Source organism: Ammospiza caudacuta, chromosome 1 (genome assembly GCF_027887145.1).
Source record: "Ammospiza caudacuta isolate bAmmCau1 chromosome 1, bAmmCau1.pri, whole genome shotgun sequence".
NCBI lineage: Eukaryota > Metazoa > Chordata > Aves > Passeriformes > Passerellidae > Ammospiza > Ammospiza caudacuta.
This window is the reverse complement of record NC_080593.1, coordinates 85,144,507-85,273,255: the sequence shown is the minus strand read 5'-3', so window position 1 is coordinate 85,273,255 and position 128,749 is coordinate 85,144,507. Positions and strand designations below refer to the sequence as shown.

General features: G+C 39.5%; 1 protein-coding gene across 4 annotated transcripts; it reads right to left on the bottom strand.

Annotated features, from left to right (window-relative positions):
- Positions 1–7,802: 7,802 nt before the first annotated feature.
- On the bottom strand, positions 7,803–75,867 carry IKZF1 (IKAROS family zinc finger 1). Of its 4 annotated transcripts, XM_058821380.1 has the most exons (9): positions 75,680–75,867; positions 64,022–64,075; positions 56,997–57,116; positions 31,141–31,200; positions 28,821–29,081; positions 22,883–23,050; positions 20,867–20,992; positions 16,378–16,512; positions 7,803–12,181 (listed from the first exon to the last, which is right to left on the bottom strand). In XM_058821380.1, exons 2-9 carry the CDS (start codon positions 64,059–64,061, stop codon positions 11,478–11,480), a joined length of 1,614 nt encoding a protein of 537 aa, XP_058677363.1. In that variant the 5' UTR covers positions 64,062–64,075; positions 75,680–75,867; the 3' UTR covers positions 7,803–11,477. The 4 variants fall into 4 exon arrangements, with proteins under 4 accessions (XP_058677363.1, XP_058677342.1, XP_058677348.1 ...); XM_058821359.1 differs by lacking the exon at positions 31,141–31,200; XM_058821365.1 differs by lacking the exons at positions 16,378–16,512; positions 31,141–31,200.
- Positions 75,868–128,749: the final 52,882 nt, after the last annotated feature.

Here is a 128,749-nt window from a genome sequence, read left to right as displayed (position 1 = left end):
GCCCCTGGAGCGTGCTTCAAGGGAAAATGGCTGATGCCACCCAGGATCGCTGCTCAGGGATATTAAAAGCCCGAGTATATTCAGATATAGGTGGCTAATATTGCCCTGTCTCCCTGAGTCCTACAGTTTCTCACTTCCCTGCTTTGTGGGTCAGATGCTCTGAAGCCAATTTACATCAATTCCTGGCACTGTTTTTAAAGGAAGCAAGGGGGAACAGCGTGAAGTCTCGCTTTCTGCCAACAACAGGAAGCGCACGCTCTCTGTCAGGCAGCTTGTCCCAGCCATCCCTTTTGCTCAGCCAACAGATTTCGGGACTGTGGGTTTGCTTTTCTACACAGCAGCGCTCGGCAAATCCTTGGAAAGGCAACATCACGGGGCGGCAGCATGGATGGCCGGGGAAAGCCAGCGCTGCTGCAATTCCCTTTTTCGAAGGGAGTGTTGCTTTAAAGAGCTCTCGCCTGAGGGAAGGGAAAGGAAATGGTAAATGGTGATAACATCTCTGCCTCGCTCTGTGCCGGCTCTGAAGGAGCTGCTGCTGAGGTCCTGCCCAGGGTGATGGCTGCAGGAGTCTCCTGGTGGCCCTGTAGCACCCCTGTCCTGCGAGTGACACTGGTGAAGAGCTGCTCTCTGGGATCCTGCACTTAATTTTTGTGCCTAAAGCAGGCCAAGGTACTCCGTGAGGTCCAGAAATTTGTTGTGTAGTTTCCTGAGATGCTCACAGAGCAGTCCAAAATCCCTATTTATTTTCATTCTCCTGATACATAAGTAAAATTAAAACTGATATGACACTACCATAAAAAAAACCTAAATCCCCTCTCTGTAATATCCATCTTTGGGGCAGCTCTTTCCGGGCCCACTTTTTGCATCTGACTGCATGTGACGATTGCACTATTATTTATATTATTTTTTTTTCCTTCTCACTGCTGCAAAACTTTTTCTAAAGCTCACTGCAGAAGCCAGGGTTTCTTACAAACACCTTCGTTCCTCCCAGTGTTTTCCAGGTGCTGACACAGGCTTAGGCTAAAGAAGGCAAGAAGTGCAATTTCCTGAAGAAATTATATTTTGTATTTTAACACCCCTTACCACAACCACCACGATTTTCTTTTTTTTTTTTTTTCTTTTGTAAATTTCTTTTCACCTCTGTGCTGCCACCAAACCTCCTGGCATTTGTTTCTCCTGGGCATTTCCTTTCTAACCCCACGCTAGCAGACTTGTCAGGGCGTGCTGTGGGGCTGAGTGGCTCCAGCCTCTCCCTCTTCCCACTGCCCTGAAGGCTTCAACTTGCTCAGCACTAATGCAGTCCTGGCCTGGAAAAGAGCCATGGTCCTGGCACAATATTCATGGCATAAAATTATGGAAGTAGCAGGAGACTTTGTAGCAAAAGCAGATGTGGAAATTATGGGGTTTGAGCTGAATATTTCCCTGATTGCAAAGGAAATTAGGCAAGCAGTTTGTACAGGAGAAGCAGAACCAAAAGGAAAGCTCTTCGCTTTCCTCCTCGACATGTACTATTTCTCCAGAGAAGCTGTGGTGATCCTGCAAAGTTAGACAAGGAGGGTGTAACAAGTTCTTCCCTATTTTCTGGAAATCCCACCCTCTTTCCACAGCTTATCTGAAGTTTCTATTTTGCACGTTCCTATTTGTGCAAAGTTTGGGTGAGCCTCATCTTTTCCGTTGCAAATGAGCCTCTAACTAAAGCCCTCATAGGCTGATTTATTTTTTGTTTGGTTGGTTGTTTTTGGTTTTTTCTTTTTTTTTTTTTTTTTTTTTAGTTTCTTCCCTGACATTGTTGGAAGGGCAAATGGAGTCATTTTGTGTTGTGCTTTTGAAGGTTTAGAAAGGCATCCCAAATTGTTAAATCAGTTGGTCACATAAAAGAGATATTTGAGCAGAACATTACGCATCCATAGAAAAATGGAAAGAGGGCCCACAGGGCTGTGCACCAGACAGGGAGCCCCTGCCCCAGCATTGCTTTCCTTTTTTGTCTGTGCATCATTTGAAAGACATTTGCAAGGAAAAAGCAGTCTAACTTCAACAGCTAATCATGGAACAGGTTATGTGTCTTGGTATGTTTGGTCAAAATATTCTGTGAAAATAGGCAACTTAAGATGTTTTCATTAACAAAGAAGTGGAAGGAAAACTGGCAGCTCTTGGTTTAAAAGATATAAATTATTGAAAATTTTGAATTAGACAGACATGTAGTATTTACACATATAGTACATGTGCACAAACACACACATACTTTGATGTAACATAAAGCCTGACTTCTTAGTGCTGTGGCCTTTTTTCAATTCTTAGCTGTTAGTGCAAGGGTCTGCTGGGGTTTCCTGAGTTTACTGTCCACCAGAGGAAGCCTAATTTCTGGCTGGAGAATAAATAAGAAGACTGGGCTCCCAATCCTTCCTGATTTTGTCAAAAACATATTGCACAAGCTTGCATGAGGAATTCAGGGAGCGTTTTGTGCTTCAATTTCCCTTTCAGGGAGGGAAAGGATGCAGTTGTTTCACAGAAGTGCTGCTGTTTACAACCTTTCAGAAAAAATACCTTGAATTTTGGAAACTATAAAATAAATTTAAAGATAACAGGAAGAAATTATATCACCTTTTGATTCAAAGTAATTTCCACTTGTTGTAATGTTACACACACGGACCCACACTCATCCTGAAGTCAAGAGAGCTACACACCTGCTGTGTTGGGAACAAAAATGGATATTCTCCAGGACTCTGTATCTCCAGAGAACAGGATAGTAAGAAAATATTTATTTTTTTAATTAATGACAGCATCAAAGGAATTATTGAAAAGGACTTGCACCACACAGTTCTCTGCTTTGTCAGAAGAAAGTAAAAAGGAAGTGTGAATGTATAGTAGGAGCTCCTGTGTTGGCTGCCTGGATTTAGCAGGGGTGGGGGGTAGGGAGCTGTCACCTAGATCTAAATAGAAGAATAGTTTTAATTCCGAAGTTGATTTCAGGTTTAAGGATAATCAAGAGAAGAGGGCAACTCTCCCATAGTATAGTAGGCCCTCTGTAATAGGCATGCAGCCATTAAGAAAAGTGGATTTTTTTTCCCCTGGAATGCACTGGATTTGGCTTTTCTTAATTCCACAGTAATAACCCTTATGGTAGAGAGTAATTTTTTCACTGCTGAACTTGATATCTTAATTTTTCCACCCAATCTTCTACCACCCTTCATTTCCCTTCTGGTCTGCCTATCACTTCTGGTACATTTGCTCCTACTTTCAATGACCAGTGGTTAAGATATCAAGAAGTAGTTAATGAAACTCAGGCAGATGCCTGTAGTCCCCTTCTCCTGGCCTGGGGTTTGGAAATGCCTAATTTTGAAAATGGGTGAAAATGCCTAATTTTAGATTACTTGTTCTATTAACACATGCATTTCATTGTTTTCCTAAAACCACTCAAGCTGCTCTTTCTGCTGCTCAGGATCCCACCTTTCTTTAAAGGTCAATTATATGTGCTGGAGTTGTGGCTCAGGAAAAAACAGCTGCAGGGTCTGTTGGTACTGGGTGCTCCTCAGGAGCCTGAGTATTCTCACTTATTCAGCTTTACCCTGGTTCATGCAGAAGAAATTCTCTTGTCAGGTACTATAATAATATTATAATATAATTACAATACTCCTTATAAAACTGGTTGGTGTCTCAGCCTCGATTACAGAGCGCTGGAGAGACAGATGTTCCCAAAGCAGAAGTAACCATTCTAATTTGTACCAATACTTAATGAGTCCAAAAACCCCCTACGTACATGTGAGTGCTCAGCACAATTCCCATGTGCATTTGCTAGACTATGCAAATAAGACACTATCTATATTATTAGCCAGGAACTAAGTGACTGGATGCGAAGCAAAAATAAAGAGTTTGTGAATGTTTCAGAGCTGGACTTGGGGAGGTAAATCACTTATTGAAAAAGTGAAACTCATGTAACAGGGCTTTGGTTACTGCCTACAAATAGGTTTTTCGCAAGTATTTTCACCCTCTTCTTTTTCTTTAACATAATGGAAAGTAAGTCTATATTCTGTCCCATGGCTACACTGAGGAATCTCTGTAAGGTGAGAAAGATATATTTTTGTACACTGCAACTATCAGTGAAATAAACCTGGAGTGTTTGAATCCAGATTTGAACAACCCTGAATGTTAAGAGCTGTGTTGATCTCTCTCCTGATTTTTATGACATATTAAGGCTGTAGTTTCTTTAATCCCTGTCAATGCAACAGGGACACTACAGAGTAAAATCTGTAGTCAAATTGACATTGCTGTCTCCTTTGGAACAAAATAGGGAGGAATAGAAAAAGAAAACCCCCTCATTTACTTGTAGTACGCATCCCATCTATGTTTTTAGCTGCCCCCTCAATACTCAGGTTATTTTTCCAGTTATGGTGGTAAAGTGCATGCAGGGCTGTTAGGTGCAAACGTTCTGACATGTTGGTGAGGCTTTGCAGCCAGAGGCTCCTATCCCTGCTCTCTCAGACAAATGATCTCTGCCCAGGAGGGGATGCTGGGCTCCTCTGGGGCCCTTGGCTTTGTTCTTAGTGGAAAGGAGATTACAGGGGATGTTAGCCCAGGCTCCTGGCATTCCTGTATCCAGGCTCTATGAGTTTTGGGGCATGCAAATAGAGGAGATGACTTCAAGGTCAGTTCTTCTGCTTGCTGAAAAGTTTATGGGCTTCAGATTGAAAAATCAGAGCATGCTGAAATTGGTCACTAAAATGTCAACTGACTGAACAGAGAGCAGGGTTTTAGTCCTGAAAGCTTCAGTGGAGACCTGAGGACTCCCACCAGAGGTTTCCCTAGAAGAGAGCTGAGAGCAACCCCAGGCAAGCAGTCAGGTCACATTTAAGATTTAATCTGGTTGAACCTTGAGTGGGAAACAAGAAGTGAAAACTGTCAACTGTGCCCAGATCCATTCAGATCACTTCTAGGGACAGTTTTGATACCAAATTATCCTTGTTATGCAAAGTTCCTCACCAACCGGCTGGTTCCCAGTTATGCATGGGGAGAAGCGGTGGCTACATCTGCTTCCCGTTTTGCCCTTTCGGGGACGAGCCATCTGTTTGGCCTCATCCCGAACAGCCTGCCTGGGGCTGATTAACTTCCTCACCCCCACCAGCCCCTGCCTCACTGTCTGCTGCAAGGTGTAGATTTTTTTTCTACTTTTTTTTTTTCTTTTTTTATTCTCTAACTGCTCATAAACCAGAACCTTCACTTCTCTCCCGAGGGACAGGAAGGCGTTGGTTTGTGTGATTTGCAGCCGCCACCAGCGGCAGGAACAGCAGCAGCTGCCCTCTATCATTCACATGTTTCATATGTGTGGTCAGGACAGATAAAACCAGGAACTGTTCTATGTCCTGGGATGGCTTTGAAGCAGTGAGACCTTTCTCTATATGAAAAGAAAAAAAAAAAATTGTAACAATAAATGCAGCAGAAATGTCGCTGCAGTTAACAGGGATCTGTTCATTTGGCAAGAGCAGGGTTTCAGTCATGCTTGTGCAGCCTTTTTTTGTTTAAATGTGATTAACTCCTGCTGTCTGAAGCCTGGCTTTGGATTTCTCACTTCCAGCTATCCCACTTTCAGCGAAACTTGGCAAATTTTTGTCCTTCCTGTTTTCTGTACGCCCATCTACTGGCCATTACAGCAGGATTTCAGAAATCCCTGTCTGCTGCTGCCAGTGACTTCAATTCAGCAGCCCCGAAAAGTCAAAGTCTGTGTGGCCAAAATAAAGCATTAAAATTTAGAAATTGGGATAATGGATGTCCCAATTTGGATGTCTGTTAAGATTAAGACTTCTTTTGCCTTCCACAGGCCAGATGTAGGGAATTTTTCTTTCTTTCATGATGCATTTTGACCAAAATTAGTTCTCGTGTAAAATTTTCCTTCCACATAAGAAACTTCCTGTGTTTCATGCTAGTGGACAGAGCCTGGATGGCCCACAGCAGGGAAGGATGCCCTAGAGATTTGACCCACAAGACAGGCTTGAACAGTTTGTTCAGAAATCAAATATTTTGCTTTTCCAGTTGCCACATTTTCAGTTTTCAAATTGCTGGTGCTGCTGGTGAAACATGAAGCTTGTAGTGAAAGTTTTCCTTTCTTTTTGACCATCTTTTTGACAAGCTGATCAAAGCAGTGCAATGTATTCAGTGTACTGGCAAAGTCAGGAGCATTTCTAACTCCTTTCCCCTTAGTATAATGTTGAGTGATTCTCACACACACACACACACACACACACACACAGGATGCATGTGCTCCAGGTCTGGCTCTGAGTTCTCATTTTGCTATCTCTAAAATATTCATGTGTGTTTTAGTGTATTTCTTGATTTCAAACCCACTCTTTGTTGAGCAGAGGTTAATGCTGTTTTGGTGTTTTGATGGCTATGTACGGGTTGGGAAGCTGGTCTGAGCACTTGAGGCTGAAACTACTCACCCCTGGTAGCTGTAGGTTTTGTCTGTGTAACAATTTGTATCTTGGCACCTGCCACAGTTTCTGATGAAATTTAATCAAGCTACTGGAGTAGGAAAAAATATAAATGTGTTGATTTGAAGGAAGTCTTTGAAACATAATAGATAAGAGACCCAGAATAGATTTTTAGGAACACAAACTTGCATTTAAATCTGTGGATTTCTCTAGCTAAAGGATTTAATAACACTGCTTGAGAATAGTAAATTTGGTCTATTTTTTGTGTTTATTATTATTATTATTAAACAGAACATATTTGTTTTGGAGAAAAGTCACCAGATGAAACAGTAGTTTCATTTACTGAGAACCAGCTATGATGGGGAACAAAGAAACTAGGATGTTAGCTCCTTCATATATTATGTAGTCATAGTTTATAATGAAACTATACCACAAAAACTTAAGGAACTTAAGGAAAATTTAGATTTTGGGAACCTGTAAAAGAATTAATTGCAATATCATAAGCAATTGTTTTGAGATTGTTTTTTATTTTTTTAAAAACCTCTGTTTGTTCAAAATTATGCTATTTAACACATGGAAATATTTCTGAAACTTTATAAATGGTGCCTTTTCTGAGAAAAACACTGATCCTAGTTTGTATTAAATATGTGATGTGAAATTTACTGTGCTGGAATCCGAACAAAGAGGGACACCCGCAGAGAAATCACCTTTGTTATGGCAAATAGTAGAAATAATTTCTCTGTGTTTTATTTTGAATTACCATGACTCTACATGCAGAAGTAATTGTGTTCTGTAATGACTCCATCTGGCTGGTGGGAGGGAAGGGGGTGAGGAGAGGGCTGGAGGGGAAGCACTTCTCAGCAGTGGGCTGCTTGCAGGACCTGGGAGATTGGGATGGGCAGGGACACTCTGGAGCAGGTGTTCAGGACCTGGAGCTGGCTGAGCAAGGCTGCCTCACGCGCAGGGTGGTGACACAGCCTGGCTTTTATGGCCACAGAGTTTGGATTGCAAGGCCAGCACGGATGGACTCACCATGGTGCCGGGAAAACATGGATGGACTTTCCATGGTGCAGGGACAGCATGATGGAATCCCCATGGGGCTCTGTCTATCTGCACCTCACCTTACTCTGTGTCCCCTCCCACACAGTCAACACCCACAGACACAGAGCGTCCAGCTGAGCCCAGTGCCTCCTTCACCCATGAGGAGAGTGACAAAAATATTCTGGGGCTTGGGGTTTTTATCTCGTTCTCTTGTCTCAAAAGATACATCTCAGTTTGCAGACATAATTTAATAATATTTCCAATTTTTATGAAATTGCTTTTTTTAAATACAATATTCTCAAAGAAAATGAAGTTACAATATAAAACCACAGCAAAAAAAAAAAAAAAAAAAAGTGTAAATACAACTTTTTCCATTAGAAAAGGCAGTGCCTGGGGAAGAATGGGGCGCAATTACTTTTTACTTTTTTAAAACAGATATAAACTTAAAACCACTCACATATTTACTCCTTTTAAAGGTCAACTAAGCCATATCAGGGTATTGCACTATAGCAAAAAAAGAGCAAAAAAGAAGAATTCACTAAACTTTTCTGAGGGCACAGTTTGTTTCAATGAACACAGACACAACATCCTATTTTCATGCCATTCTTGCATATGTTCATAAATAAAATTACTGAACCACTTGTTCCTAAACAAAATGAGGATGATTTTGTGCAAAAGAGAAAAACATGGGAAAAAAGCAAAACTAAAAAAGCCCTTTAGTGAACAGAGAATGCCATTTGCTCTGCCTTTAGACTATGCCCTGGTACACTGTGTCTTAATATGCTTACTTATACTACTGTACTGTTTATTATACAACATCAACATATTCTGTTATAGTATAAATAAGAAAACTCCAGAGTCAGGAAACAAACCCACTGTGAGAGACAGTGCATCACCATCATGTCATACCAACCATTTTAGATACATATACACATACAAATGTATATAAAATATTAATGATACACAAAGCCACAGAGAGGGCATGTGCATGTGGACAGGAGGAGAGACACAGGGACTGAGACACGTGTGTGTGCACAGAGATGTGGTGAAGGTAGCAAACCTACCCAGGAATCAGAAATCACCTCTCCAAGCTGTGTTTGAGGCACACTCGAACTCCGCTGGAGCTGTGCTTGTTTGCACGGTTCATGCACGTGGCTTTATTTGTGCTGGTTTTTGGTAAAAGCAAAGAAACAAAACCACCTGAGTGAGCTGCTGTCCCCCTCCCCTGTATAGCTGGGGGAGTCTTAAAATGAAGGGTGGAAAAAAATATGGCATGGGGTATATAGTGACCTAAACCTAAGAAGAACAGGAAAGAGGTCTAAGAGCAATAAAAGCAGAACATTTCTGTACAGCCAATGTCTCATCTCACACAGGACATTGCAGCACGGCTCAGAAATTACTTTGTACCCTCTCGTTTGGCATCAGTCAAAATTGGAGAGGGGTAAGAACAGCTGAATGTAACTCTGCCAGCTATGAAAACTGAACCCATTCCATCTGTACTTAAAGAAAGGTTAAAATTAAGGCAACTCATCCATGTAAATTAACCCCCGGAAAGTCCTCTTCAGATCATTCCTAATGCAAAATATTTGGTAACACCTTACTGCCAGGTGAATTGGAGCTGAATGTGTAGCAGGCATTGATGACAAGACCATGGCTGGGGCTTGAAAGTGGCCAGGGATTCCTTGTGCCCACCCCCTGTGCAACCCCTTGTGCTGGAAGGCAACAAGCAACAACCTCCCAGCTGAGTTATGATACAGGAGTAGAGGGCATCAATAAAATCCCTCAAGGCAACTGAGTTCTAACGTGGGAATAGAGACGATCACCTTTGGGTCTGTAGTTCACACTGCTCATTTTGGGGGATAACACGTACTAGTAATGTGTTTTCCCTGCTGAGGATGCACTGGTCTGTGGGCATTCCTGCACAGCATTCACTCTGGTGACAAAGCCACCACATTGTCAGGCTCTCCTGCAGGTTCAGTGTAAAAACATCACTGTGCCCACATGTCCAGTGAAGCGAGGGCCTCACAGCTGCATGAACAGCCAAAGCTGGAGGTTGCGTAAGCACACATTTGTGATTCATGTTTTTATCAGTGTCCTTCCTCAGCTCCACTGTTGTTGCTCCTGACCTACACCTGCCAAAGTGAAAGCAGAAGAAGGAACTTGGCATGCCTGTAATGGTACGTGTATATAGGAAATGTTTATCAAATATAGCTGCAAATGTTATATCAGGCCACACTGGCCCAGGTACAAGCAGTTCATGGTCCCATCAAATCTGTTTTATAGTAAATACATGTGCTTGCATGCACTTGTGAATGGAAAATCTGTAAATATATGACAAGACTGCTAGTCTTGTTGGGTATTTAATGGTGTTTACTGTAAAATATTCATTCCTTATTCAGAGTGGAAGTATTTTCAACATTAAGTTAATAAGATAGGGTTTTTTATGAATGTTTCCCAGAAAATATTGCAGCACCAGTGACAGATTTTTATGCAGCTGCAAAAAAATTATTTTTGCCCAGTCTTAAAGCATGGGGGTATTCAGGGAGAGAAATGAACTATTGGAAGAGGAAGCTAAGTAGAAGCTTTTAAAAAAAGTTTTTTTATCAGATGTGTATGGAGTTAAAATCTATTTGTCATAAAGTTTTGATTCTATCTGCAACTATAGTACCTGCAGCAGAACTCACCATGGAGAAAGATTTTGGTGGACTTTTCTGCATTCTGCAAAATGCTGCAGCCTCTGGTCTCCATTCTGCAAAACCCAGTATTTTATATCTTAAGATTAGTTCCACTGAAGTAAAAGTAACTCAAAGCACTTAGTGAAATGACTGGTTGGATAGAAAGTAAACGGTCACCACAACTTTGTGGGTCTTGGTCCCTCACTATATGGCAAATGCCAGGAAAAAAGAAGACGGCTGCAAATTTTGACTGGCTGATTTAATTAATCTCAGTGCTGTAAAAATAATCAAGTGCAACACTTATGAGTAGAGCCACAAAATTTACAAGAGGACATCTTCTGTGCCAGCAAAATGGGACTTTTTGTATCTAAGAGAGGGACATTTGGATATTTTCCAGACAGTTTAAAAGGATGAAAAATGTGCTTAAGGAGACTCCCCACACAAATACCTATCTACTTTCTCAACTGTACATCATACTCTTCTAAATAACTAAAACTTTAAAGAGAAAAAAAATTAAATACATTGTAACTTTTATATGAAGAGTAAGGAGGGGTTGCTTAACAAAAAGTGGGGGTTTATTAGATAGGAAGAGAAAATATTTATTCAAAGAAGAGCCAACAATACCCTTTTTCTATACATTAAATGCAATTCATACTTCACAGAGTATATTACAAGGGTGTTTCTTCTATCTTTTGCATTCCTACTTGCTTGCCTAGTGACACAAACATGGCATGTTGTGCTATCAATACCAGTAGCACCCTTGCATGTGGAAATGTTCTTCTTACCACCAAAGCAGCTCAGAACCTTCTGGCTGAGGGGGTCCCATCCCAGCCCAGCTGTTGGTGAAGTCATCTGAAATGGGTCCATCCATCTTTAGTTGAGTTCAATCTTCTTAAAGTAGTCAAATAATACTGGAAATCAAAAAAAATCACACATCTGGTAGAAGAGCCCTGGGCTCAGGGTGCTAAGAGAGAAAGCCTGGCTGCTGCTGCCTGTTGTGTCCTCATTGTGTGGAGCACTCTGCATGTGGTTAAGAGTTCTGGCAAGGGGGGCTTGCAAGAAGCATCAGTTCAGGGAAGGGCTCTCAGCTATGTGACTACAAAAACTACTTACATTACTAAAGGTTTTTGGTGATCAAACATTTTCAGTAAAAACTTATTTTAGAAAACTGAGTTGCAATGCATGCTACCAAAATGAAATCCCTGTTCTTGTGGGAGAACATTGCTGAACTTATGATTCTCTTGTGACTTTTACTGTCCAGCTGACTTTTGCTTTGTTGCTGTCGTGGCTCGTGCAGCTCCAGTAATGCAGCTGTTGAGGCTTGATCTGTGCCAGTGTTTTAGCCCATGTGGAAACGGTGCTCCCCTCGAGTTATGTGGGAAGAGAATTCGTACCTGTCCTGGCTGTGGTAGCCACACATGTTGCATTCAAAAGGATCACGGAACCCGTGGCAGCCCATATGGATCGTATACATCACGTGATCCAAGAAAAGGACTCGACAGTGTTCACACTTGTAAACCCTTACTTGCTCCCCATTGCTGCTGATCACTTTGAAAGCATCCTGGGAATTGTCAGTGCCTGCTCTCAAGACATCGTATTGCCTGTTTTCTTCTTTTATAGAGATGCCATTTCTTGCATGGGCACCTATGTGGTTTGTCAGGTAGATCAAACCACTGCGCTCCTCATTATTGCTCTCTGTATCTGTTGAGTCTTGGCAGCTGTTGCTGGGAGAGACATCTCGTTCCGAGGAGACAGACTTGGCTTTGGAAAGCAGCAACAAGTTTTCCACTGCGCTGTCCTGAGGGAGGTTGGAGCGAATCTGATTGTCCCCAAGAGGTTTGTGGAGCTGGTACATGGGGCTGATGACGGGCACTCCCTCAGAGCCGCCCGGCGGTGTCTGGACGAGGGGGCGCAGGGACTCTGCCCCCAGGTAACTGATGGCGTTGTTGATGGCCTGGTCGATCACGTGCGTCTGCATCAGCTCATTCTCCTTCTCGTAGTTGATGCTGGCATCGTATGGAAGATCAGGCAAGCATTTGTCACCTGCAGTGCAAAACAGCGAGGAGTTAGAGGGCTGATTTCTACATGATTAAGGAAATTAACGTCATGGATTAATAAAACAGGGAAGAGGACAGTTGACCAAATCTACCTCTGAAATCCACCTAAGGTATTCAGGTTTCTCTAATACAGCTGCTCAGAAAAGTGCTGGGTTGTTGGTCTTTTTCAGCGTGCAAAATAATTTGAGGGTTTTGGAAAAGCAAATGGATGAAAGAAATACTGGAAATAATTATACAGGGACTCCTGGGAGCTAGAGATCTAGTCCTTTGTCATATCTTTCTCCTTTCTTACGGGTGTCCTGCATCTGCCTCTACAATGAGCAGAGGCACTCACTGCCTTTGTGGCTGCTGAAGCCAGTGTGCCCTCACAGCCACAGCAAGCTTGGCCCGATGCTTCAGAGCATGATGCACATTATCAATATTTTTACATAAAGTATTACAATCTTAGACTGGAAGTTGGATGGTTTAGTTTCAGACCTTCAGTTTCTTAGAAATAATCCATATCAGCAATGTGGTCATATATATGGCATTTTGGAGAAAAATCAATAAAAACTTTATTTTGCATATTGCCTCCATCCCCACACACCTACCATAAGCCACATTAGACACATTACCAGAAGCTACCCATGTCCCTAAATATTTTGTGTCGAAAAGTTGCTGTATATAGGAGAAACCAAGAATCATGGAAAAAATTTAAGCACATTTGTATTTGGAGCATATTTTTCCTACAAGGGAGAAAGCCTTAGCTGGAGCAAGATTACTTGTTATTGATAACTTTAATTCTGATGGGATGCCTTGAGTAAGGGGTAAATCTATCTATATTTTTTTTTAAATCAGACTGGGCTAATAGCATATCTTGACAGTATATTTAGCTGGATACCCCAGCATTGAACATTGAGGTTCACTACAATTTCCCCCAAATTACTGTACAGATAGCAAAATATAGAAGAAAAAAGTTAGGAGTGGGAAAAACTATTTAAATGTGCAGATATTGATTTTATGAACTTAAGCAGTCTTCTCTAACAGTGTAAACCATCAGTTATTATGAGGCCCTTAATAAATTCATGCAAATGTAAAGAGGTAAAAGATTTTCACAAGCTCCTATGGTCTACCAATAACATATTGTTGATAGTCTGGATGGATTTTCTAGCTCTTCAGATCTTGGGAAACACTAAAAGCCACAAACATCTCTGTGAAGTGCTGTCACCATTTCCTGATGAACATGAAATTTACTGGTAGGTCTTGGAAAGTCCTAATTTGTCAAAAGAAATGCTAACAGAAGAATGGAAATTTTACCAGAAGATCTGCACATTATTTATCAACAATTTTCCACACTGTTTCTGCTCAGATTGACCATTCAAAGTCAGTGAAGAGACCAAAAACCTTCTAGCACAACACTTTTGCAATGATGGGGGCTAAAGTGTAGGAAGTCCTGTGGTCTGCATTTCCCACAAGATATGGTTTCATACCAGTTCCATGCTCTGCAAGCAGAGAAAGAAATACCCTGAGCATTGCATAAGTTCCCATAGGGGATGTAGGGTACAGACACCTTCTAGCTGCTATGCTACACAAGCTTCCAATTCCTCTTGTTTTCTTTCCCAATCATTCTGCCAATTTGAGGTTCATTTGTTTTTAATTCCAGATTTATCCTCTATAATGCTATACTTTTCAGGCAGAGTGGCCTAAGATTCAAAATAGGCATTGTAAAAGACTCTCGAATTAAATACAAGAAAACTCTCCTAACATGAACATAAACACTTTATTCAAGGAGGAAAAAATGAAGCCAAAATCATTCCTATTCCACAGGCACTGCACACCACTGAAAAATGGGGCTGGTCCTCATTATAAACAAAATTTTAGGCATCCAGAAAGCAAGATTTTAATATCTGTTTCTTGGGTAGTATTTGCTTTATGTCGCATAATTAGTTGGTAGTTGTGCTGAGAGAACCAAGTATTCATAAGAAAAATTTGTTTCCAAGCAAAGTGTCTGAAACACATACAAAGTTAGGGAAGGCAGGCACCATTTCTATATCTAGGCAATACAGTAATACTTGCACTCATTAAAAATAATAGCTCATTTCTGTGGTTATTAGAGCATAAGTAAATTAAACTGCTAATGGCTTGATGCACTTCAAGGTTTGCATTGCTCAGGATTCTGCAGCAGGTACTTAAACAGTAAAAATGCACTCACTGCATGTGGGCACCTTTCTCTTAGTGTTTTTTATTCCCTTTCTTGGCTGCCTGTTCTTTTAAATATTATAAGCATATATCAATTTTTTGTGGAGTTCTCACTCTCAGGTTTGGATGGCCAAGTTCTTTTGGGTTTGGGAACTATTCCAGTTCGGAATACAGAGAGAATGTTACAGGTAACTGGCTGGATTTGTTGAACAATCTAATTTTTGAAAGGTAATTAATTTAGTCTTGAGAAAAACTACTGAAGCAGAAGACACTCCTTCCTTTATGTGAAGGATGCCATTTTCTTCTTCTCCCTGAGACTCAGCACAGGTATTGGGACATGACAATTTACAGGAGCAATGAAGTACCCAAAAGCTCTCCTCAGCAGCCAGCCAAACCTTGTGTTAATCAGGAATTTTTCTATTGTATGAAGCAGCAGATGATGATTGGAAAGGAAACGATTTGTGCGCATTTTTTTTTCTTTTTAGAATAATTTTTTCTTTTGAAGCCTAGCAAATTTCCACAAATATCTGCTGTCAGTAGGTTGTCTTCCTACACTGCACCCTGAAAAACTGACAGGAAATTCTGCCCTCCTAAAACTCATAGCTAAACTGGCTGTCTTTATTGTTTTTCAGGGTGAACAGAGAAAAAAAGAATGTAATAGCCAGTCCATACCCAAGGATACATTACTATAGTATATTTGCTAGTACCTTTTAAATTTAAGTACTTTTAATCTTCCTAGAGCTTTCATAGAATTAGTATCTGGTCTAATGCAAACAGTTACTAGAGTGTCTAAACTAGTCTGGTTGGCCTTACATATATATTATAGTTGATATATTTTTGGTATCTATCTCTACTACAACTTTTGCCCTTTTTTAAGCATAAGCATTTCTTATCCTTGACAAACTCCTAGAATTGTTGTATTTGGTCTTGAAAAAAAGCCTTGGAATTTATTTTAAAACCTTTTGTTGCACCTCCTGACATAGCTGAAACTCCCCTTTCTATGTCTAGGAAACACTAATTTTCCTTTCACCCCTGTGTCCTTGTTGAAGAAAGTATATTTGCATTTTCTGTCCCATAAACTGATCTTTTTTTTCCCTTGACTTTTGACTGAAGACCTTCTTAATGTGCATTTTCTTTCAGAGACTTTAATCTGATTGTTTCCTATAGAATAATATTTTTAAACGTACTGAGATTTAAAAAAGAACCTAACTAGATGTGAGTATATGCTGTCCTCTGATCTCCCATGTTTTAATTTATTGAAGAATAACCTTACCTAACTGACAAAATATTGTATGTGGATCTCACAAAACTGCTGTAATCCCTCCTTACCACAGGCCTACTAAACAGAACAATATGTGTAGCCTTCACTTTTATAGGCTTAATGTCAAATTTTTCATTGTTAAGACAAGAACTTCTATGTGCAAATGGGCATGAAATTTTTGAATTTTTCATAGAATGTACACAAAGTTTACATTTCATTTAGGTGCTGTTTTCAGACATATCAATTTGGGCTGTAAAAATAAACAGAGTTTATCAAAGGGTGAAGAATATTACCCAGTCTACGTTCAACTAGTCACAAATGCTTTCGGAAACAGCAATATGCCCAGATCTGAATGTCATTCAAGATTTCAATAAAATAACTCTCAAAGTTTGATCAAATGCTATCCCAATGGGAAACTTTTGTTCCTATCTTCAAGTTTTCAAGGCAACTTCAAGAATATGTTCAGATTTTGTAATGATCTGGTCTGTAAGCTTTTAGAAACACAGAAAATAGGTTTAAAATTGATCTCCAAATGTGAAAAATTAAACATGCAGAAATTTATGCTGGAGATGTTTAGTTGGTTTTTTCCCTCCAACACATCTCTGTATCTGCTTCTATAGAGATACATATTGTTAATTTAGCAAAACAAGTAAAATTATAACGCAAAAGTAAAAATGCTGTGATTTTTTTAGGGGGCTTTGTTTTATTTTATTTTTAGGAGACAGCAAACGTTTAACTCTTACCAACAAATTTCTGAGGCATAGAGCTCTTACGTTTGGCGACGTTACTTGCTAGTCTATCCAGCACGAGGGCTCTTTCTGACCCTATCTTGCACAGGTCTTCAGCCATTTCACTCTGGTTACTTTCGTCTTTTATGACTGAAATCAAATGACATCAGAAGGGTTAGGCAGGTTCCATTTTAATGGAACTGTTGTCTTAGGTTATCATTTGTCAGTCAATGTCTTTTGGCTCCCAAGCAGCTGGATGAAGGAGCTCAGCATATGACACACAGGACAATTCTGACTCTCGGTAACAAATTCCCTCATGCTGGTTAATCTATGTACATGCTCATGTTTTCCTCATTTAGGACACAAAAATGAGATAGCAACTGCAAGGTTTCTGCCTGTATGTCACATAATCACTCCACCCTTTGTTCTACAGCCACTCTGCATTTTTGTGAATAAATGAGGTCCTAACTTTATCCTGGACACAAAGCAGTTCACCTTTCCACTCTCCCACTGAAACCCTCTGCAATGTCCTTCTGCACCTCTCCCAGTGTATGATAATTGCTTCCTCAGAAGGAAAAATTAATCAACTTCTCAACTCCAACAGTGGAAGATCTATTTGCAAGCTACACCAACCCTTGTTTCTATCCCCTTTTATCCCATAACAAATATTTCAGTACTTCCTTGATGCTTTTTTAGACTTTAACAATTTAAATTGATAAAATCACACCTTCAGTGGAACACTAATTTCCAATACTCAAACCTGTTTCCCAACCTCCTGCTGCTGCTGAGACTCTGTAGAATTAGGAGCTTAATGTGAGGCTCTAGGAAAAGGAGACTATTTCATTTTCAGTATATTTTACTTCAGTACTTTCCTGCAGAAACAAAAGGGATGCATGAAAATGCACTGTCAAAACAATGACTGTGAAACAGGTATGGAAAGGTATTTCTGACTTCCAGCACCTAAGAGAAAGGCAAATGGACTGAGATCACAACACAATGTTTTGCTGTAGGCTTTCTGTTTGTGGGGTTTGGGGTCGTTTTGGTTTGTTTGTCAAGGGAGAAAAAGGGGTTAATTTTACTTTTATCTGCTACTAAGATATGGACATTTTTCCTGAACTTTTGGGTTGCTAATAAAGGAAGACGCAAAAGATTATTTTTACACTTTGATTCTTTGAGTTATTTCAATTAAGTGCCCAGCTCTGCTATATTTTTCCTTCTGTGCCTGCTGAGAATTTGTTTTATCACTGGATTAACTGGTTCACAGGACCCATTACTCTGGTACCTGGCTGTTTCTCAATAGCTGAGAACACACTGTTGTGATCCAATGTTATTCTGAGAATATACCACAGCTTATCATCCATATAAAAGGATGATTGTGAAAATTTTGTTAGACCTGAAATATATGAAATCAGCTCTGATGGATACCTGTGAGGAACAGGTGAAGTTTCCCATTCAACAGTACCCTGCAACCAAACTGAGGAGTACACAACTGTTTCTTGAGTCCCTGCTGCAGCAGCACATACTGCAGAGACAGTGACAGTGACAATGACAATGCCAGTTCCGACGACAGTTATATGGAGTTTCATGGAATTATATTCCAGCCCCATATGACACTAAAGATTGTGACCAATGCAGGAAATTATAAGAATTTAGTCGTGAAGGTGCAGAAAACTAAAGGGTGTTTATGCTACATAGCCATCATTGAACAAGCACACACCAGCATCTTGTGCTGATCAAGGCTTCCAGGTACCATCTCAGGAAGAGACTTACAGAGAATCTTTCAAGGCAGACATTCAACAGGGACACAAAAGACTGAATATTTAGTTAAATGTTGAAATTATCAAGAAATATCTGTTTAGGATATAATAACATTTCTAATCAGTTCAAGAGAGGGTGAGTAATGTATTTAACAGTTAAACTTTCAATCTTCTAAAACTTCTTAAAAAAGAGGGCAAAGTGAATCATGTACTAATCCCCAGTACTTGCAACTGAAACCCTCTGAAATCTGCAACCAAATGAATAACTATTTCTCTATAATTTGGTGTCTGTAAAGTGAAAAAAAATCATGTCATCTTTTCAAACAAAAAACTCACAGTGACTCAAGAACTGTAATTGACCTTTTAAAAACTTCATAAACTACTTCTCCTACTGTTTTATTTAAGCCTGGTAAGACTTCAGCACACTTCCACTCAACTCAAATGCCAAACTACAGGTAATATCTCTAAGAGAAGAACTTCCCATGGACAGTGATATTTTAGTCCTCTAAAATAAGAATTTTGCAATTCAATTCATCAGGTTCCAATTTTTTGTAAAAGTTAAAAATGTAAGTACAATCTCTTGCTCCACTTCTTACTCCCTTTTACTCTATCTTACCCTTATTTAAGTTCTTTCTCAACTACATTTTTTAGATTTCCAAGCTGTTTAGGTTTAGGTTCTTTCTACTGACAATTTTTCTATGTGTGCTGCCTAAAGTATTTTAAAAAATCTGTAAAAAGCAATCTTGCTGTGGCAGAATGTCAAATCTGATGGACTAGCAGGTATTTTTATACGAATTCTTTGAATTTTGTTTTTAGAGATTGGGGGAAAAAAGGGGTCTGAATAATAACAGATCCACATCACACCTTGAAATAGTTTAAGAACAGTGATATTGTAGCTGCTTGCTTTTCTAGTTATATGATAGAATACAGTAAAATTCACACGGCATCCACTCATTCTCAACTGTTTTTTCTACATTTTCATCATGCAAAATATGAGGAAAAACGCAGGAAAATTTCATTTTTTTAGAACTGTATAGAATTGATTTTTTTAACTGAGGACTAAATTTCTTTAAGAGTGAAGTCTTTGGCTGAATATGAGATTTAAACTTTTTAGTTAATTTATTTTTTTCTAATTTGCAAAAGCAGTCCTATAATGTCAAATATATTGAATATAGAAGAATATAAGAAGAATATACAAGAAAATATACATAAATAAATGTGTATGTAAGAAGAAGCCATTCTTCCAAAGCATTACTTAATTCCTTCAAGTTTTCATCCCATGGAGTTATTGGATATTTAGTATTAAGCTGGTGCAAGCTCTCCTTTCAGGATTTGATATAAAAAAGGGTCAGTCTCTAAAAGTGTTTAATTTCTTATTAAAGTTTAGGATTCCTAACATCACTTTCATCTTACTAAGACTTTCATAGTAGTTCAGCTACTCATTCACACAGATTTTCAAATTCAGTGTGCAGGCACTTAAATTCATGTGCTAGACATTGAAGACTGAAATCCCAAACCAGAATATTTCCTCTAAATCCTGTCATGTCTTTGAGAAATAAGTATTTCTCCTTACTGTGTATTATTACATTGAGGTTTCCTATTCATATATTCTGCAGCCCCTCAATAAAATTAGAAGGGGAACTGCTCTAACATGCTGCCTGCAGAAGCATCTCAGTTGTATTCACTGCTATCATTATGTGCATATACTTTACATTATTTGATAGCATGTAAAAACATATTCTGGTTCTGTACAGATATAAAATATTAAATGAAGCATCATTGCAAAAAGGGCAGAGAGAACTTTCCATTTTTTCTCATTTGACGAGCTAAATAATATATACTGACAGGATTAAAAAGGTATGCAGGAAATGGAACTTACTGGCTGCATTTAAACTCCACCACAGAAACTGGATCTTCTCCATCTAAAACTGCACAAGCAAGAGGACTTTGTATGGCTAATTACTGTGATGAATCCCTTACAGATCTTCTAGATCTTTGTTAGAAAATATAATCCAAGCCCCAATATCTGCTTGCTCTCTTTCTGGGTATAGTTTTTGATATTCTCCAAGAAATGGACTTTACCTTCATCATTACACTAGTCTCAACACAAGTCCTTACCTCCCCCCAGTTTTCTTTCAAAGGGAAGCTTGGGAAGAAGGCTGTCAACAAATTATTAGTCATTCTGGACTATCTCAGATCAAACTGCCTAAATTAAATATCTCTGGCTTCATGTTCTCTTGCTTGGCAGAGTGAGATCCAAGCCAGATATTTCATCCTTGTTAGATGAGCTGGTCCCAGTGGTCAAGTAAGCCCTTTAAGCTGTGGCTGGGAAGGGGAGGAGATGTGCAGTGCAGAAAACTCTGCAGCACCAACTAGAACACTGGAATTAAGTCTTTATTGAAAATACATCCATAAGTGTATTGCAATATAGGCTTCCAAGAGAAGGTGGTGAGGCGATGTAGCCATATTTTCTTGACATGACAAACTGATGTTTTCCAGGCCTTGCAAGTGTTTTGCTACATGTTTGAATTGTACCTTGGCATTTTATTTGAGCTAAAAAAAAGTGAAAAAACAGCCAAATATTTATTAAATAAAGAATTAATCCAGACACAATATCACACATGTGGGGGATGTGTGTGACTCTCCAAAGCAAAAGTTGCCACAAACGGTACTACTGATTCTTTTGTACTCCTTTCTCTGCATTTATGACAGGACAGCAGTATTGCCCAGATAGACACTTTTATTACCTGGATAGATGCTGCTTGAGAGATTCATGGTTTGAAGGTAGTTATGGCAGCGTTCTTTATGTTCTTCCAAAGAGCTGCGCTGCTTGTAACTGCGACCACAGTATCCACACTTATGGGGTTTGCCAACTGGAGAAAACACAATTCATTATGAGATTCAGATGAGGAATTCAACAGCATATGGTAAAGACAAGAGATAAAAAGCCTACCCCAAAAATAAAGCCATGCTGTGGTGAAGGAAGATTTCATCAATTTAAAAAATGTGAGAAACAACTAATGGAAAACTGATTGTATATCTTTACATTAACAGGCAAATTCTATGGGTGCTACAAACTGATTTTAGATGATTCAGATCAGATAAAGACTGTGACATTAAATCTTTAAAAACAGCATCTACACAAGTTAGGAACTAAGACACCTTCAAAGGTCTGGGAGCGGTTTCTGTAGTGTCCAGTTGCACAGAGACTGCCAATGGACAAACTGGTGGTATAGGGAGGGACTTGATTGGCTGCAGGTCAGTTCTGGTGAACAGAACCAGCTCAACTCTTTTAAGACAGTCTTAGATTTTGTGTATTTTCTGCTTCTGGAAATTCAAGAAAAATGGCATGACACTTTATTTTCTGTTTTACATCAATCCAGATCGAGCTAGTTCAAGGAATTTTTCACAACAATACTTTTCGGTGTGCTTCTGGATTTGAATTTTCTGTCTTAATATGATAAGACTGTCACTTTATATGTGATTTCACAATTTTAGATAGTTACACAGCTTAATTTCTGAATTTTATTTACAGGTTCTTAGGGGAAAATCAGATTCAGACATCCAACTTGTTTTATAATGTATCAGTGCCAATTTGCCAGTTGCAGGAACTAATCATTATCTATAATTTAGGCATTGTCTCTTTAACTACAGAATCCTCAGGGTTTACCAAGAGTGTCTAGGTGAGACTTCATATATAGGTGTACATGAAAACCATGTTTCAAATTGTGCATCCATGAAAATCAATAAAAACAAGGAGAGGGAGGCAAAATGCTATTTAAAATATGTGCCTTCCTTAATCAGGCTGGGAAAAGACAGGACAACGAGAAATTATTTTGAAAATCTAAGGATCTTATTATTCAATACATGTGCTAGAGAAGAATCTTCCTAATTTTTTGGAGCACAAAAATATCACTTTGAGAGCTCCCCTTCTGCCACCCAGAACCCAAAACCCACTTTCACAAGTAACATTACCAGTGTCAATTCCAGCAAAGTGTATTGGAAGTCTCCCATCCAAATAGCAATTTGCATTTGTAGCTTAGCTTGGGGAACTAGATGAGATGGCACTCTGCTTTTAAAGGCACTTTAAATGTGCTAAATTGGTTTTACTTCACAGAAGGTATGTGTGACTGTGGCTTCTGTCAAACAATGAGAGGTTCATGGTAATGGGAAAGTGCAGCTATTCAAAAATATTTATTCATATCTCCATATTACTGTTGAGACAGATGCTAAAAAACTCCATGAGCATCCTCTTTTGTGGAAGATGATTATCTTTCTTTCTCCCACCCTCTGCCTTGTCCCCACTCTCTCTTTCAAAGTACTTGTAATAACAATGTGCAACAAATAACTCCTGCTAAATGGTGTAGGCAGTATTCACTCCTCAGGCTGAAGATGAATACAAGACTGTATTTCAACTTCATATTATCTCTAACCCTAAAACATTCATCAACTTAAGTCATGTTTGTACTTCTATGAAATGGATTACTCACACGGGGCTCGTAAGATGAAACTCTAATACAGAAACTTTGAATCAGCCAAGAAGTATGGGAAAAAACCCAGTTCTTCTGGTGAAGGGTCGTGAGTGTGACGTGTGTTTAGTAATTTCTTGGCTGCTAACACGCTGTGACCAGCTCACAGCTTGGTTAACCCCAAGATGGGGCTACTCAGGGTGAAAAGAACTCTCAGGATTGGTGGCCACCCCCATCTCCTCAGCGGGTAGGGTAGTGATAAGCAGCCCTGGTTATTCCCAAACCTTTGCTTACCTGAGTGAGTCCTCAGGTGTCCCGTGAGGGCATCCCTGCGGCGGCAAGCATAGTTACACAGGTGACACTTGAAGGGCTTTTCACCTGAGTGCAGCTTTATGTGGCGCAGGAGGTTGCCCTTCTGGGTGAAGGAGGCTCCACACTGATTGCACTGGAAAGGGCGTTCTCCTACGGGAAGAAGGGGAAAATATGTGAGAACAAAAAAATCTTACGCGGTAACAAGAGAAAGATTTCAGGGAGAAAGTTGTTTTCTCACTGCTGCTCTGTGACTTCCACCGGCTGCAGGTTTGATATAACATGAGGCTTTCAGACTAAACCTGCCAGTTTCTTAATGCTTCACTGGCTGGGTCAATTTGATCTGAAAATCTAATTTTTTTTTTCTAAATCAGAATGGCACATCACAATGCAAATTCAAACTCATTTAAATAAAGTGACTGCAACATTTTGTGTTGAAGAGCCACTCTTCCTGATCAGCAGTTTTGGAATAAACCAATATCCAATTTTGCATGTTGTGGCATTTGGTGGGGTTTTTAATGTGGCTTTTTTCAAAGGGTCTTTAAAATATGCCACTGAAGCAGCAAAATAAAAAGGAAACTCATTAAAAATGCATTTCAGGATCACAAGTTCATTTCAGCGTTACATTCTTATATTTAAATGAAAGGCACTTCATTATAACAGTTATAATAACTTCTTTTCATTTACATTTTCCCTGTATTTTCCCTTTCAATTTCTTCTCCATTACCTGTCTGTCCCTAAGCAGCCAAACCAGGAAAGAGACAGAGAAAAGAGAGAAAGCTAGAGAGTAAAATCACAGAAGTTAAGACAGTGCAAAGGAAGCCCTGTACTTTCATGTCTAAGTCCCGGCCCTTCTATAGGTAAGGTATGAGCAGAGGAGCTGCACAAACAGGCTCTGATGGCTTACACTTTGGATAGATGGGGAAAAACTTGAAGAGATGCAGCCTTGATTTGTCTAAACTGGTGTTTGTTATCAAGGAAGTGAATCAAAGCCTTTGCAAAAATTAATATGGCTGTTGTTTGCTTTTTAGTGTTGTTTAAAATCAATGTATTTTATTAGTTTGGGGTTTTTTGGTTTTTTCTTGTATAGTTTTTAAAACATTTAAGATGGATGAGGCTTTTTCTGAGATCAATGGGAAATAAAATACGTTTCCAGTTGTACCAGATAGGTATAACAGAAAAATTATACCTTAGAGCATTCTATCAGCCAGAACTGCTTCTACATGCCTGTTTCTGTACAGTCCTCAACTAAGTCAAACTAGCCTTTAAAAGACATTTGCTGAATTTTGTTTCTCTTAGGCATCAGTTCAATCTGTTGTAGTAAGTATAGTGTGTCAACATTAGAAACAGCTCAAAGATGACCAGTTCTTAGTTATAATTTCTTTTGGTGTAACAATAATATTGTATTTAAGATTTCAGTGCTGAAGTTAAAATACTAAAATAAAGAAAAACAAAAACAATTTCTTCCTTCTCTCTCACTCAAACATCATGTACCGTTTTGCACACCTAGGATGACTTTTTATGTGCACATACATGTGCATATATGTGCAGCATGATAATTTTTGACTTCTGGGTAACGCATCAAAACAGCTGAAGATCAATTAGACAGCAGCACTGTCCCAACCCAAAAACATGAAAACTGCCATCCAGGCTGGCAGCTTCAGCATACAGCAAATAGCCAAATGGATCCCCTCTATGGCAAGACATTTTCATTGGTTAGTTTCAAGCACAGCTGCATAATGCCTGTCAAGCCAAATGAGCTCACTTTCTTTGTCAAGTAGCTCTGTTCATCTAAACTATACCCACATCTGGTTCAGCTGGGGTGGCACACAAAAATGCCAGCATAAGCCTTAAAGGACTTTGAAATGTACTTCATAAACCATGCATGGTATGGTTAGGGAGAAAAGAAAACAGGTGTCTCTCTACTTCTTAAACTTTGGGGCAGTTACTCAGTGCAGGAAGTATTTTTCAGAAATGGACTGAAACAGTAAACGGAAGAAGTCAGCTCAGCAAGGGGGGCACATTCAGAAGAAGTAGTTAATTCTTACTAAGTAGCTTTTCTAGCATTCATTTCTGTTATTTTTACTCAGAGGACTGTAAGAAGACAAAACAAGAATGATAAAAGTACTCCAGGAATGAAATGTAAAGCAAGTAAGAATGCGATGTATCTCTAGCCTACATCCCTCCCAGTCACAGGGTGAAGTCTTGCACTAAGTGGAGAAGATGGATGGAGCATTTGAAACGAGACTGCTGCACACCAAATACTTCTACAGAACTTAGTGTGGGATCAGATGTAAGGAAGCCTGAACTTATGTTCCTGTAGAAGGAGAACAACATTGTCACTAAAAGACCCTGAAGCTATGCTGGCCCTTAGCTGTCCATGATGCAACTACTGGGGTGAGGAAATGCCTCCTTTATTGAGCTCAGCAAAACTCCCAGACCTGCCAGGATGCTGACAGCTACTGATGGAAGGTTACTGGGTGTGGTGATGCCTCCAGAAATGAGGATGGAACAGGATGGAAATAAAAAATACATAAAGACTCTTTTTCTAAACAGTCTAAACAGTATTATTTTCTTCAGGTCTGAACAGTACATACGTGTCCTTGGCATGTAGCCATGACCAAATATAGGCCCAGGAACAAAAACTGCAGTGGGACCCTGAAATCAATCAACCATTATCACCGTTGCAGTGATTTGCAAGCCTTAGTAGGAGCTTGGGCCCTGAACCAAATATTCAGTGAAGAATACTTATAATCTTAATGAAAATATTTCTAATTTCTTAAACAATGACAAGATCACCTAACACTCAGAGACCTCTAACAAGCAGACCTCTCTTTCTAAAAAAATTTGAGACATTCAGAACCAAGTAACAAGATGTAAGTGAACTAACTGGTGACTTAACTTAGTGTACACATAAGAGGCAATATATACACTTATGCACACGTATAAACAGATATGCATGAATGTGCAGATATATGCACAGTGAGCAAGAGAAGCCTGAATGTACCCTGAGGGTTCAGTATCAGGGAGCAGGAATTTCTTTCTCCTTTCAGGATCTCCTTTTTCTTAAACACCAAACAAGGCAGTGGCAAGCTGGAGAAAATGAATGTGCTGAAAGGGGAGTGAGAAGAGTTGGGCATCTGTGAGTTGGGATTTGCTCTGCAGATCTAAGCAACAGGTAAGGTGCTAGGGAGCAGTCAGTGCTGTACAGCTGCCTGCAGACAGAAGAGGGCAGAAATATCAGGTGCTGCTCTGCATATCTGCACTTGGCAGGTGTATTCATTAAAAACAATTACATCTTTTATCAGGTCAGGCAGTCATGTTATTTTGGCACTTTAGTGTGCTAGAGTTTTGTTCACTTATCAAACATTTATTTAAGAAAACCTCACTGCATATGCAGGTTTTACATGAATTAGCAGCAAAGTAATTCATTTGTGAGGCTTATTCCTTCACCAGGCATGTACTGAAATGGGCTTCGGCATAGTCAGTTAAATGTCTGTAATGGTATATCCCATTTCGACTTTAATTTTCACAGCGCAGCTGAAAGGAAAAGCAGTCACCACTGTTTCCCCATGACATCCCTTTAATTTAAACTACCAGCTCTGAACTTCCACTCCTTTGCCAGCCCCTGAAAAACCACCTGAGCTCATTCAAAGAGGCTGCTCAGGAGAGGAGCTGAGGATGAGGCATGAGGGAAAGCAAAGGTTTTGCATGGAAGGACCTAGGGACAAAATTTCATACCCTTTAGTTTTATCAAGTGTAAAAGAGGGTTGTGCTGAACAAAGTGCCTCTCGTGGGCTGCTTCCACTGTAGGCTTGAACTATATTCCCTTATTAAAAAGAGGGTCTAGTTGGTAAGGGAAGAGCTCTGCAAAGGGTGAAGAAATCTTCAAGTGACAATCTTTGTGTGGTAGCACCCCAAGCACCCCTGGCAGGCAAACGGGTCCCTCTGACAGGCAAGAGGTTCGGGGAGCTGAAGGTCTGGGGAAATGACCTGGCACTCAGTGAAGTGGCCCCAGAGGATACTGTCATAGGGACCAGGCAGCCCAGCTCATGCTCAGAGACAGTGAGCTGGGTACCAAGGAGCTCATGAGAAGCAAAGGTAGCTGCGCCCACCACCTCCTAAAGTCAGGTGTGCTCTCACACAGGCCATTTAGCCCTGGTGCAAACACTGCCATAGACCCTTAGGGACCTGAAACAGCTCCTCTGATCCAGCAACAGTGGGGGTTTTTCAACAAAAGAGCAGTCTGCTTAAGCAAGCACAAAAACTTCTACCTCTAAGTGCATTTCAAGTTGCAGCATATTGTTTCAGCCATTACAGCAACCTCTTTAGCCCTGTTTAAAGGGCTCACGTACGAGTCATTTTACATGTTCATTTTATCAATTTTTAAGGAAGGAAAGGAAAGGAAAGGAAAGGAAAGGAAAGGAAAGGAAAGAAAGGAAAGGAAAGGAAAGGAAAGGAAAGGAAAGGAAAAAGGAAAGGAAGGAAAGGAAAGGAAAGGAAAGGAAGGAAAGGAAAGGAAAGGAAAGGAAAGGAAAGGAAAGGAGGAAAGGAAAGGAAAGGAAAGGAAAGGAAAGGAAAGGAAAGGAAAGGAAGGAAAGGGAAAGGATCAATCAGTACTTTTTATATCTTGGAAGTAGGCTACAGCCTCTCTTCTGAGTACCAGTTGTGACTTTTCCAATAATTGTCTGTTCTTCCCTGACAGAGGGATTTATCACATAGAATTGAAGAGTACTTAGAAGCAGGCAATGTAGCAGCATTGCTTCTGAACGTGGCTACCCCATGTTACACTAACAGATCGCACGATTCCATGGCTCACAGTTCCTGTGACAGACAGTAACACTGAGGGCAATGGAACACACTGTGGGCCTTTTCACAAATCCTCTCCATTTTAACGCTGAAAGCACTTTGTTAATCTCACTGCTTAGTAATTCTGGAAAGTTACTTAAGCAAGATTGTGAGGATATGGAGGAAGAAAGAATCTATGTGTTTATTGGCACAACTATTTCAAATGTAACTACAAGACAGGTCAATTCTTACCTTAAAAATATTTTAAAATTTGCTCTCATTGGAATATTCATGTAAAAATGCCAAAACCCAAATTTATTTTCAAAGCAACTTCTGTGAAATAACAGTACAGTTTGGTTCTTCTCTTTTAGCTACAAATGACATTAAAGTTTAGATTGGAAGCCTAATTTTTAGACATCTTATATCAGGCAAGGTGAGACTCACTCTTTACTTTTTCATTTGTTTCAGCCTCTTCTTTTTGTCCCTCTTTGAGACTTATCAGAATTAGAAAATTGAGAAAAGAATATTCACAGCACTGTGTAATGAAAAGCCATCCCTGGACACAAAATCTTTACATGTCTCTTTTAGTGACCTGGTGGAAACACTTTAGCGCACATTTGACCCATGACAATACTTGTTTTCACTTAATGAAACACCGGACATGAAATGTAAGTATTTTTTGACCAAGTCTGTCAATACAGTTCTCGTAATAAATATTTTTCCCATCACTTATCACTGATCCATAATGAGCTTTTTCTGTTTTGTTGGCAACATAACAACTGGGTTAATTTCAGAGTTAGCTACAAATGGGCTTTTCTTCAGCATTCTTAGAAATTTCTTAAAAATTAAACAAGACTTCTTTTCTTTTAAGTTTGATTTTTCAATTTTTTTTTGTTGTTTCAAATCAAACAAACAGCACAATTTCTAGCCCAATAGATGAACTTCCATGAAGAAATCTCAATTTCTGTGCAGGCCGGAAAGATGTACCAAAATAACTGAGTTCCAAAGGCTCACCCATGCTGCGTTACCTTAGAAGATGCAACACGTGCATGATACAGAGTATAAGTCTTAGTTACTAACTACAAGAACTAGGCCAGTTCTTGTCAACTATAGGAAAAACTATGGCAGGCCTTACCAGTGTGGCTTCGTTTGTGAACCATGAGCACATTGGGACCGATGCAAATTATCCCACAGATATCACATTTTAGCTTTCCGTTAGGAAGTCGAATGCCTCCAACTCCTGACAAAGCCTTGCTGCCTGGGCCATTGTGTGAGCCATTCATTTTCTCTCCTGCGGCATCAAGCATTCGTAAATCCTCCGCACATTCTTCCCCATTCATTTCACAGGCACGCCCATTCTCTTCATCACTCTGAGTCTCTATTTTAATATTACCAGCTGAAAGAAACAATACAGGATGCCACTCAGTTTGGTTACAGAACAAATAATGTGGCAAAGAAACAATCACATGAAAGGAGTTAATTTCTAAACAGCATGTACAATATCACTAAATAACAAATGCTGTGACCTCAACTATAATTTTGTGGGCAATGTGATGAGTTTGTAACATGTGGAGCAATGAACAGTGAATACCACTACAACAAATACGAGGCATCCAGGGAGCTGGGAACCCAAAAAATATTACAAGTCTGTTTCTAGGTTGCTTTGAGATTTTTGTGTCTATAGCTTTCATTCTGACAACCAGGCTAATTGGAATGAAACTTAAAATTAACCCACTTCATAGGGATTTGTCCAAAACAATTGTGAAAGTAAGTAACTCAACTCAATGGATGAACAGAAAATGCAACATTCTCCACTTGGCAGGAAGATTCCTAGGGTTGTACAGAATCCAAAATTTTGGTTTGCAGTTCTACAGGGTAAGCAATGCCAATGGTAAAGCAGAGTACAAACACTGATAAAGAAATCAGGGTAGGGAAGGATGGAAGGAAGAATTTAAGGAAGCCATAGGAGTGATAGTTGTGCTTCTCCGACAGCAAGATTAGGATTGCTGAGTAATTGGAGACTATTACTATAACCAGAAGTTATGATTAAAAACCAGTCAAATAAAAAAAGATGGATGGGAAAACTATTATGATTTTATAGGATAAATCCTTTACATTGTAATCCCATAGGTGACAACTGTCTGCAGCCAGAATAAGAATTTAGGTAAATTTGCTACAGCCACACATGTGACAACATAGAGGCTAGTAAATTTGATGTGATATGAACACAGCAAACTTCAACATTAAGGAAAATTAAGCAAAAGGGTCAAGATTCAGACAACTTCATGCCAGTATTCATTCCTCCTCTCTCCACAGGATTGTATGATGTTTTATGTATTAAAAAAAATCTTTGCTATTATTTCCCTCTTTTCTAATCTGGTGATTTTGGTGAAAAAATATTCTTCATTAGGCTGGAAAGGATAATTTCATTGCCCAAAATCTTACTTTCCATACAGTAAAACCCCTCTCACCTTCATCCCACCCCACCCAAAAAAACCAAAGAATTTACTTCAGCTAAGAATATGAGGGATCTGTTTCACCCAATAAAGTCCGGGTCTTTTTCTTCTGTGGAACAACAGTTTTATGGTAACCTCATTTAAAAAAGTGATGGTGTAGCAATAAAATAACAAAAAGCTACAGACAATAATTACCTCAAGAGATTGAAAGACTTTGATATTTCTTTGAAATGGAGAGGATTGACAAACTCTTTTCCGATACATCCTGCAACCTCAAAGGTGTCCCAGAAGGAGTGCAAGGACGTAACTGACTAGAGTATCTGACTCAAAATCCTAATGGGAAACAGAAGCCTAAAGGTGTTCACATTTATGAATACTGCTTGACTGGACACCTTTTAAAAAGTTTACCGGCCTAGGTATTTTAATGTTTTTTCAAGTATTGCATTATAAGAGAAATCATAGGCAAACCAGAATAAGTGCATATCATAAATAGCAGTTTTCCTTTAAAATGTATGTTCTAGAAAGAGGAATAATTTAGTGATATACCAAAAAAATCAATGACCAAACAATGACTTCCAAAGATGGCATGACTGGTTAAACAGAACTGATCCTGCAAGTTTAATGGGCTACAACCTCATACTGCTGTTTTCACCATGGCAAATGGAAGCAATACAAATATTTGGCTTGAGTGTATGACAAGATTTTCCACAATTTACATCTAATTTTTTTCCTTTCAGTTATAAGAATAATAACTATGTATTTTTACTAAACAATTATAGGCTCCTTGCCTGCCAGGAATTTGGAGAAGGTAACTTTTGAAGCAGATTTTTTGTTAAGTTAAAACAAAACACACATGAACAAAACAAAAAGATCAGACTACTTAAGTGCATGCAGACAAACATACATTACTCAGAAATGAAATGACACAAACAAAAAAAATCATAAAAGTAGGAACTAGATGGAAATGCTCTGTAGTGAACTGAGTTTCAGTATACTTACTGGAAAAAGATTTGGGAATTATTGCATGAAAGTCCCTAAAGCCTTCCGCCCCGTATGCAGCTGCAATAAAGAAGGCAAACAGGATGCTGGTTTGTGGTACTGCTAGCAGTAAATGTAAAAGAAGATGGCACTATTGCTATAAGTAAATACCTAGGAGAAAGACAAAACTATCATCACAGAAGCAACATAAGCAGTTTAGGATGAAGGAGGAACAGGAGAAGGACAGCTGGCAGGGGAATCCTGACTCGTCTAGAACATTCCCATCTACGAAAATGCCCTTTTCTTCCAAAGCAGCCAACAAGTTTTATCATGTTTTCTAGAAGCATTATGTGCTCTTGGGTATTCCCCTTGCCTGGGCAGTAATTCCTGCTGAAGTCAAGAGGAACTCTTGCTAACTCTTGTCTCAAAAGGGTCAATCCAGGCCCCTACAGTGCAGCTTCCTCAGAAATTATTTTTTGCCAATATGCCCTCCTTCTGTGACAGAAATCTCTTAAACATCCTTGTTTCTAGTCTCTGCAGTTATAAAAAGTGAAATGGTGTTGTTTTCCTCTTACGCCTGCTGGTCTTATGCAATGGAAGAAGAGGGGGTTCAGGTTTATATATATATATGTTTTTATTATGTATATTGGCATATTTTTGGTTTGTACTTCTAAGGCTTGTCCTCACAATTTATTTACAAAGAACAGTTGTACAAATATATTATACCCTGCATATTATAAGTAGCCATACAAATTACCATGCCATTGGGCATGCTGATACAGGTAATGCTGGAGTTCATTACTTGACATAAGCAATGACAGGAATATTGATCTAGCCAATATTCACTAAAGTTCTCCACAGCTACATCCTGGACTGCTGCAGCTGTACTGCTCAATGAATGTCCCTGCGCAGACCAGGCCGAATACCCAGGATGTGCATCCATTCACCAGTGCACCTTGTGGCAGAGGCTCAGCTCACGTGCAGAGTTCACTTTGCCAGTGAGAGATGGTGGACATTGAGGGCATCTGACTCATCCTGGGTCCTCACAGAAATTTCATTGGTCTAATTAACAAAAATAAGTCTCTGCCTGCTCAAACTTAGTACTTCTTGTGAATCTATCTGCAATACAAGAACTGGTGAAAAGAGTCCCACTGATGTAGGAGACCCAACAGGAGAGACAAATCACTCCAGTAAAAATGCTAAGGACTTTTATTAAATCTAAATAATAGGAAAGGCAAGGTATACTTTCTTTCTTTTTTTTTTTCCCCTTGGGGGCTTAAACTGAAAATAAAAACCATCAGTGTTTTCTACTTTTGTGAGAGTGATCTTGTCCCTCCCTTGTTATAGTAGAGAAATCACTTATGGAGCAACAATGATGTGAAAAATACCTGTAAACCATATTTTTCATGTGCACTGATTATGAACATACTCAGACTTTGTACCCATTTCTGAAACTGCTACCCAACACAGTTTTTGTAGAAATAATTTCTGTACACATCCATAGCTATGTACACACATATGCATTCATTAATTAGCTTTAAAATAACTCATGGTAATAACTTCTCATTGGCTCTTCTAACACCATTAAGAAATTACTCAATTATTAATTACCTTCAATTTGGTTGGAGGTAACCTTAAAAGGCTCAGTATTTTATTCCCTTTGTACACATTATCACAATTCAGGGCTGTTTAATACAAACCTTTTTTCTATGGAAGGGGTGCAGAGCTCTTTGATGTCACTGAACTGACAGCTTTCCCCCATTCCTTTTTTACCTATCCAGAGTGTGGAAAAATTACTCAAAAGCGGGGCACTGGCTGGGTCCCTTGTGGTCTCTTATGTTTACTGGAAATTTCACTTTGGATTTTCTGAAGAGCATTTTAAATTAATGTTAAAACATCTGTTCAGTATTCTACGGCTAAAGGTGATTTACGCAAGTGTTGGAAAAAAAAATTTGATATGTCAAAGGGGAGAGAGGTGATGATATAATTTATCACTGAAGAGCAGCATTGCTGGCTCCACATCAGACTTGGGCTGGGGCAGTCACGAAAGCAGGATGGTGTGAGAGCAGACAGCGTCATACTTCCCTGGGAAGAGCTGAGCAACATGGAGATGGAAGGGAGGCATTTTGCAATGAGTGAAAGAGCTGATGGCAAGCAGAAAGGAGAAAACAAACAGACCTCCTGGGAAACTGGACGTAGAGGGTGGCTTTCGAAGGACAGAGAAATAGGCAGCTGGAAAAAAGATGCAGGGGAACAATTAGTAATTTGTTTACAATCCACTGCCAATTTACCTTCTTTTTTAGCTATGAGAGTCCCTCCCAGCTGTAAAATGCTTTCAGTTTTGTGAGACTTTGGCAATGGCATAGGTCTCAGTACCTGGGCCATAATTCTATTTCGAATGGGGCATTCACCTCCCAAGTCATATTGTTCTCCAGAGGGATTTTTAAAGACATAAAAAAGCATAAGACCTGGTTATCAAAGGTTTTTGAAGAGTAGCAGACAAAGACAAATCACACTGAAGCTTCTGAAACATTTAAACAATAGAATTATTTGATTTTTAATGGGATTTGACATTTTATCCCAATAAGTACTAAACTGTATCTTGTGGCATATACCTGCCTTTAAGAACTTATCCTTTAGACATTATTTGAAAATAATCCAAATAATTTGGTTTGGTGTCATGCAATGTCTTGTTTGTACTTTGTAGCCAAGAGCAGAGAGAGATTCCTCTTCAAGTGTCTGCAAATAGTTTGGGTGCCTGTAATATTTTGTTTTCATGGCTTGCTTTTTATTCCAAGACAAGTCAGAAGTATTTAGTTGATATTAGTTGCTGCTTAAATCTTAGCTTTAAAATCCAGGCGTTCTCATGAAGACAGCATAAGTATTCAACCAGCAACCCTACCTGACTCATTTGAACAGTACCTTATCATTGTAACTATGAGGAAAAAAACTTTAACCCCATCCTTTCTAACAAATGATAGAAAATGTTGCTAAAAAGGCAGAATAAGATGAAGAAACCCCACTTATCAGGCTAAAATAAATCACATCAGCATGCCAACATGTATCAATAAATGCAGACAGGATCTCTTCTTGTTTACATAGGTACTCAGAAAATAATATTGTCAGCAATCCCACCTGTCATTTCTGATACAAGACATAACAGCTATTCTGTCTTGTAACTGCATATGAAAATTTTAGCATTTGGTTTTATGCACTGAAATCCTTCCCCCTTTCCTTTTTATATCATGGTCATTTACTGTGGTATCAGCTCTGTTCTCACCCCACAAGAGCTCTGCAGGTGTAGGATGCCATTCTCAGAAATGAAAGTTGCCTTTCCACAGAATATTTAAGGAGCCATTATTCACCAGCCAGACTTGACAACAAACAATGATGACCAATTCTTTAACTTAAATTATGTTTCCATTAATAATTTCTTTCCCTTATGAGCTCTGAAGCAACACGAATAACTGTGTGAGTGTGAAAAATGACAACAAAAGGTCTGGGCAGAGGAATCATAATGCAATGCCTTGAGCTCTTCCTCAGTCTAATTCAGATGACACAACAGAACAAAGATGGGACTAATCAAACTAACTGGTTATTTAGCTACAGAAAAAAGCAGGTGCATCCAAGTGCTCTTAAAAATTACTCTTCTGCTCCCTCCTTTCTACATAAGCACTGCATTGGCAGTGCTAATCAAGTGTTTGTGGTGTGTCTCTGTGTAAAATGCTGAAAGTTAGAGAGCATTTGCAAAGGGAAACAAAAATAACAGAAAGAAGAGTAGCAGCAGGAACTGCTGGGACACACCTGCAGGTAGAGAGGCTGGTGCTGACGGATAAGGAGATCCTCGCTGCAGGGTCCGTGCTGCTTCCTTTGACTCCAAGTGCCAATCAGCCCTGGGCAGCCAATTTCTTCCCTACTCTAATTCTGGCTTTCAATCAAATGGATATTATTCCAGAAACACAGGCATCCACAGATAAGCTATCTCCCATGGGACAACTGGTGTGAGGAGCTCCACCCATGTCATCACCCATGACTGCAACTTCTCCCTGCTGCTGTCTGGGGGAGGTGCCCGCCCCGTGAGCCAGCGTCAGCGCCTGCCAGCATGCACAGCCTGTCCTCAGCAGAAAGGAGCAGGGAACTGTGCTTCACTGCATTGCAAAGCACATCAACATGTTTTTCTAGGGGCTACAGTGAAATCAAACTGTACGGAATCAAACAAGTGAACAAAACAACCAGCAAAGTATTTCCTCTCTAGGTAAAAAAAGTGGCTTTTGCTCCATTGTACATTCTCCCAGCAGCCTCCTGTTAGCTACCTACAGGAATTTTCTAAAGGACCAGTAAAGATACATTGGTTAAAGACAGATTCAAATAATGCCCTTAAATATACACTTGGAGATATGTGCCTTTTATACACTTTTCCAAATTTGTGTTTCAGTAGGAAATGATCTGTAACCAAACCAAGGGGCTGGTCTAGTTCATATTTCTTGTCTTTGTTGTGACACTTCCTGGTACCTTTTGTACTGGATTCAAGTGTTTTTCCAAAGGACAGTTAGCTACCTGGCTGTTTGAGGTTCATCATCTGAACTATAAGTAAAACTAGACTTTAAAGGCAAGAGAAATAGCACTGTCAGGAAATGCCATACTAAACCTCTTTCTCAAGTTCTACACGTATGTATCTACATGCTTCCTAGATTGGAAATGCTCTGCATCTTTTACTGGCTGCATGATGGAGAAGCTAAGGGAACTGTTGCAGCTTTGCTGGTAACAGAGTTTATTGACACTTCTCTGCTTTGAGAAGTAAACTCCGAACACTCAAACTGAAGAGAAAGATTTGCTGACAAATGATAGTAATAACAGCACTTTTAATTCTCAACTTTTTTGAATCTCTTCTGCTTTTACCAGATTTTTGTTAATATGGGCATTAAAGGATAAGGGAGTATTAAAAGGGCCCTTAGCAGGAAATTTTTAAAAAGCAAAGTAACCTTAAGTAACAATGCACAACAGTGAGGTGAAAAAAATAACCATACTTGAAAACATTCTCAAGTATTCTCAAGCACATACAGATGTGTCCCTGAACGCACGTGCTTATGTGCTGAGACTGGAACCTCCAAAGCTGCATCCTCCAAAAAGACTGCCCGCACACTCACTGTGGCTTACACTCTTCCCCACACAGCAACAGTAATCCAGGAAAAGCAAAGCCTGAGATATATGATATCCTAACATTAATAAGGCTTTTCCTTTCTCTAATCCTTCCACAAAGCATGATTTAGTGAAATTCATGGGTGTTGACCCATTTTCAATTAATGCAACAAAACTCCAGCTAAAGGGAGTTACACGTGGCAGCTGGGAGAACATGAAAGGAGCATGCACCTGCAAAGATTAGTGATTTGGAGAAGAGGAAAGACTACATTGAGATTCAACAGGCAGACCAGAAGCTCTAAAAGATGGAAGAAACAGCTAGGCTCTTCTGGGAGTTACTGTGGGCATCCCTTAACAAGGCAAAGGGCTTAAAAAGTGTAGAAACTATTAAAAACAGATAAGGCCATCACTTACATATGAAAAATGTGAACTGTTGTTAGAAGGGGAGTTTTAAGCTTGTTTGACCAAGAGAAAAGCCTGTGAAATCTGAACATGCACAGAGGGTATTGGTCAGGTACCAGATCAAGGCAACAGTTACTGCCACTGCTGAACAAAACTGCCACTTTGGAGCAATGAAGTGCCCTTGGTTCTGTGATTTAGGGAAAGGCAGGGAGATGAACTGTTTTTTATATTCCTTCAGAGAACCTTAATTTCCCTTGCCCTGAATGCAAAGTTAGCCTTTCTTTTCAAACCCTCCCCTTTTCATGTATCACCTCAGTGAGCTGCTTGCACATGCTTATTTTTGTGCCTAGAGTGACACAGAGCTACCCTGTCTCAGGGTCAGGCCCTTGCAAGTCCATCTGTATTAACAAGTCCATGTGTGCTAACAATGTGTTGTGCCTTCACTCTCAGTGAATGGACACAGGGACTTTTCCAGGGACCATTCAGGTATCACTATGATGCCTTGAGCAACATTTTGCACAAATGTACATAGTTCCCCATAGCTGTCAAAGGGTCAGTAGATCTAAATTTAGACCAAGCAGCTGTGTTTAGGTTTGGGGAGGTGCCTTTGAGTGTCGTGCCAAAGCTGTGCACTGTCAATGTCCTCTTTTGAGAAGAGGTCAGAGGATGAAGTGGGGAGGAACCCAGCCATTTCAGCACTTTGGAGGGAATACACTATGAAAATTATATTATCTTGCCTACTTTAAAAACAAATTGCTGTGCAGAGTCTTCTGTGCCCCTCAGATGACAGAGGGGAAAAAAACCCCAGGGATATCGAAAGCTTATTTTAGACTAAAGCAAATAAAATACAGTCATCACTTTATGAGTGATAAAGTACATATTCTCTCTGAGGACTGTGAAAAGAAGTTGATGTTGAATTACGAAGCCTGTTTTAGGTCTGTTAACCCTAAGTGCTCAGTTATTTTTCCAGATGCTATTGAAGATTCTTCTTTTTCGATTTTAAAAATATTATGAGAAAGTTTTGCAATCTAAACTGCTGTTTACTTTATCAGAGTGTACTCAACCTTCCAGAAAAAAGAAATCCAAATCTACATCTTCTGGGGAAGAGGCAAAAATTTTTCTACAGAAATCTCAAAGAAATTCTCTGAATATGGACATACCTGATAGCTCCTGAGGGGAAAAATGTCAAGACAATATCAATTATTTCCCACTGTATATCACAGAAAATGCTTTGCTACAGTGACCTGCATTACCTCTCTGGCAATCAGTCCTCTATGCTGAAATGGCAAGAAATCCCAAATGATGCTGGCAAACTCGGCAGCACTCAGAGATCTGGATTATTCTGAAAGTCTACAAACTCAGTTTAGTACACATTTTTAAGAGACTTCTTGTCTTTCCTCACTCCTACATTATTTTCCATGCTTGCAGTTTTCCTGATTTTAGCTCAGGAAAAACAAGCACACCTTCCCTTTCCTGAACAGAAGCCATCCTTAACCACACTGTTTCTATGATAAGTCATCCCTGACATTGGATGCCTCTTCCGTGAAGCATACAACAACTGTTAAGTGAAATACTGTTTTCTTGGGTCTTTGAGTGCAGTGTTAAGAGAAAAACCTAGATTCCACTAGCTTTCTGTAAAAGATGAAGGAGATAATATTTTAAAAAGATGAGTTTCTCAGAAAGATGTGGAGAAAAATATGTCAGAAGTTAAGACTAAATTTGATATATAAAAGATATTACAGCATCCTACCTAAACTTCCTAACTCTGATCGGCAATCACACCTCATCTGTGATTTGAAGCTATTGAATTTAGGAGTCTCTATTCCTGTCCTGAAGTGTGTGTCCAAAACCAGAAGGTAACTATGCTGCAGAGCTGAAGTTTAGCTGAGTTTCTGGTGCAGGTATCACCATGCTTCCAGAAGAGAGAGGCAATCCACTCAGGTGCAGCTTCCTCAAACTCTGAACAATTCTTCAGCAATATCTAAGGCTGGTGAGTGTAAAAGGTGTTTTAAAATTATTTTACATCTCTTGAATCAGTAATCTGACATTTGAAATTCACTGTAAACACAGTCAAGATCACCATCTTCTGACAGTTACAATCACCACGCTGGGTTTCTTACATCAAATGCAAACATTTCCTTAACTTGTATAGAACAACAAATCATCCAAGCCAATACCTTGCTTGGCAGAGCTTCAAGGGACAAGTCTTTCAAAATTATAGTTTTTAAACAGAATATTTTCCAATAGCTCCAATCACTCAACTAAATTGTGACAAGGAGCCCAAAACTGATTATTATGAACATCAGAAACTTATATAATTCAGGTGACAGAAATCACCCCATCAAAACCTTTATTTCTGGATGAGGTATAGAACAGAATAATCCAATAAGGTCTAACTACTGTTCAAACACTCTTCCACTCATTTCAATAGGCCTACCAATTCCTTTAACACTTGTCTACCAGCAAAAGATTTTCACAAAAGCAACTAATGGTTTGAGGCACCCCAACTTCAGATACTAATGAAACTAGATTATCAGAAAACAGATCACCTGGAAAATTCTGATCCACTAAAAAATCAGACCACTGTCTCAAGCTCTGTATCTGAATCTTGGCCATCCAGTCATTTCAGAAGCTTCCTCTGTTTAGCCTGCATGTGCAAGCAGGCATTTGTTACTTCCTCACAAACTCTGTTTGGTATAACCTGTAAGTTGATCAGTAGTGCAGTAGTTAATAAAAAGAACCTATAGTGGCATTTCAAATCCCAGAAATGGTTCAGCTATTGCTTTCCAATCTGCAGCCGAGGGAGACGGTGAAATCCTTGGTCCACTGCAGCACCAGACAGACTGGAAGCAACTGTGTTGCAGTGGAGAGCAATTTTGAAGTATCAAAATTATCTGGGAGCTTAAATCTCTTTGACTTTTAGTAATATTCAGATTTTTAGGACAACCGAGTTTCCCATGGTGGGGTGCTGGCGGGGGTGGAGAAAAAGTAAATCCGCACTGAGAATGCTGTGAAACTTGAGTCCAATTGCAGCCATAGCTGAGAAGGCATTACAGCTTCCCCCTTGTTCCCTTGGCTTAACAGGAAACCTTTACCTATTGTTCCTCTAACTCTTTCCACAAAGAGCAGTCTGGACATATTTCTTCTCTACCCACAGTTGTTTATCTCCTTAGCATCTGTCATGGTCTAGAAGTTTGGATCAACTCCTACACCAGTTGCTATGATGTACTTTTAATTCACTCAAGTAGAAAGGTTTCGAGAAGAGAGAAGAGAGAGAAGAGAAGAGAAGAGAAGAGAAGAGAAGAGAAGAGAAGAGAAGAGAAGAGAAGAGAAGAGAAGAGAAGAGAAGAGAAGAGAAGAAGAGCCTCCAACTAATGGGTGCCCTAGGAAGCAGCTAGAAAAAATCCTTGAGAGAGGATTTTTCAAAAAAAAAAAAACAGAGAGAGCACCAAACTGTGATTCTCTGTGTAAGAACAGTTTTTCTTTTGAGGTTCTATTATTTGTTTGTCTGTTGTTTTGAAAGGACAGTTTTAAGAACTGTGCGCAATACAGGTCTAGATCTCTGCTCAGCTTTCATCTCTACAGGCAAGTTCAAAAACATGATCATGGCTCTATCTAGATCATGGCTCTATTTCCTCTGTTGCAGCAGTATTATGAGAGGCCCCTACACTGGTACTGCCTGCATCTCTCCCTTGCATTCAAGGACACAGTGATGGTACAGTTTGGGATTACCTTGAACTATGTGGAAGGCTATTATCTCAAGTTACCAAGCTGGAAACTTTCTGACTTTTTGTCATTTCTCTTCCCTATTTATAAATCTCTCCCTTCCTTCACTCACCTACCCACTCCTGCCTCTCCATTCTGATCTGCTTCTTTGCATTCCTGGAGGTGAAACAAAAGAGCTGCAGTTGTGACACTGCAGTTTCCACATCCTCCTCACTCTGTTATAAAAGTACTCGAAGAGGAAGAAGGGCAAATAATGAAATATAGGAAAGCAGGAAAAGAGGAAGCAGCCAAGAGATAGCAGCCCAACTGAAATGCTAAGAATTATGGAGAAGTGACATAAAGGGAAGCATAGACCAGGAATTATACTTAGGGGCTTAAAAAAAAAAGAGAAAAAAAAAAAGAGAAAAGAGAAAAAGAGAGAGCACCAAACTGTGATTCTCTGTGTGCATCTGGACTCCTCCAAACCTGAACTAACCAGGGGCCCCTTCCTTACCTTCATATCAAAGGCAAAATTAGAAAATAGCCTTTTTTCCTGAAGCTAGCCATGGGGGACAGAGTGGAAGAGTACAGAAAGAAATTGGCTAAAGCAGAGCAGGGATTGCCTAACTGGGCAATCCCGCCTGGCTGGCAGTGGATGGAGCAGACAACCTAGGAAGTCCTTCCACAGAGATCATGTGTCCCACTTGTTCAGAATGAAACTTGGCTGGAGAAGAAAGCATTTAAGATTCACATGAAGGATTTTCTCTTCTTCATTTCCAGGCAAAATAGATACAAAACAGAACATGGACTTCTTTAAGAACAGAGTGGGAACACCAGCTTTGTACACTCTTCCATTTCTTAGGGACTTTTCAGCAAGAATTTGTCTGATAAAGAGCTAAGTAGAAAGTAAAAATGTGAGAAATGACCCTCTATGAATATCACAACACCAACAGTTAGGCATAATTTTTGAGTCAAGCTCCAGTTTTTGTCTTATCTGCTGGCTAACTGAATTTTGTAGTTTCTCAGGAAGATATTGGTCCAATATTGCATGTAAATAAAGACAAGAGTGTTACACAAAGGTGTACTGTGGTACATTTATTTGTTCATCACTGCATGAAAGCTACCTTATTAGAAGAACTGTCAAAACCATTTGGGGCTATTCCCCACAAAAGAGGCTGTCAGGAGGTGATAAGAAATAGGTTTTAGAAAGGTTTCACTTTCTTTGAAATATTCTTGAACAGAGAATATCAGCAGGTTCAGCTCTTCTTCCTGCCATTTATCTGTAAATGAGAAAATATCCTATGGGTCACTTGAGCAGTGTTTATTTCTTCAGCTAAAGTTAATGTAATTTGGGATACGTGGGACTTCCTACCTGCATAGGAAGGAGTTAGCACTATTCTCCAGTGAATGGCAACAGTCCCTGAGATGGAATCACTGTTGGAGACCTGCACTGCAAGTCCCATCCTGCAGCTGTTACTGCTCTCCCAGTTGCCTACAGGTACAGCACCAGTACCTCTAGTCTACAAGGGCAGAGTTTACACAGTGCATTGTTCTTGTACGGCTGGCAATGACCAAGGTGTGAAATACCCAGTAATTTATGTGAGAGGAACTATGACCATTGTGAAGATTTTGCCTAGCTTGTCATATCCTGCCTACTGCAGATACGGGCTTCTGCTTATTTCAGATTTTAGGGGCATGACCTGCCTTCTGACTTTACTGTCCTGGTCTGGTTTTCACTTCAATGGAACCCCTCTTGATGTAGTTCAGCATTTGCAAGGATAAAATTCAGTCGTGTGGCAGCTCAAGAAAAAGAATGTTTTGTTATGTCAAATGAGCACAGTAAGAGAGAACATAGACATGGATGTTCTCCACGGGAAATGGATGTAATTTTTCTATTTGATTTTGGATGAGAAATGTAAAGCAAAAGAGGCATACACAGAATCACTTTTCTGCCAATCCAGTCATAATGTTACTTACTGTTAAACCAGAACAGTTGGAAACAGCTAAGCATTGGGCTCCACTGTAACCCTAGCCATAGGGAAAGGCACAAGCAGTTTGGTTAAGGAACAATACCACAAGGGGATTTTTATGCTGATGTAAACTTGGAAAAAGAGAACATTAAATAGCAATACAAATGGGTAATACTTGATCCAGAACTATTCTCAGTTTCTCACCAATTATTAATAGCATTTATTCTCTAATATTTCTCATTCTCACACTCAGTGTCCTGCTGCTTCAGCTTACAGAGAATTTGATAACAAACAAAATTTTACAGCCTGAAATGGGGGCAAGGCACTGGATGCAGACTGAGAAAATCTAGGTTTAATTCCTAGCTTAGTGACAGACTTCCTGTGTGGCCATGGGAAAGGCATTTAATCCATCATGTGCCCTTACTTCCCTATCTGCAGAGTTTTCAATTCTTTTTAAATGGGGATAAGCCTTTTTTCTTTTTTTTCTTTTTTTTTTCTTTTTTTTTTTTTTTTTACGGGGAACTCAAAAGCCATTTTGCTGCTTAGAGTGATTCCTTTATTCAGGTACATGCCTCTCAAGTGTCCTAACTCATAAAGCTGAAATATAGTCATGCACTGGTGATCCTCTTGGTATGTGTTCCACAGAAGATTAGGGACCATGAAGCAGGCAGAAGTTGTAGCTCCAAAAAATTATATAATTTACGTAGTTGTGAAAATGCTACTCATAGTCTGTGATGCATCCTACAGAATTATACAGAGGTAGAATTACTGTCCAGTCTAATAAACCTTGGTTCTACCATAAAATACTTGATAGCAAATGCTTGGAGCCCTCAGCCAGTTCTTCCTTATCCAGGATTGTTCAAGATCAATAAGTAAACTTTGTCTTCCTCAGACTGATGCAGAATCAGGAAAGACATTTTATTTTTCCTCAACTGATCTTTTCTCATGCTATCACTCTGTTCCAAGAGAGATGTAAAAATCTCAAAGACAACTACCTCAAGGAAAGAAAAAAGCATAAGCTGTTTAATATTCAAAGCAGTTTTTAATTATCCTCCACACTGACGCCAGCATGGCAAAATAATCAGTGGTCAGAGAAAGGAGAGAAAAGAGGGGCTCAGCCTGTACCTCTGGTGTGGGAAATGACCTAAAACCGAAAACCCTCATCTCCAGTTCAGTTGCATAGTGCTTCTTACATGTTCAGTTATAAGGTGCAAAAACTCACTCCACAACCACATTATTAGAGTATTTTTTCTCAAATGTAAAAGATCTTCAGAAGCATCTCAGCATAAAGAAAAGTCTGGACCAGAGTATGGATTTGATATCCTGAAATTTGGGCTTCTGTCCCTACTTTATCTTCACCTGCCCAGCCTCCCAAGATCAGCCTCACTCACTTCTGTCACATCAGCACCAGGCTGAAATTTCACTCACTGCACTGGTACAACCCAGGATTTCTGCTGTTCCAAATCAGGCACAGAGCTTGGAATCAGCCCTCCTCTTTTTCCAGAAGTACAAGTGATACAGTAGATTGCAACTCTGTACTAAGATCTGGACTAATTAGAAGTCAGGAAACTAATTATTTCCTGATTCTCCAAGTGATCTAATAATTCATTGACAATATTTATTTTATTCCCTCATGTACAATCACCAAATCATTAATTTATTTACTTTTACCTGCCTTATATTTTTCAATCTTATTTTTCAAGCTGAAGAGATGTGGTTTAAAACAAAGTTGAGTACTTTGAACCACACCAATCCCACTGCACCCTGGAGAAGAACACACAAGACTGTTTTGCTTCATCTGTTAGAAAAACAAATTTGCTCTCGGGTCTCCAGAATATTGTATATGGTTTAGATTGCACAGCAGAATTGATTACATTTCATTCTGCCCTACCTTACACTTACCTTGGCTAGAACTTGTAAAGCTTAATTAATCAATTATGTGTATATATATATATATAGCCTTAATTAGACTGTAAATTCTTTGGGGTATTCTGTTGATGTTTGTGCAGTGTTTAGAGTAACAGAGGTTCTTTTCCAGTAGCCCTGTGCCACAAAGTAAAATGAGAATCAAAAAAAAAGTCCCAACAAAACAACTGGAAAAAAATGGCAGTAGAAAAAACCTAAGCTTAATTCACTCCCTTTGCCAGTCTGATACCAACAGCAAGAGCTAAAATTGACAAAGGACACACAATTATATTCAACCAGAACAAGATCTGTGCTGTGAAAACTGGTGCCAGGCATTCAGAGGGCGATCAAAACTTGGTCTCCTGTAAGGGTTAATGATCTATTCAGACTATCATTGTGGGCATTTCCTGCCATCTCAGCATTTATGGAATATTTGAAAATGTCTAGCATGCAAAGTTTCTGTCAAACTTCCTCTCTGCTCCTAGTCGCGTGCCCTAGCCAGTATAAGTGCCTTTTACTTGGAAGAATCTTTTTAAAAGCATCTGCCCAGTTTATGTTTAAAGTGCTCTTCAAATATTCCAAAGGATAAGACATTGCATTGTGTTTTCACCAAATATGATGGATTCTCAGGGTAGAAACAAACAAATGTGTGTCCTAATGTGCCGTAACATATCAGGAAACCTTCTTTCCCATGAACTACCAAGTTGCAGCTCCTTGCTGATACCAAGGCAGAGAGAGTACATCAGCAGTGCCCAACCCAGGGTTCATAAAGCACCTAAATTTTATACTAACACCCAGACAGTATGGTAGGACTAAGTGGGAGGCAAATGGAAAAATGAAAAAAATCTGTGACTGGTGAATGATGCTTTGTTCATTTAGAAGAGAGAAAAAGTCAACTTTGAATCTGAAGTTACTTGTCCAACACAAAAATATAAAATTTTAATGGCTGATTATTTCTGAGCACATAAAACACTCAAATCTCAGTAATCCAAATATTCTACTTGAAGGCCTTTGGACTCTTGCAAACTGTTAGTCATCAGGATTGTCACTTGCATTAGAGTGGTTCTAAGAAATTTCCTTGCCACCTGAATAAATGAAGTATGGCTCATCCACAGCTTCAAATTTCTTTACCTCAAATTCATCATGGAGTCCCAGGAAAGCTGGTGTGAATCACAGGCTTACACCTTCAGGGTAAGGTGCTTCTCAAGTGTTTTAAGAAGAGAACGTTAAAAGTTTCATTTTCTACTGTCATCTGTTTTGTTAAATGAATGTACAGTGCCTGTCAGTAGGGCAGGATGGTGGCATGCTGCAGAAACCTTCCCGGCAAGTCTGCTGAAACTAGCTTCTGCTGATGCAAATGTGCTATTTGCTAGAGCTGCCCATGGCTATCTGATTAACTCCCATCCTATGCCTGAGCGTGAAAAACACAACCCGCAGCCCAAAATGTGAGGATCACTGTGTTCTCAGGAAGTAGGCAACTATTTGTGCTCTGTCTCACTGAGGGCAAAAAAGAGGAGTGAAAAAACCACCATTGCAGAGAAAACATGAGTTCTCACACAGGAAGGCAGGGGACTGCATTGTGCTCAACTAGCCTGGTGTTTGTGAGGAGTTATATCTCGAACTTACCTGAAGCTCCCCAAGATGTGCATAAGGAGATTCCCTGAATACAAATTGCTTTCTGGGACAGAAGAGCAGAGCGGTCCATCACTACCTTTATTACACTGGTACTTTTGACTGTGCTTTTGTATTTGTCAGCTCAAACATCTCAAAGAAAGTTATCAAGTTAGGCATGCATAGGCTTTCAGTAGAAAACTGTATCTCAAATGAGAGATACAAGATATTACATCTGCATTTTCCATTAGATTATGTCAATATGTCATCCATCTCTCCCTCTGCTGTGGCTATTATATGCCCCCCAAAGCTTCACTATGCAGTCATCAATTTGGTATATGACTGCAAAAGAATCTTCTGGAGAAAAACATTTCATGAATGTTTCCCTGTCTCTTCATTACAGACCTTACTTCTATAATACTGCAAGGAATTAAGTAAATAGAGCACCTGAATGCAAGGAGGAATAGCACTTATGAGCTGCAGGGAAGAATCCTCAGGACTCATGTACCCCTGACTGCTAAACCAGTAGGGGCAGGCAGGAGAGCCTTTTCAGGCAAAGAATGCTGACAAGAAGACTTGGGAGCATGGGTGTTTCCCCCCCTCATTTCTCCATCTCCCTCTATCTTCATGAACTCCTTGGTGGTCCTTCTTGTTCTATGACCTTCACAGCTGCCTTGGCCCAGCCACTTTACACAGACTACAAAAGCCACAGTGGGTACAAGCGGATCTTCCTCAGCTGTTACCCACTTCCCAAATGGAATTTACAGTTAGGTTTCTTATAGGGATACAGACAAGCTAGCAGGAACTAACCTTTTCCTCTTTTAGGTTTGAAAAAAATATTTTTATGGCATGTGTTTATGTTGCAGAGTATATGTTTGCTTGGTCTAGAGAAGAAGGAAAAGCTCAACTTTCAAGATAAATGTTCTTTTGCATATGTGTACTGTTTTTACAGAGACATAAACACAGAGGAACTTGGTTTTGCAGGCACATAATTTTGTGTGCTGACAGACACGTATTTGTATGTACATATGTGTATGTGTGTACATGTAAACATGCAAAGGGGAAAATACAGAATAAATGCGTCCTGATGGCTGGAAAATACATGGTCATTTCAAATTTCAAAGGGAGTATTAAAGAGAACAAATGAATTATAAAAAGCTTTAGAAATGAAAAACATATTTGCATTATCTTCTAAACACCAAGGCCTGTATCATGTATGGTATAAAACAGTCTCTTTCTTTGAACAGAGGAAAGAGCTTATTATTAATGCTTATACTGTACAGCAAATGTACAGACTCATTAATGTGTGATTACAGAATAAACAATATCAGACTTCTCTAGTCTGTTTTGCAAGGAAAAAAAGAATTCCACTTAACACCACAATAAGCCCATTACAGGATACCAATTTTACTAGGATCTACTAGCAATGTAGTGGCAAGATTAAACAAATGTGATACTACAACAAAGGTAATGCCTCATTACCATTATTCCACCCTCATATATTTCATGTGTTGGGCTCCAAAGCCACTGAAGCCTTTTGCTAGCACAATTATCATTTCTCATTTTTACTTCTACTTGCCATTATGTGGACAAATGGGCAGGAAACTCAATCCCTTCCCAGAAAAGCCTAGTTCCCATTTGACTTCTAGATAAATTGTTGTAGATCCACACCTGCAGCAGACAAAGCTCCAGTGACCATGCTGGCCATTAAGGCTTCCCCACCTCCTTTCCACCATCCAGCCACAGGAGGTGCCAGTTACAAATGGAACAAAAAAGAACAAACCCTGACTCAGAAAGGAAGGGCCATATGAATGGGGAAGGGATGTTCTCACTTCTTTGCTCATGGCTGCAATCTGAGAAAACTGGGAGGGGTGCTTTGCTTTGGAAAGACAGAGACATTTACAGCCTGAATTGTGAATAACAGCCAGCTAGAGGTCAGAGTATAGATGGATCATGCACAATTTGACACTTCCCTCAGTCTCATTGATGTTTTTTCTTTGCAAACCTGGACACAAAACCCAAGCACCCATAACAAGGCAAACATACTTGTCATAGCAAATTCTACGGGTGCATGTGTTGTTTTCCCCTGAAAATAAATTTTCTTATGGAAAGAACTGGAAGATGTATCTGAAATGCAGATGCAGCATGAGGGGTGCAGAAACAGTGTTCCTCAGTTCACAGTCCCCATTTTGGTGCTAATGAAACCATCCTGCTTCAACGCCAACCACTACCACCACTTCCGAGCATTGCAACACATATTACCAGCAGGAAAAAACAGGTTCCATAACTTGGCCCATATAATGCTGAGGTGCACACTACTGTGAATGAGAAGGGACAGATCTCCCTCCAAAAAACCCCTAAGCCACTATGAAAAATCAGAACACAAAACTCTTAGCTTAGACAAAAACCCCCAAAACTCAAAAACCACCAAAGATTTGGGAAGTTCAAATCCATAACAGGGATGTTGGCTGATCACAGCTTCTTACAAACACAGGATGCTTCTAAATGATGAAATATAGAGAATGAATATTTCCTCTTCTATTAATTGCAACACAAGCTGAAAGTGTCACCAACTGCGCCAACTTTAGTTCAAACCCACCTTTTCATTGCATTAAACATTTATGTTGTTACTTAATCAGCAGGGAGGGCAAAATCATGTGCAGATACTCTGTTATATGAAGGAATTAGCAATTTATTCTAAAGATCTCAGTTATTATTTTTTTTTAAGGATGTGTCAGGGAACAAGTGAGTTTCTCATATCATTCCATGAAATAATCTAGACGTTACTGAAAACTCTGGTAAGAGCCACTTCCTCAGAAGTAACATTTCCAGGGTAAAAAAAAAGTTCATGTGAAAGTTCTCCTTACCCTTCAGTTTCTTCTCCTTTTTTTTTCCCTCCTTTTTTTTTTTTTGTCTTTAAACTCTGATATGTGGCTGGGAAGAGTGGAAGTTAATTCATGCTGTCATATTTCTCCATTTCTGCTACATTTATTGCACTTCTCAAGCTAGATAATTTTGGACTATCTTTGAGGGAAGAGAAACAAGAAAAATGGAATGTGAAAAATAAAGAGGAAAATATGTGCCTAAACTTTTCTTTTTAGATCAGGCTTGTTTTGGCTGGAATTCGAGAATAATTCTGTGCTTGCTCTGCCATTTTTTTTTTCTCCAATCCTTCAATCAGGTTCTTAATTCAGTTTTTAGGTATGGATTTTGCCATGTTAGGATTGTAATCACATTTTCATCAATGGAGTATGAGTTACTTACTCCCAAAAATCCTATTCAGTGCCTGTGATGTCACTATGGCTAATGGTGAAACGATAGATTAGATACCTTCTTGGGATCTCTTTTTATGCAGGCAACTTAGACACCTAAATGCTTCTGAGAAACATGACCCTAAACTGCAATACAAGAACTGGGCATTATTCCTAACTTCAAGATGTGTAAAAAAAATAAATAAGCACACACCAGGGTTACTTTAGTAGGAATTGTGTTCCTGCATGTGCACCTTTTTAACACAGAATCCACACAGAATCTATGGTTGAAGAAGGAGACGAGAGGGAGGGAGCAGCAGGATGTCTTGCATTGCAGGCTGAGGTCTAGCCTGCTTTTGGGCTGCTGTTCTGCTCACTTGTTCAGGGAGTGAGCTGGATGAGGCATGACAGTTTCCAATAAGCTGTGTCTGGAAGCCAAAATCCCGGGACACTAGCGGATCCACCTTCACAAGTTAACAGCTTCCTGTGGTCCCACATCACCACCATAAATGACATGCTAAGGGTAAGCCTGCACTGGTGCCTATGTCACACCTCTCTACTGCCTGCCAGGCAAAGCTTTTTCCTGAGAGGCTGTCTGAGGCTTCAAGAAACCTCACATAGTGAACTCAAAGGAAAAGGTTTGGGAACAAACCTCTGCCCTGCTGCAATGATTGGTGTTCACTCCTGGCTTTAGGACTATAGCTCCAAAAAGGAGCTCTTCCATCCCCTCTCTTTATCATAAAGGGCTTTTTCTACATTGAAGAAAACTGTGGAGGCATGGCTGCACTGCACACTCTTCCTTGCAAATCTCAGATGTGGTGGATCAAGCCAGAGTGACACTGTGTTTGCACATTTTACTATGGGACAGAGCCCAAGAAGTTCATCTGAGGGGAAAGCATAGCTGCAAGTCCTCTGCAGCCAGAAACCATCTCTTCCCAGGGAGCCACCAGAGCAGAAGCTGAAATTACAGAAATGTGAGGAGTGGCTGAACAAGACCAAAAGATCAGCTGGTTCTGAAACATCACCTCTGTAGGGGCAAGTAGTTCCTGCACTGTGCCTCATTACAGCAGTTAAGTTTTTGGTAAGGCTACAGTCAAGAGCACTCAGGGTGAGAGAAAACTTGCTCAAGGTAAAAAGCAAGCCTACAACAAAGACTAAGCAAGAATTAACACAGAACAGAGGGGTGGCTTGTGTCAGGAGATGAATCCAACCTTTTGATGAAGAATTATTCCCTTAAAAATCACCTGAATTTTTGAAAACTGCAGTTACAGATGTCCTCCCCAGCTTAAAATATGCCCACCTTCCAGCCAGAGCATGGTGTTTCTGAGTTGAGCTGCAGCCACTGCTGAGATCCTGCTAGATAAATTTAACTCCTGAGCTAGAAGGGGTCTTATCTCTGAGGCACATCTCTTCTGCTCAGATAAAGAGAACTTCCTCTCACTGCAGTTTAGATCAGCAGACTCAATCTCTGTACCTAAAGCCACACAGCTAAACACACTGCATCTCTCCTATTCAAGCAATGTGTGCCACTCTCCAACGCTGAACAAACAAAAACTTGCACAGCTCCCAGGTTTTTCCTGACTTTTGTGCTGATGTTATCTTCTGAAAACACAGCTTTACCCAGCAGGTGCTCATGAAACAGGCTGCAGCTCCACAAGCTACACAGCTCTGGAGAAATAGGAGAAAAAAAACATAACTTCAGGACCTCCTGCAATATCATGTTGCCACACAGTGGCAACACAAATCATGCTGCTGTCATGTTTCTGAGTAAAAGAAATCCTCACAAAACGAAATAAAAATCATTGTAAAAATACAACTCTTTTTAGGATCAGTTCTGTTCTCAAGGCTTTGATTTTGTCATGTGCTATAGTTTCATCAAGAGGGCAGATTTTTACATGCCTGATCTGGCTTTGCATGGACAGGTTGAGAGAACTGAGCTGATAATGCAGCACAGCCTACACTGGGGCTACAGCAGCTCTGTTTTCCAGGCTGGGTCACCCTTACTTCCACAAATTTCTTGCAAGTTTATTCTGAAAATGTTCACCCTCCATTACTTGCAGCAAGCATTTTTAAATTTGATAGAGGAATTCACCTTTAGTAATAGGACATTTTTCCATTTGCCTTTGTGCACATTTTTCCAAGTCATTACATAGATCAGAGGTTGTCTCTTGGCACAACAGGAAATTCCCAATGGCCCCATATACCAGGCTCTTCTGCACCTTCTGTTTCACACTATGCTCATGCAAAATATTCCTTTGAAGGCTGGAATATAACTTATATCCTGTATAGCACATTTAAGGGCATTCATGAAATTTGTCACATGACTTCTCCAACTAAACCATCCCCATCCTCTTCTATACAAATCCTTATAAGAGTTTTGCAGGCAAAGCTAAAATAATCCCGACAAAAATATCTCCTGCATTCTTCTTAAAAAAATATACATCATACTGGCAGGCTCTCAGAACATACAATACCAGTCGATACTGGGGACTGTTACTTTGGGGTTAGAAATAGGGGCTTCAGACCAAACAAGAGGGGAGATTCCTGACTTCCTTATTTTTAAAAGTTCCTAAAATATTTCAGCTTCAAGTTTTTCAACTCCTTCAGAAGCCTCCTCAGTTGGACTTTGAAGCCTTGTCTCATTGTGGAGGGTTAAAGATAATTTTCAAAGCTCCCCAAACCATCTCAAAACAAATTTTCTCTCTGCTCTCATGGGGGCTACATCAGGTGAGACAACAATTATCACTGATTATTTACAAAGGCTTGTCAGTTTCTACACACTTCCAGACCTTTGAGTAGTAGAGATGTCCATCTGAAACCTGAGCAAATAAAACGTATTACACAGTCCTCCAGGTTATTTCAGCTCTTGGAATTTGGTTCCCTGAATGTCCAGGCATACACATGCCACACTTTATTACTCATACACAAGACACTGCCTTCATAGCCACTGAACACCCACAAGGAGGAGTGTGCAAATAGCTCCAGCAGCCTTTTTCTTCAGCTCCTTTTCCTGCCCAGCAGAATTACCAGGGCACCAGTGCACTGGACCTGTCTGAACCACAGGGCCGATTTTGCAAGCTGGGGTGGGGCACTTCCCCTTTTGTCTTTCCTCGCTTTTCCCCTCCGTCTGCTGCCTTTCCACACTTCTACTCTGTCTCCACCCAGCTGTGTGTGAGTTGCAGTAGATTTATGTAATAGCAATGGTTGTGGTTGCCTGTGGTGGCCCCTCAGCAATTCTTGTGCCCGTGATCTCAAATGGTGGAGCTCCTTTTAAGGAAATAAAGTAGCAAAGCTTCTCAGAGAGGGGACACTAGCCTGCATCAGTAAGTACCTCCTCATGCAGGTTACAACCTCTGAATGCCCATGGCTGAGAGGGAGGACCCCAGGGTGTGAAGGCAATGCCAGGGTCCCAGTGATGCCAGACACCAAAGCCTGCAGGTACACAGGCTTCTGCTTCAATAACTGAGTTGTGAGAGGGACAGAACATCATCATTTGGTATTACCCACTGGGAGAGAAAAATGTCCAAAAAAAAATCTTCCTTTTAATGTTGCTTCTCATACCTATTTATTTTAAACAAATAGACTTTATAATTTCATATGAATCTTGTCTGTTTTCTACTGATGTCTATGATCACCCTGACTGGTTACTTTGGGTATACTCTGTCAATTGTTTGACAGTTTCAACCCAATTTTGTGAGATGAATTCTCCCCACCTCTGAAAAAGAAGATCTCTATACATTATTTGTTCCAAGCCCAGACTGTAATCTGTGACTGCAGTGGAAACATTTCACTTCTGTCTTAGAAGCCTATGGTCATCTGCAGCACCAGACAGCTATCTGTGCAGAAATGGTGAGCCCACAGCCTCCTTCTGAAGCCACTAACACTGTGAGAAGTTAGAAGAGGTTTTTTTTTTATCCATTGATGGCCACCTATGGAATTAGCAGTTATGGATAAAGAAGGCCCGGCCTACCTTTCCAGACAAATGCCACCACTGCAGCAAAGGGCTCTTTCTCCATGAAGTAGGATTTGATCTACAGATCACTGAGTCATTAACTTCCCACACATGTATAAGGATACAGTCTCAGAGCACAAACAGCCCTAAATTGCAACTGTTTACCACACACAGGATGTTCAGTACTGATCATCCACAAAAGGTGCATACAACGTTTAACCTGAACCTTGCAGAGACTGAGAATTATCAAATGATATTTCCAATAGGGTACCATGAAAAATAGGGCTGTTCAAAATAGGCTGCAAAGCCACTAATTCTTAATGGAATGGACTTCCAGTGGATTTCTAAATAACTCAGACCAAGATTTCAAAAGTATATTTAGGAGAGATGATAAAAGAGAGTCTCCAGAGCCCTAAAGAGCTGTGAAAATCTCACACTTTGCTGAAAATGTTCACTGTGTCTTCTAGAGAAACTATCTGTAGAGCACATGGGTGAAAAGAACAAGATTAAAATAATAAAATGTTATAGGTGTCAGATCAGCCTGAGAAGTAAATTTGGGGTGGAGAACAGGACAAGGAAGGAAGAAGATCTAGTGGAGAGAGCAGCAGAAATTAAGCATGTAGAAGGAAGCTGCTCAACACATAGTGGCTTTCTGGGGGTTGCAACATTAAAATTATAGTAAGCTCATCAAGGAAATGAAGAGTCTTGATGATGACCAGAACATCTCTTCCAATATGTTTCTGCTTTGCTGTGCTACTTGGGGTTATTACTAGAAACTGTTGATGACTTTACTTCCATAAATTATCCTTTCAGACCTGTTGATCATTGGTCAGAAGAAACCCATGTTTTGGGCATCGCCCCTGCCTGGGGACACAAATCAAAACATACATTTCATGATCCCCTGGTACCTCCTTTATGAAATTTGCACCCTCTATAGTAATTTTAAATGATAATTCAAAAACTAAAGGCAACCAATAAAATCTGGCAAGTAGAGGCCTTCAACACCTTCCTTCTCAGAGCAGAAGAAATATCTCCAATGTTTCTATCAGCTCTGTAGCACCACATTAAAGTCTCAGTACATGTTTGGAAGAAGCACAAAAAGAGATTTTTAAAAACACATGGAAGAGTAGAGCCTATCTTTTTTTTTCTAAAAATAGCTTATTTCCTGTAATCTTTGACCTTTGAAATGCTAAATTGATAAAAAAGGTAATTAAACTTTTGACTCCAGGAGTCAAATAATAAAACATTTTTTCATTAAATGTTACTACAAATCTGAGTATGCGAGTTGTCAATTCAACATTTCTATCTCACAGACTGATTAAAGCTAAAAAAAGACTTCTCACCTAATTTCAGTAGGATGAGGTAAATATTTATTCTTTTCATTTAAAAAACTTGCAATTCCCATTGCTACCTCTATAGCCCTACATATACAAAAATATCCTCCAGAATGTAGAGACTTCATTAAATGTCTGACTCAAATTCCTTGATGTATGCTGCATGGACAGCTGATCTCTCAGGGTGTTACAGGTTAAGTGGAATGCATTGTAAACCCTATGTTGAAATAAATCCAAATGCTAGGGGATTCCCTTTTGATGAAAGAAACAGATGGGACATTAGGAAAGTCATACAGGGAGAAATTCTTGGCTGGCCATATCTGTTCATGCAGGGCCTGTTGGTTACCACAGGCCACAGTCTAGCTCCCACCTGCCAAATACACACAGATAACATCTGGGTCTTTACAATGCTCTCCTGTCTATCTGTCAATCTTCAAACTAATTTTTCAGATCATTCTTGTCTACCTAAGTTTGGTGATGACTAACAGTGAAGAACAGATCTAGGGACATGGCAATGACAGTGTTGTACTAAACACGAAGCCTGTCTACGCTTCCAGGCCACTACCTACATAGGAAGATAGCCCTCTTCACCCCTAATACACCTATAGGATCATGTAGGCCAAACACCACTCCTAAGGTATTATTTTATTCCTAAATTGAAGATCCAGAATGTGAACAGTAATCATATGGCTCCTGATATGCCTGGGGCATATATTCAGATCCTCTTTGTAAAAAGAAAGAATTAATTTTTTAGTATACTGTTTTCAGAGAGCTAGCTTAAAGTTAGTAAAAAGGAGCAATAGAAGAGGTAAAAGTGCATGCAGCTTTAAAGAAAAAACAAATATTGCAAGCATTGGAATTGATACCTACAGATCATCCATAAGGCAGAGTATTGTGAATTGTCTTTGTTTCTGTTGGCTATGGTAAATGTCTCACTACAAGGTATGGCCCTTATAAACAAAAGACCTATGGGTAAAGTGGCTGGAGAAAAAGTGTTAATGTCAGAGCATGGTAAATCTTATTTATTGCTGAGTAATGAGAATAACAGATGGAACTTATTTAGAATATGTGTACGTGTTGATATATGACTGAACTGTTGACAGAATCACTACATCGTCAGCAAATATGAAGTTCAACTTTGCTGCATCTTCATGATATTTGTATGTACATCAAAGAAAATTCAACATAATGAAAAATCGTGTTTGGGTTTGAACAAAGAATTTAAAACTTTAATTTTTGACTCAGGGCTTAAATATTTAGTAGGCTTAGTTACTGTGGTAGAAAGATGACACAACTCGTTTTGCTGAGTCGATAGACAAGCAGTTAATGAAAGATTTTGTCCAAAGATCTTTGGACTGAAAAATAAATCATTTAATAAGTGATTCGATTGTTAAAAAGCATTTTTAAATATTATTTTTTTCATAAAGTATGTCAATATGTATCTAGGAGCTGAAATTTTTGCTCACATTTTTGATAAGAGGGGATCAAATGATAAATAGAATGAAGATGCATGAGATGATGCACTCACTAGTAGCTTGTGCTGGAGTTTGGGAGTAGGTTCTATTCCTAATGCTGACACCATCCTTGTGCATTATGCTGAATTAATTATTTTGCCCTCTGTGCCTCCCTTTCCACCTAGTATCCTTTACTGGATTTCCCTAGACAATTAATATTTAAAGGCACTTGCAATCTTTCTGTAAATCGTCCACCCTGACCCTTACTCTTACAATAATGTTAGAATGTAAGAATAATGAACAATACTTTTATTCGTGGGTAAACACTTGTACTTTGATAGTCATCCCTTTACAGAGCTATTTTTATCACATAGGACATTTTTCACAGCATTCTGGGAGTCACTGTGCTTTTTTTCCCTCTTTTCCTTTTTTTTCCCTATTAGTTAACAGGCATGATGCTCAAGTAATATTTAGTCTTTTTAGTGCACCACGTGGGAGCTGGTGCATACAGTAGTCATCAGCATTGCTAGTCCTTGGTGTGAGTCTGGGATCCCTAAGAATAATCAGCATTTTGCACAATCATCTCTGGACAAAAATTCCAACCCAACAGACTTCATCAATTGTGGATTTTTATCTAAAAGATAAGTGTTTCCCAAAGTTCCCAAAATCAGAGATAAATGAAGATCAAATATTGGAATCTCAAATATATAAATACTATGTGTGTTCTAATATGTATTTCTGAAGAAATCTGAATAGGAGATAACACAGTAACATTCAAGATAGCATTCAAATTAAAAACAAAATAATAATAAAAATACTTGAGCATTTATTGAATTTTTATGAAATCTGACTTCATATAATTTTGACCTGGACCCACATATTTCATTCCATTTCCTACACAGAATGAAAACTCTCTTTCCTGAGGAGAATATCAAGCAAAAGTCATGGTAAGAAGATAAAAAGTAGGATCTTTATAAGTTCTCTGCAGATGAAGATGCCTTTCCCAAAAAAAAGGTTGCATAAAAAACACTATGCACTCGAAGAAGATGGAAAGGCACAGGACCTGCTTGTTTACCAGTATGTGAAAAAGTAATTTAACATTTTTGTTATATCATCTACTAGTATTTCTTATTAGATTGTATTTGTTATCTTACCCAAGATTCTGTCATTCTTAGAACTCTGCTGACCTCCAGTACTAGTTGAAAGGTCCTCTGGTATAGGCATAGGTTCATCTGGATCATCAGGGACATCACTAGTTGGAGGACTTTCCTTTCCTAATAGTGAGGAAAGCATCAGTTAGATTGTCATTGTTGGAGTAGCCTCATTTTCAAATAATACCATAAGAGGAACCACAAACCAAAAAAAACTTACAAAACCCCTAAACACTACTAAAACATGGTATTCTTAGGACCCAACCCCACTCCCGCAAAGAAAACGTCTTAGGAATACAGGGGAATAATATTTTTTAAAAGAATGCATATCAATGTCTGTGAAAAATTTACTGAGTATGGATGCACAGTTATTAGTCTTACCATTCTGGATATTTGTGAGATATGTATGTTTTCCAGCTGCTATGCTCAGAAGGTCCAATTTAGCCAACACAGACTGACAGATTATAAAGGTTATCAAATGGACATCCTTGGTAAAAAAATCTTCTTTCTTCCACAACTTCTTGAGAACACATCTGGATTTGCTTCAAAGACATAGGGAATTCTAACCCACAGGTATTCTGGGGCTCCAAATGAACTACCTCAAATAAAGTTTTATCTTCAACTGAAAACTCAGCTACAATGCCAGCAAGCTTCACTAATGCCCCTAGATCAAGTTCTGGCTGGTCACTGTAGAAGTAGTGAAATGCCTGTAACTATCAGGACTTCTTAAACATGTACAATTAGCAGACTTCAAGGATTTTATTGTCTTCTATTTGCAAATAGTAAACAAACCTGAACATCTTGAGTACACAAGGCTTTGCAGAGGCAAACAGGTTGGTGCTTTAAAACACTGTAGATATTGTGGAACTGTTTTAGTGCCAAACACAATACAGTAAGAAAAAAGAACTCTCTTGCTAAGTATTGTGCTTCCAGAAATTGTGAGGTTTCTTGATTCACCCCTCAGTAACAGCATACATCTCCTGCCCATAGTACTATCACTGTCTTGCAGAACTTTCAAAATGACTGCATATATCCCTAACAAAAGCATGCTTGGAAACATCTACTGAAGGAATTATCTAAGTGATTAATTTCATTGACTATTACTAAAATACTGGCCTTTGCATTAATAGCAAGGAACAAAACAGGCCCAGAGCAGAATTCAAATGCAGTAATGTTCACATAAGACCCTTGTCTCGAAAATGGAGATGTTACCAAATTACATTGATGAAATCTGTTTGACATCCTGTGGCAATTGGCACACCAGTAAGGGCAGTAATTTTATGGCACACAGCCTTAACAAATTTGTGGGTTTTTTCCTAACGAGGATTCCCTCATTAAAACACAAACATCAATTAAACCTTAAACACTTACCAGAAATGGAAAAACTAAACCAAATATACCTTACTTTAGTGACAGCAGCTTAGTGGTGCCAGTTACGGACTTGATCTGAATGAAGTGATTGGTTTCCTCCCTGCCTCCTGGATGGATCAAAGCATTGTGTTTTCCCATCTATATTGATCATGATGGGGAGAAATGATAGGTAGTTTTAAATCATCTTCCAAAAGAGCTGTTTTGAGTTGTTGGCACAGACTTGTTTAAATGAATTAAATGAGTATGTGACTGCATTTCTTAATGACACACCTATGAAACTGCGGAATAATTGCTGAGCAGGAGTTTTGAGAGCTTCATCAGGTGAACTATCCCAAACTGCAGCCAGAGGACTCCAGGGTGTTGAAGAAACAGTTCTGCACTGGCAAGAGGATTAACTAGATGATTTAATAAGGTCCCTCTCATACCCAGCTTCTGTGGCATATTCTTAAATGGGCAAAATCACACCCACTGGATATCAGTGAAAGAGCAAAGGCAGATTGCATAAATGGAGAAGAGGGAGCATGAATTTTAAAGCAAAGAAAAATAAAAGCAGGAAGTAAGTGAATTAATTTTTTTTACCATTAACAATTTAACTCCTTATTAAATTATTTCTTCAGATTCCTGGGATGTAGGGAACTTACAGAACTGACAGCAACTTTCCATTGCAAGTCCTAACCTGCCAAGTTGAGGCATCTCTTACAGATAAAATGCATAAGTGAGGAGAGACAGCTGAAATATTTCAGTTTGTTCAACATATTTTGCCCCACACAAAATGAAAACCAAAAAAACCCAGAGGTTTAATAAGAGGGCAAGCAACAGCCTGGCAGCTTTCTTTACATTACACATAAGTTAACAAAATTTGTTAAAAAGTAACAGTAATCCAAAGCTACCTGCATCTTCCAAGGATGAAACAGCACTCCCAGTTACAACAATGGATGTTGATGCTTTGACTGAGTCTAGACTGAGAAGAACAATTATCCTAAAAAGCTGAAAACTATGTATGATTACAAACCAATATAAACTCATAATACCAAAACTATGGGAAAACAGATAACAAAATAATATCTTTATAAGCATGTTATTAGGCATCCTACAATGTAGTCTGGGCAGGATTTGAAGTCAGAGCAGTCCTTTTGGAATGGAAACCTGTTAGCAGAAGAATACATTTGCAGTGGGGAGCTCTTTGGTTCACTAAATGGGTATCAGTCTTCTACTTGTTAAATTAATAGCAGTTTGCCCAGGTGGTATGAATCAGGCTCGCCTCTTGGACTTGGTGGGGTAGAAGCTGGAGATCAGGTCTGTTTCCCTCTTTGCAGAAGACTGCAGTTAAGAAAACTTATAAACTTGTCTTTAATGACCCATTTAATATAATTTGATTTCTTCTTGTTACTCATGATTGAGAAATCCCTACATGCAAAAAGACAGGACAAAAATAGTGGATTTTAAATAGATCCATTTATTGAGCTCTGTCTCTTGGATTCTAGAGCATCGTATTTGTATTTCATGCCTTAACTACATCTGAATCATTACACCATGGAAAGCTCATTACTGCATGGCAATCTTACACATACACGATCTCAACAACATTCTTTTTCCACTGAATTTAGAAATGGAAGGGTAGTGGGGGAAGGTGGGAATGCTTTCCATTTTAATTTCAAACAGACGTGCCCAGAACAACAACTGGTCAAAGAAAAAGGAGCTAAACCCCACCCCAATACCTAGTGGCCAGTACTGGGGAAAATTATTCAAAAGTCACATAACAGAGCAAAGTATCTTAAGCAGTAAAGTATAAAAAAAATAATCTAATCTTGGGGTCTAGGGGGTGAGTTTTGGGTTTCTAAATTAATTATTATAAAAAGCCACCTTAGCTGTGGAATTGAAGTTCTGTTTCTGGTACTGCCACTGATTTGCGTTGCTCTTGGTTAACTCAAAAATAGAAAGAATTACCACTTCAGGCTGTATCAAATGAAAGAATTACCACTGCACCACTGTATCAAATATTCCTTTATACCAATCTGCATCTCTGTAAGATGGTCTTAGATTTTCTACACTGCCATTTCTGTATAAAAATAGTCAAAGAGCCTAACCTATCAGTGATGCTTGGCTAAACCGTCAACTTCTCTCTATTTGAGTTTCCTCATCTCTGCCCTAAAAATATACCTGAAGCCATAAGGAAAGAGAGGGAGGGGAAAAAACTGCAATAAAGTTCAATAAGGTTTTAGTATCTTTTATTTCTGTCAAAGTCCTTAGCCTTTACATGTTCCTTTAGCATGTGCATCCAGATCTGAGAGTGATTCAGTTCATGCCAGAATGGTGCTGCTGGTGCTAAGATTGTTGAAAAGAAAGCCAGGGCAGGATGTATTATAGAAATCTCATTCCCTCTCCTTTGAAAAACTAATGTTGTGTGTGTGTGTGTATTTAATATTGAGGGTTTCTTCTTCCTGCTTTTGCAGAGTGCAGCACAGCCTGATTTGTTCTAGGAGATCTCTTAATGTTAGATGTGGAAACATTTGTACCGTTTTTTCACCTTCCTTAACTGTTAGACCCTAAAACTGAAAAAAAAAAGAGAAAAAAAAAAAGAAAAAAAGGCAGGAAAAATACTGCTTGTTAAGTGAGATATTATCTGTGTTTTCTGACTCTCTTGTATGGGTGCCGGATACCATTTGGTTAAATGTATGTCAGCTCTCTCCTCATTTCAGAACTGCAACTGCTTGTCTCATGAAATATCACTTTCAGGAGAAAAATAAAAAGTGTGAACTCTGTGCTAGTCACACAGTATTTCAGTTCCTCTAGGAGTCAGCCATGCCTGGATTCCCCGAGGTGGGAATGCCTGTGTGCATGCAGGGTTTGGCTCACTCACGTTAGTTTTACACTCTCCTGGCCTGGCTGGTCGCTGCCACACCTGAGTCAGCTGCAGCTGCATAGAGCACATGGCTGCAAAACACCACATTTGAGCTGGGGGAACTGTTTCTAGAGACCTTCTTTATTTCTGGGTTGAAAAGCAAAACAAAAAGACCTGAAGAAATCCACCAAACCAAGTTTATTTTTTAACTTATATTTTTAAAAAACCCAACCAAGTGTGCTCCTGAAGCCCCCTAATTCCATAGGCCCACAGAGCCAGATATACCTGACGAGCAATACTCATAAAACAGGAGAAATAAGTAAGTGTTTTACAGTTGTCAGGACAATCTTACACTCCTGAAACTGCAATTGTTTAATTGGTTCCCAACATATAGCAGAGTTCCCCTCATCATGCTAGGAAGCATCCCAGAAGCATGTAGAAACCAAGGAGAATATACAAGGGGAAAATTCCTTTCTGTATTCACCTATGAGAAAGAAGTAGATAACATCCCTGTACCTTCAGATCCTCTACTTTTGAGGTCTAGTAAGAGCTTATGAAGAGGCAGTATCTGTGGAACCTAATCTGACAAACTCTCATTTCCAGAAGGTGAGTCCCCAAATATCTCTTACCATAAATGAAAGTAAATTAGGAAGTTCTTTCTTTGGCCATAAATCCAGCTAACAACCCAATACAAGTCACAGCCTTTACTCACAGAAAGTACCAGATGCTCAGTGACAGAAATGGCAGGAGAGTTCAAAGCACAATTTAATCAGTTTGTGTAGGTCTCCCTCTTATCAAAGGTAACTTTCTTTTTCAAGAAAACCCTCTCTCATTGAAGAATAGTACTATTGCATGATATGCTAGAAAAGCTAAAAGGCACAGCAAAATACTACAGTGGTTCAACTACAAAAACTTTGAGAACTACAAATTATAGATATACATCTATTATGTATATATTTACATTTATAGATATACATCTATTATGTATATATTTACATATATACAAGCATTCAAAATGGCAAAGGTTCTTGTAAGATTTCTCTCTGAAGGGGAGAGGCAGGCCACAAGGAATGCAAAGTGTTTGCTCTACCAATCCAATCCTTGACTCAAGGCAGCATCTCCCCTGCTGCTACTCTTCATGTCAAAAGAAAAACAAGCAATGCTCTAGTAAGAAGTAGCAGGTGTGAAGCTCAAATTCACACCGTTGTAAAGAATACCACAACAGTTAGGTGGGGGTATCCAGGGTAGCCTGTGCTGCTGCAGAGGAAGAGGAGGTCAGCGCTCCTCCCCATAAGAGCTCATGCAAGCAGGGAAGGGTTTCTGCAGCAGGCAGAGGAGCTGGATTCAAATCATGGTGCCTCCCATTGCTCCAGGCAGATCCAAAGTGAATAAACAACTAAACTCCACTACTTTTTCTGCTAAGGCCACAAATGCTCCAGGAACTGCATAAGACAGATTTTATTTCATTTACAAATTGGTTCAACCTGCAACAAAGCAGTGATGTGTAAGTTTATCCAGTTACAATTTCAAATTTGTTACCTCAGGAGCAAGTGAAACATGTCTCCACAGGGCTAACTAGAAATGACTTCCCTATAATAAACATAACTGGTAATCTTCTGTTGGCATGAAAGATTATTATACTGTTGCTCTTTCAGACAGAAAATGTGTTTGATTTTTATTTCTCAGATGACGTTGAAAGTTCTGGGTTCCAATTTTTGACAAAACTTTTCAAAAACTATTAGGAAGGAGGCAGAAAAATAACAAAAGAGAGAGGGAAAGAAAACAGTATTCATGTTTTTCAGAAAAAGCCAGTGATACAGTCACCTACACTATGCCCAGACCTTTACCAGATGCCTCCTACAGCTGGGCCCCCCAGCTCCTGAGGCAGCAGTGCCCAAGAGCTGCCTCTGAAGCAAGAGCTGCACGCCCAGGTGTCTGCTGTGAGTGGGCTCAGTGACGGGGCTGTCGTGTTCCAGGCTGAGCACTAAAAGTGCAAACTGAAAGCCATTACTGTTGCAGCTGCCAACATTTTAGGGAAACTGGGAAAGACAGTAACTTGGCCTTTTTCAGCTGAGGAGGCACAACAATATGAATATGTATTATCTTGCTAAGCCAATTTTTTAAGGAATCAGTTTCCAAGGAAGTTAAGAATACCCCCAAGGAATATCAATATGGGGTAAGACTGCAAAATCGTATTCAAGTGACTATGGAGCAAGTTTTAGATACCAAAATTCTCTGCCATTTAAACATATTTTAAAATATCATCTTGAACAAAAACAATTACAAGCATAAAGTCTCATGCCAATCAGTTCTCATTTTCTTTTTTTCTTCTTGTTCTTTTGTCTTCTTTTTTTTTCTTTTTGTTTTTAAACACGTATAAGTAAAACTGAATGCTTTGGAAAAAAGTCAAATAACCCTGTATAGTAAATACAGTTTGTTCTTCATTTGTATTTGCCCCCTCCCACCTGGTAAATTTAGTTTGTTCTCTATTTATTTTGTAACAATCAGAATTTTGATCCCAAAAGAAATGGTGTAAACATGCACCTGACCATGCTTTAGGGATATACTACCACAGGTTTAATGCAAAATTACATCAATGCTTATATATTCCCTTGACTTTTTTATTTACACAGTCCCTTTTAAAAAATCCATGCACCACTGGGCTTGATATCAAGTGATATCATTAATTATATCTCAATTCCCACTTTGGTTTTAAAAAAGACCCAAAGCAATTATATTGACAAGAAAAACATTGAATTGTGGTAGAAAGATGAGCAGGAATTTAGTGTTTTCTTTGTAGAAGTAAGGACCTCACCTGAAACTTGGGACATATCTTGAGCCTCATCTGTTTCCATTTTCCTCGAGTTATCTGAGAAGAGAGGAAAAGCCTTATGTTAATGTAAAATAACACACACATACACACACAGAAAAAGAAAAAAAAACACCTCACACACATAGAAGGAGAAAGAAGGGGAAAGGAAAAAAAAAACCCTTTGCTATTTAACTAAAAGATTATCTGGGAAGAATAATGTATTTTTCTCTTTATTTCCTCCCTGCATACTTGCTGGAGTATCAGACTGGCGCAGACCTTGATCCTTTGAAAAACAGCATTACAAAGATTTATAAAAATATCATTACAAGCACAGGAGGACCAAATTTGTTATTTATTGTTAATTTCCTACTGCATAATAACCCAAAATGCAAACTGACTGCAACAAAATTAAGCAGAAAATTAAATGGCCCTGGGTCATTGTAGGCACAGAATTCATTCTCTTGGTTGATCCATAGTTATGTTCTTTCTAATTTACTGAGCATGCATCGATGAACCTTGAGTCAGCTTGGTGACACACGTACAATCAGCAATCAAAAACCGAAGCAATTTGCTGAAGAATGTCTCATTTACCCAGGCAGGGCTGCATATCTGAGCAGCAACAGCCACTACCTCCATTAATAATGAATACACCTCCAGCCACAGCAGATGGGCAGAGCAGCAGCTCCAGGCTTTGGCCCCTCGCTCGCCTGGGAGCCCTTGCCTCAGATCGCACCAGCCTGGCGCTGCGCGGGGCAGAAGTACATCTCCCAAAAATAGTGAAACAAGCCCAGGAGGGAGAAGGAACCCATGCCTTCCTGTTTTGCTGACAGATGGCTGGCTCCACAGCATGGTAAGCGATACCAGGAAGCTCCTGCCCTCTGCTTGCGACACACCATCTTCCGAGGAGCCAGCGACCAGTGACCACAAGCACCAGGGAGAAGTGTGTGGAGAGTTAGTGGGGTAGAAACAAAACTCAGGTTCTCAATCAGAAGGGGACCCTGCAGGTCCCAAGGCTCGAGGGCTGGCTACAGACAGCTGGTGGCCCCTTGGATAACAGATGTGCTGCTGGAGCAGGTAGTCCCATCACAACTTGGTCCCCACCTTGAAGTATGGCATGGGCAGCTGAGGTAGCCTCAGGTGGGGAGGGGGCAAAGAGCCTACACACTCTTTGTTCATCCATGGAATGTTAGGTCACATCTTCACCTGCTGCAGCTGGCTCCACATCCTACCAAGCAGAGAAGCTGTTCTTTGCTGCCTGTTCCTTGTAAACTCAGATGCTTGCACTGTCAAGCCTGCTTCCTGGAATTAAACAAGCATTTTCTTGAAGGATGGAAGGAGAGGAGGATGTAGTTCAAGTTCCTGGGAAAGGGTTCAACTTTATCCTAACCTTTTTTAGCCCAATTTCCATGATTATTCTTTTCTCAAAACAAGATCTTCAACCTGCTCTCCAAAAATTTGCAGTGGGAAAGTAACAGCTATTATTGTATTTAATAATTTCATAAATTATATTGTCCACTCCCTTGCTTCTGAATGTTAGCAGTACATCTCAGATCCAATATATTGCTGCCCCCCACCTTCCAATTTACAAATCTTGTCTTTCTTCACCAGGCCCATGCTAGAATTGCAAAAAGAGAGTGTGTAGGCTGCAGGGCTGCAGATGGATAGGATGTTGAACAGATTATAGTCCATGCAATTTGCAAAAAATATTGGGTATTCTTACAGAGCATTCCGGCTGTTGCACCTGTCCCATAACACTGCTTAATGTCCAATAATGCTCTGTCTTGCTTTATTCTGCACCTAAACTTTAATTCCAGACAAGCAATTTGTTTAACATCTATATATAGTCCTCAGAAATTACTACAGCTATGCAAAATGCAAAAAACCACCTTCCACTTCACAATTTGAGTCAGTTCCTATGGGACTGAAGAGCTTTCAATAGGACCATTTTTATTAAAGTAGTCAGTGGGAAAAGCAGCTTCTCTAGCAGGAGGGAAAACCCTATAATTATAGCCTGCTCAGTTACTGAAAGCATGGTGAATTTATGGCCAGTGGTTAGGTACAAGTGCCTTACTTCTCCTGCAAGTATGACTGAACACAAAGGAAGAAAAAAGAAATGGGAATGCATTTTGCTACTGCCTTCTAGGGTCACCTAGCTACTATTAATCAGTTAATTACTTCATATTTTTCCAGAGTACAGTGAACCCTAACCAACCAAAATATCCACTTCAAGAATATACCCACAAGAAAGGGGTCACACTCTGGAAGGGCACTTTATTCCAACTGCACCTGCCTTCTTGCTGTTCCTGGGGCTTCAGCAGGACTGGGAGTGCCAAAGGGAGGAGGTGCAAAGAAGAAAGTTTCTTCTAGTTTTGCATTCCTGAATTTACCTGCCTTTGTCTTGACAAGACTTACACTCAGTATTTCTGCAACTTAAGCCACACAATTGTCAGCTGTACTTCCTGCCTCTCGCTGTCATCAAGCAGAACTCTGTTGGAAAACACTTCCCAATGGAGAAGTCCCATTTCCTGATTTCTTAAATGAAGAGCTAAACTACAGGGTTGATTCTTTTTGCTTGTTTGGTTTGTTTGGTTGGTTGTTTAATGAAAATAAACTGGAGTACAGTTTGTTGTGGGTTTTTGTTTTTTTTTTAAGGGAATAGTCTTAGCTTGCTTTCTTTGAGGTTGGATGACTGCTGGTCCCGAAACACACACCCTCAGATCTCACATCAGGGTTTAGGCTTGAATTAGGTGATTTTAAGACACTTGGCAAAGCTGATCCATTCCACAGGGATGGAACATTGCAAGGAAACAGAGCTAGTGGAAAAGTGATGATGGAAAGATATTTTTTTCTTCCCAATAATTACTTAGAATAATTATCTGCGGTTCCTAAATGTAGAATAAGATCCGCAAACACTACACAAATTGATAAAAGCAGGAAAAAAAACTTTAGAAAATCCTCAAGAGTGTTTGAATCCCTCCCAGAGGAAGGGTAAATACTAATGAAATCCCAGCTATCTTCAGCTTAGACCCTGTATCAGCAAAGAATATATGACAGGACATCTGGCACCCCATCTCAGTTCTGCAATTGGCCATGTGTAGGTTTTGACCCTTTGTCTGTTAAAAGTCCCACCAGACTTGAGCATAACAGGTCTTGGGCTAAATTTTAAGTGGCAAGAGTAGAATTTACCCTTCTGCCTTTGGTACAGTAAATCTATGAATAGGAAACCATGCCCTGATCTTTCTCCTTTTCCTCTGCTCTAGAATCAGCAGAAGAAAGAATTGTCACACTCTAGAAAATAAGAGATCTTATGTACAGATATGAGAATTTGCACTGAAGCATCTATTTGTTATCAATTTGTCAATGAATAAACCTTTATAATGATTTATCTAAAAGAACAATGTTTTAGAAATGTTTCTGACATAAAACCCTAAAATTACAGTCTGTTTTGGTTTGGCACGAAAGAGATGTTTTTAATTTTCACTGTTTAAGTTTTCCCCACGAATCAAATTTGTCACTAGCATACACTAGTGTGCATGGCTTTGTTGTCTTCAAGGCAGTCACATTTCTTTACATTTTCAGTTAATTTAAGAGCCCAAAGTTAGAAATCAAAAGCTGGATGGGCACCTGACTGAAACAATCTTGCTCTCAAATGCTGAACCTGTCTCACTCTCATTTACAGCAGGAAAGGGATTAGCACCTAGGTGACAATAGATAATTCTTCTATTTAGGAATACAAATAGCTTCAAAGTTTGGCCCCTTACTACAAGAGCTACAAAATAGATAAAATTTCAGTCAAAACTGATAAAAATATTTCTTCAAGGCTATTCAGATAAGGAAATCTAACCTGTATGTTTTCCTCTTCAGACTAATGAATACCAGATTCAGAGATGAAGCTACTACAATCCTTTGGAAAAAGAATCAAAATATTGCAACCTTAAATTACTTGATAATCAACACACAACCCTTCTGAAAGGTTACGTTGATTTTGTTTTAAATAAGGAAGCATCTAAGTGGCCATGATTTTGGATTAAAGTTAGTCAGCATTTTTCCTGAAGAAAATTTACATGTCATGAATTTCCCTCCTTTCAAGTTTCTCTACAATATAACTTATGCTATGTCTTAATAATTTACCAAAATACACTACCTGAGTCACTGGAAGTACTGCTCCATTTATACCTAATGTAAATTACAACCAGAAGTGGGTTTAGGACCTTTTAGAATTACAGGTGTAAACAGGAAGAAGTCGTTGTAAGATCAAGATTTTTTAATCTTTCAGAATACAACAAATTAATTATTGGCAAATCTTGGTTTATTTTTTTGTCTCCCAGCAAATTCAAAAGTAAACCTCCTTGTTAAGAAAATGAATGCTTAGCATTCATACAAGACTTCATCAATTGATATAAAGCATGTGTAAGCATGTCAGTCCTTTTACAATCCTGTTCTCTTAGGATATTGAATGATCCCAAGACAGGGCCATTGATGTGATTCAATGGAATGACCCAATCCAATGCCAAAGACTAGCTATCCTTTTTCTCTTCTGTGTTCCCTGAGCTACCTATGAACTGACTTCTCTGGGATGAGATGTGCCCCACACTCAGCACAATGGAACCTCACGGTAAGGAAAAGAAATCACAAGTGTTGATGCTTGTGGAGCCACTTTGGTCTTACACCAGCACACCGAAACTCAGAGCTGTCCTTCCATCTACAGAGAGCTCTACCCCTGGTGCTGCAAGGACTCCACAAATGTACAGCATATCCAGCTGCATGGCTCCTGACAATTCTTAGGTGTAGTCATGCTGAGCCGACAGAAAGGTGCCCGATGGAACACTTCTATCTTGAGTGTGGCCTGCAGAGGTAGGGACACTTTCCTGAAACCTCAAAGCAGAAAATAAGCACTCACAAGTCTTGACAGGAGGGGAAATAAACTTTCTACAAGGGACCTGGTGCTCTGCATATGCTTTTGCAAATATAAAAAGTGAGGGGAACATGCATTCCTCAGTGGTGACAACTCTTGGTTAAGTGTGGAAAACAAGCAAAGAGGCAAACCCAAGAGTTACTTCCACAGCCACCTTGAGGAAAGGCCCAGCTGTGCAACCCCCACTTCTGTAAGCAGTCCCATGGCAAGAAAGGGACTGCTCACACTGGTCACTGGAGCAGCTGGCTACACTGGTCACTGGAGCAGCTGGCTCGGATGGAGCGCTGGTGTGTGAGCACGTCTCATGTCTGTGGTCTGTGACAGATCTCATTGGCTCCTCACCACACAGGCTTCACCTTTAGCAAACTAAAACTCCAAACCAACAACCAAAACCATAAAACCCCAATCCACTTTAAAACCTAAATTGAAGCTCCTAAAATGGCTCCTAGATGCAACCACCCAAGACACATAAAGACAAGTTTAATAAATAAATTAATAAAGGAAAAGGAGGTTGCAGCCTGAAAAACACAAAAAAATCCTATAGACCTTTAAATACCTGACAGGAGAATTTGCACATTAAAAACAGGTTAGGAGTGGTATCATCATATATGTCTCATCAATCTTTCGGGGTTTAAGCTGGGACCTGCATCTGCCTGCAGAAAGATAGTACAGCTGCATTTCTAATTGCATCAGAGGGTCTCAACCTAATGGAACCAAGGCTCTTGTATCCATGGAAGTCATGGAATATAGGGCAACAACCAAGAGAAGAAGTGAATAAAGATACTTTTGTAAAAGGATTTAACGTTTAGCTTCATTTTAAACCAAAGAGCTAATATATATATATATATATATATGTATATATATATATAAAAACAGGCTTATAACTTTATGTACAAATGTGGAAATGTGCTAAATATGGTTAAACATGCAACAGGAAGACTGTTAAACATGGAGAGAAGGTAATCTGTATTGTATAACCAATCTTCAAATACTTGAAGAAAACTGCTAGAATTCTACAAACTCATTTTAATTAAAAGCATTCAATATCTCAGCTAGCAGCTGATAATTAGCTTTATTATTGTAATTTAATATGCTACACTTCACAATCTCTGTGAATGACTCTACTTTAGAACCACTTTAATTCTATTTTTAATTTCCGCCTCATCACACAGCTCAGTGTAAATAATAACTACCAAGGTGAGGGGTGGTCCTTTCTGAAAACCGAGAGTCGTAATGAGCACTTCAGTGTCCTTCCATTTTTGTTCAAAAAACCAAAACAAATACCTCCAGGTCTTTTAAAGGACTGCATTAAAACAAAGATTAAAACTAAGTGGATCAATTTCTTTCCCTCATCACTAATTCTGTATTCAGCATTTTCTACATAGTCAAGGGAGATGTTTAGTTTATTCAGTCATTTCTCTGTTCTTGCCTAGTGTAAATGCTGGTTCACTACACGAATTGACAATACAATTATGAGCATACAGTGAAATTTCAATGGAGAGCTCCTGTCTGCAAAATGAAGGAAGCACTGTAATTCAACACACAAGACTAAGAAAAGAACTCTGCTAACAGTGCAGATGTGAAACATTTAAATGTCTGGCACATGTAAAATTAATTTCCGTGTAAGGGAACAATTGTGAGGGTGTAAAAAAAGTTGTCTCAAAGATCCTACATAATTCTCAGTTCTTTGGGAATTCTTTTTTCAAATCACTAACAAATGATAAAAAGTGCATCTTGTATCATATATGTGTACTCCATATGGGCTCCTCCTAGCATTTTCTCTGCTTGAGCTATATTCATGTAACAATTCATTGCTAAAGGAGATAATAAAAAATCCATTCTTTTATTGACTTTATGTGCAAATTACTGGACTTAATATCATTGCAAATATGAAAAAATGTTCTTCCTTCAAGTTTTTGAATTGCAACCAGAGTAATTATAAATTGTTTCCACAATATGAGAAAAATATGAAGGTAATTTTCCTAATACAGGGCAAGTTTTATTAACTCATTAAACGCTGTCACCTTTATTCACTAAAAATCAAGCAGAAAAGTAGAATAAATTCACCAGGACAAAGAAAACGCACACACTTCCATCTTATAAATAAACCAACTATAAAAGGTGAGGGGTGTAAATTAAGGCACTCAATCTAAGAACACAGCATATTCTCAAGTGGCCAAATAGAGCTCTTAGATATTCTTCCAGAGCTCTCACTCAAGGGGAGACAAACAGCAGACGAAGAGCTGTACTTTTTGTATATATCTATTTATCTGATTTAAAAAGCGTAGGATGTCCTCACCACAGTGTATCTAAATATGCAATAGAGAGAACATAAAAGCACCTCTTCATGCCGAGAATTGTTATTGCCGAGTATACCCTACAATATATAAGCAGTCAATTTGTCCGATTTATAGAAGGTTTCAGTAACTCTGCTTCATGATCACAGAGTTGCTTCCTAATTTCTCTTCAAACTGTTCTGGCTGTTACAGATTATTAAAGGACATTACCAGCCTGAATAAGCATATTAGAGATTGGTGTGGGTTTTTTTTTTTTTTAACCCTTAAATAACTCCTAAAAATAACTCCTAAAATTAAAGCAAATTAGCAAGTTCCTCCATACTATATATTTTAGTTAACTGACTCTGCTTTTGCAAATATTCTGGGTCCAATCCACTATGGTCAATTCCAGCTTTATACTGCAATTGCTTTGCTGTTTCAGTGAGTTCAAACAAACAGAAAAATGAAGCAATTCAGCGGGGAATCTCATCTCTCTTACAGAGCAAGTTTCTCTTTCACTGGGAAAGCTAGAGCAAGTGGAATCAGAAGAAGAAATGTAAATATTTCACATGAAATAAGCAAAATAAGCAAGAGAAGTGCACAGTTCCCATGGCTTAAAAAATACGATGATTTCAGTGTGAATGCCCATCCAAACTTGCAGTCTGAATGGCCTTTGGAAGTATTTATACAGGAAGCATGAGTGTGCCATGAAATTCCCAAACCTGCATGGTTCTATCCCCAAGAATTTCCAATGGTACAAACAAAGCTGAGAACGTGCATTAAGCTTTTCAGAGCTAGGACCTACTTTTGCAGCCACCACAGTGTTGGTGGTAAACTGCTTAGTGCAAAAACCCCCTGCTCTCTTCTTGTTCACCACCTTAAAGCATGGAGGAAGCTGTTCTGAAGGAGAAGGGTGAGGCAGAAGGTGTCGGGGTTTTAATAAAGATGCATTGCGACATATCATAATTCATTTTAAATTTAGGGAGCAAACAAAATTTTGTTGAGTAGTAAATTAGGTTTATGTATAGATTGATAAAGGGACAAAAAGCCACAGTTGACCTTGGAAGAAGGGAGTTTTCCAACTGAAGTCAGTCCACTTTGCTGGATAGCCACTGGAGAGAGAAAACTCCTGCAGCTACTTTGGATGAGTGGAAGGTCTTTAAAGTAGTCTCCTGTTTAAAAAAATGCCATAAAGCTGACATGCTGAGATGAGGCTGTCTGTCTTGCCTCATATGGCGTTCACACTCATCTCTAAACACTTTTCCACTCCAGTGTTGGGTGGGGGGAGCAAAAATAATCTTTGGATTACAGAAATAATACCAGTGAAGAATAGATCTTTCCTCTTTTGACTCTTGCATTGAGTTGCAAGCATTTAAAAAGGCTTCCCAAAGAATTAAAGTCCCAGAAAACACCAATGAGAGTCCTTATCTTCCACTTCTCAACCGGCATAATGTATTCCCAGTGTTCTTTCTTTCTGAGTAATTTTATACGTGTTAGAAAAGTGGTGTTTGTCACTTGGGAGGGGAATTCCAGGGGAGCCAGCAGTGCATCCTGCTCTACTCTCATAAGGATGACAACATTTTCCAAAGATTCCATTATTGCTACACTAAATTCTACTATTTTACTATGATTTTTGGTCTAATTCTATTACTTTTAATAATAGTAGAAAGTAATGACTGATCAAAATGTAATGAAGTACATATGTGAATCTTGACCAAAAAACAAAAATTACTGTGGATCCAGCTTTTCTTGCACATAAAACAGGAAAAAAAAATCCCATAAGCCTTCAATGGAAGTTTTTCCTGTCATAGAGCCACACAATTAGGCTGCGATCCATGACTTTCGATATCTTCTGGACTTTTTAAGAGAACATTGCCAAAAATGATCTGCCAGAACAGCATACAATTCATTATGCCCTCACTTTTTGTTGCTGAAATACAGACTGGACCCATTTCCTTGTTTTCTGCAAAATTGTGGTGTTAGTATGAAGTACCTTAGCTCAAATAAAATATGTCTGGAAATGTTTTTGGCTTCATTTTGGAGGTATCCAATTTTAATGATGAGAAAGAAGTTTGCATTGCTGTAAACTCTGTGGATCGGTTATCCAGTTACATTTCTGCATTGCTATGCAGTGGAAGCAGCAAGCAGACCAGGTTTTTGGTATTAAGGTCCACAAGGGAAAGGAAAACTGCTACAGTAATGCTGAGATGGAGACTATTGCATTTTTAAATGGTACACTGAATGCAACACAAATGCCAAAGGTTTTGTTCATGTTTATAAAAGCGAGAAGCGACCAGATCATTCCTGGAGGGAGTACTGGCAGCTGGGAGCTGGAGTGGAAAGTCTGAGGTATATGACAAGCTTATCTCTCTAATGCAACTCAGGAGTTTGAGACCTACTAAAAACACACCAAGGCACTTTTCTCACTTTTAGTTAAGTAGCCACCCTGAGAAATACTCAGCTGGGATAAAGGATGCACATAGGATCAGTGCCTAAGCTTCTCCAGTTACTGGGAGCATAAAGGGCAAAGTGTCCTCTGCCCTGTCTTCCCATCATTACATTGGCCCAGAGACATTAGTGATTACTCTTCAAATACTAGATTCCATCACTCCTTTCTGACTCAATCAGGACAGTCAGCACAATTTCATATTATGCTTCTGTGTTTCTATCATTTCACCTGGAAGCCATATCCAGTAGGTAGAGGACTCTTGCAATGATCAGTGCACTAGGTTTGAAGTCCTGAATGCTGGGAATGTCCAGCACTGGAATTACATTGACTTTAGTCTGGTCAGTCTTCTCACTCAGTGCGTAAACCTGATTTCTCCTTGGCTTTTATCTTAAATTTACCATATAATTAGGAATATAATTTCTATTTATATTTTTTCAAAAACTTGCAGTATATAATGTTCTGAGTTTCACCCACTTTACTCAAAAAAGGAAAAAAATAAATCAAAACCCCCCCCCAAAAAACCCCAAAGCAAAATACAAAAAAGATCACCTGGGTTATTCACCAATACTAAGATTTGTGAGAAAATCTTTAAGGTTGGAAGCAAGTCTGGGATAACAGAAACATGAACTACATAAAGTGCAGAGCTCTGCAGTATTTCGGACACTTCCCCCCTGCAGTTCTGCTACAGGCAGCTATCATAAGGACATGAACTGTTTTAAGAGTCCTTGGTCTTGCACATGGCACTTGGTTTCTCATCTCTTCAGGCTTCAGTTTCAAAGGCTCTGACAAAGAAGTAAAGCATACAGCCATGTAACTAAAACTTGGTAGAGTTCTGCTAAGGACTGAGGAGATGGGCACATAATGCACTCTAAGCAGTATATCTTGTGGTTTTTATTCAGTTTTTTGACCAACATGAGTTAAAATCAAAGCAGACCATGTCAATGCTAGAAAGAAGTCTAACATGGGAGCAATAAAACCTTTTAGAAAAGAGACATAGTATCAACTACTGTATCAGCTGTTATATTAACACATGAACGGAGAATTTTCATGGTAACATAGTCAAATCCATTAGCACTTTTTGGACTTACATTTTCCCTCAGTAACGAAGAGAACAAAGATTAAATAGTTACCTAAATACAAAAATTTTGTTTGAAAAATTCAGAAGCTAAAGGCATTGCATCCTTCATTTTTCTATTTCACTAAGGCTTCAAACACCTTAAACTATGCAATTCACTAGCAAGGTGAGAGAGCAGTGTCACAAGCCACTCAGAACATGCCCCTGCTTAGCTGATTCAGATAAAGTATTTCCAAGTATTTGAAAGAAATTTTAGTACTTACTTCTAAATGCAACACATCAATATGCTTTTTCTTAACATTTCAATGATAATTTATAACATTTAACAGCGAGTCATACTCCATGGTACTGCAGAGTGGGTGAGTTACAACTGATGTGAGCAGTCAACTGAAACTAACAAAGCATGTCTTTTAAAGGGTTTGGACCTTACAATGCACACAGCTTCGAATTTTAAAACTAAACTATTTAAGTCTAGAAAATGGGTATTAATGTGTATGCACAAAATATACCTAGGATTATATTCCTAGTTTATTTAATTTGGGTAAGGTTTGGACATCTGGACAGTAAATGCATATCGATGTAACCTTGGTAGCATCCAGATATCGGAAAGAAAAATACGTAGTCAAGAAGCTCTAAGTCCTAAGTTCTAATCTCTACACAAAGTCCTTGAAAATACCTCTTGCACTAAGTGAAAGGAAAAAAAAAAAAGAAAAGGAAAAAGATAGAAAGAAAAAGTAAAAAGAAATTACTTTATATTCTTCTACAACAATTTCAATACTTTAAGCCAGTGGCCATCCTGGTCTAAAAATTCCTGCATCCCACAAAACATCACTTTTTTGAAATCATTTGCCATCATACACTACAAAATTTTCTGACACAGTATTATTAACTTTTAACAATTTTGGAAGCAGAATGCTTTTTACAATATCTGGCAGTGTTACCATACCTTCTAAACCAAGGTAGAAAAGCAATCCAAGAAGTAATCAGGTTTCTTGAAGCACAAAATTAAAAGTTTCCTTAGAACCGACTGCTGGAGTGGGAACTCATTTCTTCACACACACAGTTTCTAACTAAGTGCATCTTCTTTAGCAACGACAGCAGAGCGAAACCGTCCCTTCACAGAGAGGGTAACTTTGCGGAGCAGGGTGAAAAAAACCCTCCAGCTGTGACAGGCTGTATGGCAAGGAGAAAAACTTCTGGTGCCACCGCTACTCGGAAGTCAGCAACTTCTCTAAGGCCGTTCCCCTCAGGCGCACTGGGGCTGATAATTTTACAATTTCCTAATAGTTTTTACGACCTCCGTATCTGCCTCCCCTCTGCAAACTACAGGCGCAAGCACTCGGAACGCGGGCTTTGACTGAACCTAAGTGCTGCAGCTGACACGAGAACGCAGACCATTCCGCATTTGAATCAATGAATAACCCATCTCGGGCAGCTCCTCATGGATACTCATCTCTGAAATTTTAAGGAAGCACTCTAAAATGCCTGGATTACACCCGAGGTGTATGTTCGGCTCAATGTTTTAAAATAAAAAAAAAATTTAAACAAAAGGCGTGTGGGACGGGGAGAAGGGGGAGAAAGAGATGGGGTGGGATTTGATGGGATGGGATGACCGGGCTCCGCAGTCTCCCACTTTACGCGCCCGGCAACTTCTCCGCGGCAGCCCCGGCTCCGCGCGGCCCCTCCTCGCCCGCGCCCCGCTCGCCCCGGGGGCTGGAGCCGGTGCCCGCCCGGGACCCCCCGCCCCGCGGTACCTGCTACGCCGGGGCCGGGGCGGGCGGCAGCTGTGGCGGCGGCTGGCGCCGCTCCATGTGCCGGCGCTGCCCCGCGGGCGGCGGCTCCGCGCCCGGTCCCTCCCCCGCCGCTCCCGCTCGCCTCCCGCCCTCCGCCCCCCGCGGCCGCCGCCCGCTCCGCACCCGCGCGCCCCCGCCCCGCCGGGGCTCGGGAGGGCGGCGGGCGAGCGGCGGCCCTGGGCACGCAGGGACATTCACCTGCGGTACCTGCTCCCGGGGCGCCCCGCCGGCTGCGCGCCGCTGGAAGCGCGGGAGAGGGGCCGGGCTCCGCGCCGCCCCACGGAGGCTCCCGGGGCCGGACTCCTGCGGTGCCGGGACTCGGGTGTCCCCGCACGGCAGGCAGCTACCAGGCACAGCGATAGGGCCCAGAGTCACAGACCGTCAGCTGCGGACATCCACCTCCCGAGCAAAGGGGTCAGATCATCCTTCTTTACTTCAGCCTAGTCTTTCCCATCCCGTGCAAAACGCGTCCCGCGCTTTTGGCGCACTTGATTTTAACCGCCGCAGCAGAACTTAAGTAACTTACTTAAAATCGGTGACACAGACAGTAGCTGAAACCCAGACCTAACTCTTCAGTCCGGAGGGCACATCAAACCTGATGGAAATTACTCATGCTTAAGAATTAAGCACATTTACACTCTGTGGAGGATGAGGATCTAATATTTTGCTGTGCTTCAGTTCCTCATCCTTAAGATGTGGATAACAAATACTTCCTTTCTCACATCCTACCTTTATCTTTGCTCTCATATGACAAAAGTTTAGGCATAGTTTTATGCATGTGTATAATCTCATGGATTAAAAAACAAAAAACAAGCTAAGCAAGTGGGCATTGGAAAGATCAGGAGCTTAGAATACAAGCTTTTTGAAACAGAAACTGTTTACTACTTCCTAAAAGTTTGTACTACAGAACAAAATTAGGTCTCCGAGGGTAAGTTGGACTTTTTTAAAGAACAGAAATAGTAAGACTGTACCCGGAGATTTATTTCAGGCAGTCCTTCCCTCAGAGAAGCTCTGCAGATGTGACTGCTTTGTGCTTCACAAACTGGGATAGTATTTGGGTATGTGTGAGATGAGACCTGGGGCTTCTCAAGTTTTTGATTTTTCACACTGCATCTCTAAAGAGATGCAGAACCCTCCTTTTATTGTAACTTATAAATAGACTTTATGGATCTGGTAGGGTTGAAACTCAGAGGCAAATTCTCATATTTATTCCAGAAGAACCCCATGTCTTCCAGCAGGTTTGCATACAGGGAATCAAGAGCATTTGATGAGTAGAACACCTGGCACTCCGAGGTAGTAAAAAGAAAGAAAGAGATTTACAAAAGATCCAGAAAAAGGTGCCACCATGTGCCTTGCAGTTAGTACTTTTCTCCAGCAATTCACAAAGAGCTCATCCTCAGCAGGACCGGGAATACAGGCAGGAAGAGCTTCACCAGACACCTTCAAAAGCAGAAGCTGGTTAACTCAAGGGAACTCAGCAACTTTCCACAGATATGTGCGTTTGGATGTTTCAAAGTAAAAGGACTGACACTCCACTGGGGAATGGCTCTCAGGAGCTGTTTGCTGCTCTCCTGTGCTCCAGCTGCCACAGGGCCTGTGTGCTCCAGCACACCAAGGGGGAACTGATTGGCATATATTTTTAAAGGCAGATTTTACACTGCATAAGCCATGTCCCATTAAATACTTGACAAAGTTTTGAGGTCAAAATTGAGTGCTAGACATGTGTAAGCTGAGCCTGTTAAGGTTGAATCTTGTGAGATGTGATCTTCTGTTATTCACTGTGTTTAGGTTTGTTAACAGCTCGAAGGAGCTCTCTATACTCAGTAGGTGTTGTGAAAAATCCTTTTACCACCGGCACCCTGGAGAGTGACCAGCAGCACAGCACTGCAGCACTGAGCTCACTGGTCCCAGCTCTGTCAGGTGCAGCAAGCTCCTTGCTGGGCCAGCAGCAGTGGCCAGTGTGAAGAGACCTTCACTGCCCCGGTGAAGTGCCCCAAGCCCAGAGCTTGTTCAAACAGATCTCTTGAGGGATACTTGCAGATGCACACTCAGGTACTTGCCTGAGGAGTCAGATTCTACAATCCTCCCCTTGCGGTATTTCCAGGGACATTACTGGGAATTTAGGATGAGCCAAAGTGGGCTGTAAAGGGAGAGCAATGTAGAGAAAAAACAAAAAAAGAGTGGCCTTAGAGTCATCTAATTCACTGCCAGCTAAATCTTACAGCAGTTGATATCTGCCAAAGAGGCTTTTCCATTGCTAGATTTATTGTGGGAAGCATCTAACAAGACTGCACAATGAATGGTTTCTTTCAGGTTTATTTTTAAATAAAATAGTAATTTGTATTGCAGGAGCTACTGTGTTTCTACTGCTGTGTATTACCACTTCCCATTTATTGCTTTCCTGCAGCAGTCTTACCAGCCTGAATCCTCAAAATGGACAGCATGCCACGCTCATGCTGCTTCAGTTCATTACCAGGCAGGTGCTGATGATTAAATGTAAAATTACAACAGAAAAGATTTGCAAATTGAGAATCAATAAAAAAGTGTTAAACACAGAGCATGCATATTAGGTGCAACAGCTGGAGTGTGCCAGGCAGGTGTTTCTCTTGGCTTTCTGTCACAAATTTTTTATTTTAGTTCTAATTATTCAGAGGGTTTTCTTGTGGGATCCTGGACTGGTTGGGTGAGAAGTTCTCATTCAGTTTGGAATACAGAATTTCTGATCAAGATGAGGATGGTGAAGATTTATCAGAAGCATGGTGATTCTTCAGAGGTACAAAAGGGTAATGGATGTTGTATTCTACAGCCAGAAATCTCCCATGAACCATTCTACTATAATGCTAAGTGTGACCAGCTCATTTCACAGTCCTTATCGTAACTAGTTCCCTCACCCTGAGAAAACCCCCACTGGACCATTTTCCTCTCAGAGGGCTCTTCATAGTTTGGAGTGCCAGAAATGCTTAAAAATATCATGGACCTCATACTAAGTAGTTGATTGGCAGGTATTTGAATATTACTTAGGAAATACAGATCACTGCTCCAATTGCACATGTCTAACATTTAATAGACTTTTGTTTAGAATAAAACATTTGATCCATTAAACTGTAGTCTCAGATTTTTAGCTTTAGAAAAGAACTCTGACCTCTCAGCAGAGCTCTAATGCTTTTACCTCAAAAGCATCTCAAAATTCCACATTTTCCTCTCCTTACACATCAGAGGAAATACCACCTGTGCTGTGGACATATAAATAGAAAATATCCCCACCAAGATCTTCTTTCTTTCCCATCAGTCTGTTAATGTAATTTTCCTCTCTTCCTTGCTGTGCTGACTCCTCAGGCACTGTTACAACATACTTACTCACCTTTCTCCCAATTTATGCTGCTTCCCACTGTCCTTTACTTGATCGCTCCCATAATTCAAATATCTCATTTATGTATAAGCATTTCAGACTTTTTTCCCACATAATTTCTTTCACCAGCTGACCTCCCTGAACTCAACTACAAGTCCCTTTCTCTCTCCAGGCTGTGTATTTTTCCACTAATTTCTACCATTCTACTGTTTAGTCACCTGTGTAAGATTCGAAAGCCCCCTCAAATGGTTTTCTGCACCTCAGCCTCTCCACTCTTTCTTTGTGAGCCGCTTACTGAGAGGCCAGAGAATCTCTTTATGCCTTATAGACACTAACACCAACATGAGATAAGTAACTGCTGTAACAATGCAAGGAAATGTGGATGACATGATCAGCTATGTGAGATTTTAATCTGTGTGTAGGTGAAAGTGAATAACAGTTTGTCATCAGTGGTTTTATTAACTTCTTTCCTTTTAAGGAATAGTGTATGGGAAGAGAAGGGGGTTTGTTTGTGGATTTTTTTTTGTTTGTTTTCTTCTTTTTTTTTCTTTAATGTAGAAGAATATTTTATATTAAGGAAATGTAATAGGCTGAACATGACTACAGACACTTCTGGCATCAAGGAGAGGTGCATATTGTATGACTGTTGATTGACTGATGTGTAACCATGAAGCTGAATCACAATTGCTCTTCAGCCAGGACAATCTCAAGTTTTCATGTATTTATAATTTATGATAATCAAATGCTCTGGCTATGGGTGTGCATATGCACACATCCATTTACACATGCACAAAACACTTGGGAAGGGACATACCAGAGACATCACCAGCCCCACACATTCTGTCATATCACTGTCTGAAAAGCATCCTTTCTAAAACTTTCTGCTCATAGCTGCATCTGGACCAAAGCTAAGAACAAACTCAGGACAAATTCAAGAAATCTCATTCACATCCAACTTGTTGTCTCCTTGTTTTGCTGGTTGATCTCTGGCATTTTCACTCAGATGGCTTTTGTAACCTGAAGAATCTGTTGGAAGAACAATTGGCCTTTGGGTCTGCTTACAGGACAAGTATGATGGAGATAGGAACCAGGCACACCACCACTACATTTCATAGGATTGACACACTCTAGTTATTGCTGTTTATCTTTAGGCAGTGCACAGAGGTGCTAGATAATAGGTGTCACTTTATCACAAGCTGTTGGCTCCCCATGAACATGAATTCCCAAACATGAATTGCCCAGTCTGTTGAGCAAGACGGGGCATTCTTGATGACAGGCTAATCAGTTTTGTCAGGGACTTGGTTACATACAGTAATACTTTGGTGTCAAAGGAAGAGAGCAGGACACAACTTCTTTCTACGATAGGAACGTTCTGACTACAGAGGACTGAGACACTGCTGTCACCAACAGCATCCTCAGCTAGGATAAAGCCAGGCTTGCAGGAGTGACACTTTTTGCTTTGAAGACTACCCAGCAATGACTGTGGATCTAGAAACATGGCATGTAGGATTTAGTCTAATGTAACTGAAACCAAAATTTAGTCTCTCTGTTTTGGAATACCCCCTATGGCCTATGGACAAAATTTTGCTGCTTCAGCTATTTTAAATGAAAAGTTTTGTTTGTGCTTCTTTTTTTGCAACTAACTTTACATAGAACATATTCAACATATTCAAAATTCAACATCCATTTACATCTGGAGACAGCTACTGAAGTGCAATACTTACTCTAGATTTCTAACAGAACTAAGAACAGAAATGCTTTGTTCAGAATTACAAACATAAAATTATTTGATATTTCTTTTTCTTAAAATGCCTCAGAACAGGACCCCAATAATTTATGTAGAGTATGTACCTAGTAGTATGTTTCTAGTATGTATCTGCAAGGTTTCCAGAACTCTTCAATCAGACATGAGGGAAAACATGCAGTGTTCAACCCAGGGCAAGAAAGACAATGAAGGGACTAGAACACCTCTCCTATGCGGAAAGGCTGGGAGAGCTGGGGCTGTCCAGCCTCTGAAATAGACAGCCCAAAGGGATCTTCATATCTAAATATATGATGGGAAAAAAGGGAGAAGAAGCAGCCAGGTTCTCCTCAATGGTTCTCACTGCTAGGACAAGAGAAAAGGGGTGAAGGAAATTTCACCTGAAAGCAAAGAAGTACTTTTTTTACTCTGAGTGTTCAAACATTTGAACACATTTACCAGAGAGGTTGTGGAGTCTCCAACTGTACAGATATTCAAAACCCAGCTGGATTTGGTCCTGGGCAACCTGCTCTGGCTGACCCTTCTTCAGCAAGGGGGGTGGATGACATGATCTAAAGAGCCTGGGATAAGAAAAAGGCAATAATCTGTTTTTCAGAGACCATTAGGTATACATACAAATTTAAAAAGAAAAATGTTCTCTCCTGTTAACTTTTCTGTTACTGATCCCTTCCAAACTTGTACAGTTAAGGCTGTACTTCAGTTTAAATTTCTCAACTAATTTTCTTCTCAGAAAAGTGTGGTAAAAGTAATCTATACAAAAGGAGCTGAATTAAGAGGGTTTATCACACAGTTCCTTTGGCCATCCGTTGCATCTGAGGATCAAAGTGTTTGGTTTGTATATTTTTTGCCCTTTTTTTTTTAAACATATATTACATGGAGGTGCTAGAGCTGTCTGTTTACAAGATGAAGATCACAGTGTTTATGACTTATGCACTACCCAGGCAGAGATGAAGATGTTCCTGAACCTAGTCAGACACTGGATCTATTCCAAGAACAGCATTGTTAATCAGGCATTTCTCCACAAATAGAGTTGTGTAAGGGCTGACTAACATTTCTCTTGAGGGACTACTGCCAAAATTATACATACATGAGAAGGTAACTGGAAGTAGGAAAAATATATAAGTCCATTTTTGCATGGCCTTAATCTTGGCTTAATTAGGAAGAATGGTAGTGGGTTGGCAAATGGACACTTCACCTTCTTCCTCAAATACTCTTATGATTACCCCCTAAAAATTTATATGGACAGATAAAAAATCTTTAAAAATCTGGTGGATTTTCTGGCAAAGGTGAAATGATACAACTCTGCTGTAATTTCAGTGCTCTCTACTAAGAAACAGAAAGCAATGAAGAGTTGTGTTAATGAACTGACATACTGATCATAGAGATTTGCTTTTTCATTTTCTTTTAAATCCATCTTTTAAGGTCTCTTGTCTATTTTTTCAAGTCACAGATCTCTAATGAAGTCAGATTAGAAAGATTCAGAAGTATGTTACTTTCAATTTTCAGAAAGAGTAAACTATTAACAGCACTGCTAATATTTGAAGGATTGATTCAACATCACTGCTCACAAAATCTTCAGGAACAAATCCTAATTTTTTAAGTTAAGTTAACTTACTACTGATATATATTTAGTGAAAATCTCTGAACAATTGCATTGCCTGCTGTTTCAATATTCAATTGTTTTATTTGATTATGTGAATCACATATGGTTGTTTCTGAACTGTCCAAAAATGGCAAAAATATTTACCTTTTAGTGGATCTCGTACTCATTCTGTGACAGATTTGCTTTCACTGAACATTTGTATGAAAAAGTTTAATTCATCTTTAAGTACACTCATTTGGCCCTAGAAAAATCTCTGGTGTCCGTGAGATCTGCCATCTTCTACAGGCCCCACCTGGCTCAGGATACTGCTCTTGTGCATAGTTAGAGATTAATTATAATTTCTGATACTTGCTGCACTTATGAGAAATATCTTGAGGCTAAAAAAACAAACCCATTTTAAGTAAGATTATCTTCATGGCTTCCTAATCCAATGTATTTCAATATAGCTGAGAGTGTACATGTCTCTGGATTATTTTATTTATAGTTACTGATGGCAGGTAGGTGGTTAGAGTGCCATTGTGGTACGAGTACCATTGTGATCTCTATCACTTGTTCAAAACCTTTTATATTTAATAGCAGATAAGAGTTTCTGTTAAGGAATCCAAGAGGGAGATGTCTTCTATTACTAACAGAGATAAAGCAAGCTCTGGAGACCACTGCTGCATTCCAAGCAAGAGGATTGGATAGTATTCGCTGTGCAGTTTTAAGTGAACTATTCAGTGTCTTTGCACCACAGTTCCTTGGAGAAAATGGCAATGTTAACACTTCTTTATTTCACAAGGGTATTCAGAGAACACCATAAACATTTTGAGAATTTCAGAAATTGTGGTAAAGGAATCCATTATAAGGGCATGTCTGCAGGGCAGGCTGAACCTTCTCTGCCTTCACATTGAGCTGGCCAGATGACAAGTCAGCTATGAGCTTGTGATGGATTAACCTTGGCTGGCTGCCAGGTGATCACCAAGACAGACCCTGGCTCCCCTTCCTCAGCAGAACAGGGGGAGAAAATACCATGAAAAAAGTCATGGGTCAAGGTAAGGACCCAGAGCTCACTCACTGACTACCATGATGGGGAAAGAGACTCAGCTTGGGGAAATTAATTTATTTTATAGCCAATTAACAACAGAGAAGAATAGGAAAAAACCCCAAAACTAAACAAAAAAAAAAAAAAAAAAAAAAAAAAAAACCAAAAAAAACCCCAAACAACAACAAAAACACCTAAAATCCACCTCCCTCCATTGCTTTCTTGCTAGGCTCAGCTTCCATTCTGATGCTTCTGTGTCCTCCCCCCGAGTGCTGCAAAAGTTTGAGGAATGAGGTTTGTGGTCAGCTCATAACACTTCATTTTTGCCACATTTTTTTCATCACACTGTTCCCCTGCTCCATGGAGTCCCTCTCATGGGAGGGACTTCATGTACTGCTCCAACATTAATCCTTCCCATGGGTTGCAGTCTTTCAGGAGTAGATTATACCAGATTTTTTACCCCATGGGGTCACAATTCCTGTCAGAAAACCAGCTCCAGTGTGTGCTCCTCCCTCTGGACTGCATTTCATATCCTGCCAGGAGCCTGCTTCAGCATGATCTCTCCACGAGATGCAACTTGTTTTGGGGCACATTCACCAGCTGTGGCATGGGGTCCTCCTTGATCTTCAGGGTGGATATCTGCTCCACTGAGATACTCTGTGGGCTTCAAGATCATGCTTTGCCATGATCTTCTCCCTGGGCTGTTGGGGAACCTCTGCTCCAGCAACTGGAGCACCTCTTCTTCCTTCTTGGCTGGTCTTGGTATTTGCTCCTTCTCTCACATTTGCTCACAGCTGCAGCACAGCTTTCTTACATACAATTCCCCAGAGCTGCCACCAGCACTGCTGATGGCCTTGGCTCTGGCTGGCTGGAACTGGATCTGTCTGACAAGGGGCAGCAGCTGACAGAAGACATGGCTGCAGCTTCCCCTCCCTACCAATGCCATGCCATGTAAACACTGATGGTGGCTTGAAGATAGCAGCACAGCTGACTCCCAGTGTACGGCTGCTTACTCCAGTGGATGCACAGCAGAGGTAGAGAACATTGTTTCTCTTCCCTTCATCTAGGTAAAGGGATGCCTGTTTGGCAGATAAGCAGTATTTTACACCGGGGCTACTAAAAATCTGTACTTCAGATTATTGATTATTTTATTTGTTATTCTAATTACCTGAATGCCAATATGAAATGTAGATGCCATTCAGGGTCTAGGAGCCCATCACGTTTGAGGCAGTGTGCAAACAGTTCATGACCTACATTTAGTCAGACAACAGATAACAAACAACTACACACAGCTCAGGGAACTCAAGGAAGAGGTGAGATCCTATCACGCAAATAAATAGGCCAGGGACTGAAGTGCAGCCTCACTGTAGTTCCTATCAGGTTTTGTATTATTTGTATAGTTTCTCTTATCCCACAGATAAAAAGAGGTTTAAAGGAGAAAATGAATTATCTGGGGTAGAACATACAGATACATCCTTTCCAGCCCTCCAAGAAGAAAATTTTGATTTGAAAAGAGAATAAGCAGGCTGGAAAGAGTGGTCAGGGACACAAGACTCTTCCAGCAGAAGTACAGTAAGTAAGTATTAGATTAAACTGAAGATGGAGAGCCTGGAGTGGATAAAAACTCCCCAAACCATGTGCTGAGGCAGTGATGTTCCCAGAATTTTGAATGCACATGAACAAGAGAGGACAGGTTTGTCTCTGACAAGGATGAGACGCAAGGTGATGAGAATTTATACATGAATTTCAGCTACAGGCAGGTTTAAGAAGGGCCTCACCTGGGCAAAGCCATGCTGAAAGGATCCACAGCTTTCAAGCCTATTCCTAAGATGAGGCTATGATAAAGGCTTTTTGAAGGAAGGGTCATCTTATTTATTCAAGTCTGAAGAAACATGTATTAGACATTGTAATTATGATGATGATCCTATTGAGAATACATACTAAAGGTGTGACTGTCACAGCAGCTCTTTGTCCCATGCCTGTCCCTTCCCTGGGTGTGTCCTTTATAGAGGGTGCCTCAGGAGACCCAAGATGGAGATGGGTGATATTAGAGTGAAATTAACCATAAAGAAAACATTTAAATAAAAATGATTAACCCACTGTTAGAGCTATTATGGGACAGAAAAGAAATGTCAGAGAAAAAAAATGTACCATGTACCATGACTGCCCCATTACACTATAATTAGTTTATCTTTGTATAATTTATGCATAGCTCTATGTCAATGAATTCGACAGAAGAAGCCCCTGGCCTGCAGCAGGGCTGAAAAAGAGAGGAGCCCTGGATAGCAAAGAATTTTTAAAGGAATTCTGTGAACTGAGATGTGTCCCATCCTTAGAAATTAAAAGGAAGCAGCTCCTTTTAATACAAGCTAATTGATACCAAACTAATCATAAACTAGGCACCTAAATATCTTTAAACATCTATGCTTAGATTTCCAATTTTACCTCCATACAGGTAAATACTTTTAGGAGGAATCTGGAGTATTTCTCACTGCTTATATTATATAATCAGTCTAGTGTCTCTTGATAGGCATCAGCTGAGTTTAATGAAAAGTATTATTTATCTCAAGGGAGGGGAACAATTATTCTTTTTTCTGGTTCTCTAACTCCTTCTTCCCTTTGGAGACTAATATTTGACTGGAAAAATAATCATTAAGAGAGTTTATGCTGTTAGATGGAGATCTAGCCCAGTTACCTGACTTAATGACACAAACATCCAGTAATATGTATATATTGATGCCTTGAAGTGAATACCAGGATGTTTTGTCCTGCAAGGTAAATATTGATCAACATGTACAGTGTATTTTTCCTTTGGATCAATATGCCTGTTTCTTCTTAAATCAATAAGTACTTATTCTTACACAGAGGAAAAGTTTGTCTCATAATTGGATAAAATTTGGTATACAGCAAATGAGAACATTTTTCTTGCTTAGCTCCAACAGTTGTAGGGCTCAGGGTTCTAAAAAATAAAATCCAGACTGAACATGTAAAATGCTGCATATGAGGTTCAAAAAATACTATCACTCACATCTGCTGAGCCAGTATAGTACACATCCACGTATATGACCCACTTTTTTAGTCAGAGAACAATGGTGCTTACTGAATTCAGCTGAAGCAGTCAATATTCCACATTAATTTATCTGCTTTTTTGTTATTTTTAACTTCTTGGAGTATTTCTCTGTGTGTATGTCTGAACAATAGCTACAAATTCCCAGGGAATCCTGGGACCTGTTTTGTGATCTTCAAGCTCTGTGTCTTAACTGTTGCTTGCAATTGATGGTTGCAATGGAGAGCCTGACTTTGAAATAAGAGATGAGAATTTGACCATTATTTCAGAACCACAGAATCTGCAGTTTCATATTTTTTCTTCTATTTTAGAAATACTTTTAGAAATCATTTGCCAAAAAAGGTTTTCCTGACTTTGTTGTTCTTGTGGTTGCCACTACAGGTTAGCATTAGTTTAAAAAAACAAAAAAACCCCCAAGAATAAAATCAAAACTCTCAAATCCCAAACATAGCTAGATTCCACACTTCAGTAATGCAAAAAGGCAAACTAGGTAGCTATAAAATGGCTAGTTTGGTCTACTGTAAGAGAGATTTTTTCTTGTAGATCTCAGACTGAAAATGGTAATATTTCAAGGGAAAATTAATCAGGAAAAAAGTTAAGAATGCTATTTAAATATGCAAAACTGAACAAATTAACCACCTTTATGGGTACTCTCTCAGTGCCTCTTCTTCCATGAAGAATTCAGAACATGAAGAAATATTAGAAGCATTATAATATTTAAAAATTTAAGAATAGAAATGCTTTACAAAAAACAAGTAACTTCAGATTATTAACTACATTAAGGCAAAGCAAGAAAAAAAATCATGAACATGCACAGCTTTTCATTTATCTTATGAATAAATGCATAATGTAATAATGTAATAAAATGCTACTTGCACCCTCTAAAGAACTGTAGTTAGGGTTCTCATTTCTCTCCTCCTGCAGAAATAGTTAAGCAAAGTCAGAACGTGTCTGCTGAGGTTGGCTTTTGAGGAGGAACCTCAGTTTCCAATCTCCAGTAGTGCCAGGTGAAAATATCTTCCAGTTTATCAGATACATTTATACCACTACATATTGACATTTGTATCCCCCAAGTGAGTTAAGATCTCAGTGTATTTTAAGTAGTTTAAATTGACTGTTCTGTGGCAAATTAAGGCATGTTTGTTAGGACTAATTTGCCAGAAGGTTGCTATTTTGGCCAGGATGGAATTTTCAGACTGCCTAGAGGAAAGCCAGTATAGAGTGGCATGGACTTACAAAATTCAGTTAGACCATTTGGGAAGAATAGTCTCCAAAAATACTTTTTCCAGGGAATTGTTAATACCTTCCACCCAACCCATTTTATACTCTGGATTTCTGGGCTCTATGTGAGACTACTCAGGGCTAAGCAATCTACACACCCAGTCTCCCACTGACAAGGGAGGTGGAGGTTGAGTGGGGGAGAGTTGGCTGCTGCTGATGCAGTGTAGGAACAGGGACCTATCCAGCAGCCCCTAGTGTGAGTGGAAGAGGCACACATTTGGCAGCCCCAAAGGTAAATCCAAAATACTGAGAGAATTGTGCTTTCTTTACTTATTCTGAGGCAACTGTAGCACTTGGTCACCATTGCGTACAGCTGTCTGACCGAAAGTACTGCAAGCTGGGTGTGCACAAAAATGCTTCTATTGCATCCTTATATTAATAATTTAATATCAGATGGCTTCAATTTTACTTCACTGTCACTTCTGTTCATAATTTTCAAAGGTGTAACAATTGCATATTGGCTTGGTGTGACCTCTGCACTCCCAACAGACCACTTTTCTTCCTATATGTCCTGCAACTTCCCTTCACCACTCCCACAGGCACACAGGAATTTTGCAATTATTTTCCTCTAATTCTTCCAGTTTCCCCAGGAGCTCTGTCCACCAAATCTTCCCTCAATTTCCCTCACACCCATTCTTACTCCCTTCATTACTTGTGCTAATCCATCTCCCCTGTTCCCATGCCAATTCTACAGCAGGCTCCCCCATTCTTGACTTCCCTTGCCTGGCTAGTTACCTCCTACATTTCCCCTTTGTATCTGAACACATTGAGTGTACTGTCTGCAAGCACTGATAAGATTTCCTGTATTCCATTTCCACCCTAAGAGTTTCTAATCTAGTTTCTGCACCTTTTACTCCACTGAAATTGGGAACAGCTGAACTCGGTCAGATCAGAGGACCATCTAACCCAATATTCTGTCTTACACAGTAGCCAAGCCAGATGCCTGTGAAGTATAATCAGTATGGGCAAGGATATAGAGATATCCTTCTCACTACCCCCAGCTGTTCTGGTCAAAATCTCTAATGATCACTTTACAGCCAATTTAACAGCCAGAATTTGTTTCACTTTTCATTTTTGCCCTGTCTGCATTCTTTAACATTATCTCCCTTTGTCTTGATGGCTTCAAAACCAGTGCTGACTTTAGGTTCTCCTCCTAGTTTCATTATGATCTTTGGAAGTTCCACTTGTTCTTTAACCTTTTTCTTGGGCAGACTTCTGGGATCTGTCCTAGACCTCTTCATCCCACACTTCTCCTCCAAAATAAGACAATGTAAGGTACTTTTCCAATTAAAGTTTTAGCTAGCAATTCCATACTCACAGACTGTCTAGTTTCTGTAAATTTCTGTTCAAACTGAAAATTCAGCCTTCTCTAACATGCCTTTGAGAATACTTCTCTAAGCCCAAGTTCAACAGTGCCAAACCAGATGTCACTTCTCTCCCTTGGGTTCTACCTCCCTCTGAATAATAGTATGCAAAATCAGCATCCTGCTTCTTTTCTCTCATTAGTCACCCCAAATCCCCATCCTGAACTTAGAACTCTCTCATGTTTTTCATATTCAGACTATTTCAAACACGTGAGAACTATTTCTATACATCCAACAGTTAACAGCTAACTCTGTGTTCTCATCCCCTTGTATCTTGATTACTGCAATATTCTTTCTCATAAATTATTTTTCATCATGACAAGCTCCAGTCATGATCATTCAGAATATGGATAGAGGGTTCATTTTGTTTGCCTACCCCTTTAAGCAAGTAGAATCTTTTCCTAGATACCTTCATCCACAATTTATTCCATCGCTTAAAACAAATGAATCTGAGGGGTTTTTTGAGACCTTTCTGACCTATCAAAATGTAAGATCTTTACTGCCTATCAAAATGTAAGCTCTGATATTCAGTGGGCCTTTGCAACCTGCCTCCACCAAAAGAAACAATATCTTTTCCAAACACGAATCTTTGTTCTCACCCATGTTGCTCCTCACTGGGAACACCTCCCGGTCTACCATTTCTTTTGTTGTTTTGAAGTTTTCATTCTCTGGCCTTGAGTAAACCAGAATTAGGGTTTCTTAAAGTTAAAAACAATATCCTGTTTTTAATAGGCATAGAAAGACTGAAATTTATACTTGTAATATAGTGGGGAAGGCTTCATGTGGACTATAAGATGGCTGTTTGAAGAATAAACTGGAAATTATTCCCCATCATAAGAAATCAGTGAACATGAGTACTTTCAACACCAATGTAGCCTTACTTCTCTTTGTAAGATATCAATTCTTTCCAACACTTATTGACAGAGCCAGGATTTTAAAAGCCCTCAATACAGAACAGTGATGATAAATGCAACAACAGGAAAAAAAAATCTTGACTTTATATTTTTTTTCTTGTAATATGCAGATTACCTTCTCAAGAAAGTGAAATAATAAACATTTTATACTAGTATGAAACCAAATTATATGAAGTCCCCTTCCTTTTTTTTTTTCAGTTTGTGAGTGTGCTACTTAGTAGTCAGAAAGAGGACAAAGCTCAAGGCAATCAAGAAAAACATGAATGACAGTGAACACTGCTTGGGACAGAAGATGAAGCCCCCAGATCCTTGTCCCACCACTGCAAGAATCACTACAGTAGGATGAGAGAAGCCAATGCTATCTTGATTAACTGAGTGTGTAGAGTTTTGAGGGAGTTGCTTTTCTTGGAGCACAAACACAAAACACAAGATAGAGGAAATCATATCATTACCAGCATGAGCCTGTGGTTTGGAAAGATGAGCGGTTGGCTTCTGGCAGCTGCAAGGAATGATGGGGACTCAGATATGGCCAGCCTGTCACATTCTCCATATGCTTTTTTGCAACACTTCCCCCCTGCCCATACCCCATATTTTTTTAAATGCAGTAAGCATGCTGTTCAAGAAAAATGAATTACATAGGTATCCCCTCACTCAGCTATCAAATCCTACTGTTCCAATCTACTAAATAAAGAAAAGGGCTGTTGCTTTCATGAAAAAAAGGGTAAAATCGTTTTCATGCAAGCCCATACTAGAGAATCAGGAAGGTATTCATTTTATTTTGTGTATCTAGACAGTGATTTTAATGTTATGCAAATGGAGCAGGCAATTCCTAATCTATCCTGAAATGTATGTGTCAGAGCTCTTGTGTAGTGCAGGTTACTGATGATAAAAACAAGATGTGTTTTTATACAAGGAAGGCACATGATTACCAGCTTTAGAATTTTTTCTTTCATTACAAATTTAAAATAGTACAAGTCAGTGCAATGGAAACTGAGGGATACCACCACAGAAAAAGCTAGTGTCTTTTCAGAGTCAAGTTTGACAAGCATTGTTTGCCTCTCTCCTTGAAACCAGAGCAGCTAGACATAGTTGCAGTCTCTTAGACTTTAAAACTGTTTAAGAAGAAAAATTTCTATTAATCCTTAGTGCACCAATGTTCCTCATTTTTCTTTCTTTTTTTTTTTCATGCAAAAAGGAAACTTATCTCATCTAAAGAATGTCTCCAAACAGTTGAGTTGAGGTTGTCATGATAAGGCAATCTTCACATCAGGATGCTTTTTCAGAGAGGAAAAAGAAGCTCACACAGGGTCCAAGCCTCAGACCCAACTGTCAAGGAAGCTGATGCACAAAATGTCTTAAACTGGTGTTTATGTTGCTGTTATATTAATAAATAACTTAGCAGAACAATCCAGACTCAAATCAAGACTCCTCTCCCGCCTCAATCTGGCAGCCCCTCAGTTTATGTTTCCCCAGTAAGTCAGCACCCTTTTTTTCTTTTCCCCTAGCCAGCAGTTAAAGACCATGTGCACACTGTGCGTCCACTGAGATATCCCTCCTCTGCCTGAGCAAACCCAGATTTACTTGTGCACCCTGCTGGTTGAATCCCTACATCTCCTGTGCACTCTATGGAGTCAGGAAAAGCCCTTGGCTACAGGACCTGGTTTCAAGCCTCTTCCCCACTTGATGAAAGCTGTTAGGATTTAATAGGCAAGACAGAGACAGCATTACTCCAAATGACCAATGCAGCAGCAGCTCAATCAAATGACCATGCTCTCTTACTACAAATACAGGTTCTCCTCCATAGGCAGAGGGGAAACTTAAAACTTGGTCTCCTAGAGCTGTAACAGGGACAGTCAGATAAAAATCTGTGTGGGGAGAGTAGGAAGCAGGGTGAGAGGAGGAGCTTTTGCTGCATTTTATCAGGAAAGAAAAGCAGACATTGTAGGTAAAACCAAACTATCAAAGTTGATTTCAGGGCAGTGACTATCAAATATCACGTTGTGTTTCCCAGCTGAAATGGATGAAGAAAAGGACCATAAGACAGCCATGAGCAGAGCTGTTTCCCTCGTCAGGCAATGACCTCGGTGGATTTGGTTTTCAGAAGTTTAGCAACACTGTCCAGAACTGTCTGTGGCTTCTGCGCTCAAGTGACACTGCAGTTACCCCCTAAAACTAAGGCTCATTAACCTCTTTGTCAATTTAGAAAGCTTCCAAAGGGCTCTGACAATATCAGAGACAATACAGTACTGCTTTTAATGCTCCTGGAAATTAGGCAGCATATCACAGAGACAATAATATTTGCCCTAAATGGCAGCAGTCTAGGGAATTTCTCAAATCATCATTTTTAACTCAACACTGGAACATCTTTGTCTTGGAGAGAATATCCAAAAAGGCCAAAGAAGCCCCAGGATCCAGATACTGATCTCAAATCTCATTTCTAACAACATGAAAAATATGTATTCAATTCCACCTTGCTTTGTTATGAGATAAACTGGGAGAAAATACACAGAAATATCAATATAGACAAGGCTTCACTTGGAAGCAATGCCAGGTGAAGGATGATCTTCTTGTAAGAAACAAAGGTAATTTTATTGTGTACAGTGCTTCTACTACATGGTACAGTATATAACTATAAGCAGAGAAGATTTGAGCAAAGTTATAAGGGATGATGAGACTGATCACCCAAGACTGACTAGAACCCAACCCAAAAACACCCAAAGAAACAAGCTATGCAAATAAGGATCTGGAGCACAAAAAACAAGGAAAACAACTCAATTTTTGCAAATTAGTTAATGTATCTGACATACAGACAAGCCATCAGTTGGGTCTGTAGACCAGTCCTCAGTCAAATTAATTTGGTTTTCTCATATTTTTTCCCTTTTTTCCTGTGAGTGAATGGAAATGTTAATTTCAGAACAGATTCTGTTTCTCATTTAAGTCATCTTGAACCCTTAGTTTGCTTCAATTGTCCTTCAAAACTAGGTTTAAACTGAATTTATGTATCCAGTGTTTACTGAGAAATGGTAACTACCATATAGTAGAATAATTCCAAAGAAAAGGTTTTTGTTGAAATCAGGGAACAAATGGTTTCCCTTATACAGGGATACCTCACATTGATTAAATTTCCTAACAAAATTGCACTGACTTTAGAAAGGCTAGTGTTCCAGATACCCCTAGGACACAAGGTCCACCATCCTAAAAATGACAGAGAAAACTTTACTGTAAGCCCGTGTTTGAAAATGAGTCTCATTAGACAACTTGTATTGCTATGTATGATGGCCAATTTTAACCTCTAACCTGTACAGAAATGTTAGGGATAAAATGGGAAATCCAGAAAATATTTATTTACAGAGTAAGAGTGAAAATGTTGGTGAGCAGAAATCTGCAGAGGCTCACTAAAATCAGCTGCCACTGGGCAGGGAATCTGTAGGCCCTGTGCTCTTACCTGAATGTGTACTTCATTAGGCCAATACCTATAGCAAAACTAAGTGCCCACATGGCCAAAGAGGGCTTTACTTCCGCAAACATAGGGCCTTTGATTTACTCATATTCTGTCTTAGTGAAAGGACAGACATCTTTCTTTTTGACCAGAGTGAGGGTTTCAGTCTCAAGACAAAACGAGAAACTGTGCTAGTATGTCTGTGTAAACAAGGAGGCACCCTGATTATGCTGATCCTACTTTAAAAAACCGAAGCAAAGAGAAAAAAATCAAACAATGTTCCCTGCCCCTGAAGTCCAGATTTTATTGTAGAGACAAAAGAAAAACCTTTGTATTTCCTCAGAGTGATCATTACTATTTAGAAATCAACACTTAAAATGTTTACTCAACATTATATCAACATTCATAATGTTTTAAACAAGTTTTATGCATGGCCAAATAGTATGCAGACATTTGCAAAACAATTTGTCAGCATTGCCTCTGAGGTGTGTTTTAATGAAAATGTGAAATTTTTAAAAAAATGTTTAAATGCAAGCTTTCCAGTGCAGTCAATAATAAATTTAGCTGAGCAAAAATATTAAATTTGAATTCAAATGAGCTGTAAATGCACAGTATCTATCAGGAGTCTGTGAAAGTGGTTTAGTAAAATAAGCAATATTCTATAGCAATATGTTAAAAAATAGTCGTTTGAGGGAACTAAGGCATTGAGAGCCTGTTATGTGGGCTTTATACCAGGGAAGGCTTTCTTTGTCTTATGGAGTCAATGGAGTTATCAGAAATACAAGCATTTATCTAAGTAATTGCACAGGAGAAAACATTAAGATCTTGGCACCATGTTAAAAATGATTCTCAATTAAATTGTTATTTAATAAACAGGCCCATTTTATTACTCATGGATTAAAAAAAAATTAATAAGTGACTGCTAAACAAGTAATTATAAGGGTAATAAAGCTCTCCATTCTGATTAGGGAAAGTATTCATTTCATGACCATCCAGTGATCCATTTTCTACCCCAGCTGTCAAAAGAGGCAGTATGCAACCATTTAGAGACGGTATGATTGTTGCTGTGCTTATGCAATACTGCTATTACATTTTATATCACTAAAAATGCTTTCAAACTCATTCTTGGGGTAATTATAGATCAGCTTGGTTACACATTAACTGCTCTTGAGTCTTCCTTTTTAAGTCACAAATAAACTGATGTAATTTTTCTGCTGAGGTTGTGAAGCAAAGCATAGATTTATAGTTTTCTGCCTCCTGTCAGCTCCTCTCTGCCTCGCTCAAAGCAGAGAGAACTCTGAGTCCAGCTGTGGGCAAAGTGCTTTGCCCCTGCTCTCTGACTCCAGCCAATAAAGTCTTGCTAGAAGGGTCCAAACTTATGAGATGCTGATCACCCACACTTCTCACTGCTGGCTGATGTAACTTGTCAAACCTGCAGGCACCCCTGAAATGCACTCCAACAGGCTGAGATAGGAAAAATTGGTGTGGGAAATAAAAAATAATTAGAGAACGGGTTCAGTGCCTGGGAAATGAACAGATTTTCAACGTAGGTAGAGAGCAGAGAGCTGGTAAATTATGTTTCCTGCGCTAGTTTAAGACCCTGTTTCCCTTTAATTTTTGCTGTTAAGGGAAACCTACACATGTAGTTGTCCGCACATTTATTCTTTTTAGCTCCTTCAGGCAAAGGAGACCTGGGTACAGCAGGAAAATCCTAACTAGGCTTGGACTTCTTCAGTTGTTGGGAAGACTAGCTTCATTCACAAAAGGAATTTTTTCCCCAGCAATTTTTAAAATGGACAGTGAGCCATCTGTCTTATCTGTGTACACTAGTGGAAAACAGGTAAGGCATGAAAAGAAATTCTCCCTCAAAAATAGATATTTTTCTTCTCCCTCCAAAGAAAATAGATGGCCCACAGAAATGTGCTATCAGTTATTCTTTATGTTTCCCATTCCTTCTCCAACAATTTAATTATGCTTTCTGATATAACACAGGCAAGTTCCATGGACACTGAATATTGATACCATATTCCTAAAGAGGAATTGACACTGTCCTTCCCCAAGACAGTGTCATGGAAACAAGAGGAGTTGCAGTGGGAGGCTATTTTTTCAGTATGAATGGTACAGTGGTCCCCAAAAGCCCCTTGCCAGCAGCAGAGTTCAGCTGGCAGCACATCAGGAGGTTCCTCACAGAGGAAGAGGGTACTGTGGTGCTTGGTGTGATAAATAGCAAAGGGAACGATTATGGTATGGGGCAGAAGCCCAGCTGGCTCTCTTCCTTGATATTCACATCTTTGCATGGCATCAGCCAGAGGATAAAGAGATAAAAGCTGAACATTTATTATCTCACTCATCAAAGCTACTGTTTTTTAAAAAGTCACGCATGAGGCTTTCATTTCAGCAGAGAACCATGAGACCAATGAGTGATCCATACTTCTGGAAAAAGTTGAGTGAACACTCAGAGTAAGAGAGGATTGTTAGGAAGTCACTGTAGAATTTTCATTTAAAAACACAGACTTATAAGGACATAGGTGCAAAGAAAGTAAAAATTCTGGAAAAAAATAATTTGTTGAAGGTTTAATCCTGCAGTTCTCAGTTCTGAACCATCTGGGCTAGGAGGAACAGGATGGGGAAAAGGAAATAAAAAGGTAAAATGTGAAGTCCTAAAATGCTATGCCATCTATTTTTATTTGATATACAAATAATAGCATCTATGTTTGGTTAAAAACTTGGATGCTGTGTAAGGAAAGTTTGTTTTCAGCTGAATCTTAGAAAAGATTATTAGTCCTGCTGCCACACTTAAAAGGGAGATGGCAAGTGTTTGAAATTTTTGTTGTGAAATACAAGAAAAAAGGAAGAAATTCTTAACTATAAATGCAGGAGATGAATTCTCAGAATTTGCAACTTCTTAACCAATGTCCTGATTCCCAGTATTAGATAGTATTTAGGAAGTGACTAGAAGATTATACTCATATGAAGGATTATTTTGTGTGTTTAGGGCCCTACCTGTGTTCCTTCACTGTGTGCACTCTCAGTTCTGCCATTCTGAAAAAGTATTATTAAGATCATCAGCATAAGAAAGGACCATGGGCCTTTAACAGCAAGATGCAAGAAGCTGCTAGCAGCCCACAGTTTAAAAAACTTCATGTAATTTCAGATGCATTTGAGAAGCACTATCCCTTTAAAATAATTTAAGAAGGAACAACTTAAAAAAGAATTACCAAAATGCAATAGTTAATCTGGAGAAATGTAAACAATACAGCATTCTGTATCATATCCTGTGGGGTGGGCTGGAAAAACAAAGGTATCCAAATTATTTCTCTTTGTTTTTGACATTTTTCTTTCGAAGGAAAGATACTCCCAGTGAAAAATATAGTCCCAAGAACAACTCCAGAAAGGATGAGCGCAGGTGTTTCATTCCTCACTCTGATGAGAGAACAGGACAAAAATAATATTCTCCTTTTTACAAGAGGATTGTTTGTTCCTACTTTTTGCCATTGCAAACCTGAAAGACTGACCTGATTTCTTTGAGAATTTTTCATTTGAGAATTTTAATTATTGTTTAGAACATACTGTATTTTGCCAGGTAAGATTATAATAAGAAATTTAGATCCTGTTTCCAGGAGCATCTTGGAAACTAAAGCAATTATTTCTCTAAATAGACCTCAGGTCTCAATTGCATATCGGCAGCAGCTGCTCACTGTTCAATACAATAGGTGTCCTAGCCAAAGATCCATGCTTCTGCAGTTCAAAAGGTCCAAGAGTGGTTCTTTTATTCAGGTCTCCCCTGTTCCCATCATTGTACTAGGCTGGTGTACTTTTATGGGGAAAAGCGTAGGCAGCTAGAGACCTTCTCCTCTGCCTCCTTATTGCCATAGTATTTCCCACCCACTGAAGCACTAGATGTTCCAGATGAGACAGAAAGCTCCAGTGGATAGAAATTTCCTGTTCTGCAGTCTCTGCTCTTAGACCAGATCATCCTAAACTCACACTTGCTGCCTTAGGAACCAACAGTGGATTCACAAATGAAAGCTGCCCTGGTTGCAAGGGATGGATGTTGTTGAAAGGACATTTCTATTATCCATGTCTTCTTGACATTAATGTCCCTCAGTTAAGGCCCCATGCCTTGAACCAGTGTGAATGTCACGTGCAGTAAGATTATCACTGGAATCCTGCAAATTTTTCAATCATAAGGTAGGAAAACTGTTTCTTAATGTTGAATATGGTGCTTAATTACGAAAAAAAACATAGCCCTGGAAGGCATTTTGAGTGGTTTTGTAGTTCAACAGCCAAGTGATATGATACTGTTATGTGATGTCATCTATGGAATAAAATTTTTTCCCCTGGGATTCTGTTTGAAAAAACAATCAAGATCCTAACTCATTCTCCGCATTCCCACACAAGTGTTTCTCTGATCTACTCACTCCCTTTGATAAGAAACATAAGGGACAAGGCATGTCTTAATATCTGCATAAACAAAAAAAAGCATGGACTTTCTCTATCAAGTGTATAACTCAGCTTCTCCCTAAAAGTAACTTAAAAGGAGAATTTAGGGAATTTAGTAGAATAATGTATATGAGGTTATATTTAACTTCTGCATGCTATCAATTCAGGAACCATTGCTGATTAATAGATACTCTATACATTACAGAGGAAATACAGTTTTTCTCTGGCTATGGGTACATCAGCTTCTTGCTCAGCATAGTAATATCTAATATCCACATATGAAATCCTTAAAACACTTTTACACAAAGTGTGGTCTTGAGCAGCTCAGGGACTACTGCAAGTTAAATAACTGCCACAGCAGTTCTGCAGTGAGTGCTGCTAGGACTGGTGGCTGAAAAGCAGAATATCCTGTAACTGTGTTTGACCACTGGTAGAATCAGGCATCTGAGAAATTCAGGATTTTGGGTTTGTGATCCTAACCTGATACCCAAAGTTAAAAAAGCAGACTAGGTTCTTCTGTTAGATACGTGGACACCCACATGGATCTCTACTCAGCATTGTTGGATGCACCAACAAGACTTTTCTTAAAATAAAGTCAGAGAAGAAACAAGCCTTACTCTGCAGAAAGTCCAGGTAACAATTTCATCTTTATGGGTCAAGAAATAGCTAAAAGAGCTCTAAAAGTCACTAGCTCAGTCCAGACAAAATCAAAAAGTATTGGTAAAAGGGCAAATGGATGTCAACAAAGAACAAATGTGCAACAATCCCAGTTCAGTATATTCATTGTGGAACAAATAATGAAAAATAGAGGAAAAAATGCCTGGACATAAGGTAAGAGTGGAAGTGGGAAAGAAAATCTAACTACTTCACAGTCTGCACTGGAGTCCCCACAGAACACAGAATGAACTGTCAAACCTGAAAAGAAAATGCATCAGTGAACTCGGAAAACTTTAATCAGACAGAAAATGTTGACATTGACTGTGGACCTGCATTGACCCAAACCCACTAATTATTGAAAAGAAGTCATTGATTGTTCCCATTGGTGAGGTACTTACATGTGTCTTCTCTCTTACCCCAGAGATGACCTCCTGAGATGGGAGGATGAGATACTGAGTGTCTGCTGGGTGACTGAAAAAAAGATGGGGGAGGGATAGATTCAGGTAATAATTTTGGAGATCCTTCCCTTCACCTCAGAAGTGATGATTCCATCAGGTTGGTAGCTTTGAGAAAGCTGTAAAAAGTCTCTGTGCTGCGGATCCATACAGCTACAACCCACACATTTGAAACCAAAAGGTTGAGATTCAGGGTAAGGCTGGGTCAAGCCAAGGCAGCAGCGCTGGCAGACACTCTGAGGAGAGCAGGTTTTCCCAGCAGTGGAACAGAGGGCTGTGGAAAAGGAGAGTGGGTGTATTGCCTTGCAAAAGCATATCTTTGTCTCTTGCTGAGGGCCCAGGATAGACACCGTGACCAAGCACCGGGTGGGAGAGGAGAGTCAGAGCAGTTCAGAGATGGTGACATTTCCAAGATCCAAGCCTCCTGTATAGAGGGAGCTGCATGCTGTATGGCAGTGGGGGGAACCATGCTTGGAAGGTAATTGAGTCTCCAGGGTGAAGAGGAACCTTTCTCAGCAAGTTTAAGAGCAGATGTCAGCTTGGCTTTATATTTATATATGGAAATACACCTTACATGAGCGAGGGAACGTGTCTCTTGGTCTCACACAAAGAACGTGTTTAGACTGCTCACAAAGCAGTGAGACACTCACCATGATTACAGGAGACCTTATAGCTCTTCCAAATCTGCTGTTTAAAACCCACCCTGGGAAAAAACTGAAACAGAGTTGTTTCATGGTTTTTTATAGTCATAGCTTTTCCCATGTCCCCAGGACCACCCAGAGCACCCCTGACTTCAAAAAGGGTAATATCCAAGAATGGTAGCTCAGTCCAGATACACAAAAATGGATCCATGGTCTTAAATTCCATTGCAGGTAACATCTGCTGGTCTCCAGTGTGTAAGACAGCAATGGAAAGGAGATGTATTCCACTGATGAGGGAGGGAGTATTTAGAAAAAGAACTGATGTCAAGTCATGTAATAAACTGTGAATGTCAAATAGTCCATGACTGCCAACAGGCATGCAACACATCTTCTGTAAAGTGCTTGGGTAACAGGAAAAGAGAGGACATGATGTTATCATCAGGAAATAGGAGATAATGAAATAGATGCCAAATAAAGAACATGAGTTGCAGCCTAATAAAATAGTTCCTCTTTTCTACCCCACTCTTTTGCTTTCTAATTCTGAAACATAGTGTTTTGTCCAAACCATCTCCTTCTTCATTTCACTGGGTTTGAAAGAAAAAGCTATCCAACGATTATACCATTGAAATATAAACAAATGTAAACTTTGCTCATTTGACATCCTAAAGGTGAGTAAGATTCCTTGAGCTGGAAATGGGTACTGCCCAACCCAGTGGAGCTTGGTTCATATACAAACTCACAAATGTTCATTGAATTCTAAAACCAGCAAAGGAAGGTCTTCCACACAAGAGAACTTGTGTCCAATTCCTCACTTAGCTCTACTTCTGTGAGCAAAAGCATTTTCCAATTGTAAAATTAGGTGATGAATATTCCTTCCTTGCAGAAAGAATCTTTGCCTGAGGAAAAAAAAAATTTGAAAAATGCATGCCAAGTTACATAGACACTGCTCTAATCTTTGTTCAGCGGTCAGGGTTAGCCATCAGACTTAACATATCATTAAAGGGAGAGTAATTTGCAGGTCCCATTCAAAGCTGTGTGAGATTTCCCCTGCAATTTCGCTGTGTAATATGCCTTTAATTAAAACTGCCTATCCAAAAAATATTAACACACCACTCATTTTCCCCCAAAGTAGATAGTTTGTCCCTGAATTTTCAAGGTTGAAATATACTTAGAGCAGGCTCTCCTTTTTTTGCGCTGGTTTGTAGAGAACTCAGACCTTCAAGCTAGATCTCAGTGCAAGTAAGAGTTAATCATTAGAGCAGATAGACACTTCCAATTAAAAAAAAATTACTTTGTTAAAAAAAGCAAATAAAACAAATAAAAACCTCCCAAAAACCTCTCCCCAAAAAGCCCTAAAAAACCAAACCAAAACCAAATCCCCCAAAACCAGAAAAACAATCCACCAAACTGTTAAGAAAGTCACTTGAAATTTTTGTCTTTCTTCATTACCAGATTTCAACTAGAGGGTAGGAAAGTTCTGAAAGTTGAGGAATATTGTCTGGTCAACTATATAGATTGTAACAATAATTCCTACTACAAGAGAAAGACAAATCCAGTAATGACAAATGTTTCAGCCATGGGAAATTTCCTATCATAAATCACTGGAATACATGACTCTTCCTACAGCATTTCCGCCCAACCTATTTGGAGATTGTCCCAATACACACTCTGCCAGCTCACAAAGGGGAGCTGCAAACATATTCACAGTTTCCTCTAACTGGCATCTTTCAGTCCCACCTTTCCCCTCAGCTTCATTAGACAGCTCAAACATCTCATTTAAAGCAAAAGCCCCACTCCACCTCCAGACGATTATTAACAACACTTTTTTTGGCACCAACTCTTTCCCTTGCACCCCCACTGAGCCGTTTGCTGGATGTGACAGCCGAAGCTGACCCATCTCTTCCCAGTGCCTCCCAGGTTCAGGACGCACCAGCTCACTCCCACGTGGCTCATTTCCTCCCACATCTCGGTTTCAGCACCTCCCACTGACCTCTGCAGGAGAGTAAGAAGCCTTGACTATATATAGTAAGGCGCTGAAACACTTCTCACATAATCTGTGTGGGCAGAAGGTGGGAGAAGAGAACACTGAGAATTGCATCCTGCTTGGAAGGGAGCACATTCAGACTTGCCTCAAAAAACGTTTCTCTTCCTAAACATCAACAGTTTTAGTAGAAATACTTTGGAATATACCATCATGTACTGTAAACCTGTAAACTTGAACTATTACATATCTCTGACTTGTCTTTTAATTATGGACACAATTTTTTACTATCTCTATAGGGAAAGGGTAGTTGTAACAAAAACTACATATTACACTAAATTTGATCTTTAACATCAATTACTGTAGGTGCCATGGAATTCATACCAATTCTCACTGTATCACTCAACTTCAGACTTTACTGAGAAACTGTTTTCCTTCTGAGGAACTGACATAAAAATCCAAAACAACCAGCCAAAAAAATCCCACCACAAAGTAAAAGCTTTTAATAACAGATCTCAGAATTTGAAAATTTTCATCTATCTTGTGTTTCCTTTTTAGCCATTCTCTCTCACCTACTCCATGCACTAAATATTCACCAGAAATGAACAATTTGCACATAAATAATCATAATTCTTAAAATTTCAGCAACAGGAATCCACATTCTTTTTCCTTTTTTTAAACTACTCTCCCCCAAATTATTTTTTTCATTTTGTAAATCTTCCAGCTGCCCTGGAAACAGCCTTGGCTAACAGACACTACTCCTAAACTGCCTGTCTTATACATCACATATGTTGTCAAAAAAGGATTACAGTGGCTGCTTGCAGCACCTTGCAGGTGTATGTGGCAGTGCTGGAGTTAGTTTGTCACCCTTAAGTAATGTGGCAGTATTGGTAATTTTGGCAGTGATGGCTTTGTCAGCTCAAAAATGCTGCCATTGAAACAGAGTTCTGCATTAACTTGGCTGAGTCTTTTCCCACCTAAGAGTTTTCCTCTCTGCATTGCACATGGATCTTTAAGCCTCCTACTTCATCCATACACACTTATGTGAGGTGACACTGAGGAATAAGGAGCCTTGGGCTTGGATTCTGAGAGTACCCAACCACCGGCCCTATGTAGCTTGAGATTATGCCTTTGCCTCTGAATTCAACTCTTTCTTGAAAGCAAAAGCCTGTACATAGAGTGTCCTGCAGGCCAGAGGCATTCAGGCACAGACTTTCTCTGGGTATGAGAATGAACGCCTTGGCAGCATCACCTCAGTGAGCTGTGTGGCAAGGTGAGCTAACACATAGGTTATGAAGCCTCATCCTTCTAAATCCAGCCCTTCCACTACTGACTGCAATAACATTCTGGCTTCTTTAGGGAATGAATGCAAGCTATAAAATATCACTCCGGGTCAAAAATAAACTTTTTAAAGAAATAAAAAGAAAAAAAATCTAATCAGAAATCATGATCAGCTATCCTCTTATAAGCTGATCTTATCAGGGTTGAGTCACACCAAGTATAAACTAATCTCCAGGAAACAAGCACCCCCTATACTGTTGCTCTGCAAACTCTTTGCAGACACCTATTTTTTGCCTCTCTAAGTGTCACACAGAGACAATGTGAAACAGTAAGGAAAGCAAAAAGCAACAGTGAGGCATCAGCCAAAGTGACGTTCTGAGTTACCACCACATTCTTCAAACAGATATTCCTCCAACAAGATAAAATTTGCTTGGGTTCTCCATCAATCCTTTGATTCTGCTTGTGCAGCAAAGGTGGAGCCACAAGAACACTCTCTCCCATTTTTTACTCTGAGAATTCCCCTCCTTGTGGGGATCCTCCACAGCTGGGAAGCTGGTAGCGACTTTTCCTGTTTCTACAGTAGAAAAGTGGACTGAATGCTACAAGGCATAGTGGGAAATTGTAGACCAGAGAGGTGGGGAGGAAGCATCTGTAGGAGGAAGCAGAAGCAGAAGGGATGAAAAGGGATGAAAAATTAAAAGGCCAGGTAACGGATCACTAGAGGAGAAAATACATCCTTATCGTTAGTTCTTTAGGTGATAAAAACAAAGTTCAGAAGTTGTGCAGCTGTAACTAACAATTTTCAAGGCACAGACACACAAGAAAAAAAATAAATTAAAAAACTTCAGGCTTTAGCTGATGTTCAGAGCTGTTTCTGGCAGCTAGCAGAATTAGAAGCACTGCAAGAACCTCAACAGACTCATATATTGAAAGGGATATAACTGAAATGCTGCATGATGGGCAAAGAACATTATAAATAAATAAATTGTCCAGAAGAAGAGAAGACCAAGTGTGGGACCTCAGCACCTCAGGACTGAGGTGCAGAGGGACCGAGACCACCCTTGGGGGGCTCGGGAGTCCTGGAATGTTGCCAGAAGTGTCTGGTGGCTGGACTTTGATCCTGCACGGGAGACGACACCTGTATGAGGATGGGAGGATTTCACTGGGGTAAATGGTGAAGGGATAAGTTAATTAGAGTGTGAAACACAGGGTTTAAGATTTCTGTACAGGGGGGTCTAAAGAAGTAAGATGGAGGAATTGGGGCGTGTCCTGTTCTTCTTCTTCTTGGCCTCCATCTTCTGTGGTGATGTTGGCACTTTGGGATTGGTTATTACTAAAAGTGCACTGGTTAATAAGGGTAAAAGGCATTGGGGAAAATTGATAAATATTGTATACGTAACTTTGAGTATAAAGATAGGTGACCGCCCCGGGGGCTCGCAGTGTGCTCATGGCTGGCTGCTGTGCAGACCTCTGTCGGGCCGAGAGAAAATCTTTTAGATAAACAATTAATAAACACTGAGACCGAGAAAAGACCTGAAGCTTCTTCTCGTCCTTTGAAGCGCGGGCTGTCCAAGGCCACCCCGGGCCTTTCCAGGTCATTGAAACAGCCGAGAAACCGACAATCAAGGGCATGGCACAATAAGCTCCATTACAGCCATACACCTGAGGAATTGGCTACCGGCCAGATTTGAAAATCAGTGCTTAATAATTTTTCTCAAAATAAATTATGGCAAGAGGACATGGATGTACCTACAAATCAGTCTTACTCCCCTGCTGAAAAAAAGCCCAGATATTATCACTATGCTATAGATTTCAACGAGATTCATATTTTTGTGTTTCTCCTGAGTATGGAGAGGAGGGCTACGATTCCCTGTTGTCTTGTCTCTTGTAAACCCCACGGAAACTAAATACAGAGGAGATTGAGTGCACTGCTGTGTCTGTATTACCAAATTCTCGACTCTGAAATTCTTCCAGTGGAGCCTGTCCTGTGCCTGTGTATTTCCTGTAGTCATGTAGCTCTGTAGTGTCATAAGGTTACACTACAATTATTTATTCTATACACACTCATGGGAGAGTATGCTTTTTTTTTTATTGGATTAAAATCCTTCTCCAATGAATTCGCTGTCCAAGTTTCTTCCACTTTCAATGGTGATATTTTTTCATGCAATATTTTGTGGCATTTCAAATTTCTAGCTATACAAGTTACAAGTCTTCAGAAATGTGCAATGTAGGCTAATTTTAATTCTTCAGTTGCAAAGTCAGACTTTGGGGGCATGTGCAAAGAAAAGTCAATACACAAAACTAAGCTGCCTTTAGTGTTAAGCCTCACTAGATGTGTGAATTTGGGCAAATAGCTGCCTTTTTTTTTGCCTTAGTTTCTCTAAAACTAAGGTTAGGCACTATTGATGATAAGCCCTGTAAAAACAACAAGTAATTATTTTTATTGCTATATACTAATTAACCCTTCAGGGAACTGTAAGAAAAAGCATAAGATGTGGCCTAGCTTCTTATCTGCCAGCTGGACTGACTTGAGGCACTTTGGCAGGGCAGCACAGGAAAGCTTTGGGCTACATTCACAAGAGGCACCAGGGCACACAATTCCAGCATGTATGTGCTACTGGTATCCTTTCCACTCAAAACCAAACTCTAACCCTACTGATACTTTTGCTTTTTCCAGGCAAACCCCTGATCTCCAGGCACATCTTACAATTACTAGACTCCAGGTCCCTCTGAGTAACTATGCGCTTCATTCCTGTCAATCCATGGTGGGATTCATTTTACTTTATGTCAGCAGCTTTTAATATAGCCAGTCCTATGCAAAACTACAAATGGCAGCAGTAGGCTCATTTTACACATTGAATAAATTAAATAAATTGCTCAGCTAAAATACAGAAAATGCAAGTTTAGATCCTACCCTGAGAGATGCAGAGCAAGCACTTTGAATCCATTGCCCAGGTCTGCTGAGGAGACAGTTTCCCTGCGTGTGATCTAGAGAAAGAATGAGAAAATTGATCATCGCTGGCTCATGGTTTCCATACCTGCCTTACCATGGTTTAACTTACAAGAAGAAAAGTGATTTTATTGAACTCTTGAAGAAAGAGCATGGGATAGTTTCACCATCTGTTTCCAGCTGGAGAGATTTGAGAAGGTTATATCTATACTAGTTTGATCTGGGTCTTTGCTATGGTGCTCCTCTGGCATCCACTTCAGTAAATTCTCTAGTAAAAGACTGGTAGACTGCATGAGGACTTTAAAATGACTGAAAAGTTATTTAATATGTGAGGAGGTGTGAAATCAGGAAGCAAGGAACAGGTGATAGAGGACTTCCTAGCACTGCTTTTCAACTTGAATGCAGCCCAAAACTTCTAGGAACATTGTGTGTTCACTCAGTGCAGTATTTTTCTGTATGACATCTCACATTACTGGAGCTGGAGTCAATTTGGATGTGTGTGGAAGGAACTGGAGGTTTGCAGTATGGGTGGTCATTTGCTGCATGAGGGCAATATCACTACTATTGGATAAAATCAGAGAGCAGTGCTGAATGCTACATCATCTGGGATTGACAATCCAGGCACTAATGACTGCTTAACTGGCATTTCTTAGATTTTTAGGGCATTTGCTGTTAGGAAATCTGAACAAAATTAACTTTCAGTTAGCATGTTATTTTTTATGAAAAAAGCCTTACAATAAAAACCTTACCAAATAAATTGTTATAGACATTTACCAAATTCTTTGCAGAGACAGTCTTTATGTCCTTGCTGCTGTGAAGAAATAAAAAAGGAAGAAAAATCTGGTCGTTCACCCTCACCTTACCTTAAAAAGCAAGAAACAGCAGAAAGAATAACTTTGTACCTGTTTCTGACTGCCTTCTCACTGTCTCTATCCGTTCCTTTGACAACATTCAAAGTCTGATCAATCCCTTTCCTACCTCATCATGCCACAAGACAGCAAACAAGCACGTCTCTTGTGACCAGTGCTCAGATTTGTTCCTGAAAGTTGTTGATAATTCCCAATATGGGCTGATCAGCTTTGGCAAGTGGGGAACCATTTGCCTTCCCAAAATCCATTTATTTCTGGCCATCCTTTGCTCATGACTGTGATGGCAATCCTATGCCACATGCTTTGGGATGACCTTGCTTGGGCAGGGAGGTTGGACCAGATGATCCAACAATCCATTCTATCCTGATCCCTTCTGTGAACTGTGATTGCTACTGATAGTAATGTATAAATTTTTGCTGGAGAAAAAGAGTGGCACTTCTAGATTGTTTTGCATGCAGTTAGTAAATGAGCCAGCACCTTCTTGTAAAACAGTAGTAACTTCAAGTGTGCTGAATCACAGTTTCAAGGTACTCTAGGTTCTCTTATCTGCACAGGCAACACGTTTTCTGTTTGCTTCAGCAGGGAGGCTGTTATTCTGAGACTGAAAAAAAGGGGTTGAGGTCTCATGTCTTATTCTGAGATCAGCATTAACTGTTTCAGTACATTGCATCTGCATCTTCTCTTGAGAGTTTTAACATATTCTTCTAAGTGATGGCTAAAATCTTCCAGAGGCAAATGTACAGCCCACCCAAACTGCTAACTCCATGTTGTCACAACCCTTGTTAATGAGTGTGGGGAGGGAAAAAAGAAACTGTGAAACAGAAACAGAATGTAGAATATATATTAAAAAAATCAATAATTCTTTGAACATGAAGCATTATTTCTTCTGGAATGAAATCTCCCATTCTTCAAATGTTCCACTCCTTCAAAACCCACCCCCTTCTATGCCACCTTGACCCTCCCATGTGTCTGTCTCTCTGTCACTCTCCCCTCCTCTTCCTCTCTTCCCACATCCTTTGCACACCTAGCTGACAAAGAGGCAGTGTACTCAGTGGCTGCCTCTGGGTGACATTCCTTGGCAGCCTGGCAATAAGCACAGGTTTCCTGGTGACCTACCCTCTGCCATTAGTTGAGGCACAGGTCAACTTCTGTTTTCTCTCAGTACTAACTCTTTTCTACATAAAGGTATAAATTCCCTAAAATGTCTGTTAGAAACTTATTATATATTTTGATCCCTACAACACATCCACTTTAGCTGAAAGTCACAAACCAGTTTGCCTGCTGCCTAAGGTGGTGTAGGAGTACAGCCCCATAACCCTCATGTTCTTAAGGAGGAAGCCAAGAATAAAGGAAGATTGACTATGAACTCACTGCAATGAGGAACACAGTAAACTAAGGTGTTAGAAAAATGAGATTTAAGTTCCGCAAATGTGTTAATCTTACATTGGCTAAACCTGCACTTCACAGTCTCTCATAATTTCCCTGATTTTCTGGACAAGATAGGGGCAGCATCACTCCACAGGAACCAAAAGCAATAAGTGCTTGGGCTGGATTTTTCCTCCTTCTCTACAAACTGTCCTGTTCCAGATGAAAACAAATACAGTTTTTTTTCACCCTATGGTGGGACTTCGTTATATCACAATTTGTCCTCTATGAGCCAAACCCTCTTTGTGTTGTAACCACTGGCAGGAGTGACTTCACTGGGAGAAAGATATCCACGCTGCCAAGTGAGTTCAGAGTTGGGGCTGTGAAGTTGTTCTCAACACCAGGGCTCATTTCCAAACTCGTGAAATCAATCCCATGCAATTTTCCCACAAGCTCATGTGTGGAAAGCACAAACATATTTCCCTATAGAGGAATCACCCTATCTACTTTAAAGATATAATAAAGTCTGCACTTTAGCATTCATTCTATAGTCCAGTGCTTTGGCATTAAACATTTTGTTGTTTGCTTTTTACTCAGTGATTACTTTGGTAAAATCTTTCCTTCATATCCTCAGAGGAAATCAGAATAAACGATTGCCAAATGCCACATTTCCCATTGGGAAACAGCATTCTCAGCCATCTGAACACTTGGTGTACCACTGAACAGCAAAGCTGTGCTGCAGATAGTATTTATAGTACATTTTATGAGACCAAAAGTTGTCAGTTAAACCACTAGAAACTAATAAGTGAGCCTAGTGTCATTTGAGTTGTCAACAGGATATAAGCTGATGTAAGAGGAACACCTACATTTTTTAGGCTTCTTTTCACAAATAAATGTACCGTTGATGGTCATGCTTGACTTTGTAGGAATGTTTTGAGTGAGGAATATAGTAATTTCCTCCATAGTAATTTGCTCCATTGCAGCAGTAATGATCATCAGACCACTAAAAGACACTCACTCTATAAGCATGCCTAATTCTAGAATGTGATCTTGCTGGGAAACCTCTGTTTTATGGTAAGAATTCTCTCAATTCTCATAGCAATAGAAGAATCACAACACAGAAAACTGTTTCTATGATGGAAAGGGTGAATGCTAAAGCACACAGAAGAGGGAAATATTATTTCATTTAATAAACAGAATTCTCCTCTGAACTAACTCACATTTTTAAATACGTTAAAGCAAATGTTATTGTCCATAGTGTTGTGAAATTGCATATATACACATATATATATAATACATATATATATGTATAACAATAGCAAAGCCTTCTGTCAATAAAATAAATCAAATTCTCAATTGATGAGGTTCCATTCTTTGTCCCTTCACCTCTCCCCAAATTATGTGCTGTGAAAAAAACTACTTTATCCAGCTGCTTTGAAGAGGTAGGTAAGTGTCCTGAGGCAGAGTTTCTCATCTCCCTGCTATCAAAAATACAGAGTGCCAAGAAACTATGGATGAAATATAAGTCCACAAGGTTTGAATCTGCCGGTTTCAGATCAAGTACTCTAAGAATAGATATGAATCTACTTCTTTGTTGATTCTACTTCTGGTTATCATTAATACTTATCTGCATGATCAAAGAAAATCACACTGATTACAAATCCCTAGGACAAAATGCAGTTCAGTCAGCTCCTGTAAATTGAAAAATCTCAAATTTTCACTGACAGAACAGCCTGACACTCTTGTAAGTTAAAGTTTTGAAAGTTTAACACCAACACTTAAGTGTACTGCATCCCATCCTAGAATTACAAGATAATGTGCAGATGGCATCCCAGAAATGTAAATGACTATCTGCTCAGAGAACATGTGCTTTTAAACAAAGGCAGAGATTTCCCTGAAAAGGGAGGCTAAGGAACTTGCCTGTGCACACACTTATCAAGAAGAAATCTGTGCCACGTTCTTTTCAGTTTGGAATAGGAAGTATATGTGAAAAATATGGTGGGAAAGATTTTTCCAGAAATATATCAGCCTGTTTGGAAAAAGGAAGTAGTGAGACTCTCAATAAGTAGAAGAATTTTTAATGATTTCTGTTATTAAAATTTAGATAGGGGTCCGATAAATTTTGATAGGGTTCCAGTGAGCCTTTTAGCTATGCCTTTCCTCATTAATTTTTTCTTCTTCAACAGAGACAAAACTGTTCAGTATGAGCTCTGAACTTATGTGAAGTTGATCTTAAAAAGGCAGTTTGAAGAAACTTGTGTTTAAAGCTAGGAAGGACAAGTTCATCATCAAGAGCCTCTATTTGGCTGTCATTTGCCAAAATGACACACAGTGACAAAAAAGAAAGCCAAATCTCAGAGATGAAACTGAAATTTTAGATTTCTTCCACACAGGACTTGAGATAATAACGAAAATAATAAAAAGAAAATACAAAGACTACACTTCTTTCGGACATAGCAATGTTTCCAGCACAGCTGAGATTTTGCAGTGATATTTATCAGATCATGTGAGAGTATGGCTGGGAGTAAAGCTGACATTAAGTCAGAATTGCTGGTAGGGCAGAGCCCCTGTAATAACCCACAGGGCGTGTTTGCATTTGCATATGGAGAGAGAGCCCTCTAGCACGGACTGACTTTGCCAAGGCAGCTTCAGGCCGGCAGTGCTGCAATTGCAGCAGGGACTCCAGCGCCGGCTGGCTCTGCTGCCCCCGGGGCTCCGGGCAGATCCAGCCCGCAGCGAGTGACGTGCGGCTCACTTGGTTACAGTGGCACTGGGTGCTTGAGCTCAAGGCAGAGCTGGAGCTGTGGTCATGAACAGCATGTCCCAGCTGCTGTGCACACAGCCCATACAGCTCGCTCTGGGCCCTGACTGATTCTGCTGGTAGGGAGAATCTTTATAAAGCACATCTCTGGCCACGGCCCCTCTTTCAGCACAGCAGAGCTACTATACTGCTTTCAATTCAACCTAGGACTCCTCTGATGTGAAGGGGTCTGTTGAGATGCAGGCTTTCTTTGGCAGCCTGGTATGCAGAGATGCAAACGATTCCATGTGATCCCTTCCTGCATCCCATGGTAAGGCAAGGTGCTTGTTGAAACACCTTTATGGGAAGCCCTGTTTAGAAGTTTAGATCAGCTGTGAAGTTAGGTGGCCCTGGACTTTTGTGCTTGGCATAAATATGTAATTTTTTCACAGGCAAATGCACACAGTTATAACTAAATACATTTTTTTTTTTCATGTCCTTTTATATTCCTTGGATTCTCTTTGCTATAAAATGAAACACAGATGCCTTTATGCTAGTCATCCTGAAACTAGAAATGCTCATTACTAGACACAAATGACTGATATTTATAACTGTGTGCTATTCCTCTTTGTGTACCAAACTAGAATTAGTCACTGTCTGGGATATTTATCCTACATCCATGGTCTAGTTCCCGCTTGAAAGCATGCAGCAGGAATCAGGATCACTCCAAAAACTACCTGATACCAGAAAGTACTTCTGTCCCAAGGTGAAAAATTAGGATACCCAGGCAGAAAGCTACATTTTTAGAACAAAGGCAGTGACATGTTCCCCTTGTTACCTAGCTGAGCTCACTGCTCTGACTGAGGCACTCGAATCCTTACACCATGCATAGAGAGAAGTCTATGCATAACACAGTGTCCCACAAGAATTGCTGTCTGTCTGGAGTACACAAAAACTGCCAAGGAGGAGAGGTGCAGACCCAGCTAGGAGAGCAGGAGGCATTTTTTCTGCAAGGAGAAACATCTTCCCTTGCCCCAAGAACACACTACAGAGATGTGGACCAGGGATTTGAGACAAGCACCTTGTCAGAAGGAGTGCAACCTCACTTGTAACTAAATGCTTACAGGGCTTTTCTGAATGAAAGTTGTTTTTCATCTGTGAGGTCTTACCTCAACGGAATGGTGAGGGAGAAGAACCACAGTGAGTCATCCTGTCCAACATCCCTCCTCAAGCAGGGTCATCCTACAGCACATTTTACAGGATTGCATCCAGACAGTTCTCAAATACCTCCAGATTTACAACTCAAACCTCCTTCTCTGGAGAAAGTCCCTTGCTCGTCAGACACAGGTCAATTTGTATATAAATCAGTCTTAATTCCATGTTCTATTTTTAATGGGTTAGGGAAATACTTGTGGGTCAAAAGATGTCTCCCAAACTTGGAGCCTCTGCTTCCAAACCAGAGAGAAATTTCAGTGGCTACTAAATATTAAATGTCTAAATATACATCTACAAGATCTTCTCTTATCAAGCTCTAAAATATCCACTTGATTTCACAGCAGAAATATTTTCATGTGCTATTAGACATCTTCAGACTGGCGACTATGATGATTCATTTTTATTTCTTCACTTGCAGGAACCTTTTTTGAAATTACAGCAGATAATCAGTGGTATTTCACAATTCTGCTGTAAGCAGAAGAAAGTGAATCTAAGTGTGAGTGAATTGCCATATAAAAGGGAAGCAGTAGCAGAAATAGAAAGCAAAGAGGATTTCAGTAATTTTTAAAATATTTCCCTTTCTTTGGTTACAAGGATGGATTTACTTTGAAAATAACAAATTTTCAATGGAATAACTATCTTAAGCAGTTATCTATCTACTTTCTAGTCTCTAGCTACAAATCCACTAGTTTGATTCTTTTTTCACTTACTTGCACAGCTTGCAGCAGACTGAATGCTCCAGGGATTTCACTGCCTGAATTCTGTGACTTTAGTGAGAAACCAGCTCAGCAGTCTTCTTTATCAATTGGTATCATAGTGTGATATTATACCTTTGGCTCTGTTTTCAGTGCAGACATGGTTCAAGTACACCATCTATCTGCCAGCAAAACGTCCTGTTCCAAGCCCACAGAAGTCAGGAACAGCCTTTCTGCTGGTTTGCTACGTCACAATTAAATAAAGTTCTAACACAAAGAAATCAGAATATTTAATGGCATGTAAGAATGCTAAATTAAGACAGATATTTCTTGAGGAGTTTTTTTTCATTGTCATTTTAAAGTCATGTTTTTGGAAGAAGAGGCCAGGCTTTAGGCCACAGCATTGTAAGTCTATCTTACATCCAAGTAAGTGATGCATTAGTCACACCCTTTATCTGAACATTTATTATTCCTAACTACAGTACACACCTGAAAGAAAGCTCAGCTCCTTGTAGACTTCCATGAAAAAGAATAAAAGAACACTTAAAAATAGCAAGGTAGTACTCAACATACTGCTCATTCCAGAGTTCAGAACATAGTAACCATGCAAGTTGCTCCAGATGTGCACACCAAACAGTATGGTTGTCACTGGGGAAGATGCATTCTCTTCCAGTTTTAGTCCTCATATGTATGATATCCTTTTCCTCCACCTCTTGAAGCTAATGTCCAAAGCAGAAACAAAAACCAAAACTCCAAACCAGTTCCCATGTCTAGCTTCTTAGCATTTCAGACAGCTTAGTGAGGTTGGGGCTGTTCTCTTATTCCCTTTCTCTTTTAGTTTGAGGACTGGGGGGATGGACAACACACTCTCAGCATTTTCAGTAGAGCTGTCACTAGATAATGTGTGGGGGGTTTTCAGGTGGTCAGTATTTGCTTGACTCTGTAATCACTGGTTATAAATGAATGCAATAGCAGCTACGTTTCTCCATAGATTTTTCTTGGTTTTCTGCAAACCCAAGACCATCTGCTCATAAAGCCATGGGAATTTTGCCTTTGCCTTTACTAGAAAAGAACTTTTACATAATATGCCTATACACCTATCCTTTCCTAGCTGTTTACACACCCAGACACTTGCGTCTTTTCTTTGACAAAGTGATATTTGTGGTCTGCCCATTAACTCACATTCACGTCTACATCCCTTCCTTTTACCTTCCTGCTGTCACCAGTCACTTTACCCTCATTGCCACTTCCCCATGTCATTGTATTTTCCAGCCACATCTCCCTCTTTCTCTAAATTGTCAAGGTTGACTACTTTAATTGCACTCTTTCTCTCACTGTCAGCATACTCATTTCCTGCACTTCTCCAAACCTTGATCATCCCTTACTGCTTCCATGGTATGGTGTGGAAGAGGTTTTACAGCAACTTCTGTGAGCCAGAGAGAAGTTTTATAAGAGGATCCATGTTTACCCCTGAAAGAATTTTCTACCAAAGTTGTTAATATAGAAACCAAGAAGGATAAATAAGAGAAACCTGCAACTGTCTGTTCCAATAAGCACTTTGTCTTTTCTGACCAATGAGTAAAGTGTAAGCTTATGAGTTTTGTAAGAATGTATAAAAAGCATGCATGCTATAACAAAAACGGTTTGGAGCCTTCTGAAAATGGAGTGTGTTGCTTTGTATTGTCTCCATCTCAACTATGACAGTATGGCAAAGAAAAGCTTTTCAGCCTGGCTGTGGTGATAATGCCATGAAGGAAAGCAGCAACATGTCCCAGTCTGGAGCTTTCCCAGCACTCGGGAAAGCTTCCTTCCCTCAGGCCGCCCTGTAGCCTCTTTGAGGCTGCCTCCCTCCCTGACCTCTTTCTCTCCAGCAAAATCAAAATAGCTGGAAAAGAGACTATCTAGCCATTTGGTAGCCTTTGTTATGTACACATTTACTGGGAAAAGCAACTAACAGAAAGTCTTAAGTGATGAAGTTAAGCACATATGTAATTGTTCACAGAACAAGGCCCAGCGACTGCTGCCCCTCTGGAAAATGGCGGCGCTGCCCAACACTTCCTGGTCAAGACTACTCTGGGAGGCTCCAGGGAACAAACTCGGTTCACAGCCAAAGAGAAAATCTCAACCCACTCTCTACGATATTAAACAACCTCAGCTATAATAAAACATAATTATTAAATCAAACTCGTTTACTTAATGACAAGAAAGCCAGAATCAAAATGAGTCTCACTCGGAGAAAGACTTAAGGAAGAAACCGTTACAGGGTAATATTTTTTAAGACTAACTTAATAGAAACTTTCAAGCAAGCTTTCCACAAGCCCATACTTTTAAAACCACCAAACCAAGACAACTTAAAGCACGTACCTTTGGGCAGCTGGGACTGCTGTGCCGCTCGGGACGGAGCCTGTGGCCCGCTGCTTTCCGGCGTCACCGCGCCTCAGCAGGGACAGCTGGGGCTCACCTGCTGCCCCACAGGGCACGGTCACCGAGGGCCCGATGGCGGCTGGGCTGCCCGAGTGCCTACAGTGGGGCCCTGGCCAGCGGGTGCAGAATTGGGTGAAGCCCGTAAAGAGCCATCAGTGCTCTGACATTTTACAGCAACTCCCTGAGGAGGGAAGAGATTTATCAGCTCAGGGTTGGTCACCGCTGCAAAATGGCTGCCCCCCGAGAGAGAGGGAGAGCCCAGGGAAGGCCTCAGCGCCCATTCGGGTGCTGGCCCAGAGGTGGTGACATGGCACTGTCATGTCCTAGACCATATTTGTTGTCTCCTTATAAAGAAGCAAGATGAGATGCTGTCTGCCCTTCTCTACCGAGTGGGAGATAACCCTCTAGAAGTTTCCAAAACTGCATTTAAACTCCATTTTCCATGCAAAACAGTGCTTCTTTCAGACATGTCCATGGCTGCCCACAGTGTGCAGTGACAGGCTCAGTCATATGCAGCTCTAGCCAAAGAGTATCCCGGACCACATGTTTTTATTTTGTGGGAATGTTTTGTGAACTATATCCTGATGTCTTCTAAATACCTCAGGTCTTCAAAGACCTGAGAGGTGAGGCTCAGATCTCCTGGGGAAATCCCTGGTGGTCTGGTCTCAGCTCTGCACAGGTGTAGGGTATGTGATCTTTCCTTCTCTGACTAAAAATAGTGACATCAAACTGCTCATTCATAAGAAAAACAAAAATAAATAAAAAGGAAGAAAAAATGACAAGACCACCTGCCAGTTTAGAAAATGGTCTTGAATGATGTTTCAATGGAAGTTAGGGTTTTCACTAAATGCCAAAAGGATACAGCATATCCTGCTACACACTCTCATTAATAAACTAGTCTATGACAGAAGTGTACCCCTCTACGTGTCTCTGCCAATGTTGTACAATAATTTCCATTCTAACCCACTTTTCTCAGTCACCCACCTTAACGGCTCGTGCAAATTTTACCCTGCAGGGTAAAAATTTCCACGCCTGACCTCTGCATGAAGCAACATTTTTTTTTGGAATTATGAGGTAAACCTGTCTTCTGAGAATAAGAGAAAAGGCAAACGCATTTCTCTGTATAAAAAAAGAACCCAAACAAACCTCACCCCAAAAGAGAAAAAAAAAAAAAATTCACTGCTTTTTCACTGCTCTGGGGATGGTGTAAAAATCATTATAAAAAGTGTCTTGTAAAAGAGCAGAATATTGCCTATGCTCAAAGACTACTGGGTTGGACGTGACAGCACCGTGCATCTGCATGCTACAGTAAACAGCTGAAATGTGGCTTTGTAGGCTTTTGTATACATGTAGTGTACAAAGTACATACTTTTGACACTATGTATCCTTTTATATACATGTTTATACATACATCAAATAAAAATGTGCATGACTGTGTGCACTGTAGTCCAAACAGATACTGTATATGCAAGTTTGCAAAGTAGCTTCTGCGAATCAGGTTTTTTGAGGGGAGGAGATGCAGTGCTGGGCACAGGCACAGCTGTGATGTGTCTGTCATGCACCAGTCAAGTTCCTGTCTAGACTGCTATAGGTAGGCAATGGTTCAGAAAGTACTGTCAGGGTCACTGACCGAGGGCCCATTGAATTTTATAATTTTTCCTCTACTTATTTCGAAAGTTTTAGGGCTGTGATTTCTTAAAGACTACAAACACCTATGAGAGGAAGGCCTTGTGTTGGCATAGATGATAAATGCAGCTTCCCCAGCTGCTTATCTCCTCAGATGCCAAAGCCCCACCCTAATCACAGGCAAGCCAAGCTCAGGCAAATATCTACCAGGCAAGATCTTTTCTTTTTCAGAGGAAGGAATTTTTATACAAGCTGGTGAATTTTTGGCAAGCTTCCGAAAAGGAAATAATTCTTTTCAAACTATTGTTTTTCTGTTTTAATTTTCTAAGAAATTCTGTAGTAGGATTTTGCCAGCAGAAGCTTGATCATGGTTAAAAACTGAGAAAATATTTTACGTTGTCAGTGCATCTAATCTCTTGGAAAAGAAATTGCTCAAGACAGCATGCCAGCAGGCAATGTCTGCTATAAGCCACTGCTGCTCCCTCTTGCTTCCTTGCTGTCACCCTCAGGTAAGCCATGACCTGGAGAGATGTTGACTTCAGTGACATGCAGTCCCTTCAGAGTCATCATACCCACTGTGCTTCCGGTGGTATTGACTGGCTCTTCTCTGCATTCTGAGGCACTCTTATGGGCACAGTGCTTTCTAAAAACAACTAATTTGAAGTTAGGACTGATGTCATTACTGACATTATGCTCTTTCCATTTTACATCAGGTATCTCTGGTTCTAACTAAAAATGGCACCGTTTTACATTTAATTTTAGAAATAATACTGAGTCACATCATTCCCTCCTTCTATATGCAGTTTCTTAGCTTCTCTTCTGAAAATACAAAAAGCATGCCTTTGACAAAGCTGTTTCAAGAAAAGACAGACAGAATTTATTTTCAAGTAGATTATCTGAAGTGCCAACAATTGGTCTTATTCTATCCATACCAAAAAATTCTTTCTTTGGCTGTAGTGTCTTTTATTTAAATAACAAATAATAAGAAAAAATGCTATCTGAGCAGAAGTTCTCTGTACCATTCCATCAGACCAAGGGTAGTTAGGAGCCCATGAGTTTTCTCCAGTTTCAGGAGGAAGGAATGATCCTATGTCCTGACTGTGCCCCTAGTAGGGTGTCAGTCAAGGTTCTGACCAGCATAATTCCTAGAATATCATGTGATAGGAGCTTCCTATCTTTGGAGAGGGCACTTCAACTCAGAATGAAAAGAGTATCATGAGAGAATACTTTAAATCAGAATTAGCTCTGTTTGTACAACAGTTGTGCACATGCTATTCAAATTCTATCGGCAGATCTGGCATCTTACAAATATTTGTCACACACTCCTGACAGTTTTGTATTTTTTGTTCTCTGACTCTACAACCTCATGACAAAATGAAACACGAAAAGTTGTCCTAAAATATTTAGCAAAACTTTTAACAAACAAGAAAAAAGAGCAGGCTTATAAAATTCCATTGGTCTAATTCTCTTGTTCAAGTATTACTAATATGGAAGTTTAGTGAACAAGCAAAGCTTCTGGACTTCATATGAGAAGGATTTTCAAGATTAAAATAATTATTTTTTGAAAGACTCAACCATTTGGGCCTTCCAGGTTGTGCTTTGTGTGTTCTGCTTGCAAGGTACACATGCTGTATGTTAGAAATAATTATTTTTTATGAAGACCAAACAGTTTAATAGAGATTAATTAAATTAATCTAATTCTAAACCACATGAGTTTCAATTAAAGTAATCAAACACCTCAAATTAAATATAAATTAATCACCATGTTTAATTGGGATATCCACAACTCTTTCATGGTTCTATCATTTTGAAGCATTATAAGCAATTTGTATTTGTGAATAGAACTAAAGAGCTTCCTGATCGCTGGAGTTGAGGTGGAATGGGCTGATAATAAAGTATCTATTAAATCATCATTGGAAAAAGCTCTATAGTTCATACATTGGCTCAGTTAATCTCTATAGATTTTTTAATGCTGCTTCTGGAAGGCTGGTGTTGGAGAGGGAGAGAGAAAGAATGCAACCTTCTTTTCTGTACTTCATGGATCCTTAACCCTTATTTAAAGACGACTTTGGATTTTAGACCACATAACTGCTCTTGTAATTATATCAAACGGTTAAAAAAAAAGCTAGTTAATGATGTTCAACATAAGTAATCATGTTAAATAGTGAAATTTAATTTCTTAAAAACTTAAATCCTCATATCTTTTGGAATGCATTGTACTGTAGGATGTCTGAGTAAATTAAATTCTCCCCTGCACACTAAAACATCAATTTCCTTATGGTAATTATCTGCTAGATTGGATCTGTCAGTCGCAGGGAAGCATGCCTGACATTATACCCTTTTTACAAAAAATGATTACAAAAAATTAAGACGAATGAGTAAAATTAAGGCTGCGGCTGGTAAGCCTATATAAAGCTCTCATAGATCACTTTACATAAGCTACCATTGTACTGGATACTAAGCTTTTAATGACTAGTTGCATAATGAGGTGAAGGCCATTAAAGAACAGCAGGGGTAACCGATCACAGAGATAAGAGCTAAAAATGATTTTCAGCCAACTAGAAGCAATTTATTAAACACAAAAACACAGGTCTAAATGAAATGTCTGGATAGACGAGGAACTTTTGAAAATTGACAGGATTTCCTTCCTAGGAAAATTTTACAAATATGATAGGAGCCTGTCACTGTCATATTAGATTCTTTTTCTTTCCTATTCTGTGCTGCAGAATTGGGGTAGTGGGTTGGGGTTTTTACTTTTAAAGACAGACAGAGTGTAGTAATGCATTTCATTAGCCCACTTGAAAGGTAAATTAGAGTGAGGAGTAGCTGATATAAAGGAAATTCATAGCACTCTGCCAGCAAGTGTTATATGGAGGCAGGTTAGTTGTTGCAAGTCAACTGACACCGTGTCTGTGCTAGAAAAAAACCTCATCCATGCTACAGAACTGCCTCTAAGAAGGGTTTAGGGTTGTAAAGTACTATATTGCTCTCAGACCAGTGCAAAAAATCAGTATATAAGTAAATTTTCTTATAATGAGCAGTCACTTGGGACCAAAAGAGAAAAAGAACCCAAGTGCCTTGAAGGTAGCGGAAGGTCAAATATTGAGGTAATCTCCTCTCATAGGGAAAGCCACATCCCTAATTTAAACAAAAGGAGTGTGGGGAAGGGTGCCTAAAGAGAGGCAGGAATGGCAGGTGAAGGTGAAAACCTGAAGCTGGGCTGTTTGAAGCACTTGGTGTGTAGCCACTTAACCTAGACAATGGGAGATACACATGTTCATGTCTATACATAAATGCACACACACAAATATGTGCATTAGAAGATTTACCCTGTTTGTGTAAAACCCTATTATTTATACTACTATAGCATTTTAACAGAAAAAAAAAAACCATCTAAAAAGGTTTTTCTAAGATAGGTTATGGAGTCTCAATTCTTGGAGAATTTTCATAATCCAGCTGGCAAGGCCCTGAGCAAAATGCTTTGTCTTTACCATTGGTCTTGTTGTGAATTTGGAGTTTATACGATGCCATGATTGTTTTCTGGGGCTTATGGCCACCTTATTCCCATCATAGTTGTGAGTTCTACCCATATTTCTTCTTCACAAGGATATATCCTAATTCTCAGGGACAGGCTGCTTGGAGAAACAGTTTTTTTATTGCTTTTCATTTCTGGAACTCCATCTGGCTTATGTATGTACATTATCAGGTAACTATGCAAGCTCTGAATAAAATTTCTGCCACTTTGTCTATATAAGCTAATTAAACACCACTGGAGACTGTTCCTAGCTATACAGCAGGACTAGCTATACTATTAGATTTTTAGTCTGGTGTTCAGCATATTTTTGCTCCATGCTGAACACCATTCTTCTTAACATACCCAAAAATTTCTCAGACCGAAATTTCAAAATAGACAGAAAGTATCACTTCCTCTTATCTGTGGTGCCTTTGTTTTGGAGTCTTGTCAACAGTATGGATATTGGCCATTCCTTGACCCAAGTGCCATCAAATGGCTTTTGATGTATTTTAATTCACCAGTATGGTCACATCCTCAGTGTTTAGGCAACTTTCAGGCAAAAGGGGCAGCTTCAGGATGTACTGGCAGTTGTGCAGCTTGATGTATATTGTGGGGAGGAGAATTAACCTCAGTTTTTCATTTGAATAATTAAGTCCAATCTGCTTTCTGGTTTAGGCATATATTGCCTTCCATGCACTGAATTTTTAGCCATTGGAAAGCTGCAGCCTGATTTACATAGCATTGAAGCCATCGGACACTGTCATTAAAGCTTTTCTTTTTAATCACTTGCATTTGTGTTGTGGCTTGCCTTCTACAAAATCCTCAGTAATTTCAATCATTCCTCCTTTATTCTTTAATTATTTAAAATGTAAATTAATTTGATCTACAGCCTGCTGCCTGTGTCATTATTTGAGATGTACATACTAGCATAGTTACTCTTTCAAACTGATAGTGGCTAATACAATTATATGCTTTTTTTCACTGATATCTGATCTGTTAATTAACTGGAAAATATTTTGATTGGGGTGACTGCCTACCCAAATTATTTAATTGTTCCATGCAAGGCTGTCAGAAAAAAAATGTAAATGAGCCTAGGAAGTTCTATGAGATTTCACAGTAATAGCTCTTCAGGTTAGGGCTAGAATTAGACAGAGAAATAGCTCGAGCAACTTGGAGCCTGCAGGAAAATAAACTAGCTCACATTTTAATTTCAATTAAAAAATAATAGGAGCACTTAGGTCTTGTGTATCTCTTTTCCTCCTTGATTTTCTTACTTTTTTACAAAGCAAGTCTCTCTTATCCCATATGAAAGGAGTGTGTGTAGCAAATGAAAATTAAGAGGACTGGGAGCATGATGTAGGTAAATTGGAAATTAGGTCTGCACCTAGTTAACTGGACAGGGTTTCTTTCTGATCTTAGGTAGTCTTTTTATCCTGAATTTGGTGAACTGAACATGACAGAAAGCTGTAACCATTTTTTTTTCAGCAGAGAGCTTTATCTTTTCTTCATGCAGAATAATCTGGACATTCTTTCTTCAAAAATTAAAAGAAAGAAACTTGGTACAGTTTTTGAGAAAATCTAATACTGATTTTTTTTAACCTCACTGAACACTCAAGGGTTCTTGAAGAAAATTCATGGATTTAATAAATGTATTCTTACTTTATTGAATAACTGCAATATTTGAATGTTAGATTTCATACTAGCAACAAAACAGTTAACTAGCCTAGGTGATGTAGAGTGAGTGTTCTATGGGGTTTTTAGAGGTCATAAATATCAATGAGAAGGATTGATACACTACAGGATTCAGCAAGGTGTATACTGTTCTAAAACTGAGAGCCAGCAATTAGCTGGCAGACATTCATAATTTATTCCAATTCTGAGAATGTTGGAGTTCATGACTAAATCCTAAGATAATAAGTGTACATGTAATTTACATATAAAATTTTGTTTCATACAGGATCACAACAAGAGGCCATACAATGACTTTTACCTAAAAATGGAAGCTGATTATTGTCTTTTTAATGGCTGCAAATTATCTATGTATAAGACAGATACTGCCAGAGGCTTGCAGTATAAGCAGAAAGAGCATCTGACACTTCAGTGCTGAATTAGTGATGCTCCAAAGTTGCTCTTGCAGACAAACAAAACTACTGGTCAGTGGAACATGGATGCCTAAAGGCCTTCGACTTTTAGGGCCTATATGTGATAAACTTACTAGTGATGCTGATTTCTAGACCAAGGAATGAGCACAGAGCAGTTGCAATGGTTTTGTCTGGTTCCAAAAGCAATTACACTTAGGCTGGCTTCCTATTCCTCTGAGAAGCCCCCAATGAAAGTCACAATTTGTAAATGAGGGATGGTTTGGGCACCTATTTCCCTTCTTAGCCTTTACAGACTATTTTCTAAGGCTGCTCTCAGAGCTGGTGTTTTTCAGAGAAGATGTGAGGCACAGTCTTGACTTGCCACCTTTAAATGTCACACACTGGTACTTGCGTGAGAACGGGTGTCCTTACTGCAAAGCCAGCAGTTACATGTTCTAAGTGCAACTGTGCATGCAGGAGGTGATAAGCAGCCATCCTGCCTCAGCACTTAGGTCAGTGTTTTGGCAGCAGTCTCCTCTGGGATGGCTCAATAAATACTTTGCAGGGCTGCTTTGCATTTCTGCAAACTGGGGAAAACATAGAGTCCTGTTCTAAAGTGTAAGTCAGGCCTCTTAAACCCCACATTCCTGGAGTGGCAGAAAAGACAGCAAGGGCTAAGAGATGCTGAGACCCAAAACAAGGAGATTTTAGCCACTGACGAATAGGAATACACCAATTAAACTTTTTTTCTCCTCTGCTTTGCCAGACTTTGCCATGTAAATTGCAGTCTCTCAGTTTCTGAGAGCAATACAAATTCTCTTCTTTTTCATGATGTTTTTCTGGTTTTAATTGCACTTTATCAAATAAGAGAAGCTTCCATCTGCAGTAAAACAAACCAAAGTTGCCAGTTATTAAATGCTTTTGGTTTCTGACTTCTCTATAAGCACCTTATTTTCTCCAGTCATTTTCAAGATTTCAGGCTAAGATCACCACTGCCTCTTATATAATTTTCCTACCATGAAGTTGTTTATGTGTATTGTTTACCCAACAGACATTTCTCTTTCACTTGGTATATTCATTACTAAATAATTCTGTGAGAAGATACAGGCCACTGATTTTTTGCAATTTGCATCCCCATACTCTAAGTTATGTTGAAAGCAAAGCTTTTTGGTCCTCTTGCTTTGGAAGTACATTAATATTTCTATGACCTTTACTAGATGGCAGATGAGAAGCATTAGGAATAAAATAACAAACAAACCAAAGGAAACCAATTTTTTAAAATGTGTATTTCTGAAACAAGCAAGAGGAAAAAGAATCTAGTCTAAAAAATATGAACTTTAGCTAGAGTTATGATAATTGCTTGATTGTACCTATTTTCCCATATCAAAATGCTTCTTTATGATCAATCCACTCAGCATAATGCATAAATATATTTGAAAGGGTTTAGTAGCTATGCATACAAAATATTATATATATAGTATTTAGAGATATTTAGAAGGAAATAGAATAGTTTAAGACATTATTATTTACTGTGCACATCGAAGAGATCATATTTAAAGCATGGTCAATATACTAACAACTACTTTACAGAAAACTACTACAAATTAACTTCCAAAGCCTGCTGGTTCTGAAGAGAAATTCTGTGAAACAAGATGTAAATGCAGTGACTTTTGCATGGTGTAAATCCTCTGCTTTAGAAGACTCTACTTTCAGAGGCTTTAGATGACTGTAGGAAGAAAAGCAGCTAAATTCTACCCAGGAAACCATTTCTCTCACAGCAGCATTGTTTTTCAGTGGTTTTACTATACACCGGAAGCCAACTCTGTTTCTGTTCATCTAGCTGTCGATTTTTGGATCTGTTCTCAAAGGAACAGTTCCAAAAATCATTTCTAGCGACTTGAAATTTCACTGCTTTATGAACCCCACATACAGTTTAACACCACCTATGATTCAGCAAGGCACTTAACAGCTGGAAAGCAAAAGTTGCCCCATGAACTAAAGCATTTGTTCGCTGGTTTCCACTTTAGGAAAACGAGATTATTTAATAAAAACTGTCTTTCATAAGTTTCCTGTTTTACTTTATATCATATGATACAGCATCAAGTGAAAGGATATTCAGGGCAGGGGAAGATGTGTGGGTTAATTCTCTTTAGGGTACTGTGAAAGTGTTGTAAAATTATAAAATAGCAATAACCAGATTATGATACCATGAATCTCATGAATCTAGAAGAGTTCAGATTAAGTGAAGTGGTACTAGTTACAGGATGGACATGATGGCAAGAATCCCCTTCTATCTTTACTATCAAGATCAATGCCATTTCATTCAGTAGAATTGAGCTAGATCTTATATTGAATGTGTCATATACTTCTTTTTTAATTACTACTCTTGTTATTTTTTCTGTATGAATTTTTTCCCTCCTTGAGATTTCAGGGAATATTATATGTTAATTTTAGGGAAAAAATAGATGTTTTTATAATCGTAAGAACTTCTTAATGTGAAAGAAATATTTGAAAACATGATTATTGTTTATTTAGTTATTTTATGAGAGATTTTTTATAGTTTGGATACAAGCATTTCCCTTGCACTTGGTCTTTAAGACCTAGAGATTTTTATTTTTTACTGAAAAGTTCAGAGAAACTGAAAGTAACTAGAAACTAACTTTAAAAATAATTTTCCTCCTCACTGTGTAGTTTTGGGGTTTTTTTCTTAGTAAATGTCCTCACCTTGACCTATCAATATGAAGAAGTGTAAAACATCCTTATTTTTTTTTTTTTTTTTTTTTTACAATTTGGATTTCTCTAGAGGATTTCTAAGACACAAATTCCCCTCATTAGAGCCAGAGGTTTTGGCTCTTAATCAGTCCATAAAATCAGATGAAACTAGGCTGAGTTATCCAACTGAGAACACACCCATTTTAAATATAGTTCCCATATTCATAGATTATTGTGCAATAATTATTCCATGTGTAAAACGTTTTTATATATAAAGCAAGCAATCTGAATTTATTCAAGCACTGTCATCTGTCTTTGCAGTCAATGTTCTCAGCCCAGTGCTAGTTTAAAATATAATCTGTGTTCATCAGCTAGTTTGAATGGAATTTAAGTTTCTGTTCGAGGTACAGCAGTGATACTGCACTTGCATTGCACAGAGTTCCTGCATTTGTACCTAATGGCACATCACTCTGCACTGCACAACTGGGGATCTGAGAGATTTAATTGGAATCCTTCTCAAGCACAGAACAACACAGCCTTAGTAACCAGTAACAAATCTGCAAATATTTTTAAATGGTACATTATAATTGGATAGGACATAATAAGCCAAATTTGCAAAAGAGGATATATTTTATATTTTCATCTAAAATATTCATTGGCTTGTATACATGTGTAGCTCCAAATGGAGAAGAACAAAAGACAAAAGCAGATTGCAACCTTCCTCCACCTCAACATATGCTATAATTTTGCACATGTACATGTTAGGTATACATTTAATGCATACAGAGAAAGTAATTTGATGAAACCAACTCTTTAAAAATCTGGGAGTGGTGATTTTTGCACAAGGAAAATACAGAAAGCTGGAAGTGTAAAAGTTTCTGTGTAAGTCTGACATTTCAAGAACTGGTATCCTTCTGCCCCACTGCTGGATAAACAACTTTCTACAATCTTATTAGGGGAAATGTTATACCCTGGTATCTTAGCTGTCATCTCACATTCCCTAAGGAGTTGTATATCCTCTGTGAGTGAGATTGGCACAGCAATGTCAGGGATATGGATGCTTAGTTCCCATTATTGTTGCTGAGGATCGAATCCCTTTGTTAAGGGACGTTAGCGCCTTCTGCAGATTTTGTGCCTTTTGGCTCTGTGTTTTATTCTCCCTACCTTTCAGTATTTCCAAGAAGTCTTCAATCTGCTCTTGAAAGGGTCTCTCACCATTGGTGCACTTTGTAATCTTTCAGTGAAAGCCCTTAAGTGGCTGCAAAAAAGCTACTTCTTACAAATGTTTTGACACACGTTTCTACCTAAAAGCCTGGAGAAGCCTGTACTGGAGAAAAACAAGCCTCAGAGGTAATAGAGAAGGAATATAGATTATTCAGATGATAGCACAGACATCAGGACAGAAAATTCTGAGCAATCTGCAAGGCTGTCTGAATTAGAATAAGTATTTGCACTATTCTGGCCCCTGGACCTCAGTAGAACTTCCTGACTGACAAATTTGCATTTGATCTTCTCCTTCTCGGGCGTGCTCCTTCCTCACCTTGTCTACACCAACATAAGAAAATAAAAAGTACCAAGACAAATGCAACAAATGCTTAAATAGAGTTCCTCCATCTCCCATGTTTATATTTTCCCTATTCAGATTAAGTATAAAAGAATTTAAGCATGGGTGTAAAAGCATACATTCTTAGCCTCCAAACCAGGGAACATAACTTGGCTCCTTTTATTCACTACACACACAAAGGCAGTTAAAGGTTAAAATCTCACTCTGTGACATTTAACCATCTTTGCAAGGCACCCTCAGAACAGCTTGAGAAGGTCTGCTGCCCTGTAATGATTTCATAGTTAATACATTCACATATGTGTGTCCACATTTTTGTGTCTCTGTGCATACACAAAATGTTCATGTCACTGTATGGAACAGCTACAGAATCATTTTCAACCTTACTTAACGAGGCAATCTAGTACAGATGACAAGTTTCAGGACTTTGAATTATGTCTCTTCTTGTTCTTAGTATGGTTTTAACTGTCAATGTTAGTAAGTCGTAAATATGAGAATAATGCAATAAGGGCTACCACAGACACCCACTTCTGTATTACTTTATTTTTGTTCTGTATTTAAAGTGTCTGCACATCTTCATGCATTTCCTTCCTCCTCACTGTCAGACACTAAGGCTCTCAGTTTTTATCTAGGTAAAAAGGACTGGCATTCTCTAAAAAGTCCTAGGTGCTTTTACTGAGTCAACTTCCATGTATCTGCAGTCACAAAAAGACAGGGAAAAATGGAATTTTAAAACATGCTCTCAATATTCCTAAACATTCTCTTTTCCCTCTCTCATTGCTTTCTCCACAAACACTTATGCCCATTGGCCACAGAGAATATTAATAATTTGCAATATTCCATAGTGTTAGAATCAGCCCCCTAAAGATCAGTGGTGGTAAATCTTCCTGAAGAGCTTCTCCAGCCTTTCTTGAACACAGACTCATAGACAAGACACACACAGAGACACAGACACTCACACACAGCTGTTTTACAACTAATGTGCACAGTACATGTGCAGACCTGCCATGACCATGCCAAATGCCCTCAAGCACATGTGATGCATGAGGGTCATGCTGGAGATTTGGCTTTCAAGCCTTCTGAAAATACTTTGCTGGCACTGTCACATCTGCTTTAGATGCCCAGTTCTCATGGCTGACACAGAACTGACCACAGTCATTATTTATGTTCACTCACTCTCCACATAAAAACCCATGGTTCTGACCTAGAG

What these genes read in the sequence shown, in the direction of transcription:
- IKZF1 (XM_058821380.1), bottom strand. Translation starts at nt 64,061, where the DNA reads ATGGAAACAGATGAGGCTCAAGATATGTCCCAAGTTTCAG. An exon ending in AGATATGTCCCAAGTTTCAG is followed by an intron (nt 57,117 to 64,021) that starts GTGAGGTCCTTA and finishes CCTCACTATTAG; the next exon opens with GAAAGGAAAGTCCTCCAACT. An exon ending in TAAGAATGACAGAATCTTGG is followed by an intron (nt 31,201 to 56,996) that starts GTAAGATAACAA and finishes TCTTTATTGCAG; the next exon opens with CTGCATACGGGGCGGAAGGC.